This window comes from Metopolophium dirhodum, chromosome 4, assembly GCF_019925205.1.
Source record: "Metopolophium dirhodum isolate CAU chromosome 4, ASM1992520v1, whole genome shotgun sequence".
NCBI lineage: Eukaryota > Metazoa > Arthropoda > Insecta > Hemiptera > Aphididae > Metopolophium > Metopolophium dirhodum.
The window spans coordinates 25,686,389-25,795,159 of record NC_083563.1 but is presented as its reverse complement, the minus strand read 5'-3'; the positions used below and the strand labels follow the sequence as shown (position 1 = coordinate 25,795,159).

Here is a 108,771-nt window from a genome sequence, read left to right as displayed (position 1 = left end):
CACGGATATTGTGTCTTGACACCCTAAATATTTTCACCCGAATCACCTCCCGAACGTATTCGGAGACTTCACGAATATTTGCTGCTCCGACGTAATTTTCCTCGCCGTTTTATGCAATCATTGCCATACTAGTATATTAAGTACCACTATAATAAGTGAGTCTTTGATCTGATATTATAACTTCATCGTTTAATTATATTTAATGTGTTCTGTGATAACAATATATTTTATAACTTCCATTGCAAAATAAAGTATTGTTTTTGCACTTTTAAACATTTCGCTATACTTCGCATTTTGAGTATGTGCACTTCATAAACGCAGTCGTCAAACCCGCTCTAGATAGAGTCGATCTGAAACCGACGTACCTACCTCGATTAACCAATACCTTAACAAAAATAACTGGACTTAGTGGTGATGGAATTCGCGGTGGCCAATAACGGATGACTAAACGCTGACAATGTTAAAACATCGTCTCTCGCATTAAAAAAACCTTTGACGTGTGCGCTAGTTTTCAGTTTCAAATTTTGAGTTGGAGATAAGCTCCTACCAATACGTAAATAAATGATCTACGAAAAAAAAAATCGGAGAACCGACTGTAATACTTATAGCTCCAGATGATAGTTGCTGAAAATGTCGGGTATTTTAATATGGACACGAAATAATCAGTGAATGGCGGAAAGCAACATCTGACGAAACGATAGGCGATATTATAATGTAAAACACGGGAACCTTAGGCGCGTCCGCCAGCGGGTCATTTATTTTTAAATCGTCGATTTCCATAGTCTGCTCAAGGATGTTTTGTGCTTAAATTTAGAGTCGGCGTGCACGACAAACCAACGTTTCGGTTTTTACACGGCGGCGGATTTTCACGTCCAAATAATAAATGAAATAAAATAAAAAAAAAACACAATGCCGTTATATTGTTATAATTATTATTTATACGCAAAATAAATAATTACGTTTATAATTTAACCGTTTGACGTTCGGATCGATCCAGGGATGGACTACTTGGCAGACGGCAGCCGTAGTGATGACACGATCTCCCCACCACCGTTTGTGCAGGATTTTAGAACATTCGGTTGCTGTACCATAATCTTCCGATAATTATTAAATCTTATATCTATCTAAATTTACCAAAGTTTATTTTTTCACTTCTACGGGCAGAAAGGGTGGTCCAAAATTCTTGGTATACCTCTAAAGACGAAATGTTTCCCAAACAAAGTTTCTCTAAGCGTGATAAAAAAATGTACCGAGAAATTTTGAAGAAATCAAGAAAAGAACAAAATTATTACAAATACCTACATGATATAATAAATCGATTATAATACCTCATAATCGATGTTATTGTGTTCGATGATTTATCATAGATTTAAAATTTAATATTTCAACACAAAACGTAATACAATGAAACTATAATATACATTTTTTTTATTTATAACATTATAAAATATAATATGCTTACACAATAATATTGATCAGTAATCACCGCCGTGTCCCCAGAGGCTCTATAAACATTTTTTCGATAGTATTATATTTTACTTTATAAGAGCTTATTTGATTTTTTTATTTTACACATTTGGATTAGGTGTGTCGTCCGTAATAATGGGCTGGCAAGGATCCTATAATGTGTTCCTCGTTATAGGTAATAGGTAGGTCTTTCGATTTTATTCCGGTTGCTATATATTTATTGCCGAGCTGTCGATGTTGTCGGCCAAAAAAAATACTCTGTTTTCCGTGGAAAACACACTATAATATATTATATATATTTATATACAAATATACAATATATCACGAACTATAGGTATATTATACGACCTTTTCAATCATTTGCCTTAAAAATAGATCGGACCACGCAGACGTTTATAGTTAGCGAGACGGAATGATTATATTATCTGTTCAACGCGTGGGGATACCACACCTATATAATGCGTATTAATATTATAATATTATATGTACGATAAAAATAACGATGTTTACCGCCAAAAATAATCTTTTTTAAGTATGGGCAAAATCCATAAGACGGGGAAAATGATTCGTCCGTCATAATATATAATGAGTTAATTACACAAATAAAACATACTTTTTCGAGGGTATCGGAAATTATTAGGCTTCCGCAATTTTTGAGTCTATGCGCTACAAACATGATAAGGCATTGCGTTTTGTTGTCAGTATGCATATGAATGACATACAATACATTTATACATTTATTTTATTTTATTTAAAAAATTATTTTTATTTTTGTAAGCAATAGTAACCCTGTAGATTAACAAGTAGTATGGAGTATAGAGATATGTATAAATAATTAATAGATTTTTTTTTAAACATTATAATAATATGTTCAATTAATAATAATAAGAAAAATATAAAGACGTTCGTCTCTCTTGTACACCTATACGTGTATTCTATAGTTTCATGATATAATTTAAATAATTACGTGTTTTACAATAAGTACATTTTTTTCTCGAGAAAATATAAAAAGTCACATACATAAAAGGGTCAAGAGGTCAACAAGCAATACCTATGACTCTTTGCTGGGCCATGAGATACCTGCATAAAATATGTGAATATATTTCCGATCTGAATACGATTTACTTATTGTCTCTAGTGCATAATTACCCTACGCTTAAAAATAAAACTATCGTTTGTTATAATTGATGAATGACAATAAAGTGTTTTAGAACGGGTATTATATTATTATATTAAGTGTATTATGTTTTAACGAAAATAGTAGAGAATACCTTTATTATCATACGTTCATTCATATATGTATTTTAGTGTATGATTCATAATAATTAAAAAAAAATTTTGATTAGTCAAAAGTATGTTATTTTCATGTAGCGATTTACCTAACTATTATAATATAATATATGTATAATGTATATATATAAACACTTGTTGATAGTGAAAAAACGGCCAAACATATCAAAGGTAATATAATAACAAATCTCAGTTCTATATTTTATTGAGTATCAAATTAAACATTTTAATGAGTTTGAGTAAAAAAGAATGAGGTTTGCGAAAAATATAATATTAAGTTTGGACGAAGCATATCTAATAATTAAATATAGCGAAATTACTGCTGCAATGCATATAATTTTTAAAACGGAAGTTAATTGAAAAAATAAAAAAAACATTCATAAACATAATACATGTTTTGCGAATTAATTTTAATGATACATTCTGGATGAAATTTGTTTGAATCTATACATTGGTTATAACTCATGTTATAGATTATACTTATATAAATTATTTTATAGATACATATAACTATTTCTGATCTTACTTAATATTCTTTTAGGGATAGGTACCTAAATATCAGTAAAAATAACTTATTGGTTTCATATTGTTGTTATGACATTAAATATTTGAATGTCAAAAATTGGCAACATTATTAATTTATTTCAGTATCTTAGTGTTGCTATAAATAATAAAGCACTAACGTGAAATAATGTAGTTTTTTAATTTGAGAATAGAAAGTTGACAAAATGTATATTTTTATGCATATTTTTATTATAAGTGATAATTTTAAATTGCTTTAAAATCATTAAATTATTTAAGTATCATAAAAATCAATATGGAATATATTATTGTAATACATCTCTGTAACAATGGTAAAATGTTGAGTACCTATGAAGATTATTAATTAGTAAAATAATATTGAATATGTATTGTATTATTAATTTTAAATTTAGTTAATTAAAAAGTTTAAGTGCCTCAAAAATTCAAATCTTGGAACAACTTCTACTGTATAGAATATTTAGGTGTGACCATGTTATTTTTCCTACCTGCTATTAATACAAATGCATACCTAGAGTCTATTGACAAAAAAGTATTCTATGGAAAATGAGAAAAAACATTGCTTCTTTTGATAAAAATTAATTCTGAATAGATGATTGAATCTTATTACAAAACAAATAATACGTACATTTAGTACAATAGTACTAGACTATATAAATGAATAAAATCTCATCAAGAAATAGGTACAAAATAAGTCATAAGCAATAATTATATGGACATAACCATTGAACGATGCGTTGTGACTACCAGTAGTGAAGCGTCATAGGATACAATGAGAAAAAGCCTACCCACTTAGAGTATAGACAAAATAATTTGATTTTATTATATTATAATATCCATATAATAATCATTGTAATATTCATATATTCATCGTTCCACTCAGAATCTAAAATTGAAACAGCGATTATACAACATTTTAGTAAGGTCAGTAATTCTGTACGTGTGTGAAAAGTGGTCAACTTAAAAAAAGGATGGTAGAAAACTAGCAGTTTTAGAAAGGAAATTCTTCCAGCGCATTTTTTCACCAAAAAAAAAAAATGATACCAAGAGAGTACAAAATCTGGTTAAATAATGAAATCAAAGAACTTTTGAAGGAATGAATATTGACACTTACAGACACAAAAACGAAGAAAATAAGGTGGCTGGGACATATTGTATGGAGATCAAAATAAATGACATAACTCGGGACGCACTTAACTTGAAGGATATAAGAGACCATTAGGCAGGCCAAAGAAAATATGGATAAACGAACTTAATCAGAACTTTCGATTACTTGGGGGGGTCGATAACCTGGAAGAGATCGTATATAATAGAGATGAATGTAGGAATATAGGTATCATGATTTATAACATAATATAATGATTTCGAAAATTATTCTTTCCTAAATATTTGTATTGATCTTTCCAATACTCTAAATAAACAGCAAACACAGAATGGTTCCATAGTAAATATATTTTTTTATTTTAAATTCAAAATTTAAATGCGGTTGATTATTTAATATTATGAATTTTGATGTATCTATTCATAATTTAAGATAAACGTAATACTGTATAATATAGTGTATACCCTTATTGTTGTCTTAATATGTGTAAGAACGGTATATGTATCCAAACAACAGCACCTATATTATAATATCATTCAATTACCGTTATCACCTACCCCCGCCAGTCAACTTCACATGGAAATAATGTTACTACCATATACCTAGGAAGTACAGCACAGAAAACTCTGTTAATACTTAATGTCATATGTATTCCACTTCATAAACCACTACCTCAGAGCTCTGTGTGAACTGTGAAGAAGATGTCGCTGTAATAATATTACTAAAATAAATAGCGAATAATATGTTTGCATGTTTGAGTACACGCAAAGTGTGTTACACTAGCTACGATTGTTGGTGCCTATTAATTTGACAATTCAAATGCATTTTATTTGTATGTTTGTTTGCTTGTGTGTTCAAAAACAAATACAAGTTTTTTATTTTAAACCCGCTTAATGTATAATAGTGTATAAAACGTACTCAATACACACACAAACATATATATATTATGCAATATTATGTAATTTTATAAGTTATTTAAGTTAAAAAAATAAATGTTTTGTCTTACACATAGTTTAAAAGTTTTAACTTGAGACAAAAATAAAACAATATATTCTGCAGACTATGGGATACCTTAACTTTATTATAAATACTTAATAATGTCTGAGTGAAAACATTTAATGACTTAGTTTCGTAATCAAATAAATAATGTAGATCGACACTGTGATGAGGTCATCATTGTTGTCTAAAAAAAAATAATGACGTGGATAAAAGCCAAGTCTTAGGAGTGTCTATTTGGTAAAAAAAAATATTGACATCCCTCCAAGTTACATAGTACAACCGGAGAAAATACCTAGCTATGTATTTTAGAATGTCAACAAACTATAATGATACACAATATAAATTATACAATAATATACACTACGCAGATACATTATAATATATTATAGTATACACTGTATGTTTACTATTTGAGTAACATGTAACACATATTTTAATATATACAATTATTTTCTTAAATATCCGTATGGCTTATATATTTTGTTTTTCTATTATTATTATTATTATTTTTAATAAAATAAAATTACAGTGCCATTGCTAATCTCATAGTTTTATTACATTAAATATAAATATAAATATTGTACGGGGGATTTATCGGATATAATATTTTTTTTTTTTTTTTTTGATTGTAAGCCCGGCAACTATGGCCATTAGCTGTATGGTCTTTTTGGTGTATGGTTTTGGTTAGGTGTATTGTATTGTTGGTAGTAGTAGGGGGGAACACGTGTGTGTTGGGTTTTGGCAGAATTTTCAATTTGGGCACCCGTAGGTATCTGCCATGCCTGGGTGGGGGATGGCGGCACTTGTTCTCCGGACACCGTGACTTGCCCGAAGAAAAATGCCGCCCAGTGGCCGGGAGTCGAACCCGCGACTGCCAGCGCCGCAGTCGACGCGTTAGACCGCTCGGCCACCTCGTCCCCACCAGATATAATATTATATGGGTCTAATGTTAAAAAAAAGCGGGTAAGTGGATGTCGCTCTGTTGTACAGTAGGTTACAAGTGGGTCATTGTATAATGGATTGTATTAAACTTGAATTCAATGATATAATATCATTGTATAAGAAAAACGATTATGAGCGGAGACGGTTCGTCAGTCTGGAAATATGAATAGACACCTAAGGTTAGGTCATTAGAATAAATTAACATACAAACCTGACTTTCCCTTAAAAAAATTAACAATACGTTGTTTTTTTAACAACTTGAAACCATGTAATAAAATATTTTCAAAAACATTAATACTTTTTGAAATAATGAGTGTTTCGTGATAAAAGAATAACCTTGCAGTATATAAGTATCTTCGAAAAATCAGCGTCGGTGTACCTCACTTTGTGGACTAATTCGACGAGATGGACAACTCCCCTGTGGCAAATTTTATATAGCGATTGTTATAAATTGATATTGATTCAAATTTCAAACCAGGTACTATCTAAAATTTCTTGATATCTATAACAACGATTTGAAATTTCTATCGTAAATCTTAAAAACCTTGTGTGAGCAATTCTTTAAAATGTGAATTTGGGACAATATTTTCTTAGTGCACTCCTAAATGATGGTACGAAGGTACTATGAAAATTTCAAAATTCTTTAACCATCAAAGTTTAGGCTATATGTCGAATAATCAGTCGGTCAGGACCCGTTCGATTATACGTATATATAGATATAGTAGATATTGAAACATGTTAATGATCTGTAATCGTAATATACCATTAGGTAGGTAGTGAAAAGTAGGTTGAGTTAATTTTTTCCGAATACATTTCATTTGATACACTTGAAAAGTTTCAAGTAACCACAAATAATATTTTTAAATTATAAAAAAAATAATTTAAACCGTTATTCTCTGTTTAAATATCTAATTTCGTCCAAATTTGAACTTAGATGATCTATTAAAAAAACCTGTGCAGATTATATAATTTTTAAATTTTTTGTTTACAGTATACAATACTGACCTCTTAAAATGTCCAACTAGATTTACGCTTTCTCGCCAAAAAAAGATATTGAAGTTAAAAATCGACACACACAAAAAAAAAAGGTGGGCAAGTGGATGTCGCCCTGCTGTACAGTAGGTTACAAGTGGGTCTTTGTAATGGATGATCTTAAATTTGAATTCAATGTTATAAATATCATTGTATACGAAAAACGATTGTGAACGAAGAATGATATTACTAAGTATATTTGATGATATTATTGTGAATAAAGTAATTTATATAGTATATTATAAACTATTTACGTGGAACCTTGTTTTAAATTTTCAATCCTTAGATATAAAAGTTGAATATTTTATAAATTTTTAACAACAAAATAATTATTAAATTTGATAAATTTTGTTAAAATTCGAACTTTAAATGCTTATAAAAAAAAATGGGACTCTGTATTTTTAATATTTTTTAACTACTGTTTTATATCAGGAGCCTTGTATTAAATTTTCACTCATTTTTACCTAACAAATAAAATTTTATTGACAATTATAGAAAATAAAACTAAAAAAATTGAAAACTGACAATGTTCGTAAACAGCTCAAAAAGAGTCAAAATATTTTCAAAATTTTATCGTGTATAAAAAGTGCTAATACAAACATTCAGTGAAATTTTCAAGTATCTCAGATTTTGGCTATAAACAAAATGTATAAAGTATTAAAAATTATGATTTAATTAATATGACAATATTATTAAATACGCTAATGTTGATCTAAAAAACACTTTAATTAAAAAATAAAAAAAATAGCATAGTAATATTTAGTTTATAAAATAAACAACTTCAGTCTCTTGAATGTTTGATTATTTTTAACAATATTAACATTGAATTGTAACAATTTTAATATTAAATTATTATTAGTACAAAATAATATTAAATTATTATTATTACAAAATAATATTATAATTTTAAAATCTATTATAGTAATAATAATTAATATCACTTTTGTATTAAAATATAAAATAAATAACAGCTCTTCAAGGGCGTCCGCAGGAATTTGTCAAGGGGAGGGCAAAATATTTTCTTTTTTACATTTTTTGTCTCACTATCCTATTAGTTATAAAGTATTTTTGTGGCATATTTTCTTTCATATAGATAAGGAATGTAAAAATATTTATGAATTATACGTACGTATAGTTAGTTAAAAATTAATCTTGCAGCATTGATTGTAATTAATTGTTATGTAATTTTAAATTATCAAATACATTTTTTTTAATAGATAAAATGTTACCGTTGGTTTTATAATTTTAGGTAATTTATAAAATTTAATATTTCTAGCTTATTCAGTCATTGATACTACAAACTTGAAAAGTTGTAGCTCTTGTAGGTGGTATACCATCTATGAACTTTTAATTTTTTTATCAAAAAAGAAAAAAACTTGATTGACACTGCAGTATTGGCGTATTGCACTTGGTCCCACCACTACATCTAATAATCTATAAAAGCAACGTTCTTATTTCTGACTCTGAATCGAGTGTAATAAAATTCACTCTGTAAAAAAAAAGAAAATGTTTTTATTTTTAATTTAAAAATAGTTTATTTTATGATATTTTATATTAAAACGGTAATGATTGAGGTTGGGATTATAATGTACTTTGCATTGTTTTCCGAATCCACGCGATACTCGTTTTATAACATACCTACATTGAATTTTTTGACGATTTTAAATTTAAGGCCATTTTTTGCATTTAAAGATTTTTAGAACATTTTGAAGTTTATTCTAAATTTAAATTTAAAATTTTATTTTTAAATTTGCACATGTTTTTATATGATTTTATAGTAAATATATGATCTAAAGTTTAAACCTATAGTTACAGAAAAAAAAAATTAATTTTCAGATTAAATAAGTAGTCTAAATGATAAGTTCTATCTATTAAACTTTTCTACTATCATTTAAAAGTTTAAAATGTATATAAGAATTTATATCTTTAATATTAAAAAGGTGGGTAAGTGGATATTGCTCTTCTGTACAGTAGGTTGCAAGTGGGTCACTAAATGGATGGTATTAAATTTGAATTCAATGATTTAATATCATTGTATACGAAAAACGATTCTGAGCGAAAACGGTCAGTCAGCCTATGATATTACCAAGTATATTTGATGATATTATTGTGAATAAAGTAATTTATATATAACCTATTTACGTGGAGCCTTGTTTTAAATTTTCAATCCTTAGCTGTAAAAGTTGAACATTTTATAAATTTTTAACTACAAAATAATTATAAAATTATAAATTTGATAAATTATGTCAAAATTTGAACTTTAGATGCTTATAAAAATATATTGTGTCCATGTATTTTTAATATTTTTCAACTGCTATTAGAACGATATATCAGGAGCCTTATATTAAATTTTCACGCTTTTTTACCCAACAAATAAAATTTTATTGATATTTATAGAAAAAAAAAACTAAAAAAATTTAAAACTGACAATGTCCGTAAACAGCTCAAAAAGTGTCAAATTATTTTCAAAATTTTACCGTGTATAGAAAATGCTAATATAAACATTTAGTCAAAATTTCATGTACCTACGGTCATTTGTCTTAGAGTTACACCAAAAACCAAAATCGATTTTCTCGAAAACAGATTTTGCGTGAAAATTCCCGTTTTTCCTTAATTTTTCTATTGTTTTTCACGTCGCGTTTGAAAACTACTGAGAAATTTTTACTTTTGACCCCCCTAAAGTACCAACTAGATACACTTTCCTATCAGAAAAGTTACTGTTTTGAAGAAAATCCAAGCATTTTTACTGTCCTAAAAAGTGATAACAGACACACACAAAAAAAAAAAAACACACATCATTGTAAAATCAATACATTCATCACTTCGCTCAGAATCTTAAATAAAAATAATTTAGTCCACTATTTAGAATTGTTAGGTCAGTTTTAGTTTTTTTAAAACATTAAAATCATCAATGATAATATATGAAAATCAACCCAGAAGCCAAGGGAGGGGCAACTGCCCTTACTTGCCCCCCCCCCTGCGGACGCCCTTGCAGCTCTTCTGTCTCTTAGTTCCTTATTTTTTAAAATAAATATTTTTTCCTCAATTCATCAATATTTTCTACTGTGGTTGAGTATTAACCATCATAGAGAGTAGAATTATTATTTTTACTTGTAGTAGTCTATTAAAAAATATTTTAATAATGTATACATTTTGTAACAGTATTATGATGTTAATTCAATAATACATACCTAATAAGGTTAATATTTATATTTTTATTAGAGAAATACAAGTTTTAAAATGTATAATAAACTATTAAGTACCTATTTACTAGGTTTTCTTTTATGTTAGCTCTTTTAAAGGTTTTAATAGATATTTTTATATCTCACAAACCCGAAAGATTTTTAATTCTACCACAATAAGTCATTATAGTTATTATAATAATACAAAAACAAACACAATTTAAATAAGTACCTGCTATGAATTAGAGTAATATAGTATGAATAGAGTAAAAATTAGTGTAATAAATCATTGATAATAATATCATTATTTATTTAATATTATTATTGTTATGAGTATTATCTCAATATGCGGCGTTATAGCTCTGAAAGTGTGATTGTTTTTAGTTGCAAAAGCGCTATATTTATAAATATAGTATGTCCTTATTTTTCTGACCCTATGTAGGTAGGTACTTGTTTCTGTAAACGAGTCACATTTCGTTTTACAGCCAAATTGTACTATTTATTATACTACTAATTGTACTACAAATTAACATATTATACGTTCAATGCAATGATGGTTTTCAGCAAATTATATTATTATTAGTATAAGAAAGTAGATAGCGCCACTACCAAAAAAAAGAGAAAAAAATTACGAATTCATAAAACACCATATAAACTGCCAGTGCGATTTGTTTAATATCATAATCATCTACTACGGAAGAATTTATAGTATAAAAAATGTTGGTGTATAAATTTTATACACCAACATTTTTAGAAAAGTATTCTGCTTTATTTTAAATCCTTGGGTGGTCAAATTCAATAATTTTATAAATTTTCAACAAGGTACAAAATATTTAAAAATGTTCATTATTTATACTTAGGTTTTTAACTTTAAATGTTTATAAAAATGGTTCTTTTTCTTAGGGGGTGGAATAACAGAGCGGACTAAGGCGTTGGTTGCGACGCGCACAGACGCCAGTTCAACACTTCGGCCACGGGCGGCATTTTTCTTCGGGAAAGTCACGGTGTCCGGAGAGGAGTGCCGCCATCCCCCACCTGGGCATGGCAATTGGCAGATACCTACGGGTGCCTACTAAAAAATCTGCCAAACTAACAAACATACGTGTTTAATCTACAGTACCCTCCTCCACAGTTAAAAACTACCCAATGGCTTAAGTTGCCGCGGGTTAATTAATAATAAAAAGAAAAAAAAATGGTTCTTAACTTTGTATTTTTGAAATTATTTAATTGCAGTAAGGACAACTTATGAGGAACTTATTTTTACATTTTGTAGATTTTTTCCTAACAAGCAAAAATTGTATCAAACGTGAATAAATAATAAACTAAAAAATCGATAATTCGATTCTTGAAATATAATAGTTCCAAAAAACTTAAACACGAAAATAAAAAAATATCTTAATTACGTCATATTGTAAGAAGAGTGTCTTTTTAAAAAAGAATATTGTCGAAAAAGTTAGTGTTCGTATTGTTGAATAAAATAACTACCCAGTCCATATAATAATTATATGTTAAAGGACTTTAGATCTATAAAAATCTAAATAATATATTTTGTTAACTATACAAATCTAAATATTTACTAACGTAAACTGAAAATATACTCATAATAATATAAGTATTTGAAAACGAATTTTTTAAGATAATCTCATTCACGACGATAATACGCGCATACCATTCAGAGATCGTTAATCCCTTGGCGTGGATATCTAACCTACGTGATGCATTTTCCGCGATCGTTCAACCGAAGCTATATAGGTGTACGTCGTGGGCGGGCGCAAAATAACTCGTCACCTCACGACCTGCAGCTAGCGGTGTCGTGTCGCGACCCGCAGCAGCGTTTATGCAGACCTGTGGCATTTACCTGAGAGCAGCTGCAGCTACCGTTCTCTCGGGAGTTACCCGCTGCCGTCAAAAGTGTTCCTTTCCTTTTTCCTCCATTTCTGCACTTTTCCACCAAATCATTAATTGTTCGATTACTTTTTCCGCCCAATGAAAAAAGTTGTAAGTACGAAATTCCCAAGTTAGAGGGTATCCACACTGGTGGGCCTCCCTCCTCACGTTATTCATATTTTATTTATCATAGCCCATATTTCTATTGTGCCTTATTGTGTACAGATTGTGTATTTTATTAATAATAATAAAAAAAAAAAAGTACGAAATTCGTCAATTTTAATTTGATTTATAAATAGTAGGTGAGAAAAACTATTATTATGAATCCTGTATTTAATTTACAAAATAATTTTAATTTCATGTGTAAATTATAATAATATGATTGACATGCATGTATAATATTTGAATATTATTCAAATACTAGTCTAACTTTTTTGATTTGGCAGAAAAGGGAAAAATATGATTTTGGCGGTAGGAATTTCTGGTGGTGATATTATGACCGTCTGATCCGTGGACGATGGCCGGCGGGCGTATAAGAATTATATTATAGGTAATATTATGATAACGTTAGAACGTAGAGCGATAACATTTTAAATATTCGCTAACGCAAACTGAATAAACTTATAAATTTATACGCGTACTCGTCACGACGCGGCGGTACAGAATTCAGAGATCGTTTATGTCTTATGATGATACGTTTTGGCGTAGGTATACCGCCACGCATTTCCCTCGATCAGACAAGTGCAAACGTGCAGAATATGTATATAGAAGAACGTGGCGGGCGCGCGCGAAATAATTTGCCACCTCGCGATCGTGTTGCGACCAGCTGCAGCGTTTATGCAGACCTGTGGCATTTATACCAGCGAGCAGCAACTGCAGCTACCGTTCTCTATCGGTAGGTACCTACTTATACCTACACTTTTCAAGGTAGGAAGTTCTGGTGATAATATTATTACTACCGTCTGATTCGCGGACGGTGGCCGGCAGGTGTATAAGAATTTTATTATATTATAGGTAATATTATGATAACGTTCGAACGTAGAGCGATAACATTTTAAATATTCGTTAACGCAAACTGAATAAACTTATAAATGTTGACATACATAGGTGGTACCAGCCGTTTGAGAACGAATGATCATAGACAATTATTCGCGATGATATATACGCGTACTCGTCACGACGCGGCGGTACAGAATTCAGAGATCGTTTATGATTATACGTTTTGGCGTAGGTATACCGCCACGCATTTCCCTCGATCAGACAAGTGCAAACGTGCAGAATATGTATATAGAAGAACGTGGCGGGCGCGCGCGCGAAATAACTCGCCACCTCGCGACCTATTATACTGCTCGCGGTGTCGGTTCGCGTGACCCGCCGCAGCGTTTGTGCAGACCGGCGGCCGCGGCATTTACCTGCGAGATCTGCAGGCCACAGCTCCCGTCTTCTGGGTACACCTCTGACGGAGTCGGTGGCGGGAATTTCGGGCGGTAATTTCACAACCGTCCGCGGCGGCGGATTCGCCGACGGTCCGCGCGGAGGCGGACGCGAAAAAAACGCTGACCCGCCCGCGGGGCGACGTGCTTGCATATTATTATTGTGTCGGCCGCCGTAGCGGAACGCGCTGCGACCCAAAAATAAATTCCGTGTGTGGGTCAGTCCGCCGTCATCGGTCCGCGCGCCCAAACGTTTGGACCCGTTCCCGCAAAGTCCCCGCCGCCGCCGTGCGTTATCACGCGAGTTTCACTCGGACCCGCGGAAGGGACGGACCGGGGTTTTCCTCTGCAGTACTCCGGTTTTCCATTTTTTTTGCGTGTGCTGACATGGCTGCTGCAGGGCGAACGGTCGGCGACGGCCCGGCTGGAGTTTTATCGCGACAATAACGTAGTCGTTCGCTCGTCGCATTCGCACCGCAGACGACTGCACGACCCCGCAACAATATTATAATAACGCCGACGACGAAAATAATACATTTGTTATTATTATGGGAAACAAATGCTGCAAAAACCAGTCGTCCACGTACAGTAGCGCCAACGCGACCATCAGATCGTTCTCGTCGTACAACTCTTCGATCCTCCGGTAAGTGCGATCGACGGACGTAGTCGCGGCGCATTCCGAGACGTCACGATTTCGGAGCCGGACACCGCTACAACTCGTGTACATACCGCAGACCCGATATCGATTAATACGAGCAATGAATAAATACATTTTTGCCACCACAGCAAACTTAAGTCTTTACATCATGAAAGTCATCGCACGCGTTTGCGACCGCTTTCACCGGCATAACGTTATATTATAGGTATACACGCACTTTTTAACGTTTGGTATCACGTAAAATCGGAAAATAAGAATATATTTTTTTTAAATGGCTCAAGACGAAAATCGGTTAGAAATTAAAATTTACTGTATCCCGTATTTTAGTATTTTAGTTTACACAATTAGGTACTTAGAATATTAATACGATATTCATAAAAATATCTTCGAGCAACAAGCTCGTTGTGTATAGTCATGTTTGAAATCCGCCATCGCTGACAAGCACAAAAAAGTCTTGTGTCATAACGACATTCGTTTCGAATTTCGTACTATTCTGACGGATATTCCACAATTTTTCTTTTAAATAATCTATAGGTATATTGTTATAAGTTCTAACGTTGGTAATCTTGATACCAAAGTAATATATTATTCATCACATACCTACATTTTTATAATACGTTTATTTATTTATTTATTTTTTGTTACGGTTATATGAATATAATGTGTCGAAACAAAATGTTTAACATTGTTACTTGAAAAATCAGCTTGGTACTTATAGCAAGTTAACGAACTTTTAAATTATTTATTATTTTCAACAAGTATGTATTCGATTATCCTGATTTGCCTTTCTCTATAAATATAAAAATGTCCTTGTTATTTCCTGAAGAGGTATATTATGACGTCACATCGTTTATACGTAAATGAGACACTCTAGAAGTTGTCAGTTTTAAAAAAATGTGGATTTTTTTTTTGATCAGCTTGAAATCAAAACGCATAAATTTCAAACTCCAGACGTTATAATGCCTGCACTCGTCTGACTTCTGTAACATATTTATTTGTGGACCGCGAGCAGTGAAAATATACGATTTATAATCTAAAGTGCAGACAGAAATATAATTCCAACGACCGATCCGTGACAACAGCTCTGCACCAGCGTGAAACGTCTGTTAACTGTTTACGAGCGAAGCCAGAAAAAAATCAGTTTTTTTCGATACAATAACTGTTTGCAGAGTGATGGACCCATGGTCATATAAATACATTTTATATTATAAAGATCAAACTGCTTCTGTAAGTAGTGGCTTTTTTTTTGTGTCACAAGAAATGAACTTTTTTGATCAGTTTACAGAATTCGCTCGTCATTTAGATTCAGTGAAATAAGAAAAATACATTGTGTTTTTATATTGTTTTATTCAGTCAGCACTATGACCCAATACAGCATTGGTTATTAAAAGAGTGATCTACAATTTTAAAAGATATAATCAGACTTCTATCATATGTAATAATTTTATGGTTTCTGGACTTTTTAGATTTTTAACTGTTACTCTATTTCATTTTCGTATATATTGCTAATAGCTTATAATTGTTTTATAAAACAGGAATAGTGTGGAAATAGGTGGTCGACTTACTCCACGTATTTTCACTTTCAGTTTCACTATTCTGTAAATCTATATAGGTACTTTAAATGCTAAAAAGTTATGAATTATTGAAATTATATTGAATATTATGACGTAAACATTAAAAAATAAAAATATTCACTTACGTAACTATTATAAAATTAAAAAAAAATAGCTAAAATCCTAAAACTCAGAAAACCTGAAAAACTATTATTATATAATTCTCGAAATTATATGTAGGATAAATATTTATTTTTTATATCAACCAAAAAAAATATTGTTTTCTATAGATATATTTGAAATTCCACTAGGAATTTTAAGTCACAATCGTACTAGATTTGACCTGATGAACTTTTATTACGGTCAAATTCCGATGGGATGTAATTAATTCGAAACGACTCAACATATTTTTTACAGGGTATTTTTTTTTTTTGAGTACTTTGATGCGAATACTTCATTTAGTACCTATAACGCTGCAGAAAAATAATATTATCGTGAAAATTAATTACTCATTTCTCGAATTACGATAATGTGATATTTATTGTGTTTTCTCGTTAGAATTCGTTAGCTGGTACGCAAACACACATTCTTAAAATGCCATTATTTTATATCTCGAGATTTTATTTTGTAATATCGATTAATCGATCTACAAAAATAATATTTATTTATTATTATTATTATTATTATTATTATTACTATTATTATTTTATTACTTAATATTTTTATTATTTTTTAACAATCAACATCATAGGTTATTAGCCTACTTAAGCTACCTAGTTAATTACAACCATACAGGTTATAATATCTTTAAGCTAATGACAGTTTTTTTTATTATAACAATATTTTTAACTAAAATTAGTTTTATGAAAAAAAATATAATGTATTGTATACGGTTTCACAATTTTCTTCCGAGTGTTGAGTGCGTTGTAGATGGTTTTACGCGCTTTAGTGTATTTAGGAGATTAGGCCATTATGGAAGTTGAACGCAATGTGTTCGATCGTTAGGATTTACTTTCATATGTCAGAACACCTATCAATAGTGTTTTAGTTAACGCTGCAAATTTCGGAATATCATCGATTTTTAGAAAGGTCGGGAGATCATACATGGGTATGGTTTTAATGAAAAGTAATCCTCCAGTAATTATTCACTCAATAAATTGTATCGTTTCACATTTGCATTATGTATTTATACTTAGTACTTCAATAAAAAACGCAGATTTTAGAATACAAAAGTATTATTTGTGTAAATATTGAATGCATATTGTACCAATGATGTACTTACTAATAGGTACTCTAATCATAAATATCGTTATAATAGTTATGAACGTATTTATTATCAATAAACATATTAATTATTATTTTTAAATCTGTTTATTTACAATAAAAGTAATACATACAACGTGATATGGATTCTAAATTAATACTTGTAAAATACTATTAACATTTATTTAAATAATTGCTTGTCTATGAGAAAATGTCAGGACCGGAATTGGTTCAGGCTAGTATTTTTTTGGCATTATAATGTTAAATTGAGCGTGGACACAAAGTTAAAATACAAATCCACATATTATAATTTAGAATCGAATTAAACTTGAGATATTTTTAAATATTAAACATTGAAACCACAAAATATGTATTTAATACTTGACATATTATACGGCTTAAATCCAACTTATCACCATCCCGGATTAGTTGCAGCGAATAGCATTTAAAATACAGAACTTAAACTAGCTATATTTTGTATCGTTTTAGTATTAATTTGGTGTAGGTACGTGTAAGTATAATAAAACACACAATAATTGTTCAGTATTTAATCGCCAAAACAATTGTACTCGGCGTTAAGTTTAAGACTTTGTTTAACCTCCTATGTAAATAATACAAATTATGTATTATTGATAAATTATGATTTGTTTTTATCAAAAACACCTACACATTTGTTTCTTAATGTTTTCTTTTAGAATATTTTACCTACCTACGTCAATGCTATAAAATATAATCCAAGGAAATCATTTAGCGAATTAATATTATTATATCATTTTGTTTTAATTATTGAAGGTATACCGTATACGTGATGCGAAATCGATATTGCTAATTGCAACAGGAACGATAAAAATAACTAATAAGACATCAAGAAATTCATTATTTAACATATAATATCAATATATCATATATATATTTTATATATAATGTAATATAATTATTTATAATGCACATATTATTTTAATTGTGTTCTAATTACTTTCTACTCTGTCAAATGGAATTCAATAAAATATTTTCAAAAATCACTGAGCCAATTTGGACCAATATTATATTATGCCTATTAGCGAAATTGTGAAATACATGTTGTATATTATTATATATATTATACATTTCGAAGCTTATTAATTAGCTCACTTAAAGTCGCTCATTCAGTCGCAAACTCGCAAGCAATTTAACGCAGTTTATTGTCGTGCGTTTTGTTTTTAATAAAGTATTTACAGTCGCGAAACGACATTCTGTTGGCGTTAAGTAACAGTTTATGATTATTAGGTATAAATTTGCTCCGCACAGATAACATTCCGATTATAGTATCTCGCCAGGCGTGTACTATATAGTTGCCCTTTTGGAATTTGTGGGCATAAAAATAATATATTATATTATGTACGCGCGTGACACATTAATATCCATCTACAGAACAACAACGACGACGGCGTTGGCTTGAAAAATAGTCTATTTTTAGGAAGGACGCGCAGAATCTTAATGATAATAATAATTGTACCCAGCATCGGGAACGTCTCTGATCATTGTCGGACTTTTTATAAAAACCGTAAACAAACTACTCCCTCGTGGCCTCACAACGACTTACTTTCGGTCTACGTGCTATACTGCCATACGTATTTATAAGTACCTACGTTTTTTTAATTAATCAACTAACTGTTTTAGAAACTTATACAAAACAAAATAATTTATTTTCTCACTATTGTCGAAGACAGAATTATTATAATATTTTATTATTTTCATCATTGCATAGATCCCAATTATTAACGACGATCCGTTTTGTAAAAAAATACTTTTAAAAAATGGAGAAACCTTTCATGTATTAGGCTATCATGTATTTTGCTTAAAATTTAAAATTTGAATAAATTATATATTATAATAATCAAATTTTTTACACAGCGTAAACACATTGGTAAATGTTCGTGTAAATCAAATACTAGGGCAGTTTATGGTATAAAAATATCGTAGCTTGAAAAAAATTAACTTTAATTTTAATTAAGTTAAGTTAATTTTATTTACTATCTTAATTTTAAACTTACCTATTAAAATTGTTTTTGTTAACTTTTATTTTTTAACTGAAGGTATTTTAATTGAACTAACTTAACTTGCACAGTCAATTATTTTCATTAACTTGCCCACCTTTGATATAATGATAATTACGTCTTCCTCGTTGACATTTTTACTACTACTAATGGTCTAATCAAATAAGTCTGATAAATTGTCTGATACATATAGGTATGTTATTTTGTAATGACAAAGTCGTTCACATGTCGATGAAAAATTTAAACTAGGTTTGAATGCGGCTCAAAGCTATAATGATTTATATTATGTATTTTCTTTAAGTTAGATAATAAATACTTATTCGTACATTTTCAACTTGATTTCATTATATTGACTATGTAATCAAATTTAATAATTTTGATATCCTGCAAATATGTTATAAGACCGACGAAAATGTGAAGTTGTTGACATTTTACTGTCTTAGATCCAAAAATTAAATTTTTATAAGATCAATGCGTATTATTTTAACTACAACCGCAACCACTTGTGATACTTGTAACTATACCTTTACCTACCATATCTGTAAGATATGACATATTATATGATTTTTCGCCGTTTGTTTTTTGGCGTGACACCCGTCAGCCAAGCCGAGAACAACGGTCGTCAATTATTATTGTTGAGGTGGGCCCGTCGTCGTGACAGTTCACGTCACTTGTGATTGGTTCGGGCCACCGCGTTATTTTTAGGTTAGTTTATTTCCGTATGAGTTTCATTAACGCCACAGCGACCGGCAGTCGAAAAAATAAGGCGCACTCCGTCCCGCGATAATCATGCTGTAGGTACCTATATTAAGATCAAAATTGTCAATACATTATTAATTAACTTAATTACTATAAAATGCCCATATGGCTGATAACATTACCACGATAAAAATATGATCGTTTTGTTTTGGTATTTGGTGCGTTTATTGTTCACGGCGTTCCGCAAGCCAAAACCGTAAGTAAATAAACACTGATAGATTTATAATAATCCTCGTACAACGTTATACGTTACTATATCGTATTTATAATATCGTACATGCATGTCATATCCATTAGGTTTTGATGTATACATTTTTTCTTATATTCGATTGTCTTTAACAATTTTGCATACCTATCATGTAAATATAGCAGTGTGTAACAATTTATAATTTGAATTTAAAAATAATAATTGTCCTTGACCCCGCTAACGAAAGTTGAACAACTGAGCCATACCGCAAGTTTAATATAGGTATCTATGTAATATGTATTTAACATTTTACAATGTATGAGAAGTTTACTGGTGTTGTGGAGACAAAATAATCTAAGTGACTAAGTGAAGTCTTCGCCTATTGCACTTTTTGAATAATATTCGATTTTATTTATAAATTTGTTTTGCGCATTTTTAATGGAATGTTTATCAAGCACGAAATTCAAATAAATTATTTTGGCATAAAACATTGTGTCCCGACGCAAATAAAATAGTTTAATAATATGTAGAAAATTTTAATCGCGTTATGAAAGTGCTTTTTTTTATAATATATAATTGAAAACTTATTTCATTTTATAGATCGGGCGGAAGTCATGCAATCACTTTTGGAACCTCTACTCGCGCTGGTGACTCCTTGACCACCCTCACCATGAAGTCGAGTAATAACTCGGATGTTGGTAGTAAGGATTACCGAGGTGGTTCATCGAGCACTGTTGGCCAAGAAGATCTGATTCCAATATTTTTGAGACGCCTTAACGACCTTAATATCAGAGTCGGAACCAGAACTAGGTTTTTGATCGAGCTCGACGACGCTACTGGTGTTCAGGTTGGTGTTATACGCGATTGAATAAAAAAAAAAAAAAATATATATATATATAAGTATATAACCAATTGCAGGTTGAAAACAGGTCGTATATTTTTTTGTGTTTTTTTCAAAATAGTTTCTAGAAGTATGGATGGGTTTTCGTTATTAACGCTAATTATTTCATATTAATTATATCGGCTTTATTTCCCCTATTAAACTAGTGACGGCTTTAAATCTATTATACATATAATTTAATGTTTTAAACAAACTTGTTGTCTTAGACGGGTCACGTGATGATTTGATCCATCGAGTATAAATATAATCAGTGCCTACTATTCAACAACTACATCACACTGCAGTGGTCTAAAAAATTTAAAAGTGGCATTTTTTCATAACAAATGTATAAAATATTGTTTTAACCAATTTAGAGAACTTTTTGAATGTTGATCTATTAATATAGAGTTAATTTTGAAAGCCCTATAAATTAGGTTTGACGTGGTACCATATAGTACATAATATGCTGTATAAGTAGCAGTGCACTACCAGTGTATGCTACCTATCGAACCGTTAGGTACCGGTGTATGTACTACATGGTTAAAAAAATAATGCAGTAACAAAGAAAATTACCAAAAACATGGTTTAACACAGTATTTCTAAAAACCACAACAAAGTCACAAAATCTAGAATTTTAGACACAGGTATAGAAGAAATATAATATTATTCGTAAGCAAGGCTAGAAAAAATCAAAAAACGATAAAATCATATAAAAATATTGTAATTTATTGTTGATCAGGTCCGTTGGTACCACAACAACGTAGAGGCCGACAATGAAAGATACCAGTACATTCACGAGGGAGGGTTTTATTGTTTGGACATTGTTCCTGTGACGTTGTTCGACGAAGGTCTATGGGTGTGCACCGCACAGAACTACGCCGGGAAATCGTCAACCGCTGCTCATCTATCGCTAACCAGTAAGTTTGCAGGGAAACATATTTCCCTAATTTTTACCATCTAAATCCTGTCTTTTAAATAATACCGTTTTTTTTTTTTTTATTCAGAATATCTATTAGAATATTATTTTTGTACATTTTATGCCCAATATCATTAGATGTAAATATAACCTTATTTTCAGTGCCTTGATGCATCTAATATTTTTTTTCTTGATTCGTTTACTATTTTATTCAAACTAAACACATAAATTTAAAATTGCACTTAAAATTGCGAAATCTTTAGAGTTATACTATGTAAAATGTTAATCAAAACATTCCACAAGACAAATTATTTTTACAGATACAAACAATTATTTATAAAATATTTGGTTTAATAGATTTTTAGGTATTAAATATTTTTAACAAAATATAATTTAAGGAATGCCTACGTATTTAGTTATTATTAAGCTAATTAAACTAATTCATCTCAAATAATATAATAACATTAAATTGTAATAATTTTTGTATTACTTTTTCGTTACTTGAATACTCAAGAAGAAAGTTTAAATTTTTATTACACAATACCATATTACTTTAATGTGTGATGCTGTTCTATAGTTCCGAAAGCGTTTAAAAAACCAATTTTCGTCGAGCAGCTGAAGGCAGTACTAACACAGCGTGGAATCGTCTCACTGGAGTGCAAGGTGATCGGCGTCCCGACGCCTAAGTTACGATGGTACAAAGACGACAAGGAGATCAAAGCCGGCGACATATTCGCGCTGACGGCAAATTCCGAAGAAGACTGCCTGGGCATTTACACGTGCGAGGCGACAAATGTCATGGGCACCGCGCTGTCTACGTCAAAAATACAAGTGACTCACACGCCACTCGACGGAAACCACGACGCAGACAGGTATGTGGTGACGATGAGACTATAATATGTAGCATAGTGTACATGTTTGTTACGACAAGAGTTTATTTCGTTTTAATTCAAATGCGTTTTTCAGTCTCATACCATATGGGCCGCCACCGAAGTTCGCGAAATTTTTAAAAAACGCGTCCGGTAAAGTCGGCAGCGTACTGTTTTTAGAATGTCAAGGTAATGTAAAAAAAAAAAATGAATTACATATTGTACAGTAAAAAAAGATACATTTGAAATACTGATAACAAAAAGGGCTAGACTTAAGATTTTACAGAAAAAAAAAACAAGATATAGGTACAATCAAATTCTATCTATTTACAGTATTTTAAACTATTATGTAAAATAACTCATTATCATCTAAATAAACCTATTTTTTTCAGACATCTGTTTATGAAAGAAAACAATTTTAATTTGGGACACTATTTTTTTCTATATCTTTATCTTATTTCTCATCGATTCGTTTTTTTATTCCTGACACTTGTAGCTATAATAATATTGTCGTTTTGCTCTTAGTCGATGTACCACCATGGCCTCGAAGTATAGGATGGTATAACGACAATGGTATAGTAAACGAAGGACCATTGTACCACCTGTTGGCTGATGGCTTGGGCATGTATGGCGTAGAGATAAAATCACTTAGAGCCGACCATAGCACTACTTGGAAATGTGTCGCTACTAGTTCAACGGGAGCGAAGGCTGTTACTTCCTGTGTGGTTTCGGTGTCATGTAATGTTGTTTAAAATATTTTATTTTACGTCATACAAATTTCTTTAACACTATAGCCTTATTGGATCTATGATTTTTCTTCTCAGACCCAAAGAATTACCGGGTACCAAGATTTTTAGAAAGCCTAAGAGCAATCATGACTGATGAAGGTTTAGTTAGCTTTGAATGCAAGGTCATCGGATACCCCACGCCACAACTCTTGTGGTTCAAAGACGGCAAGCAACTTCAACCCGGAGACGTTTATGAGTTAACTGGGAGTAAATCTTTAGGTAATGCATGAAATGCTATTGACATCGAATGGTGCTACAGCAATTTGGGTTTAAATAATATTATATCTTATACAATTATATAATTTAGGTAGCTATTGTTGTGTCGCCCGAAATTGCATGGGCGAAACAAGTAGCCTTGCCGAACTTACAATAGAAGACATCCAAAATCAATTGAACGAAAGTGAAAAACTTCAATTAACGTCAAACACACAGCCACCAAGATTTATATTGGGACTTAAGAGTATTGAGGCTAACATTAATGAATCTTTTGTTTTTATGATAAAAGGTTGGTGAATCAAGTTCTAATGTTAAACATAACAATCATATAAATTAAAAAAAATATGTTTAAATCAACATTTACTTTTTATTTTTAGTCACAACTGAATCTACACCTTCGATCAGCTGGTATAAAGAAGATGAACAACTAACTGAATCAAATCGATACCAGTTTTCTACTGAAGACAATGGGACATATATTCTAAACATAGTGCCGCTCGAAATTGACGATCAGGCTGAATGGAAGTGTGTAGCAATCAACAAGTATGGTCAAACTGCAACGTCCAGTTTCTTGAAGTTAAATATTCCAAAAAATTTTAAGCGTCCGAGATTCCTTGAGGAACTGAGAATAGCGTTCTCAAACGAGGGTTCGGTAAACTTAGAATGTAAAGTAAGTGAACGCGCAGACATAATTTCTAAATACGAAATAAATGCGTTGGTCGAATTGGTATACATTTATGTTATCGCAGGTAATCGGCGTCCCGCAACCGCAACTGAAATGGTTTAAAGACGGCCAAGAGCTAAATCCCGGCGACATGCACAAAATAATTTCGGGACAAAGCGGTACGTGCTGTTTGGGTACTTACACTTGCCAGGCACACAACTGTATGGGAACGGTGTCCAGTTCAGCAACACTATTGACAATGGAAGGTAATGACGTGTGCTAAACATTGCAAAGTATAATTATAACGACTGAAACGCGTAAGTATTAATTATATTTTTGTCCCGTTGCAGATAAGTCCACGGTCAAATCTTGCGCATCGGAAGAGTATTTATCCGTCGGGAATCCGCTTGTACGCAATGAATCCTTGTCGACAATTCCGGAAGAGCGGACAAGCCAAATGGAAAAATCGTACACCATTGAAGAACCTGCTGACATATCATTTTCATTTGACGGCAAAGAAGTGACCGTTTCGCTTTATGAAACTCCAGACCTAACGCACGACGAAGCATTGCAAATCATTGAAATGTATGCGGACGAACTTTCTGAACATATATCAGGTATTATATTATTAGATCTATATTTTTTAAGATTTAACAATATGTTATAAAACTGTTTTATATGAAATATATTTATTCCAATTAAATTGATTTTGTTTTAAACTTTAATTTTACAGAAGACAATATTGTTGATTTGCCTTCGTTACGAATTGTAAAAGAATCGTCGATTTCCGGCCCGGTTATGATGGAAGCTTTGGTTATAGACGTACCTATCGATTTTTGTAGACAACAAACAGTATCAGACACTGAATTCGATGGAGTTTCACTGACTGAAGACATTACTCTTGCAATTAACGATAAAAGCGAAAGCATATGTGAAAATAGTCTGGAATATTTTTCGGACCATTTGTCGTCTGGAAATTCGAAGCGTGAGGTATTTTACAGTGCGAGTGAAACGACGCCTAAACATTCATCAGTGATTTTAAAACAGCAATCGGAAGACAATGGCCATCAGTCTTTTCAGACACCAAAACTATTTATGTCAGACTCCGACGATCAGATTTTAACGCAATTGAAATTAGACGAAAAACTTTTATCCCAGAATTCTAAACATGTAACCGGACCATTGGCTCGGTCTGAGAGCAATAACACCGAAGAAGAAGTGTCTGAAACATTGGCTGAAATAGAAAACGAAACACCATTATCACAAAATTATTGTGCATCTGAAATCGTTACTCAATCTGACGAAGATGGATTATACTCAACAGTATTGAACAAAATACGTGGTAAGGGAATGACAAGTGTGATACTTAGTTCAGAAGAAGACGACGTTTTGAAAATTATTTCCAGACCAAACGTGGACGAATTTTTAAAATACATGAAAATTATTTTGGAAGGTACAATGGTAAAAATGCGCACTCACGAAAATTTTAATTTCACTAGTAACACAACTGAACTTGAACGTTCGATCCAAGCACTACATTCACTTGCATGGAAATTCATCGAAGAAACAGAGAGAAATGATGTTTCAGAGTTGGAAAAAAATACGGCCGATAATGTGTCAAGTTTAATGACTGCAATAAACGCGAGTTTGTTAGCATTAGAACAAATCGATGATCCATTTGGTGTTTCAGACAATATACTAAACGAAATACAATCATCCGTATGTTTTGATTTAGAAACGCTTAACAATAACAACCTTCCGGCTACAGAAATTTTAGATCGTTTGTCAGACCAAATAAATAACTTCACAATTGTTGTCAATAGACAGGTAGCCCGAGTTACAGAACAACGTATTATAGCTGTGTTACAAAACACAATCGGCACTACTTTGGTATACATCAAAACACTACAGCAAAATTGTTCTAAAATAAAATGCGTGGACATAAATTCATTGGCCCCTTTATTTTCAATGGTACAACCATTAGAAAATATTTTAAATGACATAGCTGTTATGGAAGAGGCATCAATGGACGATAACAAACCTAACTTTAAATTAAAACAAATATTAATACCCCCCATTAGTTCTATTGCGTTTGCTTTAGATAATTTAAATACAGCATTAAAAAACGATAGTTCGGTTGACGATCAGGATTTGAAAGATATATACGATAGAATAAATGAAGCAACAAATCAATTTATGACACTCGCTTCGCATGGCATGGAAAGTAATAAAATAGCTGAATGTTTCATATCTTTCACAAAACCGATTAACGATTTATGTTGTCATCTGAGACGGTTAGGCAGATCAACAGAAAATATTGTGTCTTCTGATTACGGATCTGACGATAAACTATTACTAGATTTTGAGACGCTTTTCGATGAATTGATGATAGATATTGACACATTAATCAACAATGTAAATTATGTTCAAGATTCCGAAAACAATATGAATCCCTTAGGATCTTTATTAGAACCATTGCAAGACATGAAAATCGGGTTGTTCCAAGTTAATCAAGTTTTGCTTTCAAACCAAACTGGTTCAACCATGAGTTATGAAGTTATGAGTTGTTTTGAACATTTATCTCAGCAACTCGTTCAATTGAACAATTGTATTGTGAATCAATCAATAGTAGAAGAGACAGATAAGGAAATACCATTTGAATCTTCAATAAAAATGATGCAAAACATTCTATTCGATGATGCTATTGATGATTTAGGTGTAAATGGAATACTTTTTGGTAGTGTTATGAAACCTCTTTTGCAACTTCAAAATCTTATTGTTTCAAAAATGGCTTCAGTAGAAAGTGACCTTAGTTTTTCAGAACATACTGATGTTACTGGGGGGGCTTGTGACACACAATCATTGAGCTTATCCTTGTCAAACAACGCACAAACCATCTTAGATAAAACTGCTAATGAGAACTCTAAACAAGTAATAATTGAATCATCAATCATAGATAGTTTAGATAAAAATTGTGATAAACAAAATAATATACATAAGGATACTTCCGGTATAAAAAAAGATTCAATACTTTTTGAAAATAACATGAATAATGATTTAGTTATAAAAAGAGGTTTTGAATGCGATATTGGGGAAACATTCAAATACGATGAACCAAATATCATAACATCTGAAGATGATCGAGACAATTCTGGTTTTGAAGCGCTGTTTGATGAAACTGATTTGGAAACGATAAGTGATTTTGTTGAAGATGTAAGTTTGGATAATATTATGAATTCTAAAGTTGATCATAAATTATCAGATTTATTAATGAGTGAAAAAGATATTGATACCATGCACCAGAAAACCGATGATATTATTCCAGAACATGTATTAGAATCATTAGAAAAAAGTAACCAACAGGACTTAATTTTAAATTCACCAGTCGATTTATTCGAGGAACTTCAAGAAACATTAAAAAATATGTCTGAAGTAGCACGAGATGGAACAACAGAAATTTTTGACTTGGATAATAATACATTAAACATCAATGATTTACAAAAAATTGATTTGACCTATACTAATCAAATTTGTGATGAAACTAATAACCTATTAGACGGTTCAATAGATGTAGATCAAAACGTTGAAAACGAAACGTTTAAAAAAAAATCTATAAGTATTAGTGATCAAAATGCTTACAAAGAAGAGCAAGTGTTTGAAATAGGACAGGACGCAGATTTCGTTGAGAATTTAGAATGTTTAGACTCTGATAAATCAATATCTAATAATACGGTTATTACAGTCAATGAAATTTCTGATTCAAGTGAAGTTAAAATGAAAAGAACTGATATTACGAACAATTTAGAAACTGTTGTTGATCTACTTGAATCTAAAACTGAAAATATTTCCCAAACAGTAGATAATGTGCCGGATAAAAATGAACCTTTAATTACCTCTGTAGATGTCGCGAATAAAAATGAATGTTTAATTACATCTTTACATAATGTGGTGTCAAAAATAAATGATAATAATGCAGATATAACTACTTCATCCGATTTGAAAAATGAAACTTTGGATTCAGTACTATCAAACGAATTAAATTCTGCTGAATCTATTAAAAATATAACAATTATTTCAAGTGAAGATATTGTGATTGATACAAATAAGTTCAACGAATCCGAGAAAATGGATACTATAAATAATTATAATGATGCAGAAAATGAAGATACAATGTTAATAAAAGAAGTTGAAATACTATCAATCACGGAAAAATGTTCACACAAGTCATTTCCACAAGATGACGCTGTCGTAAATGAAATTGATGCTATTCATAATTTAGAAACGGATGCAGTCATTCAAGTAGCACAAACTAGAAATGAAAATGAATACAACACGGAAAAAGATGAAGAAAGTATTTTAATAGATAAATGCTACAATGCAACAGAATTAAATGAAGGGTTAGGAACATTAATAGAAGAAAAAAATGTTATAACACCAGAAATTAATTTAATGATCGAAGATTATAATTCTTCGATTATTGAAGAAATATCCAACAAAATAAAACAATGTGATGATAATGATTTATTAAATAAAAGTATTTACGCCGTTGAAGAAAGTGTAATACCTGCAAACGAACCGAAGTCTTCCATAGTTGATGTTAATTTAATAACAGTCTTGGAAGATTATATAAGTAAGGGCATCACTGAAGAACAAAATTGTGGAAACGAAAATTTGAGTTCGTTAAAAAATAAAAATAATGCTTCTGATACATTTGAAACTAACCAAGATGTCAATTTGGATAAACAATTACAATACGATTTACAACCAAATGTAAATCAAACTTTAACAACTGATAATAAACAAATTGTTCCTAATTGTACTAATTGTGAAAATGTGGTGAACCCGATAACAGAACTAAATGTTCTTAAAACTAAAGAATATATTCTTATGAAAAATGATAAAAATGAAAGTGAATTAATTAATGAAGAATCTTTAGATAATAATCAACAAAATGCTCTTTTTGTTCAAGAAAGTAACATTTTACAACAGTCTAATAATGAAAAAAAATATGACAAAGAATTAAATGAGCAATGTGAAATAGATATGAAATTGAATAATGAAATAGAATGTATTAGTTCAAAAATAGATTTACCAACAGAGATAATTTATGCAGAAAATGATATTGATGTTAGAAATGCTGTCCAACAGTGTGTCTTAGATGGCACACATAATATTATTGATGATATATCTATAACACAATATAACGTCGACAATAAGTGTGTTGATTTTATGTTGCCAGTTACTGAATTGATGACTCAATCATTTGGATCTAGTATACTGGACAAGCAGTTAATAATAACTAATCAAAATGTTGAAGAAAATCAAAACACAGCTGAAAAATCAAAACAACAATTTGAAAACCGTTTTGAAAGTAATGACATTATTGATGACGTAGCAGTTAAATCTAAAAATGATGTAATCAATGATTTTAAATGTTCAGTTGATTCGACTTTAAATGAAAAAGAAACTGTTTCTGATGAGAAAATTAATTCTGAAAACAAAACAACAGAAATTGTAATGAACGATGAAGAAAAGTCCATCAATACAATAATCAATAAATCGTATGAAAATTTAACACAATCTACTATTTTTGAAAATAATGACACAACTCCATCGGAAAAAACATTAATAAATAGTGAAATAATTACATTGGAGAGCACACAATCAATTGATCCATGTAAATTTGACGAAAATCAAGTTAAAATACAACTCAAAGAAAATGTAGATTCCAAATATGAACATACAGTTTCAGATGATAAAGATAATATGATAAATAATTTAGAACATTTAGAAGCTAAAAACGAAATTATATACTTACCAGATGGGATGATAAAGAAGGACGAAGAAAAATCACCTAGAGAAATTCAATACATACAAAATGATGAGACTAAGTCGATTAATGAATCGACAAATATCGTCGTTGAACAAATCACTGCTTTAATAGGTAATGAAACGATTTCAGCATCCAACGCTCAACCACTAGATACAGTTATAATTAATTTTGAAAATATCAAAGAACAAGTAATTGTAGAAGATGTAATCGATACCGTAGAGAACAAAAATCAGCAAAGAAATGATGTGGAAAAAATATCAAAAACCAACATAGACAAAGTAGATAATTTAAAAATACTTGGTTCGGAAATAAACTATTTACCCCCTGACAATGACCAAATTGTAGATTTACATGATACCAAAAACGACTTATCTAAACATAAATGTTCATTTTTTGTCAAAGAAAATACAGAAGATTATAATGAAATCACTAGTCACCCAAATACATGTATTGAAATCTCAAATGAAAATAACGCGAATCAACATAAGGAATTTACTGAATGTGAATCAAAGGTCTTAGGGAACTTTGAAACTTTAGAAACACTTTCAGATGAAGAAACTCTGAAAACAAATACAGTAAGCAACGAAGAGAAATTAAATAGAAATGAAGACAATTTAAAAACAAACAAAACAGGCGAACAAAACCGAATTGAAAATAATACAAATGAAGAGAAAAGTCCAATTTTAATCGATGTATGTAAATCATTGGAAAATGATAAAGCTCTGGCTAATGATAAAAATCGAATAATATGCATATGTGATACAAAACTTGAAAATGTAAATGAAAAACTTACAGAAAATTTAGAAAATAATCAAGACATTTCTGAAAACAATTTTGGAAAATCGTTAGACTATTTAGGAGATACAGAAGATTTAAAAACATATGAAATAAATACCGAAGAAATTAAAGAAGAATTAATAAATTTTAAGGATCTTGCGATATCAAAGATTAAATTAGAAACAATTATTGATAATACTCCAAGAGTTGACTCTAACGAAAGTACAAAACAAATAGAAAATTCAATATTTAAAAATCCATCAAAGTTAGTAATAGATAAACTAAATATCTCATCAGAAACTCCTAAAAGTGAATGTATATCTATCAATAAAGATATTGATGATATAAATTTAGAAAGTTTTAATTCCAATATTTCTGTTACTGAAACTTTGCAGATTAATGCTAAAGTTGATATTATAGATCAACATGCAGATATTTCCAAAACTGGAACACAAGATACAGCAGACGTCAGCAAGGAAAGAGCAAACGTAGTAACAAAAGATTATTCTGATGATAATCATAATTGTGAAAGTACTTTACCTATAAGTGAAATTCAAGAAAACAAAGAGAGAAATACTTTAAACGACAATAAAGAAAATGAACACTCCAATACAACACCTGATACTAAAAATATTTATGAAGATAAATTGATAAACAAAGTGAAAATTAATGATGAGATTAATATTGTTACTGCTCTTGAAAATAAAGCCAGTCTTCTAAATGATTTTATGTTTGAAAGTGAAACTAGTGATTTGTCTACCGAAGAACCATTCAATATTCTTTCTATAATGCCAAAATTGCATTGTGTAGAAAAAATTGCAGCTAATGAAACTGAATGCGTGATGTTAGAAAATATAAACATCTTAAAACAAAATGAACTGAATGCTGCAGAAAATATTAACCAACATGCACAAGTAGAACACGAATTAAACATCGCTGCAATCGGAAACATAATTATAGATTACGATAGTATAAAAGAAATTTCTTTAACTGCAGGTGAAGAAAAAAAAAGTATAGAAAAGGCAACTATGGCTCTAACTTTGGACGACAATTCATTTGAAATCGTATCTACTAATGTCGATATTTTAGATGGGCCTATTAAAGATATGACGATAAAAGAGGAACAGATTGTATATTCAGACACTGATGAATCGTCTACAATTTCTACAAGATCGACCAAACTTTTAAGTGAAAACAATAATCCTGAAGACATGGCAGTTAATATATTAAATGATCCAATTCAAAATACAGATAATTTGGTCAAAGAAAATGTAGATTCTAAAATCCCATCGTTGAATAAAACAACAGAAATATTGAACGACGACACACATAATCAAGAAAATTTAGGTTTAAATAAGGAGCAGAGCGAATTAGTTGATAAACTACAACAATCAATAAAAAATCAAAATCAAATATTTGAATCGTCAATATCTGTAGAAGAAAATGACACCATAGATAAAGTTAAAAGTGGTGTTTCGATTACAAAAATCAAGACAACAAATGATGAAAAAACTACTGACACAAAAGATATTGTGGATATAAATCGGAAATTGATTACTAAATCAAAAGAATCAACAACAAATGATATTGGTGCAAGTGAAAATAAAATTGACATAAATAAAACCATTAATGAAACTATAGACCTAACAAATAAAGAGTTATCACATGACAGTAAAAACACTGAAAAAGTAGGGGTTAAATTAGATAACTTAGATGCAGAAATTGCTTCAGACAATAATAAAAATCCAGAAGTAATAATTGAATTTAGTACAAATAATCAAATAAAATCGAAAGAAATTAATGTTGAAAAAGACAAGACAAAGCGAGGAATTAAGAAAAATAAATCAAGCGCTCAGCAAGATGATAAAAAATCACCTTCGCCGGATACCACGAAAAGTAATATTGATATTAGTGAAATAAACATTGACGAAACCAAAGTCATCGATAAAAGTATTGAAGAAATTAATGAAAAATTGTCAGATGACAATGAAGATATTGAAAATGTTGGCGTAAAATTGGATAAAATATGTCCAGAAAATGTTTCAGACAATAATAAAGCTTCAGAAGAAATAATTGAAAAAGACGTTTCAAATGTTGATAAAAATCAAAAAGACAATGAAATTGGTACATACAACCAAATAAAATCAACAGAAAATGTTGTAGAAAAAGACAAGACAAAGCGAGGAAGTAAGAAAAATAAATCAAACTCTCAGCCAGAAAATAAAAAATCACCTTCACCGGATATCATTAAAAGTAATACTAGTGTTAATGAATTAAACATTGACACAACAAAAGTTATCGATAAAAGTATTGAAGAAAATAATAAAAAGCCGTCGGATGACATAGTCAAAATTACATTGAATAAAATAGAAACAGCAATTCCTTCAGACAATAATAAAGTACCAGGAGAAAAAATTGAAAAAGACTTTTCAGATGTTGAAACAAATGAAAATCCGAAGAACAATGAAATTGGTACAGACGATATAATAAGATCAACAAAAGATGTTGAAGAAAAAGACAAGACAAAACGTGGAAGTAAGAAAAAGAAGTCGAGTCCTCAACCGGATGATAAAAAATCCCCTTCACCAGAATCAACAAAAACTAATATTAGTGTTAGTGAAATGAACATTGATACAATAAAAGTAATCGATAAAAGTTTTGAAGAAAACAATAAAAAACTGTCAGAAGACATAGTCGAAATTAAATTGGACAAAATAGAGCCAGTAATTCTTCGAGACAATAATAAAAGTCTAGAAGAAATCTTTGAAAAAGACGTTTCAAATGTCGATAAAAATGAAAATCAAAAGAACAATCAAATTGGTACAGATAATCAAATAAAATCTACAGAAAATGTTGTAGAAAAAGACAAGACAAAACGTGGAAGTAAGAAAAAGAAATCAAGCCCTCAGCCAGATGGTGAAAAATCACCTTCACCGGATACCATTAAAAGTAATATTAGTGTTAATGAATTAAACATTGACATAACAAACGTTCTTGATAAAAGTAATGAAGAAATTAATGAAAAATTGTCAGATAACAATGAAGATTCTGAAAATGTTGGCGTTAAATTGGACAAAATACTACCAGAAATTGTTCCAGACAATAATAAAGTTCCAGAAAAAATAATTGAAAAAGACGTTTCAAATGTCGATAAAAATGAAAATCAGAAAAACAATCAAATTGGTACAGATAATCAAATAAAATCTACAGAAAATGTTGTAGAAAAAGACAAGACAAAACGTGGAAGTAAGAAAAAGAAATCAAGCCCTCAGCCAGATGGTGAAAAATCACCTTCACTGGATACCATTAAAAGTAATATTAGTGTTAATGAATTAAACATTGACACAACAAACGTTCTTGATAAAAGTAATGAAGAAATTAATGAAAAATTGTCAGATAACAATGAAGATTCTGAAAATGTTGGCGTTAAATTGGACAAAATACTACCAGAAATTGTTCCAGACAATAATAAAGTTCCAGAAAAAATAATTGAAAAAGACGTTTCAAATGTCGATAAAAATGAAAATCAGAAGAACAATCAAATTGGTACAGATAATCAAATAAAATCTACAGAAAATGTTGTAGAAAAAGACAAGACAAAACGTGGAAGTAAGAAAAAGAAATTAAGCCCTCAGCCAGATGGTGAAAAATCACCTTCACTGGATACCATTAAAAGTAATATTAGTGTTAATGAATTAAACATTGACACAACAAACGTTCTTGATAAAAGTAATGAAGAAATTAATGAAAAATTGTCAGATAACAATGAAGATTCTGAAAATGTTGGCGTTAAATTGGACAAAATACTACCAGAAATTGTTCCAGACAATAATAAAGTTCCAGAAAAAATAATTGAAAAAGACGTTTCAAATGTCGATAAAAATGAAAATCAGAAGAACAATCAAATTGGTACAGATAATCAAATAAAATCTACAGAAAATGTTGTAGAAAAAGACAAGACAAAACGTGGAAGTAAGAAAAAGAAATTAAGCCCTCAGCCAGATGGTGAAAAATCACCTTCACTGGATACCATTAAAAGTAATATTAGTGTTAATGAATTAAACATTGACACAACAAACGTTCTTGATAAAAGTAATGAAGAAATTAATGAAAAATTGTCAGATAACAATGAAGATTCTGAAAATGTTGGCGTTAAATTGGACAAAATACTACAAGAAATTGTTCCAGACAATAATAAAGTTCCAGAAAAAATAATTGAAAAAGACGTTTCAAATGTCGATAAAAATGAAAATCAGAAGAACAATCAAATTGGTACAGATAATCAAATAAAATCTACAGAAAATGTTGTAGAAAAAGACAAGACAAAACGTGGAAGTAAGAAAAAGAAATCAAGCCCTCAACCAGATGATAAAAAATCACTATCATCTGACACCACAAATAGTATTATTAGTGTCAGTGAAAATAAAACTGACACAACAGTTATCGATAACAGTTATGAAGGGAAAAATAATACACTGTCAAATCATTTTAAAGACACTGAAAATATAGAAATTGAATTAGATAAATTAGAACCGAAAATTGATTCAAAAAATAATATGATTGCGGTAAGAGTTACTGAAACAGAAGTTTCTACTGATAAAACAAATAATCAGAAAAATATCATGATTGATTCAGATGACAATACATTGTTGGATAATGGAATAGATAAGAAACAGAGAGGAAGTAAGAAAAAGAAAACGATTCCAGAGCATGAATACCAGATACCAGATACCACAAAAAATAAAATTGACTCAACAATTATCGATGTAACTATCGAAGACGACAATAGAAAAATATCAGATAATAATAAAAACTATGCAGCAGACGGAACTAAGGTAGAACCGGAAACGGCATCAATTAATAATAAAAGTATGGTAGAAATAATTGAAAAAGACTTTTCGAATAATACTCAATCTAAAAATTGGAATAGCGACAAAATCGGTACTGCCGATAAAATAGAATCAACAGAAGAAGATAAGACAAAATCAGAGAACAAAAAATCTACTTCACCCGATAAAATAAATAAAAAATCCAATGAAAAACTTGAAATTAATAATGAAATTGAAAAAAACGAAAACACAATTTCAGATTTAAGAGTAAATTTCACAGAACAGTTACCTAACAGTAACATAGTATTGGAAAAGATGGAAAAAGGGCGCGGAATAAGATCTTTAGAGAATAATATCGACACTATTGGAAGGAGCAAAAAAAATATAATTGATACACATTTATTAAGCAATACAGACAAATGTGTGACGGATAATAATAAAAAAGAACGAGGAAGTGTAAAACAAGAAACGAGTACTAAATCACCTTTACTGGTAAAATCTGTAAGAACGAACACAGAAGTTAACGAAAATGTTGATGTGAAACCAAATGATAATACCACACATTTTCTTACAAGTAACAAAAAGGTACGAACATTGAGTGGGATGACTGAACATGACATTGTCGACGTACCGGAAATCCGGAGCTCGGATAAACGTCCAGTTAATCGTTATCTACTGGACGTGACTGACGCACATAAGTCACGCCCAAATAGCCTGGCGTACAGATCCCTGACGCCGGACCCACTGACTTTGTACAGATCCTTGACGCCTGACCATATGAGCTCATACAGATCTCTGACGCCGGAGTGTCCGTCTTACAGATCAAGCCTAACACCGAGGTCTAAGTACGCAACATCGACAAGATATGCGGGTTCATCAGACAGGGATCTATACGGTGGTAACAGCAGTAGCCACAGCAGCAGAAGCAGTAGTCGATCTACGAGTCCTTATCCACCAGAGTCGAGGATTTCAGCCCGAAGTCTTTGGCCGCCTACCAACTTGGCGGCGTACCGGTGCCTTTCGGAGACATCAATTCCTCTCAGTTCAAGGCGTATGGAAGTAGAGGCGACTTCCAGTTGGCCGCACACGAGCTATGGTGTGACCACTCGGAGACGCAGGGGCTCTGACAGTTTTCTGCACGATTCAGGAGTACGGGACGGAGGTTACTATTCGAGTTGGAGATTGTCTGACGGCCGAGCAGCAATACACAGTGCTACCGAAGACCTTTACCGGACAAAGGTACCAATCACACAATGATTACATTTTATGATGATTTCATTTATACATGTATTTTAATTTTCTCGTGTGTCCGCTGTAGGAAGCGTTCAAAGGTCTGTACTTCTGCGTTCGGATGATAGATCAAACCGTGTCATCTGGCGCTCGGGTTAAGTTCTGGTGCAGCGTCATCGGCCATCCAGAACCACGTGTTCAGTGGTATCGAGATGGTCAGAAACTCAACAGTTTCACGTACAATTCTTCCGCGAGGTGAGTACATGGCATCACAAAAATCACGGTGGGATAAATAAAATTAAAAATGTGAGATTGTATTCCTAAACATTTTCTTAAATTAAAATTATTTTATCAATCATAAAGATTTTTTGCTTAATACTTTAAAGTACTGCATCAACACAAATGATGACAATATTTTCGATATCAAATAACTAATAATAATTCTAGATCATAGTTTCAGTGTTAAGATATATTGTATCCTGCTCATAATATTTTCGTTTAAAATTCATTTTTACATTTTTATTTTAGCAAAGTTTTTAAGACACCTGACAAAAACAAAAACAACAACAACAACAATAACAATAATAATAACAATAAAAATAATAACATCATACTTCGTGGACGTTCCTCGCATTACAGGTATCAGACAAAATACGACGGGGGTTTGGCCCAACTGATCGTCGACAACGCCCAGAGTGGTGACTCCGGCGAGTACACATGCGTGGCCACCAACGGCCGTGACCGAATATCCACCACCGGATTTCTGACGGTATATACGTCACCGTCGGTTTTCAGGAAACCTCTGCTACAGCCATCGCTGTCTGTCGACGGTATCGAGTCCGGCCGTGGGCTTTACTCTCGGACCAGCCACGATTTCCGGTTATCTGCAAACGACAAGTTTGATTTCGGGTGCCAGAAGTTTGGCGGTGACTTGGCCACCAGACGCCCTGAGTATCCAAAGTTCGTGTCCAGCATAATCGCTGACGACGTGGCGACTTATGGTGGTACGATCGCTCTCCAGGTCCGAGTGCAAGGTCAGTATTTGTCGTTTCATAAAATAGATACGTGACACCTCTTTGAAATGGAATATCATAATAGGTATTATTTTTTGTATAAGCCACTTGATTTTCTAATCCCACTGCCACAATATTATACGAAAAATCATTGTGCTCTTATGTGTGTTTGAACCTCACTTAGTGGACTTTATATTATTTACTTCGATTAAATTTCCTTTTCTTATTTTTTTTCTCATAGTTTCTTCTTGTAGCTCTGTATATTTAATCTCACTCAGACGATATTTAACATAAACATTAAAACCCAACAGTGGAGATAGCGTTTTTACAAAATACTGTACCTACCTAAGAGGTGTAAACGATTCGCGTTTCAGGTTCCCCGGTGCCTAATGTTACGTGGATGCGCGAATCTAAACCACTACCGCGGTTATCGAGCAAGTACGTTTACCTGGATGAGGGTGGGCTGTACACGCTGCTGGTAATGGACAGCACGGTCCGGGATGGCGGAAAGTACGTGTGCCGCGCGTGCAACCTTTACGGGGTGGCGGACACGGAAAAGGCAGTTAGGGTGGTGTCACCGCAGGACTACACAGACCGCAGGGGCGTGAAACCGGCCATTATCGTGTCAAGACCTAACGACCGGCTGAATGTGGCCGTCGGCGAGGACATTACCGTCACCCTCCGGGTGGCTGGTGAACCGAAACCCAAAGGTATACTTACATAATAATGGCGCTGACTCGAAACGAGCATCCATTTCGATATAATTGTATTAATTTTTATACAGGTATAGTGTTGTGTGGCTCAAAAATATCAATTTATCTACATAAATAATAACAATAATAATAATATAATATACAAATTCTATTAATATTTAATACATACGTGGAATATCAGTGTATCATATAGTTAATTTATTCATTTAATGAAATATACGGTTGAATATATTATTAGACAATAACATTATAAATATTAAATACGTACAGAAATTAATTCTTTATGAAAAATATTATCTTTAAAATTATAATTTTTTCTGCACCCTTTCGTATTTTTCCACGACTTCGTTCTTAGTACGAGTTTCTTAGTCTTTATATGCCTATCCAACATTATACTCGTATAATACAAGCATTGATTAAATATACAATATATTTAATCAATGATACAAGTAATAGTTTAACATTATAGTTTATGTACCTAACATATATTTTATACTAATTAACAATCGATAATAATAATATATTGATATATTATATTATCTTATCGACTGTTAAGTTTCATAACAATAATAATATGTAATCGTAATAAACGCGGTTTCGTTCTAGTCATATGGATGAGAGGTTCGAGGGACGTGACATTCCTCGACCGATCGCTAAAGGAGACGGTCAACGACTACGTGATGTTGTCGATCAAAAAGGCTCAACCGTCGGATGCCGGGACGTATTTTATTATCGCTAAAAACGTGTACGGATCTGATAGGGCGTTTGTCACCGTCGGGGTAAGTGATCGTATCAGCAGCTGGGTCTCGCCGAACAGCTCCCGGTAGGGATGTGTATCGTGATATATTATATTGTTATTAAATTATAATATGTTGTTTTTTATCGATAATAATAATATCATATATCACTATCGCTCTATCTTTCGGTCCGTTCGATATACATGAGTATATAATAAAATATTATAATATATGAATATTGTTGTAGCCTGCCGTTCGAATAATTATAATATTGTAACATATTATTATTATAATATACACCAGTTGTAATATAGCCAACCAAAGCGGAGTTTTTCTTTTCTTTTTTTACTAATAAAAATTAACAAAAATCACGGTAAATATTCCATTTGATATCGACTTAATGTTATATTACATTATAATATATATAAATTTATATATAATATAATACAATATAATATTTGTATGCATATGCGTCGAAATGGTTTTACAGACATTGTACATTATAATTTATATTAATTATTAATACAATATCAATGTGCTCGAAGCTCGATCGCCGATCGGCAGCCCGAGATTGATAGCTACATGATACGCCACGATTTCCTTTCCTTGTTCCGAAAATTCTGAATTTGTCTGAACAACAGGTAATCGTTCACATTGGAACGCGACGGTTCATTTTCGGCACAGATACATTACGAAATCGAGTCTTTCAGAAATCGTTATCAAAACGGCCAAAGTACAGTTCATCGTATCACAATATGGCGTTGGTTGTAGGTACCTACATGGTAAAATATTGCAGGTCAACTCTTGTATGTGACCGCGTATAGCGTTGCTATATTATTTAAAATTTTAATAATCATACAAAACGTATTTTATGCTTTTATCATCATAAATTTATAATATTAGAACTGAACAATAATTATTATTTTCTTTTTTTTACTACGAAAAAAATAATACGTAATCATTATTGTTAATTTTATGTTAATAATTGTGTCCGCAATAATAACAACATCTATACCTATATAGTCATTACTATAATATACATTTGAGTTTCACGCTTATAAGGGAACATGTTTTTAGTAACTTGTAAATTATTCATTTTATTGTCGTTTTAGCCATTAAAATCTGTTGACAGCGTGATTGTAATTATCATTTTTATTTGATTTATCGTGGACAGTCTACGCGGTCGTATTATTGTTAGTTACTACAAGACTCGATGTGTGTGTGGCGTTATCGATAAATATATTTTATTCATAATAATAAACTTTATTGAATTTTACTACAGCAAGCTCCGTTATACTTACAGGCCTTTAGTGTAATTGTTATATGAATCACATTTAATTTACATAAAAAATATAATATTGATTGCAATTAAAACCCATAATATTTATTAAATATCATAATAATATCTACTATTACACGCTTATATGATACTGTTTCAAATTGCTATACATCTAAAAACCTCAGACCTGTTATTTGAACAAAGTTTAAGAAAAAAAACTCAATATTGTGTGCCAATTATCGGTAAAGCACGATTGAGCATATACCTTTTTAGCAACACGATTGAGCATAGAATATTTTATGCGATGTTGCCACAAATTTATTATTTTCACATATTACCTATTACACCAATTATTATAATACCAGATGCGAGCCGTTAGCTGAGCCCAGCTTTATCGACAATGTTATCGATTAATAAATTAGTTCCGGAAAATAAACGTTTTAAACATTTAAAATTGGGGGAAAATATAAGTTAATAAATTAAGATACAATTACAAAATTATTATAGAAATAATATCAGTGTTCTTGACTTATAAACCATTCAGTATTTTTTTTAGTCGGTACCATATTTTGATTTTATTATTTTCATAACTATTATTATTATTATTATTATTATTATCAAACAGATTTATGAAATGTGACATATTATTGACTATGAAATCATGTTATTTTTTTTGATATGTTATATTTTGAATTATTATAATTATTTAAATAAATATTTTGTATGATAGATTTTAAAATGGAAAATGGCAACGTTGCAGAGTTTTTTATGCTCAATCGTGTAAGTTTTCTCTTGTATTCCGATTTCCTTTGATACGCCGACAATTTGGCTCAATCGTGTCGCTAAAAAGGTGTTTTATGCTCAATCATGTCTCAGTCCTAATTATAACGGTCATAAGTACCTCACAAGTACCTATTTAAAATCTGAATTAACGCACTCTGACTCTGGGAAACGGAATATTTGTTATTGATAACCGTGGTCACATCTAAAGAGTGTACTCTCGAAGTAGCTTTACCGTGTTAAATAAAAATTATTGTGAGTTTTAAACGATTTTGAGTCATAAGTATTATTTTATTTTATATAATATATTTTAACATTATAATAATGCATGTTACAGATTTTAGTTAAAGATCTTTAGACATTTTTTACATTTTTTTTTTTTGGCATTAAGTCTGCTCAACTTATTATAATACATAACTATATAGAAGCAAAAAGAATTAACAATACAATAATTATAACTATTTTTAAGCCAACAAACCTAAAATGTAATATTCTTTACGTAATCAAATTAAACAATAACAATAATAATATATATGAAGTATACCTAATAAACTACCTACGCTTTTTTTTTCGAATTTTCAATAATAATAATAACAATAATAATTTTACGATGTTGACTAAAAATGATTTTATATCGTTAGAGTAAGTACAGAAATTATTAATAATTATAGTAATCGATATACATCGATTACACAATAGTTTTTTTTTTATTGTTTGTATCGTTCCTAGTATAATGTGATGTAATATCGTTGAATAGGTAGCAAACTAGCAAACTAACTCCGATATTATTGACGCACAGGTAATCGTATCATAAACAATTATAAATAATTCATGAATTGTGCACGTTGAAATCACATCGATATTATCAATATCTACATATTAAAATAAATCTACGTAAATCAGATTTTCAGAAATTATGGTTTGAATTTAATATAGTTAGGCATAACGATTTAACAAATAATAATGTCGAATATTATTCTCTCCTTAAATGCTTAAACATACAAGATATGTACATTTTATCAAAATATAGGTAATTTACAACGATGGGGTGAGAATATTAAACTGAACGAATAAAAATCAACAACGTTAACCTACTATCAAAGAGTATTTATGCCATACAATTTTGTGATTACCAATTTATAGTATTATAATATCAGATAATTCACCCGTAATTTTATGGAACAGATAATAATGATTTGTGTGTATGAAAAGCACAAAATAGTAAATAATAATTATTGAAATTATTCTGGTTAAATTGTAAACGTTATAGTGATTTAATTTGATCACGGATCACCTAACTCGTACGTATTGTTGAATACCATAATTTGATATCTAAATAATATCAAATTTATCAACGATCGCAATAAGATTCCAGTAATATCATCGTGTACTTCCGTTATTATAATTCAATTGCGTTCTACCGCAAATAAGTGCTACACACAATTTTTTTTAATACTATTTACAATTTAGATTTATGATTAATTAATGTTATTTTTTGTTGTGTGTGGTTAATTCGATTAAAGCGTTAATTGTATGCATAATAATCGTAGTAGATATATCATCAAGATTCAAGAGAGTATATACTTTAATTTTTAACACTGATAACCAACTCTAGTAGGTATCTAACTAAATTTTTATAGCAGCGCTAAAAAACGTTTATAAGGTGTAGCACAATAATATAAATCAGAACAAAATCGAAATGACTGAACAGAAACGAACTAGAAAAATGCATAGTTATGTTTTTAATTAGAAATCTGTACACCTACAGCTTGAACGGAATATAATCGAATTAATATCGGACACTGTTTTGACGGATTCCAAAGCCAAAACAATAAAATTAACAATTTGTATAGTATTAAATACTACAACAATATTAACTAATTAGTATTTGAGTTTAAGGTAAAATTATTAAGACACTACAACACAAACTGTTATAATACTCCGAAGTAGGTATAATACACAACAACCAACTAAAAAGTAAAACATCCTAATAAATACGTACAACAAAATTCAAACGTTAATCAGATTTTCTTTTGAATTATTCTTAATTAAGCTATAGTACAGTTTTTCAAACTATTATTGTGATAATTAATTTAATTTTTGAGGTATAATATTTTCTTTTTACAGGAACGTATTTTGATGGGCTCTATTTATCAGGGTCTTAATTATTTTCTTTGATGTTAATTCATTTTGACCAAACATTTTAATTTAGTTACCTACATAACCTGTAAAACGTTAATATCAAACGCCGTTTATGGGCGCAATTTTATGTACCTGATGTATTGTGAAGTACTAATGGCAAATAAATAAAATCGCAAGACGAGTGTTTTCAGTTAACGATTGCTAAATTGAAATACCTACCTTAATTATTGCATGATTACGTTTTATGAAAATCAACCATCGTTACAAAATTCAAACAATTGAAGAATTCTCATTTCTTGTACCTACTTTAAAAGTTGTAACGTTGTATCCTGCATACAGTAAAAATATGTTACATATATCTTTTTTTTTTTTTAAATGTATTATTTGATATGTTTCCTTGCATATGCACATTGTCGAAATATTAATATGACGTACAAGTCTAGTAGATTTTTCTGTCTTGTCTGTAATCGGCACACTTTTAGTATCCTATTACCTATGAACGATAGTTGCAGATTATTGTAACAATGCGTTTCTTAATTTCTTCGATAGTGCGCATGCGTTAAACATGCACCTCCATGTTTATTTTAAACCTATTATAATTATTGATGTGAACGCAAAACAATGGCCTACCCCTATTTCTAAATTTTGCAGTGTTGTAAAAATACTGAAGTCAGTTAAATTAAAGTCCGGCAATTGTGCAACTAGAAATCTCTCGAGAGGGAGATCCACAATTTATATTTATGTTGTGTACTTATGTCCTACATATTATTGTTAAACATTATTATTAGAACTTTTATAAACATACCAAACACAAGTTATCACTTGATATGAATACTGAAATATTGGAGGGGGCGTCTTTTTTAAATAAGAGGGTGATAATTTTAAACGTACTTATAGTTAGATATACCTAGTTATCTATTGTGTGTAATTAATAGTATTAATTTGTTTATAGGTAGGTACACTTAGGGACTTATAATTTGTTTGTACAACAAGTAAAATTAAATTTTTTTAAGAATGAAATGTAATCGCCTATTGAATAACTATAGAAGGTGGCGATTTTTTCGGCTTCAATAATGTCACTGAATAGTATATCTACACAATGTATCTACAGGTTCTATTGTAAATGTATAATGGAAACATCTATAGTACCTATACATTTTTGTATAATGATATATCAACCACTCGCGATACAATCGCCAAACGGGGACTGCGATTTAGATTGCTGTTAGACGACCCCCTTGCATATTATATTATGATATTATGAAAAAAAAATGACGTGTACTATAATATCCCTTCTATTATATTGTTTATATTGCATATAGGTGAGAAAACGTGCGAGATCGTTGACACCACCGCAAATCAGAAATACGATCGGCCGGTGGTTTGGGCCGGCGGGCGGCGGCGGCGGTAGAGGAGGAGGAAGAGGAGGCTGCGCAAACAACGGTGAGCATTATTATTATTATAATAATATACACACACAGCAGACGTAACATATCTGAGAAAATAATAATAATATGTTCGTGGTGGTAAAACGGGAAAATATGACGACGGTCGACAACGGACACGATGGCGAGCAGCGTTTATTTCGGTCGTTTATCGAGGACCACGACGCCGCGGTCCGCCGCTATTTTTAACATCCACAGTGTACGGTGTCAACGGGTTACGCGCGCATTTCCACTCGCGAGTTCCGTTTCCTCTGACGAAATAAACCAGCGCACGCACACGCAAATCGGCCTGCGCTCCCCTAAAATAATTGACGGTGGTTGTTTAGAGCGGTGTGCGTATACCTACGGCCATACCATTATCATATAGGTATATACCCACCGATAACGCGTGACGCGCCAAACAACTGCAGCGACCGGAAGGAAATGGTGCACTCCGATATCGGTACCGAGAGCAACATACAACTCTTGCGGGACCGATGGACGCGGAGACGCGGCACGACGACCCGCACTACCGCGGACTTCCTGTTGTACTTGTGCGAACACCAAAGTACACGTTATACATTATACCTATCAATATAATATGCCTACAATACGATTTATAAAGACGACATTACTATAATAATAATAATAATAACCGTTATTGCCGAATTATAATATATTATAATACGCCAGCTGGACGCGTCGAATACGACGTTTCACGCGAGCGTAATATAGGCCGCGGTTTCCCATCCGAATTCGTTCTGCAGAATATGACATTAATGTTTTCATGCGGTTTTCGTCCGTTTTCCAGAAGTTCCGGGCCCCGTGCGCAGCGAACCGACGGTGACGGACCGGACCAACAACCGGATATCGTTGCAGTGGGACAGACCGGAAAAACCGGAAACAGTGCTCGTCTACAGGGTGGAGACGCGATCGGCGGATGAGGAATGCTGGCGACAGGTACGAACCGTGAAGTGCCGGACTTTTTTAATATGTTGATTCCGCTGGCTCGTATATTATTTATAAGGGCTGAGGTAGTGCTAGTAGGTACTTAAAAAAATCAAAATATAACGTTTACATTTAAAAAACGAAAAATATGTGTTTAAAATATTATCTAAAAAAATGTATTGAATAAAATATGGTACTTACTTAAATTTTATTATGATATTTATCGACAAAAAATAAAAAATAAATATTTCGATAAAATAATAAAACTTAAAAAATAATTGATCTTGTGAACTGAAGTGTTATCAATCACGGGTAGTGAATATTCTAACCGATAATATTATTGTAATATTATTATAACATTTGGAAAATAATAATTTTGTACAGATTGTTTTATGTTATACCTATCATTATACCTAATATCAATATTTTCCAAATGTGTACGATGTACCTATATGCTGTATGTGCAGTTTAATATAATCAAATATGCAGTTATATGCAAAATAGTTGTTTTAATATAACTATATAAACTCCTTCTATTATAAAACATATTTATTTTATATGCCATTCAGATTATTCTGCGACCTTTCTAGATAAATATGAAAACCTAGAAGTCCTCAGCTCTTACTATACACCACTTACACTATACAAATTGATGATAATTATAGTCTAAACAAATTCTGTGATATTTAAATTGATGAAACATCTAAATTTAATCTAAAAATATGGGCATCGTCTTCTAGGCCATCGAAAATAACATGAACTGTTGACGATTATATAAATAAAAATTTGATAGATTCACTTATATTAAACTGGCATAAAATCACTATTTTAAAAACTGACAATTTTATTTAATTTTGTAAAAATAATAACCCCCATCAGTATCTATTATTTAATATTGTATTGTTTTTATTCTGCCAAACTATATGTATTTTATACTGAATCGATAGCCGATGGAATCATCTAAATATACAAATGTCCGGCATTATTGATATTAAAATGGCGGAATCGATGAAACCCCATGACGTGTACCTATAATAACCCCAAGCCCCCACACTGACACTATTACGCTTGTTTACGACCACATTTTTGTATCATATCCACGTGGTATGTACTGCGCAGGTCGGTATGACTCCCACAAACGCCATAGACGTGTACAACCTGAAACCGGGTTACCGGTATCAGTTCCGCGTAGCAGCCCGCAACAGGTTTGGATGGAGCCAACCAGTGGCCAGCGAGGGGTACGTGGACGTTTTCGAGCCGAAGTGTCTACCGGAATTCCGTCAACCATTGCCTGGGCAAACCCGGGTTTTACTGCGACACAGCGCAACTTTACAATGTCACGTAAGAACGACCAATTTTCGTTACTTTTATAATACATAATATTATTGTGTGTGGCTTGGCGCGGCTAGTTGGCTGCTACCATTCGCGGAATGCGACTGAGAGTAAGTAACGTCCGCTGCTATACTAGCTCCCGGATGGGTGACCACCCGGGTTCGTAGTAGTAAAAACCTTGCCACACATACACGTGTTTGCTTACCTACCGTGAAAACACCCTACCGTACCAACCTTACCAACCATAGTTCATAATCCCTTACAACAGATAATGGCCATAGTCGCCGGGCTTAAGCACAATAAAATAAATAAATAAATATTATTATGTATTATGTAATGGGCCCATAAATATACTGCCTTATAGTTGTCGTCATTTTTATCATTACGGAACGACGCCGACATAAAACCGCTAAACGTAGGTAGGATAGTGTCAAAAGAGAGTTGGCTGTATAGGATTCTGATGACAACGCGCATATAGAGGTACTCGAACGTCAATATATTGTTTTTCGACGCTTTGGCTATAGTACATAATAAATAATAATAAATTATAACATACATTTTATGGTATGCGTTATTTTGTACGCACATTATTATTATTATTATTATTGTCACTGAGAACGAATTCACTTTTCTTTATTTTTACCACCGCGGTGGCAATATTTCTATACAGTTAAATAACTGCAGTGGTGGGAGTGTACGATGGCACGGAATATCTTAACGTCAGCCATCCGAAACGTATCAACGTGGTTGGCACGACTTGAAGCGGAATTTCGATTGTCAGTCTGTTGTTTACTCGAGTATGCGACTCAACAATAATTATGTTGGACAATTATCATCAATTAAAACAATAATTACATCTAGTACTTATTGGTGATGGTACTCTGATACGATATAAAATTTAAACTATCGATATTCCACGCATCGTTAGTTAATAAAATACTGAAATATTTTACTATAATATAAAAACATCTAACAACTTTGCAGAGTTAAATTTACCAATTAACGATTTATAACAATGAATAGAATATTTTTCATACTTTTTTGTAAACATATATAGCTGTAACCTGTAACACCTGAATCTGCAAAGTAAAAATGGACAAACATAAAATACTTTTATATATATATATATATATCTCGGTTCTAGTTTACTTCAGTTCACGTGCAAATTAGCATTGGTGTACTAATTTTACCACTTTGTGAACCAATTTAACCGAAATGGGTAATCTCATTTGTAACGGATTTTATATAGAGCTTAGTATATTTTCGAACGTGACTTAACCTACTCGTTGAACTTTTCCGATATCTTTAATAACACTCTCTATAACTTTCGTCAAAATTGGTTGAGTAGTTTCTGAGTGTTATAAACTATAAGCATAAGGACTAAAACAAAATGCCTTTGGTTACACATTTGAATAACAATAAACAATAAGTTAAGTATTATTAAGGATTAAAAAAAAAATCCCACAAAAACGAGCCAGGTAATCAGCTAGTCTATAATTTTTTTTTTTATTGTATTTTCGTAACCAATGGCAGCCCTACAAATAAACAAAAAAATATTCAATTTTGATGATTCAAAACGAAGTTTATGGTAAGTCACCTTATATAGCTCCCATATTGGTAAAAAAGAAGCTAAAAAGACTTCCGGAGTCTCGATTAAATTGAAGAACCATAGATATGTTTTTGAGTATAGCTCAGTGGAAAAATATCTAGTAGTATTGTTAGGATTTTAATTAATTAAGAATATTAATATATTATAAACTTGTTTAATTATTTACGTTTCTATGGCAATACACAAAGCGTTACGCAAAATCTGTTATTTCCTCTCCAAGGAAAATTTAAGAATCATCGATGTATTTGATATTCTTAGAGATGTTTGGCATTTTGGGTATAGTGCAGTGGATAAATATTTAAATAGCATTGAATATTTTTTTAGGAATTTATTGAATTAATTATAATTATAGATTGATTTTTAATATTATTTTTTTATTTTTTTCATTTCTATGGTGATAACTGATAAGCAAAGAGTTAAGCAAGACAATCGGTAAAAAAGAAAGTTGTATTCAGTCCAAAAATATTCCATGTTAAAAACTTATTTCACATTTTTATAATATATAGGACATATAGGTATATAAAATATAAATATAAATATATATAGGTATAATAGAAAATTCAAAATTCTGAAAAAATCCTTTTCTCTTGTTTCGATAAAATAAGATCCGTAGTATTCATGACCTTTTCAGTTTTCATACATATCGCATCATAAAAGCAAAAAAATACCCACGCTCATAACTATATAAGGACGGTGTTTGTGAAAAAGGGCACAAGTCCGTTTTTAAAAATAAAATAACATACTTTTGTTTTGAAAATAATTTTACGCCGGATTGACTGGTGGCACTGATATTTGGCTATCTTATTGATAATATATTATTGAGGATGAGATAGCACCAAATATCAGTGCCACCAGTCAATCCGGCGTAAAGTTATTTTCAAAACAAAAGTATGATATTTAATTTTTAAAAATATATAAAACGATGATTTTGCTTTGGTGGTGTTAACTGACATTCCGAAATGGATTTGATGGTGACAGGTACGAGGTGTTCCGGAGCCGCGGGTGAGGTGGTTCAAAGACGGCGAACCTTTGCTGGCGTCGGACAGACACGCGGTCGGGCGCACGGATGGAGGAAAGTGTACGCTGACGATCGCGGACGCAGTGGACTGTGACGCGGGTCGGTACTCTTGCGAAGCCGTCAACGACCAGGGGAGGGTGTGCACGTTGACCGTCGTCCAAGTGATAGCCAACCGCAAGATTGTGGAGGCGGAACGGAGGCTTCAAGGGTGAGTACTTTATTATGCGATACGCAGTGTATAATGTTATTCGATTTCCCTCCTTCCAAAGTTCCAAAACCCCGAGGTTTCGTTTTTTGGCGCTCTAGGACATTCCAAGTACATATAATTTGAATCATGCTACAGCGATAGATATTTCAAAAGTGATACATTTACTTTGCATATTTTAAAGTGTTATTAGTGTGTATTTCTATAGGAACATTAACGAGTATTTATGTAAAGTTAGGATTTTACACTAAATAATAATTCAAATAATTATTTTAAGAAATTTTTTAATAAAATATTTATTTATTGATTTGACTTAGAGATGATTCATCATCTAATCATCATATATCTGAAAAACTGATTAATTTATCATTCAATTTCATGTGTAATTTAAATTTTGCTGTTATTAGAGTTTAATATTTGTTTGCTATATACGAGTATGATGGGTAACTACTAGGTAATATTAATACTATCGATAGATCTAGTAGTGATTAGTACCTATAAATACAGATACTAACTGATTAACTACTTTAATATAATGTATTAACTACTAACAGATTTTCATTAAACTATAATCTTACAATCGAACAAAAAAAATACAGTTTTCAGTTTATCGCCATAACTTCCATGATATGTTCAACACGTCTTTAACTATAATCATAGTATAATTATAACCACTAAGCCCATGACGGTATTATACGAATATTTAAAATAACATCCGTCTTTCTATATTACATTCAGTAGGTTAATGGAAATTAAACTGTACACAAAAAGATATCATTATTTTGTTCTTTTTTTTTTAAGCTCTGTGTCAAAATTAAGTTTTAACGACAATGCTCTCTAGGTATAGATTAGAAAATTCAAGCCAACGTTTTTATGAATGGAGCACAAGGAAAATATTTTCAAACAGTTATTAATATTATATTATAATATACGTTACTACATTACATGAATAGACGATGGCATAATTTGAGAAGATAAAAAAACAAATCAATAGGCATGTAACATGCTATTTTGATTTTTGACTCACCAAATATTTGTTTGAATTTTCTCTACAAATATTATTTGTCTTAGTGGGTTTTTATTATTTATTTATTTATTACAATAATTAATGGGTATAATCAATTGAACCTTTTTTTTATTAAATCTCCTTTGTTTATGAAATCAATGCACTGAATACACGAGACTTGAATATAGTAATCATTATATTTTTAACGTGCTAAAATTAAAATAGTTTACGTGAAAATCATGTGCCCTTCGACGTGTCAAAAATATTTGGAACGTAGCAACAAATATCAAAACGATACCAGAGATGATTTGCGAGCAAGGCCGAACAATTGGTTAATGCTTATATTATGATGTAATAGTAGGTACATAATTTAGGTATTATGAACTGCGTTATTCTACCCAGCTGTATTATATAATATTTGTACGTGAAATACTTTGGGTGCCACAATGAAATTTAATCACAGTTATTTGAATATACAAACTGTTTGTAATTAACGAATATTATTCGGTCAAATAATACGGACAGAGATTTCGCTTCGGCAGCTATCGTCTTTTGTTCTCGTGAAACATATTCGTTAATCGCCAACTCTATGGACAAAAGACATTTCATTCAACTTTTAAAAAATATTTAATTATAATGTCACAACATATTTTAATTTCCATCTGTTTTGTAGTTACAATATTTCGTCGTTTTTATTCACGGGATTGATATTATTTACTATAATATATTATTATATACATTGTTACTGTATTCATATAGCTGCACCAGAGACGCCAACAAAGGATTATCTCAATAGTTTCAAAATACTTTTGATGTAATGAGTCAATGAGTGTGCAAATATGTTTTAATTCGGAGGCTAAAGAGCGCGCTTGGAAAAAGAAGCTTAGCTAATCGGTCTAGCCTAAAAAAAATTATAAATAATGATAGTATTTACTGTAATTATTTTTATTGTAATTATTGATAAGAGCTAGACAATAACGTTAATGCTATAACGCATTTGTTTATGTACATAATATTTTTTTGTATAATATGCTACAATATTTATTGTTGTAGGTGTCTGATGAAAAACAATGACTTCAAAGAATCGGCTCCAGTATTCACCAAACATCTGATCGACCGAAGAGTGGATATCAATTCTACGGTCCGGTTGTCGTGTCAAGTTAACGGGTTACCCACGCCGTTGGTTCTGTGGTACAAGGATGGTCGGCCAGTAGACTTTGCGAGTACGTATATATTTTTTCCTTGTACTAATAATTTGTCGATTTTCCAAGCAAAAGGCAATATACAACACCAAAAAAAAAAATCCAATCAGTGATCAGTCCATCGAAAATGTTGAACGCCACAAAATCGTGTTGTAGGCTGTGTGCGAAGTCACTTAAGAGGACGTGATAGACGATAGTCGTGATACCCTCGGTTTACAAATGCGTAACATAGACGATTTTGCGTTTAACAGAATACGTGTAGTTCTGTTAGTTTAAAAATTGGAGTGAATTGACCTCTTATAAAATCTAAAGGTAAGATTATTAACTAGGCAACCTCGTTGGCTATTTATTATATTTTAATTTAAAGCGAATTATGAGTATTTTAAAACTGTAATTTTTTTTTGTACATATGAAAATACTCATAACTTGCTTTAAAATTAAAATAAAAGCCCATGAGGTTGCCTAGATAATAATCTTACCTTTAAATTTTATAAGAGGTCAATTCACTCTAATTTTTAAATGAACGAAGCTACACGTGTCGGCTGAGCGTACAATTTGCTATGTTACGCCCTTGTAAAACGGACACAATACATGCGGGTACCACGTCCTCTTAATAATATAATATCTCTCGTGAATGACACCCCCCCCCCCCCTCCCCAAAAAAAAATATTATAATTATTTCATGAAAATTAATATGATCTCCACCAGACTCCACCTATAGTTGTTGTAGAGCTGTTCAATAATATATTATAATTGTATGATGACACCGGTTGCGTCTCGTTTTTGCAGGTGGAACGGAGGGTGACAGGAAACTGCCGGTCAGGGACGATTCGGACGACTTCTACACCCTGGAGCTGACCAGAGTCAAGTACGACGACAGCGGTACTTATGCGGCGGTGGCGTCCAACGCGATTGGGAAGGCATCCACGCGGTGCGTGTTGGAAGTGTTCAACAAGAACCGCACCGACCCTGCGGTACCGTCGTTCGTTTTCGGTCTACCGCCGACCAGCGAAGCTGTAGACTCGATCGTTTTGAGCGCACAAATCGACGCGTATCGTCCCGTCAAAGTCGAATGGTGAGCCTCCGTTCGGATACAAAATCTTTTTATGCGCATTTAAGTCTAATACGGGTAGCATTTAGGTTCTTAATATTTTCGATCGGGGTCGTGGTAGGTACAGCTATTATAGTAGACAGTCATCGATTATTGAACGACTCGCGGTTAGAAAAAATTGTCTACTTTATTATACTCATTACACCGGTTAATGGGGGTAAATTAAAACACGATATAATTAGGATAAATATCTTAATATTTTTAATGATTTGACTCTGATTTATAATCTGATTATAAGATACATATAGTATGAACAATTTAGCGAGTTTAACGAAATTAGTAATATATAAATAATGAATAACGAATATGACTTATAAGTACATTCCTAGCATAGTTTTTCCATTTAGTTTTAGATTATTAAATTTCAGAATTTATTAATTATATTTGTTTATTTTTAATTTTTAATTTACTATTTAATTTTTAATATTTATGTATTGTTATTTATTAAAACAGATATAATATTATAATATGTTTTATTCTTGGGTCTTTCACCTCCGTGATTCATTCGATTAATAAACTCAAATTTCATAAAATCACAAAGTCCAATTTTCATGACTAGTGTAGTAGTTCTACTACCGGAGCAATTTGAACATACTTTCACACACTTAACAATTGATTTGATTTAAAAATTAAAACTTATGGAACTTTGGATTTTTTTACATCACAAAAAAATATTATATGCATACGAGACATCTGTATAATATTATAAATAATAACAAAGTATATAGGTGGTTAATTAGTTATTTTATATTACTATCAAAACGACTAAACTATCTTGCCTACGTTTAGACATAATTATAATATGTTATTTATTATATGTCAAAAATTGTTCGATTGATTTTTATTTACAGGTTCAGAGACGGACTTCAATTAAGAAACGGACGGAGAGTAGACATAATTACTGATCACGATGGAAACCTAGAACTTAGGATAGCGTGTGTAACAAACCGGGATTCAGGTACTTATATGTTGAGAGTGTCAAATGACACTGGCACGGTAGAAAGTCGTTGCGAAGTCAATGTGGTGGAACGTGAACATAAAGACACAGGGATGGAGCAGATCTCTTTGATTAATCATTTGTGAGTAAAATATAATAATATTTATATACCCCGCAGTGGGTAGGCATTTTACAAGGTTGGACAAGTTGATGAAAATAATTAACTGTGACAAGTTAAGACATTTAGTTAATTCAATTAAATTGCCTTCAGTTAAAGTTAAAAGTTAACAAAGAAAAAATATAACTCAATGAGTTTAAAGTTAAGATGGAAAATAAAATAAAATAACAAGTTAATTTTTTTCAAGCTACAATATTTTAAGTCATTAAATACCCTAGTATATTGATTCACACAAACATTTACTAAAATGTTTAACACTGAGCAAACATCAGATTATTATTAAAAAATAAAAACTGAAATCGAAAAAAGTCAAGAAATCAGTGTTGTCCGTTGGCTCCGCATGATACGAAAAGAAAATTAACTTAACTGCACGATAATGATAATTAACTATAAAATGTTAAGTTACAACAATAACAATTTTAACCGAATAAGTTAAGAAGTTAAAAACAAAAACAATTAACTAGTTAAGTTAAAAAGTAAAAAAAAAATTAACTGTTTAATTTAACTTTAACTTTTTGACAAGTTATTGCCCATCTTTGGCATTTTATAATTGGATATGTATATGGATTATTTTCTGATGTGCGGTGCGTCCACTTGAGTTCAAATTTTTAACCATCGGTAATTTTATTTTATTTATATTTAATACAATACAAATAATTAGCCAATTTTTCAAACCTATTTCAAAATACGTGACTCCCTAAAAATTGTTAGATAATTTAATTTTTAGCAAAATTATATCATCGAATAAAAATAATTAGTCCCATAGCTATAATTTTTTATAAATCCATCTCAAATGCTAATCGTAGGGGTGCACCAATGTTATTCTTTTTTACAATACTATACACAAGATCCTATATCAAAATCAATGTTATTTCTCGAATAGATATTCAAAAAAACCAAAGTTCGTCGTAAAACCAAAATTTCAAGAAGTAGAAGAAGGCCAAGAAGTGATAATCGATTCAGAAATCGTGGGTGACCCATTGCCGAAAATTACGTGGCTCAGGGACGGTTTAAAGGTAAGATTTATTATTACAATTTACATTATTCGTTTACACGTGATACTATACGTTTAAGTTGAATCCCTTTAGTAGGAAATAATGTCATACATTTTTTATGATTCATAATTAATTTTCGGTTTTATTATTAGCGTATTGTTCACATGTCACGTGTATTATTATATACTTTATTTGTAGACACATTTTCTCAATGCACATATTAAGTCATAATTACATTATTTACATGCATAGGTATTTTGTATAACATTTAGTTATTGTTCACTGCATTTTAAAAGTAGAATGTACATACTTGCTACAACAGTGACTTGTAAAATGACTGAACTAGTGTTTACATTTATTTATACACGTATGACTCATATGTGATATATATTAAAACGTCTGTTGTTTATACCTTAATATACCGTACACCAGTGGTCTTCAAACAGTAGGTCGCGTGAGATTCAGAATTAGGTCGCGATATACTTTTGTAATAATTTTAAAAACAGAATATAGTTGAACATTTGAAATATATTTTATTCAATTTTACATGGTGAATAAAAATTAACATTATACGTTTTATGATACTAAATTAATTAAAAACAAAACACTTAAAACAAATAAAACAGGATTAATTATGAACCAACTTGTTTTTTTTGTTGAGATTATAGGGGTCTCATATTATAAATAATAATTTATCACGAGAGTTACAAGACTAATAAGGTTGAAGACCACGTATTGAGTAAACGATACGTGTTAACGTTCCTTGTGAATGTGTTTAGATTCCTGAGATTTACTTCATATATTAATTTAGTCCCGAGAGTTCATTTGGATCCCAGATCACATAATATTGATTATTCCCGAGTTATCTGCCTGTTTGCGTTACCCAGGAGACACCACGGGAAGGTTAGTATGGCAATAGTCTCCGAAAAAAAATGTCTTACTTATTAAATTTGGTAAACCAAACAAAAAATAAATTTATCATGCTATAATGACTATATTTAAAAGTAGGTTAAACTTTTTGAGTTAGTTATTAATGTTATTTAGTTATGTTGACAACCATCGTCATAGTTGAATTTTTTCATATATTATGCTATAGGGCCGACTAGGGGACTATTGAGGATAAACCCAGCGCTTTAAAAAATAATATCGTTATCTGCCAATGGGGTTTTGCTAATACTTGTGTATAATTTTCCCCATGAATACTTTTTCCCCCCGATTTTCCACAGATATACAGCAAAAAGGGAAATAACTCATGCTACATACAGTGTGAGAGTATGTCTTCGGAAAAATAAAATAAAACAATAATCGTATGTAGTTGCCACATTACCGTCACCTCCCCGTCGCACACTCGGACCGACCCCACGAGATAATAAAAAAATCGTTTTTGAAAACTCAACCCAGCCCGACACTACCCCGAGGGCTTTTAAGAACGTTAAACTCGCTTTCGCGAGCACAGAACAAAACGGCAGACCACGAACGAAATAACCTTTTCTGGCAAATATAATAATACACTATAATAGGCGTATATATTACATTATTACTGGCGTCGGCTTAGCCATATAATATATCGGTAACTAGGTATAATATATTATAATAATATTCGCTCGCATACTGTATTATGATATTATATTATACTATGTGACTATGCGGACCGTTAGACAAAGTCATGTTTTCCCGCGGCATCGAAGAGACCCTATAGCGACTGCAGCATTGTTGTCGTCCGCTGTCGCCGACGCCGCTACCCGCTCGGTGGCGCTTATTATATTATAGTACCGTGTGAGCCGACGTGATATTATTATAATACCATCTAATAATAATAATAATAATAATATCGATACTTACCTATTACGCGTATCGTTAGATTATTAGGAATATATTATTGTGCACTTCGTTTCGACGGCGGCGGTTCTCCGCAGGGAACGCACGAAATCGCATATATGAAAATAATATTATACTCGCGCTGAAAGCCACGTCGAGCACAATTACCCGGGTAATATATTGTTAATTGGGCCCATATTTGGAACCGCGGCTATATATTATTATTATTATTATGATAATTATAATTATTGCGAAACCAGCTGATTTCTGACCGTTCGAAAACCACCGCCGCCGCTTGTCCCGCGCATTATTATCCGAGGTACCCATATTATCTATATAATAATAATAATAATAATAATAATATAATATAATATTACCTATTATAATACAATATATTATTATATAGACCACATTACGACGACATTATAATAATATTACCATCAGCTATTATTTTATAATAATAATATAGTCGTCGGGGTCGGTATATATCAAATAGGATATGCCGCAGCCGTCGGTGACAAAGTCTGTCGAAACGAAATGATTTTGCGGTATATTATACATATAGTATAGGCAGGTAAATGTCGAAAAAGCCGTCAATCGCCGGTGCATGTGCATTTAGGTAAGCCTGCACGTGACATGACTTAAATAAATGTGTTATTGTTATATATTATTATACGTACCACGGCGATATCGTGCGCGGAAACGTAAACAGAATGACTTCAGATTGAATTCTAGCGACAATAATATGGACGACGATAACAGCTCATAATATAGTATAAAATAAATTGTTGTGCAACGCGTATATTATAATGTGCAAAACTTTGCAGTTACCGATAATATACGCATTATGTGAATTAATTGGAAAGTAACCCTGCAAATAGTTCACGATGCGTAGTACGAATATTTAAAAAAAATATAAATATATATATATTTTTTTTAATTAAATTTATGCTGCAACCTTTTTTCATGATTTACAAAAAAAAAAAAAAAATGTTTAAGTATTATTAGAGATTTTCCAATAATGATCAACGCTCTATGATTAACTCCGAGTTAAACATTGTTAACGTGCTAGAATTATTTGTGAGGCATATTTATTGTATAATATTATTACATGAAAACAAATCATTGCTAATCGATTTAGTATATAAGATGACTGAATAATTAAAGTCAACATCTCCATCCAATAACAAATTTACAATCGAAGATGGTTAATGCTTGAATTTCATTTAGTAAAGAACACTTTTTTATCGTAAAATAAAAATCCAAAGCGTTTCTCAAACATATAATTTTGGTATTCAATGTAGAATTTAACTTTGGAAGAATTACAGTACTGTAGATTTAGGGTACATACCTATAATTGTATAAGAAAAATCAATCAAATTCACCACGCGGTGGTAGAAACTATTATAGGTATACGTGATGTCCTTGTAGGGAAAGAAGTTGATGACGATCGCGCACGTCCGTTTGCTTAGAGAACAAAACAGCTAAATTATATTATAATGTTATTATTTTACATTCATTGTATACACAGGATAATGGTCTTAAGTATAATATTATGTCTTATTCACATTTTTCAATACTTAGATTTGTATACCATTTAAACCTTAAAACGTATAAACATGGTTTTTTTTCAAATAAGAACCATAGTTTTTTTTTTAATGTTATATAATGTATCTAAATTAAAATTATTATAACGAGTAGTTTCTAAGCTTTTAAACCTTGTGTATTTGGGATAATCGTTTTTAATAATGGATTTACTTTTTACATAAAATATAAATTATATGTAATATTATGTACCTAGATATGTCTGGTTGGCGGTTTCAATAAACATTTAATGTATGAGCTAATGGACTTAAACATGATTTAGAGGCCCATGTCCCATAATTAGACTAGCTATTTAATTTTCGTGAGACATTAAATTAATTAATTATTTATGCAATCCGGCATCAATCTATCGTTACATATTTGATATTAATAAAATACTAAGGAACCTTTTAAAAAATGTATTATAAAATAATAATAGATGGATATTAATTATTATAATTTTTCAAATCATTATTGGCTTTATTTCTATACCTATTTGTAATTGTAAATAGTGGTATTATTATGTTTATTTTTAACACTAAACTCAATATCTTATGTTTGAACATTGAATATTATATTCATCTAAGTATATTCCTGAATAAATATAAACTGTTTAAGAATTTACAGTAAACAAAAAAAGGTTCTCTGCTTCTCATTAGAAAAAAACATGCTGGAGTCACTACAGAACATCCTCTTAAATGGCATAAAAAAGTCTCAAGTCTTTTTAGTACTATTTTTTTTAAGAGTGGAGGAAGTAGATCAAATTTTTAAAAATCAGAATTTGAAAAAATGCATAATTTAAGGGGAAATGATGGTAATCGTGTTTGATGAAAAACCCTGTTTATGTGTAGTATACACATTTTGTTATTGTATACGCGTGCGCCAAAAAGAAAGCGTCTTACGTTCGCTGAAAGCCTGAACGGATGCAAAACATAGATACCAATACACACGTAAATGACAAAAAAAAACACAAAAAAATTGAACATCCCGCGATTAAATTCTACAAACCAAAACAATAATATGCAAGACGTAATGACGATTCAACAATAAAAAATATATTGCGTGTGTGGAACAGCGAATTGATTATTTTTATTGTTTAATATTACATACAGCAGTATACCTAGGTACCTAATAATACATACAAGAGCGCACGCGCGCACGTCTCTATAATATAACAATAAATTAATTGTCGCGCTGTGTCCGTTTCTGAAATCGGCAAACGTGATGAAATTCGTGAATGGTATATTATTTGTAGGAAGGTACTGAAATCCGAGATTCCGTCGACAATAATGACAATTGACAATAATTACTATTATTATTGTTATTAATATTTTTTTTTTTATTACGATATATCGCGATTGTTGTGTACGCGCGTCTATTGTTCTGCAGCGGCGACGTTCAATATTCGCAATCGAAAAACGGATGAAGAGATCGCGCGTTTATATTTTCGTTTCGATTTGCATGTAAGTACAATAATTATTATACTATAAAGAGTTGTACGCACTACTACGTACACATATAATCATAATGAAAAATAAAACAATAGAATTAACACACACATGCAATCAACGAGGTGTTTATAATATATATATAATAGGTGTACGCGATGCACGCGATGCGTATGTGCCCGAGTTTGTATTATTTTGCAATTTTATTCGTATCGTAAATAGGTCTCGAGGGAATTATATTTCCGACGTTTATATCAGGTACAAAATGTGTACGACGTACCTGGTACATGGTACATTATTATCGATCGTATTGGTTATACCTTGGCATCTTGATCCACACAACCAACCCGCGTAATAATATATAATATTTAGGTACTCATATGCATATATGATAAATTATAAAATACGACATAACAGAAATTATTATTATATAATTGTACTAAAATATAACATTGCTTACACCAATCTATATAGATCAATTAATACATAGGAGTTGTGCTATTTCCATGAGGATGCTGTCCACAAAAACTTTTCATGTCATGAGAGACAACACAATAATATATAATACAATGAATATAGCGATTAGAATGTTATTTCGTATACTCAATCCAGTGAGAGAACACGGCCGACGAAAATCGGTTCTTCTGTGCATCCTCAAGCCACTCCTTACCTAAGTGTAACCGGTTTCAATAATGGCATGATGTCACGTGGAGATGCACATGATTGGAGTGTTCGCCAGACAGTTTAGGACTTTAGGTATACCTAATGTCCTAATATATTCTAACGATACAAAAGTGTGAGAAACCACATAGAGGCATCTATTGCAAATGAGTTCATTTTTAACAAATATATTTACTCTATAAACATTATGTGCTTTAAAATAATTGTCATTGATCATTTTATATTAAAAATTAGGTACCTGTAAATACTGACGATTCTTTAACAGTAAACACTCATCATCTAAAAAATAATGAATATCAAAATTTAGGAAAATATTCTAACTATATTTCTTAACCTACCTACTAGTTCAAAATTTGATTTATATATGTTCAAAAACATAGTCTCATTTGAAAAATTAAATAAAAAATATGTAGTAAAAATGGTTAGGTTAATATTATAAAATATTATACTATGGTATGATAATAATTAATATTTGTATTTGATATTATGTATATTATTATTAGGATTAGGATGTTTATGATTTTGTATATTTTCAAGGATGTACTATTGCACGGGTTCTTTAGAAAGAAATTTTTTTATTGATGCTATAGATTAAAATATCAAAATTTAGTTTTCCATGTGTGCATGATAGATAGTATGTTTTTTTCTGGTTTTAATCAATTGTTATAATTTTAGATACAAAATATCAATAAAAAAAAACGTAACTAACTAAAACTGAATCTAAGTTTTTGTTTTTATTGAGCTTGGGCCCGGCAACTTAGGCCATTAGCTCTGCTGGTTTATTTGTTTGTTTAGGTTGTTGTTAGTAGGGGGAGGAACGGTTGAAAACACGTTTTGTATGTGTGGCTGGGATTCGTTGCTAAAATCCCGGGTGGTCACCCATCCGGGAACTATTAACGCCGGCCGTTACGTACACTCAGTGCATTTCTGCAGTTAAGTGTACTCACTGCGCCACACCAAGCCACAATCGAAGTTTGTAATTTTGTATATCTGTATTTTTATAGACGGTAGATTATACCTATGTAAATTATCGTTTATTTATTGTCGTGAATCCCATTTTGATGTTCGGAGATATACATGTAAGTAGACTGTCGAATATTTTAAATTAACTATTGTTGTTCAATGTAGCTCTCTTAATTATCATGAAATGTATATGCAATTACATGGAATGTACCTATAATGTACTTGTAAAATGCAAAATTATTATTTTTAAAACATTATATCTTTTTTAATTGTAATTATTGTATGATTAAAATTTAAAAAAAGTTTAATGCATATTTTTAAATTTGTCATCCTTAACTATCAATTTTTTAGAGCATAAGTGTATGTATTTATTCATTTTTTAGTACGTAAACATCCTGACTCTAATTAACATATCATTATTATACAATTTTTTCCAATTACGCAGTTGTCCGCCGTTTTCATGACGTATTATAAGTACCAGGTACGTTATAAATATATATTATATATTATACTCTAAACACGTCTTTTTCGTCGCTATTATGATTAAAAGAATTCTTAACGTTTGTGTATACAACGCATATTTCCGCAGAGGATCGCTCAAATAGTATTATAATATATCATTGTTGTGAGCATAATACACAGACATACACGCAGACTATACCTATATTATCTCACGGCGTTTCTTCTGCAACATTCGATGCCATTTATGGGTTTGAAAGATAACTACTAACTAGTGATCTAATTTTATCACATTCTCTGTAGTTGTACTTGCAAATTATTATTTCACAAACGCATCACAAACGCGAACAATTATTATTGTGCTATATTGCTATATTGCTTATGATGTGTATATACGTCCAACGATATCACGTCTCGAGTACGAATTACGTATGCACGCTATGGTTCAGTCTGGCAAGGCGGGAAAAATAAAACATGATATTATAATATTATCAAAACCAGTAATATACGAAAATAAACAACAAATAATGTATAATATTCAGGAATTCGTTAGATTTACGTCACGGCTAACGAAGCACGCGCCAAATAACTCGATTTATTGTTGGTATAGGTCTGCACAAGCCATACGTACGATTTATATTTTTCTCTCGACCCCGGTGCGTATTATATTATAATATAATATTATTTAATTAATTTTTTTCCACGACATTCAGATAGGTATGACAATAATAATAATAATAATAATAATTGATCATATTATAACATTGTGTACGTTTGAACCGCCGACGCGCTGACATGCCGAGCCCTCGCGGGTATTGCCATATAGCGCGTTGTAAAACGATTTGCGGTTTATATTATTATTATTATTATCATTATGGTTTTTATTATTTTTTTTTACGAGATTTTAATCACTCAATCTCATAAAGCGTCGGACGGGCCCATTAAACGGTGGCAACACGAAACGGTCCCGCCGGGCAAAACGCGAGCGCGTGCAATAATTTATAATAATACATATCGTATATTATATATATATAATATATATATATGCGACCATTATTACGCGTGCACATTATTATTATTGTTTCTCCGCCCCGCCTCGCATTTCATTATTTTTATTCGTCGCGTGATTTTCTAAAGCGTTCGAATGATATAAAAAAAAATAACATAATATATACAATTCAGCAGGTGTCAGATCGCGGTGTGGAGTTATCGATTCCGCCGTGTAGATTATCCCGTTATCATCATCGTCATCATCATCATTGCTACCTACCACTATACCATAATATGATCACAGTAGATATAAGTAAGCGACGGTTCGACCATAATCGCGATAATTTTTATATTATTATTATTACGCTATACACGCCACCGTAGATAGAGGGCAAAAATCGTTTCAACTTTTCCCCGGTGTATACTGCGCACGGTGTACATTACCTACAGGGCGGTGCTCGTAACACTATAAACGTAATATTTTCGAAAAGGCAGACGGCAGACGCGTATTGTTTTTTTTTAAATCGCGAATTCAGCCGAGAGTGATGCACAATTTTCAAGAAAGTATATGTAGATGAGTACTGCAGTATTGTACGCTGGTACTGCATAGTATCTAATATTCTAAGGGCCTAACCAGGTAATGATGTACATTAAAATATATTGAGTTACATAATATGGACTGTTTTCTTTCGCACGCTTATGCTGTTGCACCGACATTATAATATCGATTCCGATTAAAATCCCATACTAAAACATAACACAATAGGCATTAGTAAAAAACTAATTAAATTTTGTCTTAAGACTGTTATTATAATGTTATATAGGTATTACTATACAATATATACTATATTTTATTATAATATAGTATACTAAAACACAAAAATCTACGTGGTTGACGAGTGTGCAATTTTTCGTTAAAAGAACCACCCTGTATGTTATATTGAACTATTGAGGACCACGATGACGTGAGCGACTTTACGACGTGTCACCGAGCGATTTAATTTATTTCACGAAGCGTATATAAATACAATTTTTTTTCAGTCACACACGTTTCACACGACTAACGGATTAAATGGCGTCCGTATAAAATATACGATTTATAAACATTAATCCTCTCACGCCGCCGCCAGAGCAACTTTTATTATTACATTGCTTGCACCGGTCGGACGGCGTGTGATATTATTATTGTAAGTATATAAACGAAGTGGTTTAACAGTAATAGTAGGTACAGATGGGTAGGTACTGGTGACGTCCAAGTGTCTTAGCGTCACATTCGTATTGCCATCGATTATAATATTCTTACCGATTTACGAGACGTACCTACATATATATATCACACCTGATTATACGTATTAGGTATACATTCTAGTCTCGACGATTCAAATCTCCGCCTGCAGGGGGGATAAAAATTAATTCGACTAATGCGTTTTTCGAGTTATGTACCTACCTGAAAATATATAACTTATAAACACTTCAAGGAGCGAGAAAAAACTTCGAGTTATGGTATACCGATGAAGGTTTTCGAGTTATGAAAGTGTTTGACTTATCGTGCGAATCAACTGTATACATAAATAATTTTGTAATTTCGATTGCGTTTGATTAAAGTTAATACCATTGACGTGAACCAACACGTGGTGAGACACCCTGCAGAATAATTTATAACTATTTGCGTACATGTACGAACCGAAATTAAATTTTGTAAGCGCATAAAACTAAAATTCATAATACATATCATGATATTAATATACACCAGCTGGCAGTAATCATAATGTATAATATTAATTCATTTAGAGCATATTATAATAGTATAGGTATAGATTTCATAAATAAAATCGTTCATAGCACACGTTAATACCTCTTTGGGAATCAACTATAATATTATAATATAACTTATTATGATTCAATTATTTCAATAACAATAGCCATAATTATACATTTATTTTGAAATTAAAACGCAAAAAAGGTTTAAATATAATATTTGTATCTTTCCTATACATAAGTATATACAGTTTTGGATGTGCGCACAGTGATATACACAAACATTATACAAAATATTATTATATTATAATATATTAAAATTTAAAATGTTAGTTTTAAATTGCACTTCAGTTGCAGCTATACCTAAAAAATTTTAATTGTTTAGAGTGTGATTGTTATATACTGACTTCTAAATGGATCCCACAAGTTGTTTGTAGGTAGAAAGTTGAAATCTGTCCGTCACTGCAGCCGGTAATGATGAGAATATATAATAATATTATATGTATAAAAAAAATTATATGATTTATATCCATCGAAGATTGTTTCGCTACTCAAATTATCTTAGAAAATGTCGAATATAGTGCTTTCATAGTTTATCCTATTATTATATTATAATAGTTCATAATTTTTGAGAATATCATGACTATACCGGAATATTTGTAATTGTATTTGACACTCGGAACGTTTCAATATAATATAATATTAGATATGATAAATAGTCTTTTTAACGTAAGTAGAAAAGAATAAATATGTAAGTATATAAAAAAAAAATAATAATACTAATTTAAACCAAATTTTTTACAGTGTTGTATTAATAATAATAAAAAAAAATTAATTACAAGCGTTTCGCACATTTCGATAATATTATATAATATGCGCAAATTAGTTTCGTGCGGTATTTTATCGCGCTCGTTGTGTAAGAGTATTTTAGATTTAATCAATAGATAATAGTGGAACATTTTACTTAAATAAATACATTAAACATACAGCGTTAAGTTACCTCCAGGCTCTAATAGGCACTATAGCTATACCTACGATAATTATTAAATATGCACTCACATAAACTTGCCAAGTGGTCCGAAAAAGAATAAATCTCCGAGGCGGGTCAAGACGAACAACTATACTTATACTGACCTAACTGCGAGTAACAAAAAATCATTTTCGAAACGGCAGATATAGCTGCCTAACATACCTAAACAGCACAGATAATATTTTATAGGTGAAACCATAACTCATAAGCATATAACATTATTATTTATGTAAATTACAATTTCGATAACATTTCGTTACGATTTCGTGAAATTGTCACTTTGCATCAGTACTTAGTAAAAGTGGTCCGAAAGAAATTATTTTGATTGTTTGAATTAAATTCTTATTTTGTGTTATTTGCGAATAACGTATAGTATAGCATATTATAGTATTTATTGTATAGCAGGAAAATGTCAGGCGAGGTAAAATTTCACTTATATGTAACTATAGGTACGATTTTTAAATATAAAACACCTTTTATCTTTTACATTAATATAATGTAGTTGTAGTATGAGTATCTCATATTAATTGTGTTTTCTGCGATCTAAAACTTTCACAATATAGTTATTTTAGTAATATATATAGTACCTAAAGGTTAATTTACGAATTATGGTATCGATATTACACACCATTGGTGTATACAATTTCCGACAATAGGTAGATTACTTCAAAATTGTATTTCACTTCGGCCTTGAGCTTAAATTACTGATATTATTTGTTATCTAATGTTTATACGACATTTTTACAGTCGTAAATTATTTAAGGATACGATAATTGTAATATGCGAATATCAGTAGTGTGATTACATGTCTTATCAGTTGTATGCCACATTCAACGAATCAGCTGCAGGGCACGCGTACAGTTTTTATTTCCGTTATAGTTTTGTTATAATAAAAGTTTATAACCTTGATCCAAAATTAAAACCATTTTAGCCATTGATTATTGCCACCGGTTTATAAATTATAAGAGATTTATATTATTCGAGGAAAACATTCACATTACAGCAGTTAACTGTGTATTTAAAAATATAAGCATCACATCAGTCCATAAATGCGTTAATAAAATCGATAAGTGTATTTCCGATGTACCGATATTGATACCTATACTTTTAAATTTATTGTGATTGACGAAAAGTGCAGTAAACACTGCAGCTTCCAAATTGTGTATATAATATTATATACAAAGTGATTCACCAAGCATACTCATCCCCATTATTTCATTAAATAATGAGTGTCTTGCAGTAATACACATTTTTTGTAGTTCAAACAAGAACCCCCCTTTTTTAATTGTAAATTATTTAGTGGATTTTTTACATATTATTATGATGTATCTAATTCGACATTTGAACGAGTAGTTTTTCTGTTAGTGAAATGTTTGTATTAAGTTTAATATTATAGTCTAAAAATGGTTTTATAACAACATAAAATAAGGTTAGATGTAATATCGGATCTAATATTTATTATGAATTATAAATTTCGATAAATTAATATACATTATTAAACCTATTATCCTTAGTACACAAAAGTTAAATTAAGTAACTCAAAAACAATCCGTGAAAATTTTTAATTTTGATACGTTAACTTTTTCAGGAAAATATTCCACTAAATGATTAATAGTAAACGAGGGCAGGTTCTCATTTGAAAATCAAAAATATATATCACCACAGGACACTCCTGTACAAAAATCCCAGTTATTTGAAAATACGGTCTTTAAGTTTATTTAAAAGTTTAAAAAAATCACAATTTGATTTATTTAATTATTTAAGGAAAAAGTGGATGAGCCATGCTTGGTGAATCATTCTGTGTATGTATATAACAATCGTTGTAATCGGATGAAAAGGTTTTCTGGTTTCTTGTTTAAGACCACGATACATATCCATTATACACATTTCGAATAATATATATTACATGTATTATATTATACGCTGTAAACAAACGGTACAACTGTAGCTGTAGTGGTCGAGTGACGTTATTATACAGCTTTGGATATACAAATTGACCATCAGGGCACTTCGGGTGTAGTACAGGACTGCAGTATTACCATAGACCATAATATATTATATACGCATACGTATACATATTATGTATTGCAGCGGGTAGTGTGTGCAGTGGTAAATAATAAGCCGTTCGCACAATAATATATTATTACTACATAAGCTATACCGTGTGAATAACGTGTGTGTTGTATTGGGTAGGTATACGTTCAGAAAACGATTTACATAAGATGTATACATAAATCGTGTATAACAGTATGAGGAACGCGAATACCTATCACTGCGAGCGCACTGCAGAGTGATGAAAGGCACCCTTGTCGCTTACAAGACGTTACAATCGATATAGTTTATTAAATATTATAGGTCGTCCGCATATTTTAATACCATTATCTGACTTCTAGATATACTTCTAATATCACGTGGACAGGCTCTAGACCATACGATATTTACATAGCCTAGCCCCCTATAATAATACGCTCTTTGTATTACTTTTATTTTATATTTTTTTGGTATTTTTCCTTTGAAATATGTCAGTGTCCGGTTATCAAAGGCTGCAACACAATGTTCCAGTCCGATGTCTACCTTAATTTGTTACCGTTAGAATAAGTGTCTACTGCGTGCTATAGCAGTGACGAAAGCACCTCCATTTCCCGCCCAAATCTACCTTTAGATTGTGCTCGTAGATTGCTCAAAACTTTCCGGTCTAATTTTATTAAAAACAAATGTATATAAGATATATAGGTACATTTCACGTACATTAGTTTGACGACATAATAATGTAATATATAGAGGCAAAAAATGTACTTAGCTGTGTATACTTAATATTATTACAACGTCGTCGGCCCCGCGCGAAAGCGTTGGATCGCTAATATGGATAATGTATTTGATTACAATGACGAGCATACGTTCAAGTGCATAACAGACAATGGATTTTAGACATTGAGAAATGCAAAATGTCAATTACGATGCGACATTATTAAACCATGTCGAAATGCGATCAACTTATTACGATGGAAATATTGTTCCCATCGTTATTATATTATATTCTATGCATATACATGTAGTATTATAATTTATCACGTTCAAACTATCTTCGTTTACAATGCCAGGACGACGGTGTTGAACGTCTAAAATCTTGATTTAAGTACGACATATTACATAATAGTATATAGTATATATAGGTACGATATGGGTTGTACCCCTGCGGTAATTCAGTGGTGTAGTTAAGAATTTTAAAAAGGGAGCAACACCTGAAAAAGAAACATTTGGAGGAGCCCCGTACAACTCCATCAAAGAGATGGACACAGTAAAACACTTAAGAGGACGTCACACCCCCATGTGTTGTCTCCGTCTTACATGTACGTAACATAGCAATTTTACGCTTAGCAGATCGAGCTTAGCTCTGTTAGTTAAAAAATTTGGTGAATTGACCTATAATGAAACTTGACGGTAAGAACATTATCTGTGTTTGTATTTGAGTTTTTTACGATAATTCAGTTTTTAAGTGAGTTATGAGTATTTTAAATTTACATTTATTATACACGCATAACTCACTTAAAAACTGAATTATCGTAAAAAAACTACCAACAAAACACAGATAATTTTCTTATTTTCAAGATTCGTAATAGGTCTATTCACTCAAGCTAACGACATAACACGTGAATTTCTGAGCGTACATTTGGTATGTTACGCGCTTGTAAGATGGAGCAACACATGCGGGTGTGGCGTCCTCTAAGCGAGGAGATAACTTTGAACCTTTTTTTTACCAATTTAAATAATTTATAAAATACTTAAACAACGATGGTGGAGAATTAATAAAGATTTGACTTTCTCAAACATTTTTTAGGCTGGATGTTATCGTGGCACCGAGCCCAGGAACATCGCAAATCGTATAATATTATGTTTCATTAGCATAGGTATACGCAATTGGACAGCTTGGGCGGGCACACGTTTGGGGTGGTGTGAAGACGCCTCGAACCATATAATATAATATATATAATATATATATATATATATTTATATATGTTGTACGGAGTGTTTTCAAATCTTATGAATTTATACGATTACCTATATATATAGCTTTTTTAGACGTTTCAAACGTCCATGGTCCGTCTTGTGCTCATATACATAATGATACTCATCACTCGGTCGTGATACCATCATATTAATATTATAATAAATTATTATGCGCGGCTTATTATCGGCGTATTATAACAAACAAAGGAGCGCGCGTTAACTCAAGCGTATCGACCGCGGAAAAATACTGCGCACATCCGGGAAATCGGATGCCCGCGATCGCCTTTTTTGGAGGCTAAATACTTAGGTATACGAAACGCGTCGTAAGTCCTAACCTAACCTATAATACTTAAACACGTAATTTATATTAAAGTATATGTGATACCTACTTAGGTACGACACATTATATTATTGTTATCAGTTTATGTTACCATGGTCAATCGTAATATTTACACCACAGATAAGAAAAATAACGTTTGAATTTCGATTTTGAATACGCATAAACATTTTTCAAAAAATATCGCATGCTATACAAAGAGAGACGGGTAGTATTCACATCTATGTGTGAAAACAAATGTATATAGTTTGTAATTCGTGTCGCCATAATATAGAACGGCACTATTAAACGCCGCACAAAATATGTATAGTAAACATATGCGCAATCAAAACGTTAAAACGGGGTGAGCCGCGCAAAGACCACTAAATTGTATTTACACGTCATTACGCAGTCATCGTGTATTCGTATTATATACTGTTGTACTCGCAACGAATAAATCCTTTATTGTGAGTATTATAGCCGTTGAATAGCGACGTCGCATCGAGTCGGCTATATTATAATATATATTTATTTCATATTTTGTAACAATCGTTCTGCCGCGCGAACTTTCGCATAATAATATACAAACGTGCATTCTAAATAGCATAATATAATGTTTATATACACTAATGCCACGTATAACGTGAACACGCGCAAGTTTTGGCGAGCGTACTCGACCGTATTATACCTATACCTACGTATTCTAATCATTTTTGCCGCTGTGCGCCGGCGCCATATTATATATTGACCCGGACCATATTTGGTATTTTGACGTATATGCACATAATATGTAAGTAGGTAGGTTAGGTTAGGTACCTTATATATATATATATATATTGTAAATTACTATCACATCATTCAGCGTTTTAGCCGGTGGGGCGATAGTATCGACGAAAACGAAAAAGCTGACTCCGAAGTGATTGATTTACGCGTGCAGATGGTTCCTCGAAAAGTATAATGTCATCCTTGCAGGGCGAAGTGGCCTGCGGCTTTATCTAAAAATGAGAAGGTGTATCGAAATACCATCACCCGGCTCACATCCCTTCTATATTATAATATTAAATATTCTTTGTTCTATTATAATTGAGTGGACATGATGGTATTATTAATTATTGTCACCATCATATTTTATTACCCACGTAAAGCGACAACATACAATTATGTTTTTTTTTTTTTTTTAATAAATATTTTTACTATTGTGCATAACTCTGAATAATATCTGGTAAAATAAAATATGTCGTAGTAAGTACACAATAACTATATTCATAACACTTTTCATTGAATTTTTATGGTGTAGATATCAATATAATATCATTGACAAGCCGCGTGTCATTCGAATTTTCTGCGAATCTTTCCTCGACGGGACCAATACTGTAATAATTTATTAATCCACTATAGTGTATAGATAGAATATAATATAAATTATAAGCCATATAGATCCCACAACCTAGACACCGCACTCATCGGACCCAATCGTGAAAAAACCTAGATATAATTAATTTTATAAAACAAACAAAATTGTTCAATCTTATACAGAAAAAAATCATGTAACCTAATTATATAACTTACTTTGCATTTAATCACATCAATTCATGTCCTTCTTGTAAACAAAATGGTCTCTGTTTTCGATGTTAATTTTTTTAGAGATCAATAAAAAAACTATATAGAGTATAACAACGATTAGGGTAGGTACATATTGATTTCATGGAGTCGAGATCAGATCAAAAAACCCACCACTATTTCGATATTTTACCATTATATATTTGCCCGCACACACACACACGTATTCTCACTCTACTGTACACGTCTTGTACCGCATAACTATGATGGTGTCGTATAAATGCGCGTACATATTATGTATAATGCATGATACGCGTCCGCCGGCGATGGCACCGACCGACAATATTTCAGTCCGTTTGACATTAAAAACCACACATTAAATACGTATTACATAAAATATTTTTTATTTTTTTTTTCGCCACCGCCGGGCCCGGTTACCTGCACCACAAGCGCGGTAATTGGTATCCTCAGCGGGCCGTCTGCAGTATAGCGATACCGCTGAACCCATTTCGACATGACGTATACTATATGATATAACAAAATAACATAATGAATTAAATCATGAATACAGCCGACGCGTATTTTATTATTAATCCGTCGCAAAACACTGCTCAGCAACGGTATAATATGCTCGTGTCGTGGTCCACAAACGTCGCTATACTTATACATAATATAATTGCTATATAGTCTTTTAGACGTGGCCATACATGTAAGTTTAGATTCTAAGAACAACGTGTACTCCATATACAGCAGTAAATATCAACGGCACAGTCCGCACACACTCTTTGGTCGATCGCACAGCATACATTTTTTTAAAAAAACTTTTCTGGAGGAAAGAAAATATGATTTCACATTCACATTTTTATTAAGTATGTATGATATTATGTACGATTAAAATGTGAGATTCAATGTGCAAGAATTATTTTTATTAAAAATGTTATCAAGATGTCGAGTATTCAGTAATTTACATAAATTAATCGGTTATAATTAATTTACTATCTAGTAATCATAGATACCTCGAATATATTATAATAATTTATAATATAAATAATACTGGCGAATTTATGTTATCGAAGAAATTTAAAAACAAAAACGTATTCGTTTATTACAACGAACGGATTACGAGGCAGACTTAACAAAATACTATTATACTAATAATATTATAGTAATAATATTTAAGTAACTTAAATTAGTATGACATTGTTTATCTGATTGTTTAAGAAACATGTCATAAATATAAGAACATCCTGTTTTATTTTTATCAATATTCTAACTATCATTAAGTCATATACATTATACCTAATAACATAATATAGGTACATAATAATAAAATATAATTTTTTTATCACCATCATAGTTTAATTTTTTTTTAACATGCATGACTAATATGTCTACTACTGCAGCGTATATCATACTAATTAAGGCGGGATTTTTTTATTTATATGTAAACTATAATCGGCATGTTATAGTAGGTATAAATATTTGAATATTTAAGTCGTCTAAACATTGCTGCACATAATACGGAGAACAAAACATTATTATTATCTACGGCTGTATATGTCAGTTATTAATTTTGTTATTTGACGTCGTAAATGGCAAAATACATCACAATATCATCCAAAAAATAGAGATACAAAATACCGATGACATTGAATGCATAACATATATAATGTTCTCTGTGACGATAACGTAAAGATCACCATAACAAGAAACCGTATGACAAATTAAACGTTTGCATATTATGGAATCTAATTAAAAACAATTATGCAGCATTTAAAATGGATTGGTTTGTTGAAAGAAAATAGGCTGCTGGATACATAAAATATCCATTAAAAGACTATATAGTAAAACGGTTTTGTAAGTCGTTGGGTACAACTCTGCAGTGCCAATTACGATAATGAGTGAACGTTAAATCAATAACTTAAAACGAACAAATATAACTGTGTCTACGGTCCTTTTACGTTAAAATGTATAAACAAAGTTCAATATTGACGTAGAACGATTTATGCTATATAGTGTCTAAAATAACTATAAAATATTGCGTGACGTTTTTTCGCTCTCCTAAAAAATTTCTTATTACGAACTGTGCATGTATTAATATGTATGCATATTATATTAGTATACAGGGTGATTTCTTATGTATGCTCACTCTATTTTTATGGTTAAATTATGCATAATATATTTAAATTATGATTTTTGGAATATTCAAGTGTAGGTACTTCAAGTCTGTATTTTTGAATATACTTAGAATTTTTATAACATTTATGGAATAGGTACCCAGTGGCGATACCAACATTAATTTTTTAAATGTTAACCTATACTTGTTTTAATGCGAATTGTTAATGATTTTTTGGAAAATGTTGGCGTATAGTAATCTTAATTTAAATGAAAAGTATCTGAGTTATTCTACTTTAAATACTATAAGGATAATAATCTTAATTAGTTACTCTCAAGGTTACGGTTATTGGCATTTGGCACCGAGTCATTTTGTTTTTCGTATAAATATAATGTTTGATTAATTTTAGTGGTATTTTCTTTAAATTATACATTGATTCTGTTTTACCATAAATTATTGTGTCATTATATTATTTATTTGATAATTCGAAATATGATGTCAAACAGGTTTAACATCATTAATTGGCAATAACAAATTCTTAGGGAGCTTATAATTAACCCTACCTGTCCACTAAATAAAAACAACTAAAGAGTTTTGTAATATTATTTATTATCAAATTTTAATATTGCGTTACTAAAAATGAAGGAAGAACCTTTTTATATTGCATGTATTTTATTTTAAGTTGATATAGCTCCCTAATAATATTGAAGAATCATAGATATATTTTATGATATAATGCCATGGAAAATATTTAGTAGCATGCTATATTTTGTTAGGAATTTAATTTAATTTGTTTTAACATAAATATGGTTTTGGGCTGGATACAGTTAATACACGTTTTTTTGTTTCCAACCGATTTTCCATAAGGTTTTCGTTGTCATGGTTACTATTATTATGCTATTAGTATACTATTTTAACAAAAACACATTTAAGATTTTCCTTGAAGAGAAAAAATATCGTGCCATGGTTTTTGTTTTCATTATTAATTTGCGTTTCTGTGGCAATAAACAAAGAGTTACAAAAATGAGCCTCGCGAAAATCGGTTAGAAAAAAATTGTAGCCAGCCCAAACACATATTTATGCAGTTAAATAGAGTAGTTTATCTATAATACGGCTATGTCTTAAAAAACCGTGTATTAAAAAAATTTACGGTTGAACTACTCGTACGTTATCGCCGTTTTCTTCTCGTGATGCGATTAAATTTATCGTAGACAACGTCCTGAAATGTGTCCATAAACGAACGTACATATACGCGTGTCAAGTGAAATCAGATTTCACGAACAATACAATTTGTTTTACGCATATCGCTGAATAATATCAGTTCTGACATTTACTAGCTATATCATACACATCATGGTTCTCGAGTGAAACGCACCTCTTATTATTGTCGGCGTAATATTATAATCTCGAAATAAAATCACTGGGCAAAAAAAAAAATGTAGCCGACGTAGGTATTCTGCAAAGCACCCGAATTGGACACAGTTGCCCAACCAGGTGGGTCCGTATAAAATAATGTTTATTTATATAATCTAAAACATAATAATATGAATAAACTATCGACTAATGACAATTTTGTGATAGTACCGCAGCATTATAAAAATTAAGACAACACAACTAGGAAAAACTTACTGTTACGTCCCGAAAATATATAGGCCCATCCCTCGCCTTTGAACAAAATCTGGTTGTGCCATTGGTCACTTGGGCGTGGTAGGAGATGATCAGCAGTAATATACATACGACGATTCGTTAGAAAACTGATATTTTTTAAAAATAATAAATAAAATATCCGAAAATTATTGCATTTACACCCCTTCTCAATCAAATTTTTGATAGTAAATACAAAAATGGTAGCGTAAGGGGAGCCAATAATAATCAAGTATATTATATGCGTAGGATTTTGAATTTGTTAGCTTTTGTCCGCGTACCTGTTTTCGATGATACGAGAAAAATTGATATTTGAAAATTATAAGAAAAATTGATATCCCTTAACGCAGTCATTTCGTTTCTGGTGATAACAAGTCTATGCAACAACCTGTATATTATCTCAACCGTGAGTATTACATATTATGATATTTTGCATTTTTCGCAGCACTCTCATTTGTACATATATATCATACACACCTAGCCCGATCCCTCCCACCCGACCGGCCGCGGCACACAGTGTCACGGCCACGTGCAAGTCGCGAGATCGACAGCGTTCTCGGTGGCAGTTGATCGATGGCTGTGTCGCGACTCTCAGTGTGCACTCGCGTCCCGTAGTGCCTGTTTGTGTCCGTGTTTGTGTGTCCGTGTCCGTGTTTGTGTGTGTGTCCGCGTACGTGTCCGAGATTCTCAGAGCGCATCGTCGCGGCCGCGTGAAATTACAATAATATTTTTATTAATTCAACGACTGCACCGACCACGGAACTTCGTCGTCAAGTAAGCACTAAAGCATTTATGTTTTCGACATGAGGCGCATATAATATTAAACACCATACACGAATATAACACTACCCCTGTGCCGGGAGGATTGTATATTATAACGATCCAAAAACTCTTTTCTCCGGCATTTAGGTGTAAATGAAAGACAAAAATCGCATAATATTACGATATGATTGTATATAGTAGATAATTATAGTATCAAAGATTGAACTATTAAATCCTTCGGTTTCTATACGTCATTTTACCACCGTATTTTATTTTATTTTAAAGGGCAAACATTTAACTAGTTGGATTATAGAAACGGCGTCTGTAATAACACTGCACGTTTAATTTTAATAATATATTATAAAAACTGTAAGCCGGGCCAATTAGGTACAACCAAAATATTGACGATTGGACTTCGTCATGACCAAACATATTCAGAATGAAATTTAGAATAAGATACCTTTAGTGTCTAAATCTAATTTTCGTAAAAAGTCGTCTTAGATTGTACCATTTCTCTAATGTTTTTGGTTTTTGAATTTTTTATTTAACGTTTGTGATTATTTTTTTTTTGGATTTTGTGTGGTCGTTTTCAAAAACTATGTAAGTATATAATAATCGCATATTAGCATCGTCTAGACTCTAAACCACACGTAATAATTAAAGTGTAATTATCGCACTAACGTGTTTTATTTCCTGTTTCTTGCCAAGTAAATCATAAATTTGTTATAACATTGTATAACATAACGATGACTATAGGTAGTGAGTTTGTGTAAAAACGATTTTCTAGGGCAAAGATCATTTTATTTAGTCATTTTTTCATCCTTGTACGATGGTACTGATTTTTTAGTTACGCAATATTCTTTGTCTCCGCGTTCTTTACTTAACGGAAAAACATATTTACCATCTGTGAATAAATGATTTCACGTCTAGTATTGGAAGATGTTGATTGTTGGTCAAGTCGCAAGTATAGGTAGGTACACACATTTCGACAAAAACTAAATTCGTTAAAATCATTTATATTCATCAATATAAGTCTTTTTATTATGTAATAAACTGTTTGTGCGGCTGCAAAGATTTGTACATCGAACAATGTATATAGCTATAGTTAGTTTTTAGTGTGATTTCAGTAATTTGTATACCTAGCTAACTCATCAATAAAATTATAACCGCAGTTGTTGAACGGTGATAAATCTACACCATTGTCGTTCCTGTTCTCTCCCTCCAAAGACTCGTGCAAGACTCTTATAAGACATACCGTTTTGGCCGTATCCGTGGAAGGTTAGGTCGGGTTAGGTTAAGTAGTACTGAGAGTACTTACCTTATAACGAGCACACAAAAGGAATTCGACCGCATGACGTTTACGCGGACACGGCGGCAGGGCGCTATATATTAGCTTTCTAATTGCGATTTTATGTAACGCGTCGTTTGTTTACAATTGACTCGCGAAAATAGAAGGAAAAAATAGTGTCGTCCTCGAATTATGCAAAACGCGTTTCCAATGGGACACGTCTCCCGCTCAGTCTTCTCACTCTTACCCCTCCCCCGCCCCCACACCCACCCCTCACCTTTACAAACTCACACTCTCTCGCTCGCACTCTTTACATCTTTTTATCGTGTGTTTGCCGTATACGCGAATCGTGAATACGAACTTTTATATCCAATCGCACCAAACGTGACTGACACACATTTGCACGTTGATTATTTTAATAATTTATTCAAGATTTTTACTGATTTTTGGACACAATCAGCCATCAGTAGGCATATGTAGACACACACCTTATAGTAAATGTTATACTATGTCACCATTTCAATAGATTTCCACTTACGGCGAACCAACAAATCTCATCGATCCTATCAGAAAGAAGTTAATTATTAACCCCGAAATATCAAAACATAGGTATCGACATATTATATAAGTAATACTTTCAAATTACTCCGAATGATTTCAACTATATATGCATATTTAAATAATATAATTTGAGAATTGTATTAAATTAAGTGAATTTGTGTTTAAGTGTTTGGTCCTAATTACAAACGGTCCAGTTCAACTCTGTGTTTAGAGTTTTAGACATAGTAATTTATTGTGATATTGTAAATTGTCTTCAGTAACTGCTGCATAGGCGCCAAAGTAATTATAAACAATCAAACACGTAATATGACCAAATATCGAATACCAACAGAAACCTCCAGTTTATATTACTTATAACTACAAAATTATCTAACTACCCAATTAAATTACTTATTAGAAAATATCATGTGTCATTGTTAAAACCAAATTTTGGTGTCTCTTATTGTCAGCACCTAATAACCATCGTAAATCACACATGTTTATGTTCATAAATCAAGCGTTTCCTTTTTTAGATTAACAAATCAAATATAATATTGTATATGAAAACCAGTTTTAGGAAAATAATATATAAATGTCGAGTTTAACATAAATTACTTTTTTTGTGAGTAGGAGTCCCTTTGTATTTTTGTATTTTATTTAAATATTTTAAACATTCCAATTATCTTAAAAATAAAATATTTGTAATATTATGCTCATTGATTTTTGGTGGTCCCTCTATAATTTTCTGTAGTATCAAATATTATTAATATTCCATGAATTTGTTTGACAAAGTTAACCAAAGAGTGTTGTAAATTTAAAATTTAAAATAAACGTTACTTAGATAAAAGCTTAGTTGTATACGATTAAAATACATTCTGATTTGGTGTTTAATTAAGTTCATAGACTCATTGACTTAATAGAAAGTGATTAAGACATGTCTACATAAATAATACTACAGATAAAATGATTGTGTACCTAATTACGTTCGATATAAATTCCGAACATGGAAATATTAGTTTAATATTTATTACTATGATAAAGTATAAAATTATTTAAATATTAGTGATAAGTGGACCAAACTTAAACAAAATGTTAATACTATTATGAATCAATTATTTTTATTAAAATGATTAGTTATAAATTAGTTAATCTAAAATGGAAATCTCTATTTGGTTTATTAAAATTTTTTTATACTAAATATAATAAAATAAATTAAAACTACATATATTAGGTATATCAAATACATTTTTTTTTGTAAATTCATTAATATTGTTTGTGTTTTTAATTTGTAGGGTTCACTAAAACTCGTCTAAAAGTTTCTAAAACCAATACAAATTTTCAGTATTAATCAAATCTGTGTTTTATTTAAATTAAATCACACAATATGTTGTTGTTGATAATACTTGGTAGTTGGTACCTATTGGCATGTATTATTTTCGAAATAGTCATAATAATTTACGTTTGAAACATGTCTTTATATCAACAACTCTGAAGATTATTAAAATTATGTATATGTGCATCATTAATTATTGGTCGTGTGTTTACTATTTATGGATAAGAGGGTGATTAAAAATTTATCAGTTTTATAATATTTCGTAGACAATCAAAACGTACGATTTGAAACATATTTAAATTCTACGATATCTATTGAACCGATATTTGATATTAATATTACATAATATTATCATCAAAATATAGGTATTGACGAACTCGTTCAATTAAAAATCTATTATTTAATTACTCCGTTATATCATTTATATATTATATAGGTCATGCGGCTGTTGGCATTGGAATAATTATCTTACATCGCGCGAGTTTATGGAAACCATTATTATCATTTATCACAGTGAAATAATGTTACAATAATATAGGTATACATTATTAAATAATAGTACATAATATTATTTTGAACAAAATCTTAATATTATACATTGTCGAGATTCGTTTAGTTTTAGTGTGTTCATTTTGAAAATCTAGACAGGTGCATACTGATATAAATTATTTATTTAGGGTTTAAATACACAGTATATTATATTATAATAATAAAGTAAGTTGGAGCATTCTTATAACAAAGGTTTTGTTTATACTTTATAGTAAGCTAGATTGCAACAATGCACTAGTACAGTGACCACAATTTGATCTGCTGCAGTGGCTGGTAAGCGGAGTGTATGACACGCAGTCACGCGAGCGCAATAATTTCATTCCAATTTATCGCCAATATAATAATTTGTACCTATATTCGTTGTGTTCCCTTGATTTTTCAGCTAAAAAAATAAAAGCACACTATTAATAATATCAGACACGGTTAATTAAATAAATATTTAAAAAAAAAAAAATGTGTAATAAATTAATAACACTTTGTCACCCCATCACCGAGTGGATATCTAAAAATAAACCCCACGGGGTTGTTGGTTTGTGATAATATCGTGGGATGTACCTACACCAAGCGCGAACAGCGACTTAATCGTCATCATCATATTATTACATTATCGTTTGCATCGATGTCAGACATGAATTAGGTATTGGTTCCTCTATAGGATCGTCCCTCCGCGGCCGTGTAACAATAACCACGCAACTATATATAAATAATAATATTATATATATTTGTATGTACACGGTTTTATATTCAAGTGTGCAGTGCCTATATAATATATATAATACGATTGGCCGATGATTTATGGACGCGGGGATATTCATCGCAGATCGCTGCATAGTTAACCCGCGTCGGTTGCGATTAAGTGAATCCGTATTACTATATGGTATACGACAATATTATTATATACATACATGACGTGTGCCTGACCTTGCCGGCACTTATCGTGAGACCGTTGAACGTTATAATAATAATGGTCGGAGAGTAAAAAAAAAAAAAAAAACTATCCCACAGCGTAATAGTGTTTTTCGTTATGGTAAGACTACAGCAAATCCTTGATTGGACATAATAATAATATAATGTGAAATGAAAAAAAAACCGTTTTTATGCTTAAAAAGATAACGCTGAAAAATAAGCCGTGTTGCTGCCGTCGCTGCGCAGGCCGCGGCACGGTTTGACATTGTAAGTTTGTTTATGAAAAAAAATTTTAAATGTGACCTACTAGCCGAAATTATTCAATTTAGCGATTCGGACGTTGAATGGCCGTTATTATATTATTATTTTCGTATACCTTAACGAAATGTAAACGACGTGAGGATAAATACATCACGCGCACGCGTGTGTATATGTGTACCTAGGTGTATATAATACGTAAATGATTATACATATTATTGCACACAATGAAGTAAGCACGTGTGGCATTGAACTATAGTGTATGACTCTTCGATGTATGTGCTATACTTTCGAAAAAGTTTCCAAAACCGTCTGTGCGCTGTATTTTAAAGCCTATTATCTAATGATAGTGTCGTATATTTTTTATGCTCGCACCCGCGATCAACTATATTACATGATAGGTGTGATAATATTATGTAGTCGGTCTGATGTTTGGAAATCGAAGATTTCGTTTTTATGGTCTTATTATGTCGAATTATTTCATTTTCGACGAAAGATATGACGTGCCGTGTATAAGCATTAGATGTTTTTGAAATTTTTTATTTTACTATTTCTCGAAATGAAATCGGTGCAAGTTATACCGATTTACAATAATATAGTTTTACGCTTCTCGGCACCGTTTTGAGTAAAAGTCGATTACATTTTTATCGTTATTACCGCGTGCGTATTGCAAGTGTTTTCATTAGGTGTTTTTACTTACGATAAATCACGTTATACGGTTATACTATAAAATGTCATACCGTTGTTGTGTTACCGCGCACGCACACACAATAATTTATTGTTTATTACCGCACTGGCGTCTGGCGATACTGCGGGCGATCTTATATTATACTGTACGGCATACCAGGTATACTTGGTATACGCACGCCTGCCTATGTGTACCGAAATATTTTCATTAATAATGATTTCACTTAATCTATTTATCGGGACTTTGTGTGTGGCGATTCTGTACGGCCACTGCACACTCGCACCAACGGCGAATCAATTAAGAACAAAATAATATGTACCCAAATGGCAAATAATAACATTACGACCGTAAAAACGTGCGCCGGCTAGATTTATACACCTGCAGCAATATCGTGTCGTGTTTTTTGAATGAATGGAATTTTTTTCAAAAATGTTATCGGTCGTCGGACTTTGAGTCTGTGTGTACATTATGCATTGTGTATACTCGAATGTGTAATAATTATATACCATTAGATCGTTAATCCTGCGTCATTACTACGCTATATAGACTATATATATGTGTAGGTACTTTAATACTTATACGCTTACAATATAGGTACGATAACAATTCGGGGCTTGAATGATTTTATGGACAATAATATGTACGCTTATAAAAAACAATTACCACATACCTACATCCCATAGCGGTTTACGAGCACATTATATTTTCTTAACGGTTTGTTCGGTGGTGTAATTACGACGGTGTTTATCAGCAGTTTAGCACCATGATGGCATGTAACCCGAAATTATAGCGGTGGGTGGTGCAGGGGGGTAGGATCGACGGGCAGTAAAAAACACATACATCGTTCCGGACGACGCCATAATTCACGTGATTCGGCCATGTGTATTATAATAATATGCACATTGAAAATTATAAAAACTATACAATATTAATATTATACAACTGCCACCAATATTAATTATGTCGTAATCAATATCGTTGTAGCGAGTACGGTATAATATATTATAAAAATATTAAATAAGACACGCGACGACCGCCGCCGCCACCGCCTCGCACGGGTATCATATTTTTTTTTCTCTTTACGTCCTTATTTGGACAAACTGGCGCCGAAAATAAACGTTGCAAAATATCGCACACGCGGATCGCCGGTATACTCTGAGCAAGTCGTCACGGACGAGAACAGCTGTATGGCTGTACAACAGGTAGCTTGTGATGATAATAATAATAATAATAATAATATACCGTATCGATACCGCGATGTCCTTTCAACGATCGCCGGCGTCATTCTGAAAACTTACGATTTATGGTATACACCTACCTATATATATAATATTATTATATGTATGTCTGAGATGCCGACGCGCATTATTACTTAACCCGACGGTTTTCGACGATTTATTAAGCATAATAATATAACAAATGCGCGTGTGTGCAGCAACAAGTAGTGCGTACCCACTACCCAATGTCGATCTTATGATATAAATATATAATATTATTGTACGCGCATTAGTCATCGCGCGTGCTCGCGTCCTTGCAAGGCCGATATCGCGGTTACCCGTTCGACAGGTCTCCCGTCCATCCGTCAGTCAGTCAGTCGGTCGGTCGGTGTCGACTAAAAAGTCGGATGAAACCCGATCGTCATAAACCGAAATCTCTCTCTCTCATACCCGCCAATATCAAAGTTACCTAGTTATATTATAATATATACCTACCAACGGTTTCATAAAATATAAATCGATATCTAACAAAATGTTGCATTCCTCTCCGCGTTTTCGGGGTCTTTTTCATAATTATAGTATAACGATCTTATTCCGCACCATATGTATCCAAAATCTGGAATAAATATGTTATATCGATGTATACTTGCTTGTTTCCTTACACACGTCTATATATTGAATAGTTAAATGCGCGTTAGCGTTTAGGTGCATTTTTCAAAAACACATCACTTCAGGGCTTAAGTCTGTATGTACACAACGCATTTGGGAGTAATAATTCCCAACGAATTAAAAAGTTTGGACCCAAAAAATATAAGTACGTTTGGGCGCATATCATTCTGAGGCTATTAAGTCAATAGTATTCCAAAAAATATAATATGTTTGTACTTTTATTAATTGCTAACTTTTTAATATATAGGTACTATTATTATATTTTGTACTTGTGAGTTGAGATAAACAGCAATATTTACTGTTTATTTATTTATTCCAAAATGTTGTACTGATTTTTTTTATAATTCAATATATTTAAATCAATTTGTGATATTTCTATTTATTGAATAATTATTTATTTTTTTGTAGAAAAATGTTGTTAAATTTTTTTTTATGGAATTCGTAATTTTTCATTTAGTAGGTACCTTTTTATAGAATTCTGTTTATTTTTTAAGTAGTTATAGTTATAGTTTTGAGCTCAAACCTGTTTTTTATAATTTTGCACAAATGTGTTTACAATTTTCTGGTAAATGTTTGATAAAGTGCCCAAACGTGTTCTGCCTGAGCTGCCGTACAGTGTACATAATATTCGTATTATTATTTCCTATTTTGAATATTTGAACGCGTTGACGGTATATAACGTAATATATTACTCAAACAAATAAGATAATCGCAGAGAAAATGGTTGAGTTCTTATTTGGGTATTTTGTCTACCTATCATCTTATTTTCTTCATTTTTTTTTGTTGAAAATTCAATGAAAATTACTATTAACTACTGATAATATTTTAAAAAAAAATCTTGGATTTTAATATGGGAGGAGGGTCTTGTGAAACGGACATATTGTAGTACACTAGTACCTATGTAATATTATGACATTAAACTTTTAAAAATACTTTTTCTAATTTATTTCCCTGAAAAATATCATACATAATAATACTTAATAGTATATATGTATATAGTAATAGGTAAAGTATAATCGTCAGTAACACGCCTACATATTACGGATAGGTTCAGACAATCCAAGTATTTCCAAAATGTAATAGAAACTTTACCCTATAGGTACATAATATTATAATATTATTATTGTATTATATAAATCGTCGTCCCATTATAACGGTTATTAACGTCGCGATTTTGTGCTGAAACGACAACAGTAATACTATCGTCTATTTTAATGGGCAATGACGTATATATAAAACGTGTGGTTATAAATCATGCGAATGATAAACATACCCCGTAGGTGTATAAGCCGAGGAAAAACGCTCTATAAGTATATCATTATTGGTATTGTAATACGTATGTAGTAAAATATATTATTATTATAACTACTGCCAAACTGCCATATAGAGGTCTTATAACAATATCGTTAGCTCAATGGGGTTGTATAATATTATATAATATAAATTATATATAATATTCATCATAATCGCAATTATTATAATATAATATACCTTTATGATATAAACGTGTAATATCCATTGATAATGATATCGAATATAATATTTAATGTGATATAATATTATTGTCAGCAGCGCAATTTTCCTTTTTAATATTGTGTACTACGGGATAATTTTCAAACATTTTCGTGCCCGGAGGACAGATCGCCGCGAGTATCATATGGATCGATCTATCAACGGATCGCATACAATTATATGGGTCGACGTGACTTGACGACCGACTTTGGTGCTTTCAGACATGCCTCGCCCGACTACACCATCGTTGTATTATCAGAAAACGATCGCATAGTCCATTTCCCGTTGCATAAGTCAACTTTTTAGTAGTTACTGTTGCTTATTTATTTTCAAGTTTTTTTCTCGTACTAAAATATATATTTCTCTCGGTCACGTTGTTATAAAATGACACAACTGTTTGGTTTTTTCTTTTCATTCTGCAGATAAATTAATTATCTGTATAAAATTTGTTTTTTGTTTTCCCAATTATTAGCTATACAATTATTTATTTTTCAATAGTACAAGACACTGTTTATGATTGGTATTCATATTTATTTCGAAATTGCAGTTGTACCGTTTAATCGTGATTTCCATACGCTTTCGGCATGGTAGGTACACGGTAAGATTCATTATTTGTTACATGCAGATGTCTTTGATATCTTGTGGATGACACGTTATTTTATCGGGGCCGAATTTGCAGCGGACCTAATCAACTACTATTCTCCGGAGGCCGAGCTTACAATAATAAAGGTAACCTAAGTGACCATGTGACACCATTCGTGATGGATAATTATCATATTATCGTATCATTATAAGAGTTAATAATAACGGTCTGTACCGCATGTACTATAGAGAATCGAGAGGAAAACATAATAATGTGTCTATATTAAACGACGATCACGCTAAACCTATATGAACATGGGTATACAGTGTATTAATTGCAGTGGCTAGTAAAAAATTATAAGTAAACTATTTGCCCCCTCCCTCTTTACGCCTGTTTAAAATTAGTGTAGATTTTAGGGTTACCCAAGTTACTTATATACCTTAATTTTCCTAATATTAACATTGTAATACAGTTTGGTTTTGACCAACCAATCTACACACTGTGATACTCGAAAGGCGTTTACAGTTTATATATTATAATAGTAATACTATTATGATTGCGGTAATAGTGTTATCACTAAAGACCGGATTTATATGTTTTTACATAATATCATTGCTGGGTCTATGCAGTCTTATGAGAGTAAAATATGTGGATGATTTGTTCAATTCTGAATGCATAGAAAAAAGTTTTTTTTGCATATTTGAGAATATTTTATGGGTTAGAGAATATTTAACTCATTTAGCATATTTTGGAATATTTCGTAAATTGTGAGAAAAAATTTGTATTTATTTTTAATTTTAATATTACGGTATCCAGAAAAATTTTTTTTGAACATTTACAATTTTTTATTTTATCATTTCCGACTCTTACTAAAGTGCAATAATATTTCATTAGAATACGAAACTTTAAATACCTAATAATGAACTCACTATTATTATAAAATTGAAAAAAAAAAAATTTAAATGCATATTAAAGTAAATATTATGATGTTTATTGATTATTTTTGCATATTTTTGCTTTTTTTTTGTATATTTTGCATATTTTATCATATTTTTTAAATTTTTAAGAGAATATAATGAGAATATTTTAAGGTTTTTTCGAGAATATTAGCATCATATTTAAGGTATTTTAAGAGAATATAAATCCGGTCTTTAGTTATCACTATAATGTATATTTTTTGGTGTTTAAACAATTTCACACTATATTGTACTCGCGGGTATCATAATATAAATACGATTTTATTGATTTGATATTTTAAGTTCTTCCAATAGCAGAATATGATGTTGTTTATGCGAACCACATATATATGTACCTATTTTAAATGTATAGTAATATTATTCGCTGTTTTTATTTTGTTGTCTTGATAAATTATATCATTTGTCACTAACTTGAGCGCACGATGAGTGTTATTTTCTACGAAGAATATAATATTTGCTTTGCAATAGATACATTATATTATATTATGTGCTTAGATTTATTTATTTCATTAGAAATATTTCGATCTCATGCGAAAAGGGGATTTCACTATTTTAGTGACAGGAACTTATTTTGCAAAACCAATTTTTCATATCGATAATAAGTAGGATGGTTTAAGACTCCATAGTATTATAAAAGTACCTATAAAGTTAAATTAATTTTATTTTAGAAAATAGAATTTCAATAGAATTTTCACTTCAATACAATATTGAAAATATACCTTTTAACATTAAATTATTTCATACTATAATTTTTGTAAAAGTCGTGTTTCACAAACATTAATTCACTTCAACAGTAACCTAATTTACGATTTATTATTCTATAATGGCGTAAGTGTATGGACATATCATAATGATGTGTAAAATTATTTTATGAACAGTATAATAGTCTACTAATAGTTTTCGTATAGTTAGGTATTTTTATTAAAAGACATTAGCAATCGTTCCAATTTTTTTTTATTCCGCTAAACACCAAAACGTACGTGCTCGTAATAATACACAGCTGAAGCTGCCGCACACATAAAACTTCGTAAGCACAATATTTCAATACTTAAATTCCAATATAATTACAGCCGTTTTTCGGTTTTACATTTTTATATTTTTTAAAAACACGCGAAGTTAACGTACGTCATTTGAAAGCCGTGCGGAGTAAAATTACCACTCTCACCGAATCTATGATGCACACTATGTGCGGTGATTCATAATGTTATTAGTTCGTAGCATCAGATACACGATTATATCGAACAGCACTAATATAATAATATTATTTAACACGAAAAAAAAATAATAAGACAAACGTGACGCCACGCGCGTCGTAATCCTTACGGGTGGTCGTATCATAGGTATTATAATATAATATTATTATTGTCGTAACTGCAGTACACGTAATAATATAATATAACAACAGCGACGATTTTAATATAATTTTTACGACGCGACGTGTCTCATCGGTTCGTGTCGCAATAATATTGTATTGTAATGACATCGGCGCTTTCAGAATTTGACGACTCCTAAAAATCGCAGACCACGGCCTCCCCCTCCGAGTCCTTTGGGCAGTGGCGCCCATGTGGGCGATAATAATAATATTGTGACTGCAGGTCGGAAGGCGCCACCGCCGATATCTACGGTGAATATCTACAGCGAACGAAATCTAGGTCCTTATCGATGATGATATTATTATGACAACAACAATAACATCAACAAAGACGACGACGACGACGACGACGATGATAATGATAATAATAATAATAATAACAAACTAAAAAAAAAAAAAAAAACCACATGTATAAAATAACGTTTCTCCACTACGGCGGCGTTTCGACCATACTGTGCTGTTTGCCGGGATAAAATATAATATTATTATATGTCTGCCTTGGATGAGGCGGCTTTCACTCCATATAAAGAACAAATCGGTGCGAACGGCTAAGCTGGCAAGTGGTGCTCAGAACCATACGACGCGTCGCACTATGTCCGAATATTGTTTGCGCGAATTTCACGCGCGTCGTTCATATTTTATAATAATATTAATTCACGCGTCAGTGTTTATGCTGACATAATAATAACAATATCACGTTAGGTTAGGCACATGTTAGGCACCACGTTATAGGTATACTACTTGTGGTAATATACTTATAATAAAAATACGTATTATATACTATCGCCATATGGTTATTTTATCGTACAAACGCGATTCAAAACCATTCCGTGTCCCGTGAACGACAATAATCGTAATAATAATAATAATAAATTATTGTTTCGCTCTGGTCGTCATAATACGTTTTCGAACGAATTTCTCAGAGGAATTTTCGATCAATGTTCTCCGAGCGCGTTTACTACTGCACACGCACACGTTTATTCCAGTTCTTATCGCTTCGGTCGTGTACCGTTAGAACGGATAAACCTCTCTCTCTCTCGACAATTAAGTGCAGAACACCTGACTCATATAGTCCTATAGTTTTTTCCCCGTACGACCGCGGCGACGAGATAAAATATTTTTTAAAAAAAAAATAGAGGAAAAACGCTATGGGTAAAATAATAATACTGCTGTGGGTATAATACTTATATTATGTCAGCTGTGGGAAGGAAATTATTTTTGCTCGTTTCGCGTGCAACATATTATTATATAACAATAATAATCAGTATTATGTACTTTTGTAGTGCAATAATTAATATTATTGCATCGTCGCGTGGACAATAAGGACAATCCCGTACTTATAATGGATAATAATATTTAAAGTGTGACGATATTGTGTGCGTGCGACATTATTGTATGTATATTATTATATTTTATTATACACAATATCATGTCCATATTGGCGGACAAGACGTCCTCTTCTCCGATAAAACGCACACGAGTATACACGACACACGGCCCACTCGTTTTTCGTAACCACCGTCGAGGATATTTCTATATTATTATTATTATTATTATTATTATTATTATTATTATTATATCATCATCATTGTAATAATTGTATGATATATCGATTTGCGGTTTTCCTATGGTATAATAGTGCGTCTTCTGTATTCTGTAAGTGTATATAGGTACCTACCTACCGTACGTCAACAGCTAATTGTTGGCTGTTGTACTGTTATCGATTGACTGAATAAATTGTTAAAATACTATCACATATTATTATAATACTTAAGACAGCTCGAAATATAATTGATAATTTTTTTTTATTATTGTTCAAAATACAGTTGAACGTTTAATTTGATTTAATTTAATTTAATTTAAATTTAATCTGTAGGTATACATAGTAATAAATTGATACAGTAAACACATTGCCTGACATATATAATTTTAATAATATATCAATATGTGACTATATGTTCAACGACAGTACGACACATTGTTTGTATGTTTTTATGCTTTGATAATATACAAATGCTAAAAAATTCCTTTTCCTAAAATATTTGCAGCTCCCAACTCTTAACCGTGGTATCTGCTGATATTGGTATTTTGGTATTTAGTATATGGCCAATAAGCAATAACGTAATAGTGCAATATAATGCACAACGTCCGTGTGGAATTTTCATCATGACACATATTATACTATTACCTATCTTTTCTGTTTTAGTTGGTCAGAGTAGATGAAAAATAAGTATAAGTTTAATTCATATATATTTATATTATTTATTATCTAACATATAGATTACAGGTATAAGCTCGAAATCGCCTATTGATAATTATTATACCTGCGGGTTACGATCGATTAAACATTTTAAATTTCAGTTAAATGTAATGAAACATTTCTAAATAAAAAAATTCGAATACTCCCTGGGTAGTTAGATGTTTTTTAGTGGCAGTAATAATAAAAAAAAATTAAATTAAAAATTGACTTCGTTTAATATTAATAGTAAGTTACGATCAACCGCTCTACAATAATAGTAATAATATTATTATTGTACGGCAGCGAGCCGCATACGATACACGTCGGTGTGCGAACGCGCATATGATCACAGTCACGCGTGGACCTCGGGCCTGGTCGGACTGTCGTCGTCATTAATAATCTTACTAAATTCTACCTTAAGCCGCATTTTTTTTTTGTTGCTATAGTGCATAATACTACAATATTATATTGTACGGTTTTTATTTCACTTACGTTAATCTCGTGTGATTTAATTTTTTTTTTTCACAGCCGGAATATTATCGTGACAATTCAGAGTTTTTGTGCGTATCTAACGGAAATCGTTATCAGCTGAAAATTCCTCACGCCAAACTGACACATACGGGGACATACACGCTACTGGCCGCCAATCCGCATGGACAGATCAAAGCGCTAATATCTCTCCAAGTCTACTCGACAGGTCGGTCGTAGCTACATATTATACTCATATTATAGGTAATATCTATTTTTTTTTTCATCGAACACGCGCACCGCACAATTAATGCGATATTGTTATTATTGTATTGTATTCATGCGACGTCACCGATTTGAAATATTAGTAAAACAATCTTGACGTTGTAGCCGACTACCCGTGACGAGAAAATATAAAAGTTATGTATAGCTACTATATATACGTCACGATGTGGTTCGACGAGAATACTTAAATTTCAGACAGTATACTATATTATAATAGACCAAACCAAATTACGGAAGCGAATCTTCGCATACTGTCCTTCATCATAAACTCTGCGTACACTCGTCGTTTCTATCGCAATACTGCAGTGTCACCGAACGATGCATATTAATTATATTGTTTTAAATGTTTTCTCCAGGACACTGCAAGAAAAAAATGGAAAATGGGACCAACCACGCGTAAGTTGCATCACGTAACGTTAATACGTTATACTATAATATTATAGTATTTTACACTAACGAGTCATTGATTGATCGAAATAATATACTCTGTTAGAATATACAACATTTAACAATAATATTATTATGTATATCCGTGTGTGTTTAGAACGGTGGAAAGATTACCGAGAATAAGTCGAGGGCTGGTCGACATCGAGTGCCGGGAGAACGACAGTGTATCGTTTGAGTGCAAGTTGAACATCACTCAAGAGACGGACATTAGATGGCAAAAAGACGGCAAAGTATGTATACACTTAACCTAAAACTTCGCTACTGGAACGATTCAATACCTAATAGTTCATGTTATATGAGCATGTGCTGAAAACATACTTCAATAAAATTATAATTATGGTCTATTTTGTTTTCGACCAATCCCTCCCACCCGTTCCTGACCAGTTGGTGAGATTAGGCAAACATATTAAGTCTCAGCTGATCGACGGCGATACGGCTCGTCTCGACATATCCACTGCGAGCCCGCTGCACGAAGGACTATACACTTGCACAGCTTTCAACGAACTGGGGCAAGACTCGACGTCGGCGCGACTGGTACTGTTGTCGGGTGAGTTGATGAAATAAAAAACGGCAAGACTGTTGACACGAATATATTCGATATTGTACTATGATAATAATGTGTGGTATTAAAATGTTTTAGATTCGCAAGAGACCGCCAAGGCACCCCAGTCGAACGGACAGCGAAATACCATGCTCAATTCACCAATACTAGCAGGTGAAAAAAATTGTAAATTAAGAACAACACTGTACAAATCCTGTGTGGGAGAAAAACTGCAGCGGTGGCGGTGGCGGTGAACTGCTCCAGTACATATTATTTAACCGCTCGGCGTGGCGGTAAAGCCGAGGCAATATAATTTAACGCCACCGCCACCACCACCGCTGCAGTGTGTGGGGACCTTTATTTGAATATCATTAAATTTAATATTTCTGAATTTAATACTTCATGATTGTTCCACATTAATTAATGTTTTATATATCTATGACAATATTGAGAAGCAATATGATGGTTATATTTCAAGTCTTAGTATCAAACGTTTAAATCTTGTAAAAATAACCAATATCGGAATATTCAGAGTTTCGATACCATTCGTAAACTGTAAATACTCGCAGGTGAAACGAACGACAGATGTACCAAACGGTTGAAGCGAAGCAGCGCGCCGAAATTTTACGCCGTACTTCACGACCGGATCGCCGACGTCGGCGAGGACGGTTCGGTTCCTGTGCAGCGTGTCCGGTCACCCACCGCCGTGGTCGTCGTGGGAGAAGGACGGCCAGCCAATCGGCGTCAATAGCAGGATGAGAATTCGCGAGGAAGACGACCACCGGTCGTTGGAGATATGCGACGTCACCTCCGACGATGCAGGCCTCTACCGAATCACCGTCGAGAACAAATTCGGAAAAATCCAAGCCACAGCCCGTCTCGAAGTGTTGAGTGAGTACCTATTTAAAATATCGACGATTATATAATCGTTTCGGATATATTATGATGTTATAGACATGTTATATTAAACGATGTAATATTATAAAGATTGTGTATAGATCCAGAGTAGCTTGTACTATGTTTGAAAACATTTTCAATGTTTTACGTTTTTTTAGAATTTTTTTAAATCAATGATTTTGAGTATAAACCTGCGCAACGGGTACGATCGATCGTCGTGAGTGAGAATTTACACGTGACACGTAAATAAATATCCATACCTCAGTAACAACTGTTGTTGAGCGTGACTAATCATTTGATAAAAGTGCCGCCGAGATGTGACCTTATTTCCATACGTAACCTACCTAGATAGGCTAGATAGTAGATATATGTGTTACAACGATCAGAGATCGTTTTTATCGTCTGTGGTTTTTAATTTTTATAAAATATAATAGTAATGTTACGTCCACATTTTTTCGTCGTTTTCATTACGGAATCGGAAACAATCATTAATTTGTAATGTTTCAACAGCACACAATCAAACCACAAACGACGTTCAAATCACATCATCATCTAACGGCAGGAGACAGTCCGGGTCGGCTGCTTGTGCGGGTGAAAATTTTACTCTCAGCTGTGACATAAGGGGGAACTCCATGTCTGACGTTACCTGGTATAAGTGAGTACCTATTATACTATTATTATAGTAACGACGCCATCGACGCCAGCTACTATTCCATCCTGATCCAGATGTATATTATACTTTAATGTAAATGGGAAATGTGTAACAACTAACAGATTATCTAAAGTCACAGAACCTGCATCACAGTGGCGTATATCATAAAAAAATTGGTGTTGCTCAAATAATTTCAGGTGACCTATCCCTCATAACATTGTTATACCGGCCTATAAAATGTCCTATTCTTCTTCTATCAATACCCACCCACCCATGTTATAAGGTGTTACCTGAGCAACACTTGGCCAGACCTATGTTACACGCCACTGTCCTGTGAGTTGAATGGTTGTGTCCCGGTTCCAATATACCCCTTTAAAATGTTTACAATAATTATTGGGTGGAAGTCAACATTATGTTTGCTTGGAGCCCAAAATAATTTACAACTATCCATATTTTTATTGGGCGAATACCCGTGATAAAGATATGTATATGTTTCACACTCTCTTGACGATCGCTGCACACAGTGCGCCATCGCCTATCAAAAATATAATACAACCTCATGATTTATTCTGTGCAGGGATGACGAGAAAATCAAGCCCGACGGCAGGGTGACTTCGTCCCTGGACGATCTGGCGGCCAGACTTTCGATATCGAACTTGGAGTCGGCGGACACGGGTGTGTACACGTGTGTGGCGAGGTGCGAGTCCGGCGTCACCAGGTGCTCGACGGAATTGTGCGTTTTCGACACGAAACCGGCCACTGACTCGTATCTACAACCTCCGATATTCGTCGAGGGTCTTGTTCCTAAACGCACCGCTGACGAAGGCGAACCGGTCCAGTTGACCGTAAGACTCCAAGGTGAGACTACGCTACATAATATTATGATTATGATAATATTATGGTACCGACGTATAGTTAAATCGTATTGGATACGTACGTGTATAATTATTATGTTTTTTCGTTTTTCGTTATCAGGTGCAGTTCCTATGAGCGCCTCGTGGTTTAAAAACGACGTGCCCGTTCCCGACTGCGCGGACTTTGAGTACGTAGTGGGCGACGACCGTGGCGAATTCAGCCTGTCGATTACCGACCCTTTCGTCAAGGACAGCGGCACTTATAGTTGCAAAGTGGCCAACTCGTTTGGACAGGCCGTGTCAAGCGGACAACTCATTATAAACGGTTTGTATACGAATTTCCCGTTAAAAATATTGCCGTTATATTATGCCTTCAGTACCTACCTATTTATGATAAATAATAATATATTAATGTCGTATTATTATTATCATCGTCGCGTAGAAATGTCCAGCGAACATCAGGTGCCAATTGTCGTCGAACTGAACAACAATCTGCAGGACGTTGTAGAAAAGACCGCGGACGATTCCACGGTCGTCACCGGAACCGCACTTCCGGCATCCATACTCAGGGGGCCATGTGACACGACCGTCTTGCGTGGCGCCAAAGTCGTCTTGGAGACGTCTTACCAGGGCGATCCCGAACCCTGCGTCCAGTGGCTCAGAGCGGTGAGTCTGAATAAAATAATCATCCATAGGCGGATGAGAAGATACTTGAGTAAAATATTGTTATTGACATCGAGTCATTGAGATCGGTTGTAAAAATATCATTACCTATATACACATTTTTTATAATATACTTAATGTATCATTTGTTATTCTGTAGGTATATTTTATAGATAAAATGTACTTACGAAATATTGTTGGGATTTTTAACTATAAAAAAAAGTACGTAGGATAAGAGTTTTTTTTTATTTTATTTAATATCAATGATATTGTGAATTTATCACAAATAAAATATCGATAGGTAAACCTTTGAAAAAGCTATCGATCACGTATTATTTTGTAACAGTAAATAGTAATTATAACGTAACAGGGCATTATCTAACCTCGAATATGTACAGTAATATCATACGGTAATATTTATTTCGTATATAGGGCAAAGTGTTGGAGTCCAACGCGCATCTGTGCATAACCAACGAGCGCGGCGTGTCCAGTCTGACGATCGACTCAATCACGGCCGACGATTGTGGCAAGTACGTCGTTCGCGTCGACAACGGACACGGTAACGATTTCCACTACGCCTCTGTCGCCGTCGAAGGTACAATGACATATTATTATTAATATTATTATGATAAAACAATCGACTGTCGTCGTAGTCTTCACTACCTACACAATTCCTATGATACGCGTTAGAAGGGGAACAGATAATATTATTGTATTTAACACGCAGCTACTATACCTACTTGTTTTTATATTTTGACACGTCACGATTTGATAGAACAGTTTTGAACACTCTACGAAGGGCTATTATAAAACCCGATGTATTTTGATTTGCGTACTAATAAATCGAAAACTTTGGGTTAAGAATATCATATAATTTTTTTTAAAACTAGCCTGCTACGTTTACGGCAAAATAATATAATAATATGTCGAAATTGGGAGTTTAGAATTTTTTTCATAATATGATCGGCCTCCGGCGTAGTACAGTCGTTAGTATTATTAATGATTATTTTTCACGAACACGTCAATTACACAACATAATTATTATGGTATTGTTTTCTTCAACATAATATTATTATTACAATAATCATACTAATGTTATACGCATAGGCGTAACTGACCCTTGAAGATGGGGGAGGACTTCAGCCCTAGCATTTTTCTAATGAGTAAATTATAAATAAAAATTATAGGGGCTTTAAGAAATTCTAATGTGGGCTGAAGCCCAGCCTGGTTACGCCTATGGTTATACGACATGGCGGTTTACGCCAAACCACTCTAACGGTATAATAATATAAGATTATCTGTTATCACTATAAATGAATCGATCGCGTCGTATATTGTGGTCTTATAATAGTAATATTATACCGTGCAGTGTGTTGTATTAACCGAAATTACGATACGTGCAAACATCATAGGCCAGCGTGTATTGTATTGTAATAACGTACGGCATATTGTCATATCGCATTATTATCGTATACTTACTACAACTGATAATAGACGTACTTGGGCGCTTACGCGTGCGGGACATATTATTATTATATTATTACGTTTCAAGCGCACGCGACCAACATCGAGTTCGGAGTTTCAAACCGTATGTACATATTATTATACATGCAACGCACAATGACAAAATAATTCTCTCGACGGTGTAATGTCATCGTTTAATAATAATATTATACTATTGTAATAACGGCCACTCGGCGGTGGTTGAATTCGCATGAGGCTTTTAATATTTATTGTTTTTTTTTTCGTCGACGTGTGCATTTACAATGCGTTTATAATTAATAATAATTACTATCTCGTAGGTACCTATACTCACTCCGCGACTGCACCGCATTTATTCTATAATACCTACCTACTTACTAATATCCTATTATGACGTGTATGCAGCTCCTAACCGAGGTATCATAATTAATGTGCGTGCACGTTCGGTTCAATAATAATATCACAATATGAACTTATTATCACTACCGTGCTGCTCTGCGGATCGCGTCTTGTACATAGGTGGTCGCCTTAGATCTTGTATTTAGTCTGAGGTCTGAGGCGATCGGCATTCATCATAACAATATAACGCTTTATAATATAATATTAATTAAATAACTTCGCGCGGGTTATTCGAACCGGTTTGTTCGTTACGATAAAATTATTGAAACATCTTCACCGCACGTCGTAAGTACACCTATAAACTTTATGTATTTAAATATGTATAATATGTGTGCACCAGCTAGCTGTATAACCCGACTTTTCCCGTGAAAAAATGAACAAACATAAAATACGACGCTAATTATTGCCGGTATATCTCAGTTCTATAATTCAGTTCACGGGCAAATCGGCTTCGACGTACCTATCGCTTCGTGAACTTATTGTCTACAACTCTACCGAAATCGTAGGTACTTGGGTACATACTAAATTGGTATATTAATATATTATCGAACGTGGTTCAAACTATACTCTTCAAACTTTCCCGGTAACTAATAACAATCTCTGTAACTTTCGTTAAAACCGGTTTTGTAGTTTTTGATTCCATAAGCTTTAGACATAAGGAAGTGTTTATATTTGAATAACAAACAATAAATCAAATATTATTTTATTTTCCCATATAGCGACACATGACGGTTCTTTTATATATAGGTAACAATTTATTTTTTCAAAATGTTATCTCTATAATCAATGGCAACTATATAGGTATATAAACAAAAAAATATTCAATTTTCGAGAGCCAAAACAGTGGGTTGAAAAGAGGAACTAGAAACACACCCTCCTAGTCGCGAGTTATCTATTTATATATCTTTTACTGAAATCGGTTCTGTATAGTTTCCGAGATAAGCGCGTTTAAACATATGCATAATATTATAAGCTATATGCCTATATAATATACCCGTGTCATAACTATTATTGTTTTATTATCAGCCGATACAATATAATATTATTGTTGTTAATCGCGGGTGTGTATATAGGACCTCCGGACCCACCGGCAGGCAGACCTGTTGTCTCCGTGTCAGAGACTAGTGCGGACGTAACGTGGTCCAGTCCGGCGTACGACGGTGGGTGCATGGTCACCGGTTACGGCGTGGAAGTCCGACCGTTCAACCAGTCCGATTGGAAACTAGTGGCCGACAAGTGAGTAATACTTTAAAATTTTTTTTTTTTAATCATCCTTTACCGACCGGCCCATTAATAATATCGTAGTGTTATACTCTAAAGCGTGTATGAAGTTTACAATAATATTTTCTACATATAGTAATTAAATTTCATTTTTTTTTTTTTTTTAATGAGTTTCGATTCGCGGGTCACCCTTATATTATAATTTATACATATTATATACGGAGAGGTCCATCGCGTTATCTGTACAGTTTTCCCCTGTCGGCTATGGGAGAAATCGGAAAAATGCAGTAGTTAGTTCTGAATATTATATAAATACTATATGTTGCTCGTCGTATAGGTAATAAACTATCTACCTACTTAATGTGCACACGTCATACATGTGGTTATGCTTCAGCCGATTATTGCAATCACGCTTCGGATGGACGACGACGAGGTGTGTCGTTGGAAAACGGTCAATCGAATAATAATAACAATAGTAATTAATAATATACAATATCATTATTATGGTTGTTATTTTATGTGAGACGTGTGTCGTTAATAATACACATTTTTTATAAACAATATTATATACCTGCAAACATACTGTGTCCATACTGAATCCACGCTTATATTATGAATTATAATATTATATTATTTCACTTTCTAGAGTGGAATTTTTAAAAAAAAAGAAAATAAATTGTTTTTTTCATAATCACGATCAATTGCCGATACGACAAATCACAGTACACTATATTATATTCGAAGGTCGTCGATAGCATAGTAACAATAATAATAATAGTTTAACTAGATATCAGCATTAGAATAAAAAAAAAAAATCGATTTAAGCATTCAACGAGCACGATCAATGTAAGTGCGCGTGGTATCAACATAATATAATACCTACTAATTTTTCAATGGCGAAAGCGGAAAAATTATTTTTGAATTCGGCGTACCTATAACTACTTCCTATTACGCTTTTACTATATGCCGGAGTTTTCTTCTTCGAACAATCAAAACGGTCGTAATTCGGCCAGTCATAATATGCAATCAAACACATATCAGGATAAATAAATTATATAACGTTTTATTGTATAATCATAATATAATATACGATACCCACGGCGAGTGCTTACAAACCATCTACCCTTCCCCTCGACTAATTCGCAATTGTCACCTTCCGCGGCTTTGCGTGCGAATCTCGTGCCATTATTTTTTATATTGACATTCGAGTATGATAATAATATACACTATTATATTATTATTTATTTATATATCATATCGTTTTGTGCGTCGTGACGACTATTCCCTATCTATCTCTGTACAGGTGTCACTCGTTATCTCATATTGTCCGGGGTCTGGCACCCGGCGAGTCTTACGTGTTCAGAGTCCGAGCGGAAAACATGCACGGATCGAGCGAGGCGAGCTTAGAATCCACACCGGTGTACATACTGCAAACTGGTAACGTATACGAAAATTATAATATTATTATGCATTAGGTTTGACACATTATCGTAGTGATATTATGCAGGGTCATAATGTATTGGTTATTAACGTTTTGGTTTTAATGGGCTGCAGTATTAAGATATTTTGTACGGGGCCTGACCAATATATTTATATAATATCATATCAATATTCGTAGCAAAATCCGATTTACGCATTCACCGTGTCTGACCGTAGATAATATATATTATTATTATCATAATGACGTGAGGTGTATGACGTATATTGTGTACAACATTATTATGACGGTCACGTCCCGCGCTGTGCAAGTTAGCGTATCTGAAGCACGATATCAAGGGTGGGGGATGATTAAAATGCTTAAACACAACTTTTGATTTACAAAAGACCCCCATTCATGATACTCCACACATCGTGGACTTAATGATTTTTTTTTTTTAAAGCAACTTTTTTTCCATTGCCTCTTACCCCCCTCACATAGTCCAACATACTAAACACGCCACTGGACCCGCGGCGAGTTTGTAACCGAAAGCGTGAATAAAAACGACAAACGAACCGTCGTCAATAAAACATGGTTAGTGCGCGTATTACCTTATAAAATATTACATTAAAAACGAGTAAAAGTCTATAACAACATAATAATATTAATAATAACGCGTGTACAATTATTGGCATACATGTGCATCTATATACAATATCAAGTCACGCGAGTAGGCCTGCGAGGAGTGGGCGATAAGAGAGAGTCCAGTACACGGCGTGTTGATAAAAGACGAAAAATAGATAAATAATATTCTTTCGGAATTACTACCAAACGCATATTATAATTATAGGTCTACAAAATAAACACAGTATAGCAAGACAGGTTATTATTTTTCTTATAATTATTAGTTGTATGTTTTCGTACACTTTAGTGTCGATCTCAGCAATCGATGTAGATGGTTTAATAATAATTTAAATAAAATTAATGGCATTTCTTCCATAGTAGGTATTTCATAATGTAATAGTTATATTTTTTAATAACTCAAACGACTGTTGAAATAGTAATAAGTAAATAGTAAATAAGTCAATATGAAATACGTCCATAAACTCATAAATCATATTAAATTGATCGATAACTCTGATATACATATATGTTATGGTAATGTATTGAATTACAATGATATATTTACAAATATATTCACAAAATGTGTGTTTACAATTTTTTTCTACAGTTATAACAAATTATATTTATATACTATAAAGATCAGATTTGATTCATGAAATATTAAAATAGAACTCTATTGAAAAAAAATGTATTTAATGTTGTTTGAAATTTATTTCACGTGGGTTGATACTCAGCATAGTGGGTACATAACATATCGTGTAAGATGCATATAATATGATAAACCTAAATAAATTCTACCGACTAAATTTGAATTATTTAAATAATATTATTTAATGAATTTAAAGATTATGGAAACACGCTTTGGCCAAAAACAGTAAACATAGAAAATGGTGAACAATTCGATGGGCAATACGAAGTACTGGATGAACTTGGAAAAGGCAGATATGGGGTCGTGTATAAAGTTAAAGAACGTGAGACCAACAAATATTACGCTGCCAAGTTCGTCAGGTGCATCAAGTCAACGGACAAGGAAAAAGCCCAAGAAGAAGTCGACATAATGAACTGTCTGCGACACCCGAAACTCTTACAGCTCGACGCAGCTTTCGACAAGCCAAGAGAAGTGGTCTTGGTCACCGAATAGTAAGCAAGTATTTTATTAGAAAGAAAAACTCGATTACCAAGTACAATAATTTTCTCCCATAATCACTCTGATCATTTCTGATGATTTGTCTGTGGAAAAATAATTTTTTCGGCATTATACATTTATATTATTGATCCAAATTTTACAGTATTATTTAAAAAAAATACAATTAAAATTGAGCACACACTCAATACTGCACACTGTTTTGTTTGTTGACGTGAGGCAATATTCGTATAGTTTACGGAACTTGTTTTTTTCATTTTAAATCAATTATCCCAAAATATTAAGAAATATCATCGAAAAACTCTGTACTGAATCGAATATTTATTTGCCCCTCCAGCATTTCCGGTGGTGAACTGTTCGAAAGAGTGGTGGCCGACGACTTCACGCTCACAGAAAAAGATTGCATTCTGTTCACCAGACAGATATGCGAAGGCGTGGACTACATGCACAAGCAGAACGTCGTGCACTTGGATTTAAAGGTATAAAATATTTTTGAAAGTCTGATCAGTCGTTATCCTGGATCACGTAAAGTTTTTGTGGTGATTAGGTTGGGAATGTTCCAAGTCCATAAGAGCTTGCACAAGTGTATTTGGGCATTGTCAAATGACTAGATGTAGTAGAATAGTATAAAAAAATTAATATTTTGTCATATTACTACGGAATAAGTAATACGAAGATCGTTCGTTAGTATTTTTCCATTGGAAACGATAATATCAAGCTTATCCATAAAAATATATAATTGTTGTGTTTTTTTTCACGTTTTATTGTTGTGTCTATTAATTGAAAATTCGGCTTCGTATTACATTTTTTTTTTATATTTTACATTAAGAAATACACAATCTGTATTTTTTAACACAATAAGTGTAATATGTTAAGGCACAATAAAAAATCCAAATTTTGAATAAGAATCCAATTATTATTGATACTTAACTGTATTAAATTGAAATATTGTTTTTCACGCATCAATTTATTTGTAAAAACATGGTAATTTTATTATCATAACAGTACTTGTATTAGATTCTGAGCAGAGCGATGAATACATAAGTTTTACAATGCGCGATGTGCGTATTTTTTGCTAGGTAGAAACTTGAAAAAATGTATACGTATCAGGGCTCAATTAAAAGTATCGCGTTTTATTAAAACAAAATTGTCAAAGCACGCAATGATCATCCATGTACTTACTACGTATGGCGCAATATTTGACACATACTGCAGCTCAGAAAATAATTTTGCAAAGTAATTTGTATTAATTTTCTCGTAAAAAAAAAAATGTATAATAATAATATAATAGTATTATATTTTTATCTCGTGCGAACACGACGTCGTGTTAACGGCACTTGTACGTTTGATAACGATAATATGGTCGTTTTAGCCGGAAAACATCATGTGCCAGTCGCGGACCTCGCACTACGTCAAGCTCATAGACTTCGGGTTGGCGCAGAAAATCGTACCGGGACAGCCGATGCGAGTGCTGTTCGGCACGCCCGAGTTCATCCCGCCCGAGATCATCGGCTACGAGCCCATCGGCCTCGAATCGGACATGTGGTCCGTGGGAGTGATCTGCTACGTGCTGTAAGTGACCGTTGCGTATCTGACCACAAATTAATATGCCCTTTCGGTGCACCTCCCCCCCCCCCCCGACCACTCATGGTTATGACGTGTTTTGGATTCTCACGATTTCGTTGTTTTCAGACTGTCCGGTCTGTCGCCGTTCATGGGCGACAACGACCCCGAAACGTTCACCAACATAACGAAAGCCGAATTCGACTTCGACGACGAGGCCTTCGACGCCGTCTCTCAGGACGCCAAGGACTTCATAAGCGCGCTGTTGATCAAACGCAAAGAGTACGGTACCCGCCGCAGTTGTCCTTCGCGATAACGGCGTCGCGACGTATACGATTTTTATTAGGGTTCGGGACTTGTAGAGCAGCGCTCATTTATTATAATATTATGTCCCCCTTAAAAACACTGTAATCAGGGGGGGGAATTTCAGTATGTTTTATGCACTAAAAATGCAGACATAAATGCTAACATTTTCAAAACAAAAATCATTTAATAACATTTTAAACACAATATTGTAATAGCATAAAAAAAGAAGAATACAGCATAGGTATAAATCATAATCATAGTTGGCCATTATAAAATTAAAGTAAAGAATTATTATTATTCGTTAGGAATAATTATGATATTATGTGAATTATGAAATAATAAAAATATACAAATTCCTTGAAATCCGCTTCTACCTGCTAAAAGGAAAAAAGTTGTATAATAGCTCATTGAATGACAATTCAAAATAGTTTGAAAACAATATTCGCTAAGATCAAATCAACCATAGTATTTAAGGTATACTATAGGTCCCATATTACATTAATTTATTCTATTAATCATATCGTACAAATATTTATTTTTTTTTAAATTTATGACAGTTTACCCACAAATAACAACGGGTAGGCGAAAAAATCATTAAATAATATTGAATTCACTATAACGGATAAACCGTATAAAAATGAAATGCTGTATTTGAATTTTTTTCCACCTTAAGACATATTATTATTTCTTTATTACTCTACTATGTATTACACACCGTTGTAGTGTCGCTATATAATTCCTGAACTCTAATTATCGCATCGGTATTGGTTAGCTTATTGACGGACGACTCGTTTTGCAGGTTAAGACTTACTGCCAGAGAATGTCTGAAACACAAATGGCTGGCGCAACAGGACATGGACATGAGTTGCGTGATTCTGAGCACGGATAAACTTAAAAAATTCATCATCCGTCGAAAATGGCAGGTTAGTACCGATTTATATAAATACGCAATAATATTACTATATCGTTGTCGTACAATATGGTAACACACATAAGTTGTAGATACGCAGTTGTAGATATTTTATTAAAATTGCAGTATTTTTAAAGTGTTTTCGAGTGATTGATAGTAACGTTCATTTTTAATAATTTTTTCGAACAATACATTACTGAAAACTTAATCCCATACAATATGATACAAAACGTATTTAATCGTAATAATAGATAATAGGTTGGTGCCTAATGTGTTCTGATAACATTAACATTAAACATAACATTAACAATTATTTATGTTATTTTTCGAGTACCTGCATCACAAAAATTCTTTAGTTTAATAAAGTATGAATAATTAATGAAAAAAAAATTAATAATTACCATTTTTGATATTATATTTTAGTTTTTAAGAAGTTATTTTTTTAAAACTGCAGGCGTAAAACGTAGGCATAATAAATTCACTCATGTTGGACTTAATGTATATTATAAATATTGTCGATATCAATAAATAGAATAGTTTTTTTTTTTTTTTATTAATTGTATCAATTCTTTGAAGATATATTAATGAGCTAATAAATTATCATCTAGTGCGAGGGTGCGTAAGAATATACCTAAAGGTGTACTGCTACAGTCTGTTACTCTGATAATTGAGTTCGCCCCAAAATCGCAACATTTAACCGTTGACTTTCATTTGAAAAAGTTGCTAATACATCAATGTTATCATTTATAAGCGCGTAATAATTAAATTTTTGATAGATCCCGTGCACAGGAGTCGTTAACGTAATAACATCTTAATATAATACAGTCTACGACATACGTCGAAGGCATGACGACCGTTTAGTAGGTACCCATGTAGAATTTTCAGTGTTAGTACAGATGATGCCGAGCCAAATTCAATCTGTTTTGGAGACTAGATAGTGAAATAATTGATTGCCTTTCTATCGTCCAGCGTTCATACATTAATTTAAATGATTTCAAGTTATGTTGTTATGCGCAAAATGCGAAGAAACCATGTTTTTATATTTAACATCAATAACACTATAATCTTTATATATTTTTACCCGCATCTGTCAGCTAACACCGTAAATTCATAATTTTATGCATATGCATACAATTAATGATATTATAATATAACTTTTGTAATATTTTTTTATTTAACAGATTAGTAGTTTTTTTATTTGACTAACACGTTTTTTTTGTGCTTGTGTGTGTTTTTGTGTGTTGTGTTTGCTGTAATCAGAAAACGGGCAACGCAATCCGTGCTCTGGGCAGGATGGCCACTCTGTCAGCGGCTAGCAGACGTGGTGTCAGCGGGGGTAGCAGTGCTGGAGGAGGAGGTGGAGGAACGGGAGGTGGATGCGGAACCGGAAGCGTTTTACAAAAGCTAAAAATGGCTTGCCTGAGAGAAGAAGAGTCGGCCGGCGAGGCACCTTTGGAAACTCTGCAAGAAATTGCGATAACCGAAACAACGAAAAACGGTAGTGGCCATAGGTCTTGTGACGCTCGCAGCGACAGTGGATTTAGTGATTGTCCATCTTTAGCGTCACCTACTGCGACGCTCGTCCGGCCGACAAAATGCCCATCTGCCATATCCGAAGAAATGCCACCGGTTTCCGACCAGGATCGTTCTCCTCCACCACCCTCTCATGGTTCTTCTTCACCCGTCACTCGTCGTTCTCCTTCTCCTATCACTCATCGTTCTCCTTCTCCCGTCACTCATCGTTCTCCATCTCCACCACTCACCGGTCGTCCTTCTTCTCCAGCCACTCGTCGTCCTCCTTCTCCCGCCACTCGTCGTCCTACTTCTCCCACTACTCGTCGTCCTCTTTCTCCCGCCACTCATCGTCCTTTTTCACCCTCAACTCGGCGACCCTTGTCTCCTACAACACGTGGTTCATCTTATACAGCAGCTCGTGGACCTTCTCCTCTGGCAACTCATCTCCGTTCTCCTCTTCCGCGAAACCGTCGTGACGCCACTCATCCCGTTCATGACGTACCACTGCCCGCAGGTACCGGAGTCAGTGGCATGTGCAAGACAAACCGGATAATCTTTGACAACGGACGGCGTGACGGCAATGCATCATCGCCTGGTATTGGCGGCGGCGGCGGCGTTCAGCGTAAGGAACCCATTCGCATACAGACGGCCGACAATTTCCAAAAGGCTGTCGCATTTTGGAAACAATAAAATATTATATTATTTTATAACAATACATGGTGATTACGTCACCCTCTTAGATCGGGTGTGTTTTTTTTCTCTAACTAATCATTATAATATGCTATTATCAAACTATTATTATACATTCATTATTATACCTACCTACATATTATATCGTTTTGGATAGTAAGACATCTCGTTTTCACTTTTCAACTGTTTTTTTTTTTTAAATTTACTTTTATTTTATACCTTAGATATGATATTTTACGTGTTATTTCATTATTGCCAAAGCTTAGACATTTAATTTATAAGTGTACATATTAATATTATTATCACATAGCGGTTTGATATAATTCGATGAACCGTTTTTCGCATTTCATTTTGTTATATTATACACACGTGCCATTGACCGTTAGCCGTTTATACAAATATATATTATTTACTATTTTATTATTATACACAAACATACCTATTTTATCCATCATCGTGGCTCGCTCATTATTACCGATAGGCCTGTGTTATTGTTATATCATATAGGTGTCTTTAATAACAACAATTTTGTAAGTCTGCTTTTTATTGTTCACCGTCGGGATGTTTGTATTTTTATGTTCTTTTTCGTGTGTAAACTTTTACAATAAATTATACATAATATAATATACTTAGCAGTTAGTGATTTATACAATATAAGCATAAAAATGTACAACTCTTACACAGTACTTACAATAGCTGAAGTTATACCTACACGTGGCACGATACACAATGTGAATCTCGTGAATGTGTACGCAAAGTGGACTTTCGTCGTACACTTTTAAGACGACGACGAGTTAGCATAAGAGAAAAAAAGGCAGCCATACTGTCTTATTCACTCATATCATATTTCGGTGTGTCTTAATAGGCTATATTTATAAAATATAATACATAATATACAGACCCACAGTAGTATGCTCGAGAAGTAAATCAACAATGAAGTGTGATCATAATGTTATTAATTATTATTGAAATGCAATAACAGGTAATACTTTTCTAATTATTATTAATTATACAGTTATTAGTTTGACAATTTTTTTTAAAAAAGATAACACGGCGTTCTGGATAGGCAATTTAACTTCACGTATGTCATTATTAGTGCGTTTACGTGGTATAATCTCTAATGCACCTACCATTATTGTGACAAATTAATGAAATTTCATTTATGCATAATAAAGTTATACAAAGAGAAACATTTCTTCATATTATTTAGACTACTTATTTTTTCTTTTGATTGCTGTATATAGGTTATATTGGCTTATAAGCACACGACAATTACCGTTATATATAAAAAAAAAAAATTTTCAGAATATGAATTGAAGCTATATGAGCACTTATACCTCATTATTTCAAAATAAATAATCTATTCATTCAACAGTATTAACTACTAGGGAGACTTGCCTCTACATCTCCACATTTGACGGTATTGTAGACTTATGTTATCAATAAATGATGGCAGCAGTGGAG

The 108,771-nt window shown here is 32.2% G+C and overlaps 1 protein-coding gene across 1 annotated transcript; it reads left to right on the top strand.

Moving 5' to 3' along the window:
* The first annotated feature begins 14,181 nt into the window (after positions 1 to 14,181).
* On the top strand, positions 14,182 to 107,933 carry LOC132943068 (uncharacterized). Its single transcript, XM_061011865.1, is given in 44 exon segments — positions 14,182 to 14,517; positions 20,931 to 21,177; positions 21,950 to 22,127; positions 22,704 to 22,998; positions 23,093 to 23,184; positions 23,521 to 23,733; positions 23,820 to 24,002; positions 24,091 to 24,288; positions 24,377 to 24,669; positions 24,749 to 24,929; positions 25,014 to 25,280; positions 25,397 to 37,341; positions 37,421 to 37,587; positions 37,972 to 38,366; positions 38,720 to 39,055; positions 39,665 to 39,837; positions 45,319 to 45,439; positions 46,232 to 46,380; positions 47,488 to 47,709; positions 50,288 to 50,535; positions 52,592 to 52,761; positions 53,530 to 53,815; positions 54,703 to 54,930; positions 55,850 to 55,982; positions 91,758 to 91,926; positions 92,339 to 92,378; positions 92,527 to 92,659; positions 92,814 to 92,976; positions 93,070 to 93,144; positions 93,540 to 93,634; positions 93,636 to 93,861; positions 94,378 to 94,522; positions 95,097 to 95,377; positions 95,495 to 95,698; positions 95,816 to 96,039; positions 96,469 to 96,631; positions 98,991 to 99,153; positions 100,442 to 100,575; positions 102,025 to 102,319; positions 102,661 to 102,802; positions 103,696 to 103,895; positions 104,016 to 104,168; positions 104,992 to 105,115; positions 106,363 to 107,933. Coding segments are annotated over 44 exon segments (20,889 nt in total). The 5' UTR covers positions 14,182 to 14,422; the 3' UTR covers positions 107,308 to 107,933.
* The last annotated feature ends 838 nt before the right edge of the window (positions 107,934 to 108,771 follow it).